We start from the raw sequence: 144,179 nt of genomic DNA on the forward strand, positions 1-144,179 counted from the left end.
TTTCTTTCTTTTTTTTTTTTCTTTATCCAAAATTAAGTCATATTTATTTACTGTTTCTTAAAGCTAAATATTTTTTAATTGGAATATAGTTGATTTTCAAGGTTCTGTTAGGCTCTGCTGTACAGAAAAGTGAATCAGTTATACTTACACATATACCCAGTCTTTTTTAGCTTCTATTTCCAGGTGGTGCTGTAGTAAAGAATCTGCCTGCCAACTCAGGAGACCCCAGAGACTCAGGTTCAATTCCTGGATCGGGAAGATTCCCTGGTGAAGGAATGGCAACTCACTCCAGTATTCTTTCCTGGAGAATTCCACAGACAGAGGAGCTTGGCGGGCTACAGTCTGTGGAGTCAGAGTCGGACATGACTGAGCACGCACACATGAACTCACTCAGATAGGTCACTATAGAGTTTTGAGTAGAGTTCCTTGTGCTTTCTGTAGGCCCTTATTCATTCTTTGTTTTATGTATCAGTTCAATTTAGTCTCACAGTTGTGTCCTACTCTTTGTGACCCCATGGACTGTAGCACGCCAGGCTTCCCTGTCCATCACCAACTCCCAGAGCTTGCTCAAGCTCATGTCCATTGAGTCAGTTATGCCATTCAACCATCTCATCCTCTGTCGTCCCCTTCTCCTCTTGCCTTCAACCCTTCCCAGCCTCAGGGTCTTTTCAAATGAGCCAGTTCTTCACATCAGATGGCCAAACTATTGGAGCTTTAGCATCAGTCCTTCCCATGAATATTCAGGACTGATCTCCTTTAGGATGGACTGATTGGATCTCCTTGCAGTCCAAGGGACTCTCAAGAGTCTTCTCCAACACCACAATTAAAAAGCATCAATTCTTCAGCGCTCAGCCTTCTTTATAGTCCAGCTCTCATATCTATACATGACCACTAGAAAAACCATAGCTTTGACTGGGTGGACCTTTGTCAGAAAAGTAATGTCTCTGCTTTTTAATATGCTATCTAGGTTTGTCATAGCTTTTCTTCCAAGGAGCAAGTGTCTTTTAATTTTATGACTGCAGTCACCATTTGCAATAATTTTGTGTATATGTCAGCCTCAATATCCTGATTTTATCCTTTCCCCTATTTCCTACCCGGTAACCATAAGTTTGTTTTCTATATCTGTGACTGAGCTGCTATTTCTGAGCAGAGCAGTGACACTCTCTGGCATAGGCTTTAAAAGATCATGTGGAAAGAGACTGCAGGAAGCATCAGGCAAGGCTGGGAGGATAGACGCAGGTGACCATTGCAGCCATCCAGGTGACATTTGGTGGGACTTGGACCAAGGTGGGCATATTGAAAGTGGAGGGACGTGGTTTTATCCAAGATGTACTATGGAGGAGAAGCTGGCAGAATTGGACTTAGGAGGGAGAGATAGTGGCGACTCAAGGATGACCCAGGGCTTTTTTCTTCCTGGTAAACAGACAAGCATTTTCTCCAGTTTATGAGTGAGCAACTGAGACCAGAAGGAATACAAGTTGAATAATACAAGAGCACAGAGCTGAGAAAAGATAGCTTCAACTACCTACCACCTGCCAGTTCTTTAGACTCCAGGTCCAGTTCTCCTATTTTGTCAGACTGTGAGGCCATAGTGATATAGAAGAGCATTCTCACTCCCTTGAAGTTTAGAATCTAGCAATGGAATCTGAATCTCAAGATAAATATTAAGTTTTAACTGACTTTGTGACAACTGCCATGTGTGGCAGAGGCCACAGTAATTTTGTGACCTGAGAATAGAGTGATCAGGGTGACCTCAGAGAAATGGGGTAGGAAGAATGTAGAGACAGAAGGTTCAGTGAGATAGTTTCTGTGAAAACCATTATTGCTAGCAGAGTAAGGCAGAGAGACTGATAAGAAGTGCAGGTCATTTCCAGACATCAAAGTGTAAACGTATTTGGTTAGACCTGAGGCTTTGAGTGGGGGGAGGGACTGCAGAAGGGGGTTGGTGAAAAATCAAGCGGTTAACCTTGAGGTTGAAAAGATGGTTTAGAACCAGATTAGAGCAGACATTAAATGCTCACCTAATAGTGAGTGAGCCCATAGCTTCTTAACAGAGATTAGAAAAGTATTCATGCGATTTCAAGGTGATAATTAAGGATATTAGGAAAGCAATAATAAAATTCCCTTCATTAAAACAGGTCACGAATATACTTCTAATTTAATAACAAGCTGGATTAATCGGCGAGGGCTTAGAAGGAGTTTCACAATCAAGAGAGCCTTTGAACTTGATGGGTAATTAATGTCAATAAGAACAGAGATCCCTTTGAAATAATAAGACATTAAAATAAGGTGTGAAAGCAGTTGAGTGGCTTCCATTTGTACAAAACAACAAAACAGCTTCAGGCCAAATGTGTGCCTGACTCGGGAGAGGCTGGAAGCAGAGCTGTATTTGACCACCCGCTAGGCTCTAGAACATTTTCATTTGTTTTGTGGGTGTGGCCAAGACAGAGCAACTGGGAAAATATTTGTATGGCAGAACTCCCTCCATAATGCCTAACTGGTTTGGGGAGCTTGGAAGGTGTGTACTCAATATGAACGGGGGGCGGGGGCGGGGGGCGGCGGGTATTTAGTTAGGTCTTCAATCCATCCCAGGATTAAGTAGGGTATTATGCAAAGAGGACAAGCCAGAAAAATGGTCTCCATATTTCAGTGTAATTTGTGTCCCAAGAAGGAAATACGGTTTCAAATCAAAATTGTGGACTCTGAGAAAACTGTGGCTGCATGCTTAAAAGAGAGAAAAAAAAAAAAACCGATCTTCTTTGGGCTTTTAAAATATATGAACCTACTAGACATCTCTTTTGCTGCTGCGGTAGAATGTTTGGTCCATGTGATTAACAGGGTTTAGAAGTGAAAGTATCTTTAGCAGTTTAGAAGTGCTCAGAGACCAAAAAAAAAGATCAATTTCAGTGCGGTAGAGGGTAGGTAGGTATAGGGGCTTCCCTGGTGGCTCAGAAAAAGAACCTGAGAACCTACCTGCCCAGCAGGAGATGCAGGTTGGATCCCTGGGTTGGGAAGATTCCCCTGGAGAAGGAAATGGCAACCCACTCCAGTATTCTTACCTGGGAAACCTCATGGACAGAGGAGCCTGGCGGGCTACAATCCATGGGGTCACAAAGAGTAGGTCATGATTTAGTGACTAAACAACAGCAAAGGGTAGGTGCAGAGTGAAGAAGAATTGGCCCAACAATTTTAACACCTGAGTAATGTTATTGTACGTTAAGTGTGCTTACATCTTCAGTTTTCCACAGACAGTCTTGGAAATCTGGAAAAGAAACACAAACCTTCAATTAGATGTGTAAATTGTGGAAACATCAGAAAAACAAAACAAAATCAGAAAAAAAAAAAAAAAAAAGATTATCGTTGAACCAAATAAACATGAGATGCCCCAGGAATATATAGATAGGTACAAAGGAGCCTGGTGGCTACAGTCCATAGGATTGCAAGAATTAAATGTGCATTAATTTTTTTAAGCACCATTCTTGTAGAGAAGGGGGACAAAAAGAAGCAAATGTGGAAAAATATGGGAAACCTATTGAAAATGTGTTAATTCCCCCAGTACCCCTCGACTCCCCCATAACTCACCCCGAGACTTAGTGACTAAAACCACCACACATGAGATAAAATGAAAGGCCGCAATGGATTACATATTTCTCGTGCATCCTTGCTGTGTGGGTAAAAGGGAAGATAGGATCCAAGTATGATGAGTGGGGAAGGGAATGGATTGCTTTGCTCTTTGCCTCAGCATATTGTGGTACAGATTTTCAGGATGGATTGGAAAGAGAAACCAAACAATGCGTTTCTCCTCTACAAACCCACGCCATCTGGGATGGTCAGAGGAAAATGGACTAAATTGCAGCCTTGATGGAGGAGGATGAGTAAGCAGGAAGTAGGGGGAGAGGCAGACACCCCACAGATCTTATGGATGCTGTGGAATCTGGAAAGATTGCTAGATATGGAAGAGGGTCTTTTTTCCATTCCTATTCCGTCACTCACATGTGATGTGTCTGTATGTAAATTACTAAATCTTTTCTTTTAGCCACAATCCCCTTACATGATAATGACCTCACAGTGTGTGTGTGTATGTGTGTATGTTTTGCCTTGCTTTAATTTATTGGCACATAAACATAAAACGAGAGTTTTAAGTAAGGGAGTGTGAATTAATCCTATTGACAATAAATGTGGTACCCAAGTGGGAGGTACTGTTGTCATTATTTTTATTGGCGGTGGTTTTGGTAGGTGGAAGTGAGGGTTGACCACATGATCCCTAGGACTGGTTTGGCCCTAGCTAACAAGGCTCTTCCCTTTCTTCACTCCCACACCCCAGTGATGGTTGTGAAAGGGAAAATAGCTTTTATCGTGACAGTCCAGGGGCTGAAAGATACCAGGGAAATGGAAAGCTGTGAGAAACACTTTTAGGTGAACTTCAAATTGTCTGGCTCTCTTTTCTGCTTGTCAGGACTTAAAATCACTTTATGTTCAATGGGAAAAATAGTCTACTCCTAAGTCTCAACCCCAGAATTCTGTTATCCTTCATATTCTTAAAAGTCATTGTGCTGTTAATAACAGAAGAAAATACATTGTTTCCTTATATTCTTAACAGAATGAAATGATGAATTTACTTAAATTCCATCGACTTTGCTTTGACACAAGGAATAATTTTTTGGTGTTTTAGTTGAAGACCCTACAATAGATTCCCAGAAAAGGTGGCTTATCTGTCCAGTATACCTTTAAAAATAGGGCAAATTCCTGCCTAACTTTAAAAAGACAGATTCCATTGCATTTACACTATTTTATTATATTTGGCCTGTAGATCAGTATAATTTTTCTGACATAAGTGGCTCGTCATTAAATTGCATCCTCACTAGAGTGTAACCAGATTTGGACTACAACACGGTCTAAGGTCATATTTCATAGACGGTATGGTGGCATACACAGGCCGCACAAAACCAGACCTCATGTACTATGGTTAAAGGGTGAAATTCAACCTGCTCTTCATCTTGCCAACAGTCATTACAAGATACTTTTGCACAAAGACCTCAAGCAGGCTCATAGCGACCCCAGAAGCTTCTGCAGAATGACACGAGTGTCTCAAATTTTGTTTCATAATTTCTATTCCCTATCATAACCCACAGTAGTAACACAATAACCTTGATCATAATCCAGCTTTCTCTCTACAAAAGGCATTGAAAACAATGAAAAGTGGGCATGTTAGTCTCTCAGCCACATCCGACTCTTTGTGACCCCATGGACTGTAGCCCAGCAGGATTTCTCAGTCCATGAAATTCTCCAGGCAAGAATATTGTAGTGAGTAGCCATTCCCTTCTCCAGGGGAATCTTCCTGACCCAGAGCTCAAACATACATCTCTTGCATTGCAGGCAGATTCTTTACCATCGGAGCCACCAGCGAGGCCCACAAAAAGGCATTACTTGATTTATATTCTGAAGAAGCAGTTGTTCAGGAGTGATACCAACTTATTCAAAAATTGAAATTATTCTCTTGGAATCGGTTATCCATTTTATGATGTAACTATGATAAATTTTATATTTCAACTTCAAGTGTGTTTCTTGGGTGAGGTTAGCATTTAAACTGGTGAAGTAAAAGCAGATCACTCTCTAAAATGTGGGTGGGCATTGTCCGATCTGTTGAAGGTTTAAACGAGATAAAAAGACCAACCTCTCTGAGCAAGCAGAAATTCTTGAGACCACCTTCAAACTTCATCTGCATCATCAACGCCCCTGAACCTCTAATCTGCTGGCCTTTGGACTGGAACCTGGGGTACTGGGGCTTTCAGAAAGCATGGCAGCCTCTTTCACTTCACAGTGAGAAATCTAGATTCCCAGACTGTGTCAGTTCTGATACCCATTGAGTGTCCCGGGGTGGCCCACTCCCCTTTCCTGGGGTTATCATGTGCAGAGTGAGGTGAAGACACCACCTGCCATCTCAGCGATGGCGTTTACTAGATAAATCTTATGAGGTTCTTTGAAGATGAGAAGAGTTACACACCCACTCTGTTTTATTGTTATATCTCACACTTGATCATATTCTTCCTAAAAGATCTCCACCACGATTGGTGCGCCCTTTGAGTTTTAGTGGCTGGTTTCTGTGGTAGATTTTATATCTCAGTAAAAGGGTTATATAATGTTTTGATTGTTTGGGGTGATTTTCCTAGACATCAAAGACATAATTTCTAAAACCTCTAAACTGGTTTCTATTTGTTTCTTTTATATAAGCCAGGACACAACCCCTCCTTCAGGGATGTTGTACCTTAACCCAGAGAGCCTCTTGGACCAGTTGAAAGGGAAGGATGGCTGGCTCTTCACTCTTCTGTCTATTGCAGGAGATAATTGATTCACAATGATAACACTACTCTTAGCTTAAGTCGTCATCAGTTTTTCCTGAATTATATTTTCTTCCTCATTTCAGAACCTGAGGCATAGCAGAGAAGCAGTGTGATATTCACCATAAAAGGGCATAAATTCAAGACTTATACACATGTAAACCAAAATTGTTCATTTTCCCAAATACTGTTTAACAGTCTGAATGTATATGTGGCAACCTTTGTTTCCCAGATGTATATTAAGTCTTGCATTTTTCTTTCAGTGTGTGCCAGTAAAAAGAAGAGGGAGCTAAAAGAATGCTCTTCTTTCTGATGACGAAGATGGGAGGGGTATGAAAATATTTGCAAACCATTCCCAGATTCTCACATTCCCAGGGGCAAAAAGCAATGAAACTTTGGATCAGAGAGTTCCACAGAGGCTGCCTAATTCCTAGCACTAATCAGAACCCAGCCCGTACCTCAATCTCCCCTTCATGTTCTGCCTAATGTTCTCTTTCTGCCACCATCAATTCAAATTTTTTGTGTTCCTGACACTGAAAAATGTGTCAAGAGGAAAGATTACTATGGTCAACAAGCAAACATTAATAAAAATATGAATCATAAAATCATGCCTCTAAACATTGATTTAGCTTCAGATAAAGATAGAATGTCATCTGTGAGATGTTCCTAAGTCAAATTATTTAAAAAATGACACTAATTACACATCAACTTAGTTGTCGCCAAAGATTGGTTCCACCTAAATTGAAAACCCCAGAAGGCGTAGTGTTTGATTTCTAAAATGGCATGGAACAGACAAGGAAAGTTCCTCTGGTAGATGACAGAATCAGGATTCCGGAATATCTCAGCTGGCTGTGATGATGGCCTGAAACCAATGATGTGAAATCGACTAAGGATAGAAAGGAAAGTCAGCACTGAGATTCAGAAAGTCAACTACGAAGATACAAAATAGAGAGACCTATTTAAGTTGAACTTCCTTGGGAAAAGGGACCTGGTTGACTGCAAATTCAGTTCAGGTGGTTGTGACTTGGGTCGATAAAAACACTAATGTATCACACAGATTGCACTATAAGGTTTATAGTGTTCATAACAGTGGGTTTAAGGATATAATTCATTCATCTGTTTTTTTCATTCAGCAGTCATGCTGTATGTAGGGAATGGCAAATGTCCAGTCTAAGGAACAGAGCCACTATGCAGCTTACTCTGATGATGCTGTTATAAGAATTCAGGATCTATATCCCAGATTTTCACTTTTTTAAGGAAGACCTTTAAATCTGGATTGTCATATGAAAAAAATTCCAGTTTCCAAATACCCTGAATTAGAAAAAAAGGCTTTGTCTAGCCACAGGCTTCTCATTTTTACCTCTGTGTTAGCTCTACTGTCTGGATCTTAGGAGAGAGATGTTCATTGATGATAAATGCTTGGTTTTTGTCATCTTGTAAGTCATCTTGTAAGTGGCAGTACAGTCAATAGAAGTGAATGAACTCAGCAGGGAGGAAATAATATTTCCTGCTTTGTTTTCGGCTAACTACATATTGTTTTAGAATTCATTTTAATTCATCTACAGATCTTCTTGAATTACAGTGGGGCTACGTCCTGGTAAACTCATCTTAAGTTGAAAATAGTAAAATATTTTCCAAAATGCAGTTAATACACTTAACCTACCAAACATCATAGCTTAGTCTGAAGTAAAGTGAAGTGAAAGTCGCTCAGTCATGTCCGACTTCTTGCGACCCCATGGACTGTATAGCCTGCCAGGCTCCTCTGTCCATGGAACTCTCCAGGCCAGAATCCTGGAGTGGGCAGCCTTACCCTTCTCCAGGAGATCTTCCCAACCCAGCGGTTTGAACCCAGGTTTCCCACATTGCAGCCACATTCTTTACCGTCTGAACCACCAGGGAAGCCCTGGTGGCTCAAGCTAGCCTAGCCTAGCCTACCTTAAATATCCTACACTGGGCAAAATGATCTAACGCAAAGCCTATTTTACAACTAAATGGTGAATATCTCATATAATTTAATAAATACCATATTGAAAGTGAAAAACAATGGCTCTATGGGTACAGAAAAGTGTATTGGTTGTTTACCCCCATGATTTATGTGGCTGACTGGGAGCTGTGTGTTGCCACTGCTGCCCAGAATCACAAGGGACTATCATACCACATATCGTTAGCCTGGGAAAAGATAAAAATTCAGAATTTGAAGTATGGTTTCTACCAAAGGCATATCACTTTCACAACATCCTAAGGTTGCAAAATCATAGCTTGAAGCATTGTAAGCCAGGGGCTGTCTATATTGGCTTTGTAGCTACACCACTTTGCATTAATTTTTAGCTGTTGCTCTAGGGACTGATTATACATTTTTTAACAGTCCACTTAGAGTTAATATCATATCACTTCATGTAAGTGCACAAACTTAGCAATTATATAGTTCCGGGTTTCCTATCCTTTATGCTTTAATTGGCATAAATATCATTGTTGTTGTTGTTCAGTTGTAAGTAGTGTCCGGCTCTTTGTGACCCTATGGACTGCAGCACACCAGACTCTGTCCTCCACTATCTCCTAGAGTTTGCTCTAATTCTTGTCCATTGAGTTGGTGAATGCTATCTAACCATCTCATCCTCTGCCATCCCCTTCTCCTTTCACCTTCAATTTTTCCCAGCATCAGGGACTTTTCCAATGAGTCGGCTCATTGGACCACGCATCAGGTGGTCAAAGTATTGGAACTTCAGCTTCATCATCTACATGCTTTATAAATCTCATAGTACAAAATTGTAATTTTTTTGCTTATAGTCTTTTTTTATTTACCCACATGTTTCCTATTCCTAGTGTTCTTCATTTTTTTCTCTGAAGAGTCAATTTGTACTTAGCATCAATTTTCTCAGTCTGGAGAGCTCCTTAAAGCATACCTTGCAGTACAGATTGCTGACAATAAATTTTCTTAATTTTTACTTAATTAAAAATGGGTTTATTTTGCTTTCATTCTTGAAGTTTCTTCTCATTAGATATAGAATTCTAACTTGAAAGTTTTTTTTTTTTTTTTAATCATTTCAACAAATTGATTCATTGCCTTTTGGCTTCCATAGTTTCTTTTTTTTTTTTGCTTTTTTTTTTTCATTTATTTTTATTAGTTGGAGGCTAATTACTTTACAATATTGTAGTGGTTTTTGCCATACATTGACACGAATCAGCCATGAATTTACATGTGTTCCCCATCCTGATCCCCGCTCCCACCTCCCTCCCCCATTGGCTTCCATAGTTTCTGATGAGAAGTTATCAGCTACTTATATACTATTGTTTCACTGGATATAACGTGTCATTTTCTCTGGCTGCTCTAAGAACTTTTTTGTAATCTTTGGTTTTCTTTAATCACAGAGGCCTCATTATGATTTTTTATGTATCTTGACTGAGTCTGCTGAGCTTGACTCTAGAATTATCTCACCAAACTTAGGAAATTTTCAGTTATTATTACTTCAGATATTTTTTTATGCCCTATTGTTTCTAGGACTCAACTTATACATGTATTAGGATTCTTGATATTGTCCCACAGGCCAATATTTTTTCTCCTTGTTCTTTAGACTTTATAACTGTATTAATCTACAGCTTCACTGATTTTCCCGTGTCATTTCCTAGTTGTTAAGCCCATCCGGTTGATTTTTTTCTTCAGGTATTATATTTTTCAGTCCTACTTTGCTATTATTTACAGTTTCTATTTAGCACTTTTCATTTATTACACATATCTTTTCTTCATATTTTGGATGATAATTAAAATATTTACTTCAAAATCCCTGTTTGCCAATTGCAATGTATGGGTCATTTTGAAACCAAATTCCATTAAGTCTTTTCTATAAAGTTTCTGTTATGTTTCTTGGTATGTTTAGTAAGTTTGTCTGTATGCCTAATGAAACTGAACATTGTAAAAATATGTTTTAGGGACACTGGATTCTCCATTTATATTCCTCCAAAGATCATTGATTCTTTTGCTTTGAGTGGGCAGTTAATTTGGTTAGAATCAAGTTCTAATTTTGTCATCCTTGTGGTGGGCAGCAGCTAAAATCTCTGTTTACTTCCTTTAGCCTCGCCTGAACTGTTTGGAATCTTCCTTATGCATATTTCAAGGATAATTCAGAGACATAGAATTTATGCAACAAATCTTATATAGAATTCTCTGGCTATCTCCTATTTCGTTTGGTCTCCCCAGAATAGGTCTTTGGGCTCTTCAAGTCTATCCAAGTTTTAGTTGCCAGACTGAGACCTCCTATCTGGCAAAACAAACAGTAACAACAAAACAGTTGCAAGAAGATTTATCAGTTATTATTTCCTTCTTCCAAATATCACTGCCTCTCAGTCTCTGCCTTAGCTTTGTGTCATTTTGTGTCTTTCCAATATCTTCAGTAATTGATACTTTCATATTTTTCCAGAATGTGTAACTGTTAACTGTGATACAGACTGTACAACAGAGACTGCTCTGCTGTTACCAGAGCAAGGAATCCAAACAGGTAAAGTGGAGCTAAGAGAAACCGCTCAATCCACTTCCACTAGGCAAGTTAACTGGGTTAGCTATTCACAGTGGTCATCTGGTCTAGAATTCCATCTATCTAATGCTCAGACTCCCAGATTCACTGAGGCCTACATTTAATCCTCTCAACTGAACTGATAGTATAGAAACAACTAGCTTCCTAACTGAGACCCCTATCTCTGAAGTTGTTCACCCCAAAGCCACTTTCTATACTGTTGTGAAACTGATCTATTAATATATACAAAGAATGCCGTGTCACTTCCCTTCTTAAGAATTCTTCCTTGGCTCCTGTTTTGCTTACAGAAGAAAAATGAGGTTTCTTAGCAGGGTGTGTAAGATCATATGAAATTTGAAGTCTGGATGTTGTGGCTCCTCTCTAGATATTTTATCACCCCTGTCCTAGCCCCACTCCCACCAAGGGCACTGCGCCCTGCTGCTGCCGCTGCGAAGTCGCTTCAGCTGTGTCCGACTCTGTGCGACCCCACAGACGCCAGCCCACCAGGCTCCCCCGGCCCTGGGATTCTCCAGGCAAGATCACTGGAGTGGGCTGCCGTTTCCTTCTCCAATGCATGAAAGTGAAAAGTGAAAGGGAAGCAACACTGTGCTCTAAGGACAAGCAAATCTTGTTGCGATGTGAAAGTCACCTGCTTGTTCACAGTGCCACATACTTGGAATTAACATCACATTCCCCTGTGTTATTTTTCACATTAGCCATTTGACTCTTGGTATTATAATTATATGATAGACTTATTCTATCACAGACATTAGACTATAATGTCTACTTGAATTTGTAATACAGATATGTATTTTATTATATATATATATATTTATTATTATTATATATTTTCCACATTGAAATGTGAGGATCATAGTACCAAGGAGTTGGTTTGGTTCACAATAGTATCTCCACTACTCAGAAGAATGCCTGACTTATAATAAGCACTTCAGTAAATATTTATTGGATTAATATTGCTCTTGTTGGCTAAGATTCCCTCTCGCTCCCTGCCCAGAACCATGGAGCAAGGGCATTCTGAGAACCCAGGGTCAATTGTTCTCTTTTTCCTCTTAACTTTCCCTCATATATAATTAGGTCTTCATCCATTTTTCCATAGAACCCACCTTCCTTATTTCTCCTTCTTGTTTCTCTGCTTCTGAGTTTACCACTGTACCACAGTATTAAAGCAAAATTACTCATGAATTGACTTGTAGTATCATTCATGGTCCGTATTCACTGCATAAGTCGTTGTTCCCTTTAGAGTGTCTGCCTTTCTGGCTTGGCTCCCTGTTTGAAGAAAAGCTCTTTTGTCCTCATCAAGCCCATAAATAAGGTCTAAGACAGACTTGATTATATGAAATTCGAGATAAGGGTGATGTTTCAATTATAAGTGTGATTTTTTTTTTTTTTTTTTTGCATCTAGGGAAAACCGAAAATAGTTCATCAATTATTCTAGCAGCCTTAGACATAAATTAGGAAATTACAGGGAAAACTGGTAGTTGGTTTTAGGACCCCAAACCAAAGTGCTCTTTTGGATTTATTATTTTCTAATATTTGCAAGCCACCTCAGGATTAAAACTTCAGGCTTAATTTTTTCCATACTGAATTTGCGGTCACATCACAACCAAGTACTTTGAGATTAATTATGTACACTCACTCATTCAGTCAGCAAGCATTATCCTAGCATTTCGAGAACAAGCTCTTTTTACCCAAGTCTCGAATGAATTGGAGTAAATGACAGAGTGTGTGTTAGGGTTAGTTGCTCAGTCCTGTCCGATGCTTTGTGACCCCATGGACAGTAACCCACCAGGCTGCTCTGTCCATGGAATTTTCCAGGCAAGAGTACTAGAGTGAGTTGCCATTTCCTACCACAGGGGATCTTCCTGACCAAGATACCGAACTCACATCTCTTGTGTCTCCTGAATTGGCAGGCAGATTCTTTACTGCTGGGCCAACACACATCATATGACATAGTGACAGGTAAATTAACTCAAAGCACAAATGATCACTGAAGAACACTTCTACTTTTACCACCCAGGGGAAAGATTTGTAAGTGCTGAAATTGTTTCAAAAATTCTGTAAGTCTATCATAAGTCATCATCATAAAAGAAGGTAAGAAATAGCCTATTGTAGCCCCCCTCTGAAATTTCCTTTCAAGAAATGAATATAGTTGGGTAGGGGGAGTTTTCAAAGTGAAACAACTCTTTTAACCCTATTAATCTATTTTCTAAGTCTTGATAAACCCCCAGAAACCTGGATTGCTGTTTGTTCACTGCCCACAAGATGGTAGATAAATATTCTCCAGAGAGCAAGTACACCACCACCTCTTTGGTGTTTCTGGTAATACAAGAGTTTTTGAAAAATGTATATATGTGTCTGTGCACACAACGATGCATACATAAATCACAGACTTCCCCGGGAATGAAACGTTGAGGTCCTGTGAGCATATTTCAGCCTTTAACTTAGACACTGAGGCTGCACGCCCAGTTATGACACATAGCCCATGTTTATAAAGTCAATTTAATTTCAGTTGTTAGTATCAGTTACCATCATTCCAGATTTAAAACCACCAGCCCAGAGCCCTTCTGAGTTCCTACAGCCCCTGGTAGCTTACCAGGCATCCGGCACTTTTATGCACACTCCCTTATATTGTTCCTGGACCATCTACTTAAACAGGCCTTTTCTCTTCATTTTATTATAAATTCTTGAATCTTGGGATCATGTCTGATGTTTCTCAGAATCCTTGTTAATGTCTAGTCCAGAAGGCTGTTCTAGCAAATGCTCCAAAAAAAGTTGTTGATTGAATCAAATGGATTTTCAATTTTATGAAAAAATATTTTTAGAGTAAAGGAAATATTCACTTTTGTGTTTGGAAAATAAGATGATGAATATGTCTAAAAAGGTGGGAATGGAGTGACATCTTACAGGCTGCAAGTTTCCACATCAATGAATTATTTCAATATAAAACCCCTAACCCAACTTCATGAGTAAAATAATAGAAGACAAAACAGAGAATGTGATAAGCTGCGTTTAGTATTCTCACTTCAAAATGCATTTCCACCGTAATCGATGGAGAAAAAAATAACAGAGTTGTCAGTCTTTTTTTGAGAGGAGGCATGTGTGTTTTCTCTCTCCTCCACTCCCTCCCTCTCCCTGTCCTTTCCCCCTTCTGAAACTGAGTCAGACCAGCCATATTTCCAGTTAGAAGTTGGCACTGGAGCCCAGCAGCTGTTCAGAAATGTCCAAGTGGACAGCAAATGGCGCTCATGGAGTTAACGGCGGTGACTCACTTGGGATATTCACAGCAGGTCAGCTGAAACCATCCCCTGCTGGAAAGGGAATTTAGTCCCATTGGGCAAGAGCCCAAGAAAATGAGCTGAGCTTGATAATGGCATCATGTCTCTTCGTTGCCACTGGTTGCTTTGCTGTTCTCAGTTTTCACAATTTTTTTTTTTTTTTAAAGGTGGATTTTTTTCTAACGCAATCATGAACAGTGATGGGAAGAACAGGCTGAGCAGCTGTTGACTGTTTGAAATCACAGAGGGGAGGTTTGGTATCTGGACATGCTCAATACAACTGGTCTTGCAAGCTTTGACGATGACTTTCATATATAAAATTATGGGTCAGAGGCAGGAAGCTGAGTACCCTTCATGCCAGTAAGTCTCACATCTGGCCAATGTGAGATTCGGGGGATTTGATAAAGATTTCAGTCATCTAGAGATACTTTTCTACAAAACACTATGATAGTTTTAAATTTAGTTATGATAGTTATGATAGTTTTAAATTTACCCAACTGAGCAATAATAAATACAGAGCAAAGCCATCCAGACAAAAACAAATATGAGAACTAGAGCATGCTCATCTTCTGTGAGCTTATATAACTTTTGCCTTAACACAGAAGGGGATGTATACAAATACCGATAAAGCTATGGTTGTTCTTGCATTATAAAATATGGTCAGAAAGAATAATAAAGACATGTTTGGAAAAAAAACCTAATTACCTGAGATAACAAGACCTTGACAAAAGACCTATTGTTTTCCAAATTATTTTTTTAAAAACTCAGTAAGTCAAAGACAAATATCAAATGATGTCACTAATATGTGGAGTTTAAAGAAATGATGCAGATGAACCTATTTAAACATGGAAATTGAGTCACCGATGTAGAAAAAAAAACTTATGGTTACCAAAGGAGAAAGGGAGGAGAGGGGTAAATTGGGAGATTGAGGTTGATACATACACACTACTATAAATAAAACAGATAACTGATAAGGACCCACTTTATAGCACAAGGAACTCTATTCAGTACTCTGTAATGACCTGTATCGGAATAGACTCTAAAAAAGAGTGAATATATGTATCCATATAACTAATTCACTTTGTTGGACAGCTGAAACCAACACAACATTGTAAACACCTATACTACAATTTTAAAAATTAATTTTAAAAAAGCTATAAAAGGCTGATATCTTAGATTTGTCCTTTACAGGTACAAGTTTAACAAATAAGGAATAATAATTACTGATATTAATGATAATTAGACATAAGCTTCATTTCCCTAAAATTTGGGCATGAGATCATGGTTTCCACACTTAGATGAGATCTTGTTTCCATTGTACTTATTTGGTAGAAAAATCTGATTGGCTCTTTGAGTTCACTATGATCAACTTCCTTTTTGTGATTGAACCCAAAAGCTAATTCTGATAGCTTCAGATCTGGCTGAAGACAGAATGAAAAATAAAGTAATTTTCTTTCCCAAGGATAAAAATCTTTCCATTAGAAGTTTGATAAAATAATTGGTTATCAACCAGTATAGTTTGCTAGGTACTTTGATGAATTAAATAATTTTAAAGCACATAATTTTAAATGCATTAAATGGTTTTTTCAGCTCAACTCCTTTAAGAATACATATTCTAAGTTCAGAGGAGAAGAGTTATCCTTTCTGTATTTTTATAGAGGACTGTGGAGGCAGGGAGAATTTCATTGTTTGCTCACTGTCTACCTCACAGTAATGCTTAATAAATATTGGTTGAATTAATTAATTTTGACCACAGGAACTGGAAGTATGACAAGGAGTGTCATCTTTTCTTGGCAGAGGAGCAGATTAATCATTAAGAGCAAGTAGAAGAGGAGATGGGATTTAGCATGATTTAAATCCAAATTACTGGAGCCGTCAGAAGGCAGGCTGGTGGGGGAGTTGCGAAAGTGAGACAGTCCTGTGAATAAGTTTGTACTGGCCTGGACTGAACTCCTTTATTCACATGGTATCAAAGGCCAATTGAAAATGTCAGAACTGGAAAAATAAAAATGAAACAGGACATCAAGGTATCAATGTAGGAGTAGCCACAGTTACAGAAACAGATGGTGTTTAAGAATTGATCACTTTGTTTCTGTTGCTTCTGCCCTGCCATTGTTCTCCATCCTGGATTCTTCTCTTTTCACCTTCCTTCATTTTCACCTCACCTGAGACTGCCTGGGAAAATGACTGGTTAAATGTTAGAAGCTCTTGAGCCTTCTTATGAGGGTATTTTCTCTGCTTTGACCCTATCAATCTTATAGATCCATTTGAGACCATTAATCCAATCACCTTATATGAGTATGATAGCTAAATGGAGAATGGCATTGCTCTTTACAGGTGAGAAAGAATTGCTTCATAAACATATATATAGAAAGAGACATTTTTTTAAATAATTTATTTTTTAATTGAAGGATGATTGCTTTATAGAATTTTGTTCTTTTATGTTAAACATCAACATGAATCAGCCATAGGTATACATATGTCCCCTCCCTCTTGCCAGTTCTATTTTCCTTTGTATATATGTGCAAAATATATGTGTCATATATGCACATGTGATATATCTATTTTATGTATCATATAAAATTGTTATAATATATTGTACCCATATTATATATAGACATAGAGAGAAAGAGAGAAGAAAATAAACTGATCAAGTTTTACCTTGTAATCTGTGTATATGGTTTTATTTTCTCTTCAGACATATTTTTTAATTGTTACTACCTGATATGTTTCTTTTAAAGTATTCTAATTTGAGGTTAATCATTTAACATCAAATAATACCTATTAAAGACACAGTACACTATACTATTTATCATAACTGAGTAGGCACTTACTAGGTCTTTTTTGGTGCTATCAGATTATTGAGAAATCTGAGTTCTATTTTAATGTGTAGAAGGACATTTTTTGATAGATAAAAGATAGGTAACAGATAGATGGATATACACATACCTACACTGGCACACACATATACACAAATACTAAATGCATTAAAAGTGACCCCACTTTAAGGGATATTTATTATAAGATAGCAGTACATTTATATTGTTTCAGAAGCTGAAATTAGATTTGTGCCGCTCCTTTGGTCCTGTTTTATTACATTATTTTCACATAAAATGAGGCCAGAATCTCCTGCATGGAAATCAGCTTGGCATTTGTCACGTCTATATCAAGTGTCTGAACTCATTTTTATTAGCAGTCCTTTTCCCCATTACACTTCCTGTGTTTGGTCATGCAAACAAGCAGAACATTGTGTCATTGTGCTGGGGACACTCCTTACAAAAATGAGGGAGGAACAAAAGCTGGAACCAGAGTTAATGAGACTTATTAATAAAAGGAAAAAAAAAATGTTTGAGTACCACTCCCTGAATTGGAGGGCCTGCTGGTCTCGAGGTGTGAAGCAATTCAGACCCCAGGGCACACGGCTCCTTCCCAGGCATCTGCTGTTTCAAGGATGCCCTGCACATGGTGTCACAGTTTGTTTTATACGCAATCAGAATATTACTCTCTTTGTGAACTGATTTATGAAATGTTTGGAATATGCTGGAGGAGTTCTCCTGCCCACGATGCAAGAAGTCAGTGAAATTAGACAACTTGTAAACTGAAAAAGAGAGACGATCTAATCTGACTTCGTGTTATTACTTCTGAAAATGTCCTTATTCCCAAAATGTGGGCTTGCAGGCATAATGTGTATTTTCAACACTATAAAATGAGTTAGGAGGGAAGAGGTTAAAACAAGCCTGAAGGAAAGTGTTGTTTATAGACTCATCTACAAGTATGGCTGAATAAAAAAAGAGTTCTGTTCTAAAATCAACCACCCCATATCCCAGGACCACCTCAGGACCATTTAGGCAGCTTCTAGGACCTTGGACAAGCCACAGACCCTCTCAGAGTCTTGTTGTTCAGTTTCTAAGCCATGTCCAACTCTTTGCGACCCCATGGACTGCAGCACGTCAGGCTTCCCTCTTCACTGTCTCCCACAGTTCACTCAAACTCATGTCCATTGAGTCAGTGTTGCCATCCAACCATCTCATACCGTCACTCCCTTCTCCTCCAGGCCTCAATCTTTCCCAGCAAAAGGGTCTTTTCCAATGAGTCAGCTCTCCGCATCAAGTGGCCAAAGTATTGGAGCTTCAGCTTCAGCATCAGTCCTTCCAGTGATTTCCTGTAGGATTGACTGGTTTGATCTCCTTGCAGTCCAAGGGACTCTCAAGCGTCTTCTCCAGCACCACCATTTGAAAGGATCAGTTCTTTAGTTCTCAGCCTTCTTTATGATTCACATCTGTATATGACTAATGGAAAAAACCATGGCTTTGACTATATGGACCTTTGTCAGCAAAGTGATGTCTCTGCACTTGCTTGTTGGAAGAAAAGCTCTGAGAATTAGATTCTTTAACTAAATGAAAAAACTACAGTTGATGATATCAAATCCACTTCTAGAATGGATGATGGCGATGATCTTAGAAAATAGACAACCGGTCTTAAAAATAGAGCCTTCTTTTTCACCTATTGTCTGTAATAAGCTTTTCTCACATCCTTGCTGAATTATCATATGCCGTTTTCCTAATACTGAATAGGAAATTCAACTTATTATTATATTATCATATATAAATTCAGATTGTGTAAACTCGAAGTACTCTCTTCTTCATAGATTCCCTGATAAGTTAATTTTGATACCTCACCATTTCTACTTGAGTCAGCTAGAATGTGAAAGTGAAAGTCAGTCAGTCATGTTCGACTCTGCAACTCCATGGACTATACAGTCCGTGGAACTCTTCAGGCCAGACTACTGGAGTGGGTAGCCTTACCCTTCTCCAGGGGATCTTCTCAATCCAGGGATTGAACCCAGGTCTCCTGCATTGCAGGCAGATTCTTTACCAGCTGAGCCACGAGGCAAGTCCAAGAATACTGGAGTGAGTAGCCTTTCCCTTCTCCAGGGGATCTTCCCAACCCAGGGATCGAACCCAGGTCTCCCACATTGCAAGCAGATTCTTTACCTGCTGAGCTACCAGAGACGCCCTGCTGAGTCAGTTAGGGACATTGCATATTCATCCTCACCTGGATCACCAGCATATTCTCTCTCACCTCCAGACCTTGGTACTTGGTACCCAGCCCTCCCCTCTCACCCTCACCTGGAACACTCTTTCCCTCCTTCTTTCCCTCTTTTCCAGCAGCTCTCTCTTCCCCCGTGATCCCCTCTGGTCTCCCCACTCTGCCTTCCTCTTATCCTCCAAGTTACAGTTTAGATTCACTTCCTCTGATAAACCAGGATTGGCTAGCCTCCCCCACTCTAAACAGCCCCACAGCCTTCAACCTCTTTATCTCATTCTGATGACTTGGAATCTGACACATATGCCCTTATGTCTTAGTTCTGTTATGCACTGACTGTTTGGCCTTGAGCAAGTTTCTTTGCTGAACCCCAGATACTTGATCTACAGACTGAAGCTAATAAATAAAAACTTCCTCATTGGGCTGCCATGGGGATTAAATAAAAAAAAAGTACACAGCACACAGCTCAGTGGCTGTAAATGGTGGTTTCCCTTGCAGCCAGCTCATCCTCATTATTAGATTGTCTTTTTTAAATGCAAGAAATCTAAGTAAACTTTTGGAAAATCATGGTTGAAGACTTGGACATGATACTGATTGAAAAGGGGCTCTATATGCTTTATGTCAGTAATTAATTCTCTCAAGCTTCAAGATCACCTGGAGGGTCAAAGCCTACTGTCTCTGCCAGTCCCCAAGGGCCAGTAGGCTGGCCTAGCGATAGGGTATATAGAACTGGGGGCGGGGGGGGGCGGGCATTGTGGCTGTTGTGCAGTCTCTCAGTCATGTCTGACTCTATACGACCTTGGTCATCGATAAAGGATCTCAGATGCTTCTAAGAAGCAGCAAAGTTGGGAGCCACTGTTTAGGGTGACTCACAGCATGAGGAGCAGGGGCCACATTTTGATGGAGGCCTAATTTGCTTCTTAGAATGTGTACTTACTCTCTTTGTTTAGAAGTGTACCACAGTGGGACTTCAAGAAAAGTTGGGATGTGAAGGTGTGGACAGATCACAACCTTGACCAACACCCTTGTCATGTACACGCCTCATAAAATATGGGAAGAGTGAACTTGGTCTAAAATTGTTTAATGGCAAAGAGTTTTCAAGTGGCCATTTCAACCATAAAAGTGGTCAATATGAGACTGAATACTCTAGTGGAAAGAAAAAATTTAGCTATACATCGTAGACTCATGTTGCTGAAAGATCTGAGTGATTGATCAAGGTTAGTTTCAGCTTACAGTCAAGGCCGGAAACAGTCAACCCAGCACAATGGCTTTTTGTTTGGGCATGATTGATGCTGAGCTAATGCTTCTGAGCATAATTATACAACAGGTTCAGCCACTTCATAAAGAGTGATCCAGGTCTTCATAACACATCTGAGGCCTCAGTTTAGTAGAGAGTAGTTGTCTTCTTGTTGATTATGGCATCTTATAGCTGTATCAAACGTGTTAAATATGTTTGATGTGACTACAGTACATGGCTTACTATTAGAACTAATCTGTCAAAAGATAGTTCCAGTCCACTGAATTTGGTAGCAATAGTAAGATACAGGGTTTGGGGTAATATTAGAAGTCTGAGATAGTTATAATATTTATATTAAATAATCCATAGAGTATCTAGGGAGGGCATGAATACTGTGATAAGTCAAATGTCATTCTCTGTGTTTGTTCATGAATACTAAACAAGGATTTAACACAAACAATAGTGGAATAAAATCTCACTCTAACATAAATTTTTATTCCCCCAAATTCACAAATTCTGTATATCATCACAAAGGAGAGAGATGTGTGTAAAGACCAAATATAAGAAAAATAAATCAGTGCAACAACATTGTAAACCAACTATATTCTATATAAAATGTTTTTAAAGTTTAAAAATCAATGCAAGCAGAAATATATTTTTAAAAAATATAAAATATTTCATGAAATATTTATTTCAACTGTGACAAATAAGGATTATCGACACCTGAATAGTAATTCTGACCCCTTGATAGTATTAGTACCTTCATCAGTTTATACTTAGCCTTCTCACACTGTCATGTAAGTAGATTATGACAGTAGGTAAACTTCAACCAGGCATCTTCCTCTTTTTGTGTTTTCCCCTTTTTGTGCAGGTATTCTTAGAGAATTGCTCCATTAGAAAACACCATTGCCTGTCTTGATTTCCTGTGATAGAATCACTATCAATCCTGGCTGTCAAAACTAACGTGGCCAATGCACTCTTGCACCCAACAAGTTTAGGATGCTGGCCCAGAGTAGGAGACATCCTGGAGGTTAGGATGCAAGCCTGTGGAAGAAACGCGTGATTCAGTGGTGATCATGAAAGTGTCTCAGGAAGAAACACATACTAAGTCCTCTTGTGAATTTCTACAGCTTGGGGGTTGACCATTTCCCATGGACTGAGATCAGAGCCTTGCCTAACTTGAATGCTGTCCAAGAAAAGAGATAAGTTCTTTACTGTTTCCAGGCTTACAGAAATCCAGGTTTCTGTAGACAAATGAACTTAAAGTCAAGTATACCTTAAACATTGTTTGCGGAATGGCTGTGTCCCCTGACTTCTGTTCTTTTCATTCTACAGATTTCTCCGAGCTGACCTCATCCTAGACCATGACCTCACCTCCTCGTTAAGTATAGAGTTCTATGAGTTCCTCGTTAAGCATAGAGTTCTTTAAGCATGTGTGTGCTCAGTCGGTCAGTTGTGTCTGACTCTTTGTGACCCCATGAACCAGAGCCCACAGGGCTCCTCTGTCCATGGAATTCTCCAGGCAAGAATACTGGAGTGGGTTTCCATTTCCTTCCCCTATAAGTCTTCCCTCCATTCAGTGCAGGATTTGGAGGTTCCATGATCACCTTAACTTAATCCATCCAAAACCAGCTTCACTGTGTCTCTCCTCTGCCCTCACTTCTTGTGTCATATTGATGCACCCCCCATCACTGCCTTTGTGCTTGTATCTGCCTAGGATGTTTCTCCCCACACATCCTTGGTTGTCCCTTCCACAGTAAACCCTTTCTGGACCATCTTGTCTTTTTACTCAAGATGACCTTCCAAATTCGAGGCACTCTTGCTCCTACACACCCTGCTTTGCATTTCCTTTGAGCTGTAGTTGAGTGGGCTAAATAATCCCTCCCCCTGAAAAAAAAATAGATATCTGCATCCCAATTATTAGAATTTGTGAATTGGTTGTTGCTTAGTTGCTAAGTTGTCTTCGACTCTCTTGCAATCCCGAGGACTGTAGCCCTCCAGGCTCCTCTGTCCATGGGATTTCCCAAGCAAGAATACTGGAGTGGGTTTCCATTTCTTACTCCAAGGGATCTTCCCAATTCAGGGATCGAACCCATGTCTACTGCATTGGCAGGCAGAATCTTTACCACTGAGCCACCTGGGCAGCCAGACTCTGTGAATATGTTACCTTTTATGGCAAAGACTGAAATTCCCAGGCGGTGCTAGTGGTAAAGAATCCGCCTGCCAGTGCAAGAGACACAGGCTTGATTCCTGAGTTGGGAAGATCCCCTGCAGAAGGAAATGGCAAACCACTCCAGTCCATTCTCGCCTGGACAATCCCCTGGACAGAGGAGCCTGTGACTGTGGAGGCAGGCAACCACAAGCCAAGGGATACTGGCAGCAATCAGAACAGTGTGTGCACCCAAAACTTAGAGGGGAGCATCCCAGCCCATAGCCAGCTGACCTCCAATATCTGAGGAAGCTCAGCCTAAATAAGCAGAGCTGTCCACCTAAATTTCACTGGACCACAGATGAGTGATTGAGTCCAAGAGAACCATCTGGATGACCCACAGACTGATGAATAAGCATAAATACTTATCCTTTTAAGCCATAAAGTTTCAGAATGTCCTGCAGCAATAGCTAACTGATACATGGGCAAAGAGCAAATCTTAGGTAGTATTAGGAATGCATAGTAAGATGGAATGTCACCATTTTTTATCTTCTTCAAGAAGCTATCACTTTGATGTCCTATAGCACTCTGGGATAACAAGCCCACTCTCTCATCTCTATTGTTTTTGTTATCATCTTAACATTCATACTATTTGTATATTATTTATACACGAGGCAGTGTGCTGTAATACTCAGTGCTGTGGGCTCTGGAGCTGGGCTGTGTGGGATTGGTTTCTGACCATACCGTTTATACCACATGACCTTGGCAAGCTCTTGATCTGTGTTTCAGTTTTCTCTTTAGTATGTGGATGATAATATTACTACTTACTAGAATCGTTGGAGCATCAATCAAATCAATGCCCCAAGTCCTCCATGTGCATATACTTTGCTCAATGAATGGGGAAGGAGGAAGAGAATGAAGAATTTGTTTCTCCCAAGTAGACAGCTGACTTCTTAGGAGAAGTTCCTGTTCTTTTCATCTCTGTGTTGCTAAGTGTAGCACAGAATTTAGCATCCTGTAGGTTCTGAAAAAACTGCAAATGTCTTTATGGAGTGGATGACTACATACATTTAAATCAGGTCCAGTTTGCCAAGAAGGATATGGAATTTTCTGTTTGTTCTGTTTTATTTTGTTTTTTTTTTACACTGAAAGAGTGACTTATTGAAGAATTGCTCAAAATTTCTATTGCTACTGTAGCAAATTACCACAAACTTAATGGATTAAAAGAACTCCAATTTCTTATCTTCTAGTCCTGGAGGTCAGAATTCTGTGTAGGGCCTCCTGGGGTAAAATTAGGACATTAGCAGGGTAGAATTCCTTTCAGAGGTTTTCAGGGAAGTATCTGAATTTTTTACTTTTCTAATTTCTAGAGGCCGTCTGCATTCCTTGGCTTGTGGTCCCTTCCTCCATCTTCAAAACCAGAAGAGTGGCATCTCTCTGGTCACTGTTCTTTAGTCACCTCTCCCGCCCATCACAACCAGGAAGATGGTTCTGCTTTTAACGACTCACGTGATTGGGTTGGACCTGCCAGGATCATCCAGCTGGCATCCACTCCCCATCTTTTGGTCTTTAACTTTATCATAGCCCCAAAGTCCTTTATGCCATGTTTTAGAATTTTATGTATGCATATATATGTGTGTGTATATATATATATATATAGAGAGAGAGATTGGAATATGCAAATATTTGAGTTGTCATTGTTCTTGCCACAGGAGATGACAGCCTTGGTCAAATCTCCAAGCAAACCACAAAATACTCAGGGAAGTGGCTGGAAAAACCCTGGAAAACCACTCTGTCCAATCACTTGGGGGTTCTATTTACATCGAGGCACTTTCCACATGGCTCAAGTGGTAAAGATCCTAGCTGGTGATGCAGGAGTACCAGGAGACCCAGGTTCGATCCCTGGGACGGGAAGATTCCCTGGAGGAGAGCATGGCAACCCACTCCAGTATTTTCTTGCTGGGATAATTCCATGAACAGGGGAGTCTAGAGGGCTCATGGGACTGCAAAGAGTGAGACACAGCTGAAGCAACTGAGCATGCACACACCAGGAATGGCGCCTGTCCAAGAGGTGTGAACCTAGCAGGGCTGTCAGAAATGCTAACAGAAACAGTAATTCAAAGAGAGCTTGTTTTAAGCTTCAATTCAGAATCTGTAGCTTTCAAAATGAACCTCTTTTTGTTACTCTAATTAGAATTTTAAAACTTGAATAAGGCAGAGTACATTATGTAAAATGCCGGGTTAGAGGAAGCACAAGCTGGAATTAAGGTTGCGGGGAGAAATATCAACAACCTCAGATATGCATATAATACCACCCCAATGGCAGAAAGTGAAGAGGAATTAAAGAGCCTCTTGATGAAGGTGAAAGAGGAGAGCAAAAAAGCTGGCTTAAAATTTAGCATTCAAAAAACTAAGATCTGGTCCCATCTCTTCATGGCAAATAGATGGGGAAACAATGGAAACAGTGTCAGACTTTATTTTCTTGGACTCAAGAATCACTGCAGATGGTGGCTGCAGCCATGAAATTAAAAGACATTTGCTCCTTGGAAGAAAAGCTATGACAAACCTGACAACATATTAAAAAGCAAAGATACTACTTTCCTGACAAAGGTCCATCTAGTCAAAGCTATGGCTTTTCCAGTAGTCATGTATGGATGTGGACCATAAAGAAACCTGAGCACTGAAGAATTGATGCTTTTGAACTGTGGTGTTGGACAATACTCTTGATCTCCTCTTGCAAGGAGATCAAACCAGTCCATCCTAAAGAAAATCAACCCTGAATATTCATTGGAAGGACGATGCTGAAGTTGAAGCTCCGATAGTTTGGCCACCTGATGCAAAGAACTGACTCACTGGAAAAGACCCTGAAGCTGGGAAGGGTTGAAGGCAAGAGGAGAAAGGGATGACAGAGAATGAGATGGTTGGATGGCATCACAGACTCAACAGACATGAGTTTGAGCGAACTCTGGGACACGGTGAAGGACAGGGAAGCCTGGAGTGCTGCAGTCCTTGAGGTTGCAGAGTCAGACACTACTGCGAGGCTGAGTAACAACAAGTCCTGCCTTGTGGATAGGAAAGATAGGTTTAATCAGGTGCAGTCCAGAGCCCTAGTTCTCAAACCATGTTCCCAGAAAGTGCTTCAGAGTTTGATATTTAATTGTATTTTTCTGTAAAAGTATTTCAAACACCAATTCTACAATAAACATGAGCACTCAGATATGTAGTCTATTTAGTTTTGATACACTTATTATTATTTTACCCTGTGATATTCACTGATTTGACCTCACAGTAAATTGTCTCCGGACATCCTGGTTTAGTGGGAAAGGATCCTTATCTCTACAAAGCAGATTATCAATTTTTTTTTTCAAAGAGAGAGAGAGAGAGATGATCTGTCTTGGCTATTTCTGTGTCAGGAGTCAAAAAAAATTTTTTTTCCCCCATATTGTGCAGTAAAACAATATCAACCAAAAAAAAAAAAAAAGGAAGCACTCGAGAGGTATTTATCATATATAAAGCACTATTATAAACATGTTACTCATGCACAAATATCAACTTGTATGAACTTCGCAATAATCCTAAAAGAAAAATTCCATTTTATGGAAGAGGAAAACAAGGTATGAGGAGATCTAGTGGTTGTCCTGAGATCAGATATTTGATAAATAGCAGAAAGTATGAGGTTCTACTTTGTGCTTTTAACCACAGCACTGCTAATATTTACTTATAATTCTGATTTACCAAGGCAGCCTGTATCGTCCTCACAAATTGACCTTGTAGGGAGTAGATACTGCTGTTTAGGATTGGAGGAGGATGAGGAACTATTCTTGTTTTTCCTGAGCGAAGTGAGAGATAAGAACAGGAATCAGACCTACGACAATGAAAGTGTTGCCTCATTTATTACTAACGGACAAAAATGAGGTTTAAGAAGGAAGCTGAAGTGTGTGCTATAACTTGATGCTATAACCCAGTATTGGATTCTTAACACTGAACCCTGGAATTTGATTGGCCCACTCATCAGAGAAAGCATGGGGCCAGCCAGGGGCAGGCCTCCTTTTAGGGGCTAAAGTTGTTGACAAGGCAGAGAGCAGGCAGATTCCAGAGCCTAGACAGATGAGGCTCCATCACACCTGTACAGCTTCATCTCCTCTGTCTCCCAGCCTCACCCACTGAACCTGTAAGAGAGTGGAAGAGATGCTTAGAAGGGAGCCTTAGAGATATCTATAATACAAGTGGAAGGGGAAGAAGAGTCTTCCAAAAAATTACAAACCAGAACTCATTAAGTACAGTTTGAATGATAAAACTCCACTTGGGTATAAATGTACAGAGATCCAGATGATGTTTTTGTTTGAAAGAAAAACATGTTTAACACATGTGTAAACCATTCTTCTGAAAAGGTGGAAATAAGTTATATCCTATTTAAAATGCTCAGTTTAGCTTTCCCAAAGATTATTTAGAAATTTTAAAAGAACCTGGTTCTTTCTGGTAAACATAACTACTCTGATTGATTCAGTGCATCAACCGTAGAGTTTGAGTCTTTACCTGAGTAAGTGAGTGACTTTTATCCATCCAGGGAGGAAAAAGATATGGACTTGAAAAGAGAATACTTACAAAGCTGCATGTAGACATACACTATGTGACAACTATGCAGTGAATTCTTCAGTTGACATCAAGAAGGAAAGGGATATTTCACTCACCAAAACTTTCCGTAACTATAGCATATGAATTATGAGTTAGCAGAACATTAGTATAGAGCCTCTAGTGGCTCGGATGGTCAATAAGCTGTCTTCAGTGCAGGAGACCAGGTTTGATCCCTGGACTGGGAAGATCTCCTGGAGAAGGGAATGGCAACCCACTCCAGTGTTCTTGCCTGGAGAATCCCATGGACAGAGGAGCCTGGAGTGCTACAGTCCATGGGGTCACAAAGAGTTGGACACAACTGATCTATTAACACTCACTCAGAATATTAGAACACAAAGTAATTATTTAAAGAATAATTACTGCCCTCGAATTGTTGTCTTTTGATGAATCAGAAGGTAAATGGGCTTCTAAGTCATCAGTAAGACAATCATTAGTGTTACAGCAGTGAAGCTCTGACAAGCTTATTAATTAGTTAACAGATCAATCTAATTAATTAGTGTATTAATCTAATTAACAGACTGACAAAATAAACTTTATCAGCGTGTGATCTATAGTTTGCATAGTCTCACCATATGCTATTGGACAGCTTGCATAAAATATTTTAAACCAATGCATTCATTAGGAAATTGAATCATATCTCCAAGAAGTATGAAAAAGCAAGGGATGAATTTCAGATGAACCTGGAAAATACTAGGAAGGATTGAGAAGGAAGAAAGATGTTTAGAGAGTCACAGGGGAGCAGTCCCTGGGTACTGATCTTATTTTCTGTGTCCCAAACAGCAGTCTTTCAGTGTGAATGACTCACTTGTATTCTGAGCAAACCGACAACAAACTCTTGGGGCTGGATGATCTGTATATTGGGCACACCAGGTGAGCCCTCTGATGACATGCAGAAAGATAGAAAAAATCCTTAGATTTTTTTGTAAAGTATTTTTGGCTCACGTAAATTTAGAGTCAACAAATCTTGCTCAACTCATACCGAGGTAAACCAGTCAAAATCTTACGTGTCAGTGGAGTGGCAATACACCCCGAGTCAGCTAATTATCGCACGTTGTTGCAGCAAGTAGCACACCCAGACTAAATTTGGTAAGGTAGGAGCTACCCACATGTTTTCACCCAAACTGAGAACTAGAGTCTATTTATCTCAAAATGAAAATGTCTTTACTGTTTTTTTTCAGATTACAAAAAAAAATAGTGTAACTTATAAAATCCCAAATGATACATAGAAAGTACAGAAGAAAACTTCTCCTGAAACAGTGCTACTTAGAGATGAGAACAGTAAAACATTTGGTAAACATGTATCTAGGTCAATACATCTCTAGGCATTTACAACTTGAAGTAAATGGATTCATATAGTTTGTTAACTTACTTTGTTACTTAACAATATTTTGGTCATTTTTCCACATTAATAGGTACACATTTGCATTATAGTCTTTGAGAACTTCCTGGTATTCCATTTTTTGGCTATACCAAAATTTTATTACCTATTCTTCATTTATTAGCTATGTAGTTGTCAATATTGTTAGCTATGCATTAATAATCATTCATATATTTTTATCTATTTCTGAATGTAACTGTTTATCTTCTTAGGAACAATTCTTAAAAGTAGACACATATGTTTTTTAAGGCTATTGCCGAGTTTCCTTCCTCTAGCAGATTCATCGAAATGTACTCCTCCACTATCTGTGGTTGAAAAACGAAAGAATATGATATCTAATCATCAGATATAGCCCACTTAACTTGAATCTTATTTTAACAAACTGAGGGTTGTTTAATGCCAGCCTTAATGAAACTAACGAGGTGTTGTGTTGAGAATAACTGAATCTGAACCCTGGAAAGAGATGTATATATATCTTCCACTATCTATAAGAAATACAAAAGCCCAAGGGTGGGTAGCTGTATTCCCTGTGTAGCACAATATATCCTTGTAGCTTATTTTATACATAATAGTTAGGATCTCTTAATCTTATTATAGAAGTAATAAAAACATTCTAGAGTTATGCAGCAGTGATAGTTACACAACACTGTGAATATATTAAAAGCACTGAATTGGACACTTTTAAGGGGTGAATTTATTACATGTGAATCATATTTCAATAAGAAAAAAAAAACTTAAAAAAACTCCCGAGAAGTAGCTGATTTTTTTTCCCTAGGAAAATCTTTTTGAGTGCTTGCATTCACTCTTTTCTGGAGAAGGAAGTGGCAATCCCCCCCAGTATCTTTGCCTGGAGAATTCCATGGACAGAGAGGAGCCTGGCTGGCTACAGTCTATGGGGTTGCAAAGGATCGGACACGACTGAACAACTAACACACACAGGTACATTTAGCTCTTTTTAATTTTTATATTTCAACTGAAGTGTAGCTGGTGTACAACATTATATGTCACATCCCTGGGTCAGGAAGATGCCCTAGAGTAGGAAGTGACACTTCACTCCAGTAATTTTGTTTGGAAAGTTCCATGGGCAGAGGAGCCTGGTGGGCTACAGTTTATGGGGTTGCAAAGAACTGGACATGACTGAGAAACTGAGGACATATTATATTAGTTACTGGTGTAAAATATAGTGATTCACCATTTGCAAAGGTCATATTTCATTTATAGTTATTAATAAAACATTGGCTGTTTTCCCTGTGCTATACAACATATCCTTGTAGCTCATTTTCTCCATAATCTTTTCTCCCTCTTAATTCCCTCCCCCATTTGTCCCTTCCCCCATCCCTGTCCCCACTGGTAACCCTTTTTTCCTTCTGTTCTTTCTGCTGGAGAAAGGAACGAGCAGCAGGAGGCTCCCAGCTGCACCTCTGATGGTCAGGAGCAGTTTGGGCCCTTTGCTGAGTCACGGTACAGAATGGCAAAGCCTCCTTTCTACCCCGGGTCTGAAGGTTAACCCCTGTGATCCCTCCCAGTTGGAGACCTCTATGGCACACTGCACATTTTATCAGTCCAGCTTCCAGGAAGCTTGACCGCATTATTCCCTTGCTCAGGACTGTAGCTTTTGCGCGGTCATAAACGGCAGGACAGCTAAGAGGACAGCCGTGACTGTGGCTGGGGCCTAATCTCTCCCGTAAGCCGCTGAGCACCAGAGCCACAAGTGAACAGTCAATGGAGGCCTGGCTTCTAAATCACAAGGCAAAAAACAGTCCCTATTGGCAGCTGAAGAGACAGCCCCTCCAGGGACCAATTATTCTATTTTGCGCTGTCCACACTGCAGCGGACCCCTGCCAGCCCCCCCGGGAGCCGCTCTGCTGGGCTTCCTATCGGAGGCCAGGCTCCTGCTCCAGACACAGGTTGCTCTTCATGTCAAAACTGCTGCTAATGACACAATTAAGTAGCTGGGACTGCAGAGAAGCTCTTAATTAGGTAAACACGGCTCTCGGAGAAATGATCGCCCAGCTTTAGGCTAGCCACTGCTGTCAGATCGCTGGAATATGCATGCTCTGTGGATAAATGAAGCAGCATTTTAAAGACCCAATTGCTCCCTGACTATTTCTTCTTATTTAGCAGTAGAGGATCCTTAGCATTTTATTAAACATCGTGCAGGTTGCTCCCTTTTAGGTTTGCAGAAAGGAAAAGAATTGCATAGGGAGGGAAGGTTCACTTAACCTTCTTCCAGGGACCAAACAATTTAACTGCGCATAACCATCTTTCCAGTGGGCCCCAACCTTTTTGGCCTCAGGGACCAGGCAAATGTTCCACGAACTGGAAGGCGGGCATGGTTTGGGGATGATTCAAGCCCATTACATTTATTGTGCACTTTATTTCTATTGTTATTACATCAGCTCCACCTCAGATCATCAGGCATTAGATCTAGATTAATTTCTTGTTCACAACTGCCCTGTTCCTCTTGCCCTCACTATGAATCATAGGCTTGAATATTATTTCCTAATCATCTTTTTATGTTATTTGTGTGTGTGTGCCCAGTTCTCAGTCGTGTCCTACTCTTTGCAGCCACAAGGACTGTAGCCCACCAGGCTTCTGTGTCCATGTAAATTTCTAGGCAAGAATACTAGAGTGGATTGCCATGCCCTCCTCCAGGGGATCTTCCTGACCCAGGGGTCAAACCCGCGTCTCTTGTGTTTCCTGCATTGGCAGTAGGATTCTTTACCACTGATCCACCTGGGAAGCCCCTTAGGTTGTTTTTAACATCAGATTATATTTTAGTGCTGTTGAAGATAGGCAGCAAATAATATTTTCACCATCTCTTGACTATTTCTCTGAGGTCCACTTTAACCAGGAAGCTGGAAGGGCCACAATCCTTCCACAGACCTGAGCATGATTTTGCAAACTAGTTCTCATACTCCCTTCCTCTCATAGCGTTTGGATTTGAGTGTTGTTTTATATACTTTTTAATTTGGAAACCACTTGTCTAACCCTAAGAATCATAGTCAATGCTTTAGAAGGGCTCCACAACTCTTTCATGTTTTCTGTCCTTGATAAATGAAACTTTATCAAGTTAATTTGCTTGATAAAGTTACAAAGTTCAGTTAATTTGCTTTCTGTATTATAGCATGATAAGCTAAAGCTGTTTTCTTTCAACTGTTTATTGACCCAGTTATTTATTATTGCCAAATATTTTTTGTTATGTAATAATATTTCTAGAAACAATACACATGTCCATTTTTATCATTTTTTACCATCTTAATTCATTCATATATCAAATTGTGTGTGTGTTAGTCACTCAGTTGTGTGACCCTGTGGATGGTAGCCCACCAGGCTCCTTTGCCCATGGGCTTTGCCAAGCAAGAATACTGGAGTGGGCTGCCATTCCCTTCTCCAGGAGATCTTCCCAACCCAGGAATCGAACCTGGGTCTCTGGCATTGCAGGTGGGTTCCTTACTGTCTGAGCTACCAGGGAAGTTCAGACTGGGTACCTTTATTATAAAATGGAAGCTTTTTAATATTCATTTGTTTATTTGGCTACCTCTGGTCATAGTTGTGGCATGCATGATCTCCTTTGCGTCATGCAGGATCTTGCATTGGAGGGCACGAACTCTCCAGTTGCAGCAAGAGGGCATCAGAGCACATAGGCTTCAGTTATCATGGTGCACTGGCTTTGTTGCTCTTTGCCATGCAGAATCTTAGTTCCCCAACCAGAGATCAAACATACACCCCCTTGCAAGGCAGATTCTTAACACTGGACCACCAGGGAAGTCCCTAAATGAAAGTATAGCTGGTCATGTGGAATGTGTGGAAAAGTCAGCACAATTCAATGGCTTGTGGACAGAGGATGACGTGGTGAAGACCAAATTCAGTAGTGAAGATATCAGAGTGCCCATTTCATCATGGTTCTAAATGTATCATTCTCAGTTGCCCACAGTGACTTTATCCTTAGTGTTGGTTCTTTGTGCTTTTACTGACCTGATCATATATCTAGAAAGTTAAGACCATTGGTGGATAAGGGGAGAGCGACCTGCCTTTCCTTTGCTTCCCACTGCTCTGTGAACCTCACCCTGTGCATGCTAAGTTGCTTCAGTCATGTCTGACTCTAGCCTGGCCTGTAGAGTCCAGGAATCTACAGATGCCATGGACTGTAGCCCGCCAGGCTCCTCTGTCCATAGGATTCTCCAGGCAAGAATACTGGAGTGGGTTGCTGTTTCCTTCTGCAGGAGATCTTTCAAGCCCAGGAATCGAACCCAGGTCTCCTGCACTGCAGGCGGATTCTCTGCTCAGATTCTCAGGCCATCTGAGCCACCGGGGAAGCCCCGAACCTCACTCCACTTTCCCTCTAATATCCCTGCCATTTGGCCAGCTCTACGGATCCTCTTCCCCACTGTTACCACCTTCCACAGCCACCTTATTAGTGGCTGAAGCACAATTTTCTTTGCTATAACCCAGATGACTCCACTGATATCCAACTTGATTCACAGTCCCCAACCAGTTCAGCCACCACCTCTGACATTCATGCTCTTTGTCCCAAATGGGGCCTCCAGTATCTTCCCTATTTCTGCTTCACTTCGTTTTTCCCACTCATGGCTCCTAAGCCCGTTCCAGCTGACGTTCTGTGGTCAGACACTTCAACTTTGCTCTCACGCTCAACCCAGAACCTCAAGGCTCCTTTGACCTACTCTTGAGCCGGCCCAGTCAACCACAACCCCAGCTCACTTCCAAAGTCCCTTTTCAGTTCTTGATTTTAGACTTCAGTGAAGACTGTCACAGGCGTTTGTAGACCTCACCCTTGCATTGTGCAATCTGGGTTCCAATCCATAAAACTTTCATTCCTTTAGGCTACAGAGCTTATGTGTATTTCCAAGAAGTTACAGATTGCCTTTTCTCTTTGGAAATCTAATTTTAATGTTACCTCTTGCCTTTTACTCATTTAGCAAAGGTTTTTGCTAAGGAGGGGGTTTTCTGATCCTCTCCTACATGTTCTGAAAGAGTATCCAGATGCTGAAGATCCTAGAATAAAGAAAGCAGGCACTAAACTTCCCCTCAAAGAACGTGGTGGTAGTGGTAGAAGCTTGTGGAGAGGATCCATACGCATGTAGAGTTTTCTGCGATAGTGATGGGAGAGGGCATAAAGAAAGGGAAATAATGTGGGACTTGGGACCAGGACTCCTTCTTTCTTTGATGAAATCAGTAGAGTCCACTGTGAGCTTCCTTAGCTAATTTCCTCTGAATGTCAAAGAATTTCACTCTCTCTGGTTCCATCTTTAACTCCATTTCAGCCTCAGAGGACATGCTGCTCATTCATCATGATGTCAAACTTTCTATCTGCCCCTTTCATTCCACCTTTTCCACCCTACTCGGGCACCCCATCATGTAAATCATCGTTCTTAAGAGAATAGCAAATCTCTCTTTTCCCACTGGCTTCTTTACTTTTGCCCTCAAAACTAAACAGGTAACCTTGGTTATAATTAAACCCTGCTGCTCACCTTTACAACAGGTTGCTTTCTCTACTAAGTATCTAGAAAGAATCTGTCTCCAGCTCCTTGCCCCATTTACCTCTTTTTCCCTAGACTTTTGGAAGAACATTAATTATTTCATATATACAAAAAGGAATAAAAGAAGGGTATAATGAAATATATCTTATTGACTAGTCAATAAAATTAATTAATAGCAGTACAAAGACCCTGATGCTGGGAAAGACTGAGGGCAGGAGGAGAAGGGGATGACAGAGGATGAGATGGTTGGATGGCACCACTGACTCAATGGACATGGGTTTGGGTAGACTCTGGCAGTTGGTAATGTACAGGGAGGCCTGGTGTGCTGTGGTTCATGGGGTCGCAAAGAGTCTGACATGACTGAGCGACTGAACTGAACTGTGCATACTATCCAATAAAGTATAGAAATTAAACATCGCCCAAGTCCCTTGATATCATTCTCCTTCTAGCCTCATGGAAAGAACCAAGCTCTGGATTTAACATTTCTCATCCCCAAGCATTTATTTATAGCTTTACTACAAGCTTTTCTAAAACACGACAAAGTATGAACATGCAGATAAACTCCAAATAAATGGCACTACACTTATGTACCATTCTTCAAATTTTTTTCTCATCTAAAACTTTGTGTTTGGAGATATATCTGTGTTGATACATATCTTTTGCTCCTGAATTATATTACATTGTTTTTGTATATGTGTCCTCTAACACTTACTTGCTCCTTGGAAGAAAAGCTATGACAAACCTAGACAGCATATTAAAAAGTAGAGACATTACTTTGCAACAAAGGTCTATGTAGTCAAAGCTATGGTTTTTCCACTAGTCACATATGGATGTGAGAGTTGGACTATAACAAAAGCTGAGTGCCGAAGAATTGATGCTTTTGAACTGTGGTGTTGGAGAAGATTCTTGAGAGTCCCTTGGACTGCAAGGAGAAAAAACAGTCCATCCTAAAGGAAATCAGCCCTGAATATTCACTGGAAGGACTGATGCTGAAGCTGAAGCTCCAATCCTTTGGCCACATGATGCAAAGAGTTGACTCATTAGAAAAGACCCCGATGCTGGAAAGATTGAAGGCAGTAGGAGAAGTGGAAGACAGAGGACAAGATGGTTGGATGGCATCACTGGCTCAATGCAAATGAGTTTGAACAAGTTCCAGGAGATGATGAAGGACAGAGAAGCCTGGTGTGCTGCAGTCAATGGAGCTGTAAAGAGTTAGACATGACCAAGCCACTGAAAAACGGTAACCTCTAACACAAAAACTGATACACATGACATGGGTTCCATTTATAATCCAGTCTCCTGGTGTTAATTTCGGTGCTTTTTATACGTTTAGAGTTTTTGGCCGAGGATATTCCTGTTTGTGTCTTCTCATACACACATGCAAGAATTCCTCTAGAGTAGAAACTTGGAGTGAAATCTCTGGGTTGTACGAATGGAAACAACATTATCATTGCCATCTTCATTACACATCACCTTGGAAATGTGGAGCCCATTTTATGCTTGTTAAAAAAAAAATGATGCAAAAAGAAGTAACATGTCATGATGGCATAATTACGGCATGACACAAAACACAAATCTTGATTTCAAACTTCTGTGCAAGAATCGCTGTAGGTGATCATCATAGGCAGGCTGAAAGATCTTGAAGCCCAAAAGTTAGTCTTCAAAATTCTGGTTTCCAGAGAAGGTATTTTACATTTGAAAACATTGCTCGGGCATTAGATTTTTAAATGTCTTTTCTCATTTCTCTGTCTTTTTAATTTAAAAAACCAGAGCAGTCTTTTCTTGTTGATCTAACCAAGACAAGCTTGGCCAAATAATTCCAGGAGGCATCTGTGACTCTCATGACTGAGGTCCAAGTTGGTCTAAATTAACCTGCTGTGGCAGCTTGCAAATTCCTTTCCTACCCTGAGCAGTTTTTTCCTCTGCTCAAGGATGGTAACTAACAACTGTGTGATGGTTCTGAAACTGAAGCCACAATTGTAGGGCTTAAATTTAGGCCACTGCCTTGTGTGGCCAATTTAGAGAAGATGTGGTTAAACCAACAGTCACTTAGGCTGCTGACATTTCTGCTGTTTTGAATTAAAAATAAAAGTCACTTTTTCTTCTCTAACAAAATTAATTTGCCCTTGACATACAAATTAAATGACACATTCATCAAGATATTTCTCATCCACAAAATAAATCGAACATCTCAACCCAGAAGCCTCATGGGATAGTAATTTGCCAATATTTAGTACTTATTCTATTTCAGTGTTTCCAGTAAATAGAAAGAAACCTTGTCTAAGTTTTAATTTTGCTTTTTGTGACATCATTGTATATCCAGCATTAATAGATGACAGTTTCTGCATAAACTGGTGACACCCTTATCATAGAAGGAAGGTCAAAACGCATTGTGATAACTGGGTACGTGGAAGATTTCCTACAGAAAATAAGCAGCATAGATTTGCTTCTTTCTTGCCTATGAATCTATATTAAACCAATGGGCACATGAAGACATGAGCAGAAATGTTGGTACATCCATAGACAAAGGTATTGCATTCTCCTGTCCACAGCAGAGTAGACAGATGTGTTATTCCCACCACAGTAAAGAGAAATATTTAAGATGGACTTCTTCCTCTGAATAATTCCTGAAGAGTTTTCAAAAGATTCCAATCTGTGTTTGCAGACATACAATCTCGTAAATAACCTAAGCCGTATGGGGAGCTTAATGTACAATGGATTAGGGACAAAGAAACAAGAAACAGATAGTTGGTGATGAACAATAAGAGCAATTGATTTGCAACAGGAAAAAAAGAGGTATTTTTAGAAGAAATAGAGCTGAGCAGAGGAGGTCTTTATTTTTAATAAAGACCTGTAGAGGTCACATCAAATTGGAATGGCTCTTGATTCTGATTTGATTATGTGTCGTCCTTCATGTCAATGGGAGTAATTGTGAAACCAAAGCAAACTTTGATCTGTCAGTGTTGGGTTCTGGCCAAAATTTCCATTCCTTCTTATTGTAACCTGAAAATTGGGCATTAATTTTAAGTCCTCTTGAGCCTGTCTTTCTTCTTTCCATTACGGCAGATGACCCAAATAGTTACAACTTTTGAATAATTAAGTGCAGAGATAGCAAAACCTAGTGAAGACCTTAATTACCAATGAAAAATAGTTAAATTGGTTGGGCCTACGAGTAATAGGGTAAATGCACACATCACTCGGTTTTCTGTTAATCATCTTATTAATTTTATAAAAAGTAGGTGGCATAGGAAAATACTTATTCATACTCTCAACAGCAAATTTTCCTTAGAAGCTTAGGACAATAGGAGTGTATTTTTTAAAGGCCTGGAATTGAATGACTAAAAGTAAGAGGGATGAATTTAACAAAAAGACAAATCAGAGTAAGTAATATTTCAGTTTTAGTAGTCTACAGAAACCTTGAAAAATTAAATTAAAAGGACACAAGCTAGTTAAGAGATGTTCTGATTAAATTATTGAGAAAGACTTAGTTCCCTTTAATGAAAACCATCATTATTTTTTAAGAGCTGACTGTCTATAGAAGGATTAACAAGTTTAAACAAAAGAGTATAAATGGGTTATTCTCTGACTATCACTGAGCCACCTTGAGCAGCAATACTGTGGAAACCCACATCCTAAATAGACCTACCTTGGTAAGAAATGTATTTGGTTGGGAGAATAACTGATGACTTGGTGTTCATGATTCAGTTCATGTCACTCCCTTCATCGCTGCTAAAGAAAAGTCTTAAAGCAATGGCCCTTTGAAGTGGTCTTTTCTCCAGACTTAAAACTATTGACCTGACCTGGTTAAGCTGTTCAAGAAAATGCCTCAGAAACCCCACATACATAAGAAGCCTTGACACCAGTGTCTTGACCACTTCCTAACTCAGAAAATTACATTCTGATTATCCGTGCTCTCTTGTATTGTGGGCTCTATTTTTAAAAGATTAACGGCTCTGGTTGGAATCTAATTTCCTTTTAGAATTAATGCTGCAAAATTAATGGACTCGCTGTTCATGTTTCAAGGGGTAAATAAATGGTTATACTTGTTACGGTTGGGGTCACTTTTATGACACCACCAACAGTAGTGAGGATGCCCAGCAGGGGATGCTGGGGAGCATCATCCTCATCTTTCTTCCAATCTATCCAACTGTCTGATTTTTCCAGGAATCACTAGTGTTGAAGTTGCTATGGGAAGTAAGTACTCAAGTCTTTGTGAAACCTTCCCCTTCTTCCTCAAGAAGCGCATGCACACATTTATACACCCAACCCACTGTAAGTTGCATTAGGGTGGGGGCTGTGTTTCTCAAATCTAGCTCAATGCTTAGTACATGGTGTGTGTTCACTGCACATCTATGGAAGAAAGGAAGGAGGTCCCTCTGAGTTTCATTCTGACTTTCATTTCCCTTCTACCAGTGCAGTCCCGAGGATGGTCTTGAGTCAGGCATGTATGCCAGGAGTGGAATAACCCACCAGCAAAGATCAGTGAGCTGTTCTTTGTGCATGCTCATGCTGGCTGGTACACAAACCGATGTCCACACTCACACCTTCATAAGCATGGTTATACAGAAGCATTTTCTACAAATAGGACACACGCTGATTTCCTACACATGAAAGGACCATCCTCATCTGAAACCTCCACGACCCACTGTATGCTCAGCCGCTTAGTCATGTCCGACTCTTTGCAGTCCCACGGGCTGTAGCTTACCAGGCTCTTCTGTCCATGGGATTTCTCAGGCAAGATTACTGGAGTGGGTAGCCATTCCCTTCCCCAAGGGATCTTCCAGACCTGGGGATCAAACCTGGGTCTCCTGCATTGCAGGCAGATTCTTCACCATCTGAGCCACTAGGGACCCTCTATGCTGAAGTATTTCTCATGACCCTTGCACTTTTCCATGACCTCTGTCTTCCCTCTGACTTTCCACGTGGTCACTAGTCAAGGGTCACAAGCCTTTGGAAGTGTAGTGTCTTTGAAACTATTTTTTTGCTGACAAAATTATTTTCAGTGATAATCATATAATAATCTATAATAACCCAGATTTTCTTAACTCATCTTCAGTTTAAAACCAAATAATATTTTAAGTAAATTAATTTGGGTTTTAAAAAATACTATTCAAATTCTATAAAATAGCACATGCAGGAACTAAAATTTGCACTTACAGAGTAAAATCTTTATGCTTTGCAGTTTACACACTGCTTCATTATCTTAGGTTTTAAATGTGAATTAAAATTATAAATGGACACACAGAACAAAATAACTGTAGTAACTCAAGTTTTGTTCCTTCTGCTTTACAATCAGAGTGTTACCATCCCTCATTTTGCATCTGCTCCTTAGAGGTAAGAACATTATAAGGTTTGGAGAGGAGAAACTAGCCCAACCAGAGACAAACTCTCAAAGCAAATGCAAATAGCTTAGCCCTCAGGCTAGACTATATAGCCTAGAAGTCGTAGAATTAACTTCCCCGTAGAATACAACATTTATTGTTGTTGTTGTTGTTCAGTTGCTAAGCCGTATTCAGCTTTTTGTGACCCCATTGATTGCAGCATACCAGGCCTCCCTGTCCTTCACTATTTCCTGGAGTTTGTTCAGATTCATGTCCATTGAGTGAGTGATGCCATCCAACCATCTCAGTTTCTGCTGCACTCTTCTCCTTTTGTCTTCATTCTTTCCCAGCATCAGGGTTTTTCCAATGAGTCAGCTCTTTGCATCAGGTGGCCAAAGTATTGGAGTTTCAGCTTCAACATCAGTCCTTCCAATGAATATTCAGGACTGATTTCCTTTAGGATGGACTGGTTGGATCTCCTTGCAGTCCAAGGGATTCTCAAGAGTCTTCTCCAACACCACAGTTCAAAAGCATCAGTTCTTCTGTACTCACCCTTCTTTATGGTCCAACTCTCACATCCATACATGACTACTGGAAAAACCATAGCTTTGACTATATACACCTTTGTCGACAAAGTGATGTCTTTGCTTTTTAAGATGCTGTCTAGGTTGTTCATAGCTTTCGTTCCAAGGAGCAAGTGTCTTTTAATTTCATGTTACTGTCTGCGGTGACTTTGGACTGTGGAAAATAAAATCTGTCACTGCTTCCACTTTTTCCCCCTCTATTTGCCATGAAGTGATGGGATCATATGCCATGATCTTAGTTTTTTTTAATGTTGAGTTTTAAGCCTGCTTTTTCACTCTCTTCTTTCACCCTCCTCAAGAGGCTCTTTAGTTCCTCTTCACTTTCTGCCATTAGAGTGGTATCATCTGTATATCTGAGCTTGTTGATATTTCTCCCTGCAGTTTTGATTCCAACTGGTGAGTCATCCAGCCTAATATGATGTACTCTGTGTATAAGTTAAATAAGCAGGGTGACAATATACAGCCTTGTCATACTCCTTTCCCAATTTTGAACCAGTGCATTGTTTCATGTCTGGTTCTAACTGTTGCTTCTTGACCTACATACAGGTTTCTTAGGAGATGGGTAAGTGGTCTGGTATTCCCATCTCTTTAAGAATTTTCTACAGCTTGTTGTGATCGATACAGTCAAAGATTTTGGCATCGTCAATCAAGCATAACTAGATTTTTTTTCTGGAATTCCGTTGCTTTCTCTATGATTCAGCGAATGTTGGCAATTTGATCTCTTGTTCCTTTGCCTTTTTTAAACCCAGTTTATACATCTGGAAGTTTTCAGTTCATGTATTGCTGAAGCCTAGCTTGAAGGACAAGTCATAAAAATGTGTTATGTGAAGTTGACATGTATAGCATCAAAACTCAGTAGTAACTTCAACTGTTGTTTATAACTTAAACCAGGGGTTGGCAAACTTTTTCTGTAAGGGCCAGTTAGCAAATATTTTATTCTTTGCAGCCATCTGGTCTCCGTCACATCTACATAATTCTGCCTTTATAGCGTGAAAGAAAGGGGCCATAGATAATACGTAAATGAATGAGCATGGCTGAGTTCCAATAAACCTTTATTTACAAAACCAGGCAGCCAACTGGATTTAGCCCACAGGCTATAATTTGCCAAACCCTGACTTAAATCAACAAAAGACTTTCTTGGAAGGTGGAGTATTTTATCATTGACTTTGTTTAGAATGGCTCTTAGTCAGTTTTATTATTTTTTTTAATTCTCTATGGAAAATGTGCCCCCTTATTGCCAAATCTGGTTGCACCCCACTGCCCGCCCTTGGGACATTATTGTTTACTTCTAACTTAAAGGCAAAATCGATGTTCAGTTCTTCTTGGTGGCCCTGGAATCTACCACAGGGCCTTGTATTGATATTTTTTGCTTAATAATTGTTTCTGAAATACAGTTGACCCTTAAACAGTGAAAGGATGAATCTACATATAACTTAGAGTTGGCACTCCTTATCCATGGTTCCTCCATATCCTTGAATTAAACCAACCATGGACCATGTAGTACTGTAGTATTTACTACTGAAAAATATCCATGTATGGTGGACCCAACATAGTTCAGACTTACATTGTTTAATGTCAAGTGTAGATTGATCTTAACTATTCCTTAGATTTAAACCTAGACTTGCATGCTGATTACTCTCATACAAATTATTTAGTGTGTTCCTAACAAGCTTTTTTAAAAAATAAAATATTATATATGAATCAAGTATATTTATAACTTTTCTTTCTACCATTAAATAAGCTTCTCCCAGCATTCTTCAGAAAACAAGTCTATAAACTCTTACAACTATTTATTTATGTACTTAGGAATAGTTTGTTTCAATAAATTGATTTAAAATGTCATTTCGTTTTTCATCTGCTGCTTCTACTTCATCTTATGCTGAGTCATCATCTCCCAACCCATTCCTTTCCTGTTTTATTTGCAAGCTTAATGGTTTGAGAATTTCTGCTACTGCTGCTGCTGCAAGCATTTCACACCCAACCAGAATTCTTTGTTGTTTCATCTTCACCTTTCCCACAGCCTGCGTCTCTGAGGCCAGAGCTTGCCCATCCTTCTGTCTTTTAATCTTTGTCAACTGTCTCAAAGCCTCTGCCATGGCAGGTTAAGAGAATAGGTGTCACTGTATCACCTTTTCTCCACCACCCAGGTCCCACACACGGGCAGGTGCTGCATCTCCTACAGACACCTGTTGGCTTTTGCCCTCAGCTTGTTTTGTAAAATTTCCAGAGTGATGTCTCCCCTTGGTCTGAAATCTCTGATTTTCTGAAGGCAACAACTTTCTTTTGCCTGATTGTGTTTCCCCTCTTCCACTAGCTTCTGGTGCAGTGGGAATGGTGATATCCTTTGGCTTTATTTATTTATTTTTGCCACAAGGGGTAGCCTGTAGGATCTTAGAGATCTTAGTTCCCCAACCAGGGATTGAACCCATGCCTTTGGCAGTGAGTCCTAACAGATAGACTACCAGGGAAGTCCCTTCCTTGGCCTTTGTTTTCCTGACCCCAAGTAGCGTGTCAGTTAGAAGCAGAGCCAGCACAGTGGAATCAGATGTCAGCATCTCCTTATGAGCTGGATCCCCTTGAGAAAACATCCTTTGTAAGCCTCATTTTATGTTCTCTTTAAAGTGAAGACAGTATCACCGTTTCATAGGATTGATGTGGAGGTTCCATAAAGTAACAGAAGCACAGCAGCTAAACTAGACTCAGGCTCCAGCGGGAGCTCAGCATGTGGTACTGAATATTATTTTAGGGCCGCCACGTCTGGTTCCACAGTTAGTGGACTGCACAAAAATGCACAATCAGCTTGGAGGGGAGCAAACAGGAGCTGAAAGGGTTTGCTGTCATTTGTCTTCCAAGAGTACTCTCTCTGTTTGAATGTGTCTTCCTAAGTGTGTCTTTGTTTCGACTCATCAGCAAGGAAGGTGATCAGTCAGTTCAGTTCAGTCACTTGTGTCTGACTTTTTGCAACACAATGGACTGCAGCACGCCAGGGCTCCCTGTTCATCGCCAACCCCTGGAGTTTATTCAAACTCATGTCCATTGAGTTGGTGATGCCATCCAACCATCTCATCCTCTGTCTTCACCTTCTCCCGCCTTCAATATTTTCCAGCATCAGGGTCTTTTCAAATGAGTCAGTTCTTCGCATCAGGTAGCCAAAGTATCAGAGTTTCAGCTTCAACATCAGTCCTTCCAATGAATATTCAGGACTGATTTCCTTTAGGATGGACTGGTTGGATCTCCTTGCAGTCTAAGGGACTCTCAAGAGTCTTCTCCAACACTACAGTTCAAAAGCATAAATTCTTTGGCACTCAGCTTTCTTTATAGTCCAACTCTCACACCCATACATGACTACTGGCAAAACCAAAGCCTTGACTAGACGGAATATTGCTGGCAAAGTAATGTCTCTGCTTTTTAATATGCTGTCTAGGTTGGTCATAATTTTTCTTCCAAGGAGCAAGTGTCTTTTAATTTCTTGGCTGCAGTCACCATCCACAGTGATTTTGGAGCCCAAGAAGATAAAGTCTGACACTGTTTCCACTGTTTCCCCATCTAAAGGAAGGTGATAAGGTGTTCATTATACCTTGTGGGTCTTTCACCTCTGAGAGCGCTCACAGGCTGCTCTTCCTTCCACTCTCCTGAGACTTCTTTTGGAAGGATCTGCCTTCTCCAAGGGGCACACAAACCCTACACCAGGGCCCTGCATGGCAGTTCACATCTCTGTCCAACAGAGATGACCTCTTACTGTTCAGTGCAAGCAGGTTAGAACTATTGACTATGCCAGCTCTGTGCTGGGGAGGGGACCCTGATGCCTTTCCAGGGCTCACTGTTGAGTAGAGGAGTGAAATGTGAAAAGGGAACAGAGGCCATGGAAAGGGGAGGGTTGTGAGGGGCCCAGGATTCTCAGGGCAGCAGACCTTACCTGTCTAGAGCTGGACAAACCAGGCCGGGGGAAGCCATAACTGTGCCGAATCTTAAAAGATGAAAACTTGTTCAGGTAGACAAAAGCTTTCTAAGGATGAAGGAGTTCAGGATCGAAATTAAATTTTGTATTAGCAGGGTTGTGCACCTTGTCAAAGAACAGGCCTCTTGAAACAGTTTCACAAGAACTTTTGAACCTTCACATGCTCAATTTCTCAAGCTTCCTTGTCATTGGTGCCCCCGGGAAGTTGGCAGGAGGGTGCTGTCCGGCCTCCGAGAGGTGAGGGCAGGGGGCCCTGAAACCTGCCCCACTTGGCTGAGGATAAATTAGTTCCCGGGCACTTCTCAGGCCTTGCGTGACCCCAGGCCTGGCCTTGACTCCAGCTCAGGCCGGCTGTAACCAGATCTCCTTGGCCACTTGCTGAGGAGCCAAAACCCTATTCCCAGAAGAAACGATGCCCATACCCATGGGGCAGCCTCTCTCACTTCCCCACCTTTGACCCAGTTCACCCAGGAAAACAGCATGACTGAGATCGAGCTGTCCTGGGCTTTCTTCAAGAGCTGGGGTGGGGAAGCTATTATGTTGACACTTAAAGATTGTTTTCTTCCCTGAAAAGGAAGTCCAGGGGTCGTGTCCCTGAGACCTTCGCTCACTGTATCACTAGCCGGGTACAGAAAATCACACCACCTTATTCTGGTGGGTCCTCTTTCCTCTAATTAAATTCTCTTCTTGCTCCTCTGGGACTGCAGGAAAAAGAAAGGGGTGGGGAGATCCAGCCTTCCTCTGTCTGTGCCCCTGATCAGTCATGTCCGACTCTTTATGGCCCCATGGACTGTAGCCCACCAGGCTCCTCTCTCCAGGGAATTTTCCAGGAAGAATACTGGAGTGGGTTGCCATTTCCTACTCCAGGAGATCTTCCCAACCCAGGGATTGAACCCACATCTCTTGCATCTCCTGCATTGGCAGATGGATTCTTTACCACTGCACCACCTGAGAAGTCTGTGTCTGGGAGAAATCAAATCTCTTGGTCCCCCATTCAGATCCTTTCATGGTTTCCTGTAGATCTTCTGACATAGACCACTCACAGTGGTGGGAGTCCTTGGGTTGGGGGAAGAACATGATCTCCTTGTCTGGAGCCCCAAGACGGGTGGGTCTCTACTCTGCTCTCACCAGCTATGTGAACTTGGGTGAGTTTGTAAGTTTTTCTGATTGTCATTGTCCTCATTTGTAAGACAGGATCAAGGTCATTTCCTACCTCACAGAGCCATGGTGAGTAGCCCACGAGATTGCATATGCATGATATTTAGCATTCTGCCTAGAATACAACAAGCTCCCCAGACAGGTTGTTTATTTCTTCCTTAATATTTTTATTGACATTTGAAGTTCTCAAAGTAGTACTTGCTCAAAGAAAAAGAAACATAAAAATACTGGGCTGTCTACAAAAAGAAAGGAAGGGAGGGAGGAAGAAGGGAAAGATAAAAAGGAAGAGGAAAAGAAAGTCTTTCCTCATTCTCTCTCCCAATACATGAAAATCATTCAAACCTGGTATATCTCTTTCCAGTCCATTATTTATGAACATATAACCTTAAATGGGGAAACAATGGAAATAGTGTCTGATTTTATTTTTGAGGGCTCCAAAATCACTGCAGATGGTGACTGCAGCCATGAAATTAAAAAACACTTGCTCCTTAGAAGAAAAATTATGACCAACCTAGACAGCACATTAAAAAGCAGAGACATTACTTTGCCAACAAAGGTCCATCTAGTCAAACTTTGGTTTTGTCAGTAGTCATGTATGACTGTGAGAGTTGGACTATAAAGAAAGCTGAGCACCAAAGAATTGATGATTTTAAATTGCGATGTTGGAGAAGACACTTGAGAGTCCCTTGGACTGCAAGGAGATCCAACCAGTCCATCCTAAAGGAAATCAGTTCTGAATATTCACTGGAAGGACTGATGTTGAAGCAGAACTCCAATACTTTGGCCACCTGATGTGAAGAACTGACTCCTTTGAAAAGACCCTGATGCTGGGAATGATTGAAGGGGGGAGGAGAAGGCAAAGACAGGGGATGAGATGGTTGGATGGCATCACCGACTTGATGGACATGAGTTTGAGTCAGCCCTGGGAGTTGATGATGGGCAGGGAAGCCTGGTGTGCTGCAGTTCATGGGGTTGGAAAGAGTCGGACATGACTGAGTTACTAAACTGAAATAAACTGAACCCTAAATATATTTTATGTATATATACCCTTTTATTTTTACTTTTTATTTGGTATCCCAACATATGCACACCAAGGGGAAAGGTGGGCGGATGAATTGGGAGATTGGGATTAATGTCTATATACCACTGATATTATGTTGCTCCATTGTGTCTGACTCTTTGTGACCCCATGGACTGTAGCCCTCCAGGCTCCCTTGTCCGTGGGATTTTTTAGGCAAGAATACTGAAGTGGGTTGCCATTTTCTCCTTCAGTAGATCTTCCCAATCCAGGGATCAAATCCATGTCTCCTGTTTGCCTGCATTGCAGGCGAATTCTTCACCTGCTGAGCCACTGGGGAAGCCCATGAACATATAATCTTAAACATATATTATGTATATCTGTCCTTTACTTTTACTTTTCGCAAAGAAACATAGAAACCCAATATACAAACTATCCAGTAATTTGCTTTATCTGCTTTATGCATGATAGAGATAGATTCACAGTAGTACATAGAAGTCTATCTCTTTTTCTCTATTAACTTCATAATACTCTACTACATAACTAGACCACCACTTAACCAACCTATTGCCCATTGACTGACAGGCGAGTTGTTGCTAGTTGCTTACTTTAATAAGCAATGCTAAGATAAGCATCACTGAGTGGACCTCTCTATATTCATCTGGATGTGTCTATGATAAACTCCTAGAGGAAGCATTGCTGGATCAAAAAATTGGCATATTTTGCATCTTAGAGAAACGGCTAAATTTTGCTTTCCAAAACACTGAGTTGTTTTCACATCAAACAACAATGCATCAGAGGACATTTTCCCCATGGCATGAAATGGGACATCCAAATTTTCTATTTCTTTTTATCTTTGGAACTATCACACAGATGGACCACATTGAAAGAATATTTACTTCCTGGCCCCACCAAATAATTTTTGATGTACAAACTTCTATAGTCATAGACCATCCAGATGTGTTTACTTTTTTGCTCAACAAGATGACAAGGAGCTACTCCGGTCAGGCAAACTCTCGCTTTTACAAAGGGCAATAAAGAAGGAAGAATGGGACTTCTTGGGCTTGTAAACTAGATGTTTCTTTTGTGAAGGTCACATCTGAGCTTCAGTGCCAGAATTTCTCTTATAAATCATCACCCAATTCTTGGAAGCATTTTGCTTCCTAAAGGACCCTGCCTGCTTTGCACTGGCAAAAAAAAGGTGCAGGATTTATGTTTCCTAGATCATGCCAACTTCTGAGTAGAGTCTTTATCTAAATTTGGACAACGCATTTACCTTTCCAGAACTTGATAACTGATGGATTCTCTAACCTATGGATTGTCCCCAGGAGAATGTACAGAATTGAATTATCTACCCAAGAGACTGTGACAAATTCAACTTCTTTCCATGGCATTTCCTTATAGCTCAGAAGACACTTTTTCTCGACGTTACAATTCAGAATCCCTCATATTTTCAACTTTCAGGGATGTCTATATGAATCATGACCAATTTCATTGAGAAAGTGAGAGAACATAGGGTGGGGGTGAGGATTGTCAACGCGTGAATTTTCTGTAGCCTTGTAGCAAAGCCAGGGTCAAGTCTTAATCAGCAGCAGAGGGACAGAGACCCTCCATTTTACTGAGGTGAAAGAAAGCCCCGATTCCTAGACCTGCTTCCTCTCCTGACTTAGCTGTGTGACCTGAGACAAATTACTTCACCTTTCTGAGTTTCAGGGTTTTTTCCTATGCAACGTGGGCATAAGGCTTTGCATAACTCATACTGTGATGATGAAGAGACATTCCAAAATGGGTATAAAAATGCGCTGTCTACTGGGAAATATATAAACATGAAAGGTATGGTTAATATTTGGCTTTAAAATCTAGCCTTCATTTTATGGTGTCTGATTTTCTTGGCATTCACCACACTTAAGAAACCAATAATAAAGCCATGCTGTCAAGAGTACAATTAAGGACAGGTTTGGAAAACTGCCCAGTTCCTAAGCATTTGATCTCAGTGGAGCGCAGCACGTTTGAAAGGGCTGGCCAAGCAGGAGCCCGATTTCTGGGGAAGTCCCTCCCTGTGGTCCTATCTGCCCGACCCCTCCCCGCTACCATCCTTCTCCCCACTCCTCAACAATTTGCTCTGCTCTGTCCCCTCCAAACTGAAGGGTCTCTGATCCCAAGACCAAGGTTTGTCCTGGGGAGGGTTGGGTCAAGGCAGACTCGACTTTCATTTCTCTCTTTCCCACCCACCTAACTCACTCATGTAAATAAAGTCTTAGAAAAGTCTTGAAGGAAGAGGGTCAGAGGTCTGTGGTTTAGGCAGATAGGTGAGAAGGGGAAGGCTGCCTATAAGAACATTGGATCTTTCTTGGCTCTGACTGGGGGTCTACCTTGCCCCGCGCCCCATCTTTCTGGAAGCTAGTAGGGAGGGCTGTCCTGGACACACTGTCACACTAAGGGAACACACGGCTCACCGGCTACCTTGCTCCTGGACTCCCACGGAGGTTGTGTGGCTATTATCCTCTGATCAAATCCTGAGCCACTGAGGGAACAAACCAGAAAGGCAGACACAGTTCTGCAAATAAGTCAGCAGCTCTCAGACTCCCGTCCCATCTAGAGAGCTAACCCATCCTACGAAACCCAGGGTACCCATCTCCATGTCGCCCAGGTCGCCCACGTCCCAGCAACCAGATAAGCTCTCCTGGAGAAGGAGACTCAGTGAGAGGTCACCTGAGAAGGCCACCCCCTCTGCCGGGACCCTGCCACAGGCCCGCTGGCCCTGCGACGCCCCTGCCTGGGGATCCGGCTGGGGGAGGCTCAGGCACGCCCTCCCACTCCTGAGGCCCACAGAGACAGCACGAAGTTCTGGTTAGTTCTGAAATGAAGGAACGTAGGTCAGAGTTCCCGCCAGAAACAGGGCACACAGCCAGCGGGGCATGGGGCCGGGGATGTGACACAGCCGGAGTAAACAAAAGGACTTTTCAGAAGTGCTCTCTGAAACTCCTCAGGCCCTTCTCTCTCCCTAGAAGGTGGAAAGAGCCTTCTAGAGTGACCCCCAGAGGCCCACGCACAGCTTCTGAGTGGTGGCTGACGTGCCTGTCGCTTTCCCCTCTGCTGGAAGGCAGGTGACTCCTGTTCTCTAGTGCTTCTTCAGTTGCAGTGTCTTATTTTTTGTGAATTCATACTCTTGTGACCTGGTGTGTGCCCAGTCTCTCAGTCACGTCTGACTCTCGAGACCCCATGAACTGTAGACTGCCAGGCTCCTCTGTCCATGGGATTCTCCAGGCAAGAATCCTGGAGTGGGCTGCCATTTCCTCCTCCAGGGGATCTTCCCCATCCAGGGATCAAACCCATGTCTCCTGCATTAGTAGGCAGATTCTTTACCACTGCACCACCTGGGAAGCCCTGATAGTGTGTGTGAAATAATTTAAAATATTTCATTTGATATTCTCTTTAGAATCCTCAGATGGTGGCGTGAAAGCGTTGTGGAATGCTTGCTTGTAAATGACGTGTGCTGTGTGGTGTATGATGTGTGTGTGAATATGTATGATGTGTGTGTATGGTGTGAGTGTGTGTTGTGCATGCGGTGTGGTGTGTATAAGTGTGTATGTATGTTGTGTTATGTGTTTCGTGTGGTGTATGTGCATGTGTGATATGTGTAATATCTGGTGTGTGTTGTATGGAGTGTGTGTGTAAGGTACGTGTGGGTGATGTATAGTGTGTGCTATATTAGACATGATGTGGTATGTGCAATATGTGAGTGTGATGTGTGTGTAGTGTGGTATGTATAAGTGTGCAGTATGTGTTGTGTTACATGAGTTTTGTGTGTGGTATGTGTAGTATATGGTGTGTGTGTTGTGTGTGTGTGTGTGTGTGTGAGTATATGGTGTGTGCATGGGCATGCACAGATCTTCACAAGCACACACATGCTTGTGAGCACGTGACCTCTACACTGAGCAGTGGGATAGGAACAGAGCTAAGAAAACACACAGGGCTCACAAATATAATGCAAAACAAAAGATGTAAAACTCACATATTATTTCACTCCGCAGAGGGCCATTTATAAAGGATCCAAACACTCAGAACACGTCTCGTCTTGGCTCAGTCACAGGAGGACAGCTGTAGGAAAACCAGGATTGCCTGGCCCATGATGCATCATTTCTTTGATCACTTGATGTGCATTTGTAGAATTCCTCCTATGGGCACCTTCGCCCGTGCCTGTACTGCTGGCTACACGGTGAAGAACCACACCGATAGGGACCCTGCCTTCAAGGAGCATGCAGTCCAGGGGAGAGAAAGCCCCTGACAGTACAGCCTGGGACGTGCTTTGACGGAGGAAGCACAGGGAACTCTTTAGCCACCTCTGCTCTTTCCCCTTCCCGGGTTACCCTCCACCGAACTGCAAGACTCCCTCTCACTACCCAGAGCTACCAGCCCCCAGCCTCAAATCGGGCCCAGCGCTGGGATGCCTTGAGGAGCCCTTAGAGAGAAAAGTCATGCTAGACCCCCGCTGCAGGGAAAGCCTTAGAAGCTGGCCACAAACTGGGTTTGAGCTTCCTTTAGACCACAGCGAAGAAGGAAACACAAAAGGCCACGTGACCACGCTGTGTCCAGAAATACTCTGACAGATTGCATCATCCAACGGTAGCATTTCTCCTGCCATTCATCTATTACCTAATTATGGATGTCAAGAGCTTCTAGAGAGTGCTGCATTCTCCGACTGCCAAGTTCTCTCCTTTTCCCTCTCGATTCTCATCTACCCCACTTGTGCAGAAATGACATGCTAAGAAAATTTTTGAAATTTTTATTCAAAATTTATTGTTATCTATAATAGCCAAGGTGGATTGGGAGGCAATATTTAAGCCTTTATATTAAGAAATGGTTTAGGTATACCAAAGAATATATGTGCATGTATGTTACATCCAATGTATAAAAATAAGGGCTTCACAGGTGGCATTACGGTAAAGAACCTGCCTGCCAGGGGAGGAGACATAAGAGACATGGGTTCGATTTCTGAGTTGGGAAGCTCCCCGGAGGAGGGCACAACATCCCACTCCAGTATTCTTGCCTGGAGAATCCCATGGACAGAGGAGCCTGGCGGGCTGTGGTCCATAAAGTCTCAAAGAGTTGAACACAACTAAGCATGCATGCACACATACATATAAAATAGGCATTTGTGTACTCACCTCAGAGCTCCAGGAGTAGAAAATAAAAATACATGGAAACTCTCTTTGCTTTCTTTCTAATTAGCAAATGAAACCAAGTGTTTATTATTGCCTATTTTTTTTTCCCTGCAGATATTCTCTTAGGTTTGTGCCAATTTTGAGTATTTAAACCTTTGCAAATGGCTCTCTGCTGAATGAATGAATCTGTAAAAGCAACTGTGTTTGTGGTGCCCACGTATTTTCCTTACTTATCAATCCTTCATCTGTGTCTGACCATCTTTCTGGGGTCATTTTTCTTCCTTACGGAGTGTATCCTCTAGAGATGTTTCAAGGGTGAGGATCTGCTACTAATTGATTCTCTCATTCACTGCTGTTTGCCTGAAAAATATCTTTATTTTGCTGGAAGACATTTCCACTGGGTATACAGCTTTGGGTTGAGTTGGTTTCTCCCAGCCCTCTGAACTTGTTTTTAATTTTAAATTTATTTATTTTTCTAATTAAAGGATAATGTCTTTACAGAACTGTGTTGGTTCTTCTCAAACATCAACATGAATCAGCCATAAGTATACATATGACTTGTAACTGCTCTTCATTTTACCTCCTACTGTCCCCACTGCAGAAGCAACTTCCTGTCTAATTGTGGCTCCTTTTAGGTCATTCCTCTTTTCTCTCCTCTGCTTTTCAAATCACCTCCTTTATCCTAGGTTTTCAGCAGGGAGGGTTGTTTTATCCTAATCACAATTCATTAAAACGCCTAAATTTAGGAATTCAGAAGTTTTATGAATTCCAGAATATTGACCACCACCTGTTCAATGTTACATGAATAACCCTGTATTCATTTTATCATATCTTTCCACAAGTCCAGCTAAATGTGGGTTAAGTTATATACCTTCTCACTTTATGTGTATTTCTGACATTGTTTTCCACTTCTGTACTAAAGTCAGCAAAACTTCCCAAGATTCACTTGCTTTTCTGCATTTCTCTGCTCAGCTTTTCTAATGGAACTTCTCTGGTGGGATTTCTCCAATGGAGTTTGTCTAAACTGCCTTTAGTTGCTGCACTAAAACTAAATAAAGTTTCAAACTTTATTCATTTTAGATTTATTTCTGGACAATGCATTGTTGCTTTTCAAAGATAACTCATCAATTTTCATACTGTCTTTTTTTTCATGTTTTCAACTTATCCTTTTCTTATTTTAAACATATGTGTTAAATTGCTTCAGTCATATCCAACTCTGTGTGACCCTAGGAACCACAGCTCACCCAGGCTCCTCTGTCCAAGGGATTCTCCAACGAGAATAGTGGAGTGAGTTTTCATGCCCTCCTCCAGGAGATCTTTCCTATTTTAAACATAGTTACTTTATATTTTTATCTAGTAAATTCAATATCTGATATTCTCTGGCTTTATTCTGCTGTATATTGTTTCTGCAGACCCTTGTTCATTGTTCCTTGTTTACACATGTACTCTATGATCTTTTTTTAACTCAGGAATTTTGGAACTTTCTTTGAATCCATTCTTGAGAAGAGTAAAGGTCCCAAGTGCCTGGGGCTACCACCAATTTGGCACCAAAAAGTCACCCTCTCGGCTTGATGTTTTGCAGACCACCTGCCTCCTATAGATAATATCTGAAACCCATGTGCAGTTGGTTAAGTTCTCAGAGAACACTTCTTTCCTCTTACCAGAATCAACACTGACACTAGATAACGTCCCTGGTCACTTACATTTTGTGGAGGGATATACTTTGGTTCATCCTTTCACAGAGGGCATGAGCCTTTGAAGATCCTGGTTTTACATGGGTTCACCTAACCCATCAGCTCCCTGCTAAGTTAAGTCCAAAGCTCTAGCCTCCCAGAATAGCAGGGCAGCTTGGGCTGCCGAGAGTTGTAGTGCTCACCTCTCTGGATTTGTGCTTTTGCTTTCCTTTATTGTCCTCTGGTCAATTCCCCAAGCCATGCACTTAAAAAGCATTTGATAATTGATCCAACATTATAACATGGTTTGAAGAGAGTAGATTTTAGGATTTGTTGGGGTCCATATTGCTAAAGAAGCCAACTTGCCCCTTCGTGAGCTTTTCCAATTGGAAGTCAATGTTTGAAAACGACTTCAATGTATGAAATAGTCTATGTTATTCCAGGATATTGAAGTACAACCAAAGAGAAAGTATCTTGGGAAAAGAACCAATATTTACAGAGCATCTGCCACAGGCCACTGTTAGAAAATGGAATCCTCACCCAATGCTTTGAAGGAGATGCTTTTCTTCTCGCGGACTGAGTCTTCGGTGGTTAGTAAACCTGTTCACATTGCTTTAGCTAGTGGGAAGTTCGGACTTCCCAGGTGGCACTGGTGATAAAGATTCCGCCTGCCCACGCAGGAGGCTCAAGAGACACAGTTTCAACCCCTGGGTTGGGACGATCCTCTGGAGTAGGAATAGGCAAACTGCTCCAGTATTCTTGCCTGGAAAATTCCACAGACAGAGGAGCCTGGGGGCCTATGGTTCACAGGGCTGCAGAGTCCGTATGACTGAGCACAGTGGGAAGCAGTGGTGTAGAACAGGAAGCCCAGCTTGGGGCTCTGTGATGAGGGAAGCGATGGGAGTGGGGTGGGAGGGAGACTCAAGAGGGAGGGAATATATGGACACCCAAAGCTGATTCACTTACACAGCAGAAACTAAGGCAACAGTGTAAAGCAATCATACTCCAATAATTTTTTAAAAAATCAAAGGGGAAAAAAAAGAAGCCCATCCACAGTTACCCAGGGGCATTGCTGAATCAGAACCCTTTTATTTGCTACTTTATAGATTCAGTTGTTTTTCACGGCTCTTCTCCAACCATGGAAGAGTTTTCCTCTGGTGCTTAGAAAGTTATCCAGTGTCTTCTAAGACAGCAAAGACCACGACTTCTCTTTCATCAACTGATGCCAGACAACCTCATGCAAAATCTAGAATTCTAGCCAATTTTTGAAAAACTTTTTTATCAATATATTTATAACTTAGAAACAGAATATATACATGTGTATATGTACATATAGGTACATGTACATATACACATATGTACATATAAAGAAGCATGAGCACTGAGGAATTGATGCTTTTGATTTGCGGTGCTGGAGAAGACTCTTGAGAGTCCCTTGGACAACAAAGAGATCAAACCAATCAATCCTAAAGGAAATCAATGGAAGAACTGATGCTGAAGCTGAAGCTCCAATACTTTGGCCAACTGATGTGAAGAGCCGACTCATTGGAAAAGACTTTGAGGATGGGAAAGATTGAAGGCAAAAGGAGAAGGGGGCAATGTAAGATAACATGGTTGGATGGCATCACTGACTCAACGGACATGTGTTTGAGCGAACTCTCGAGAGTTGATGATGGACAGGGAATCCTGGCATCCTGCAGTCCTTGGGGTCCCAAAGAGTCAGACACAACTTAGAGGCTGAACAACAACAACAATGTATATTATATATATATGTGTGTGTGTGTACACACCCTTTAAAAATAATGAATAAGCCCTTTAAATAACTTTGAGACACAGTTCTTGCATATCTTCACATGCTTCACAAGTCCCAGCACGATGTCCTAACATCACTGATATTTATTAAATGCCTCTTGGATGAACAACTGCCATTAGTCCTTACTGCAGAACCTAACTGTGACCATAGACATCAATGTCACAGATAATTCAAAATGTGTTGAGGTGAAGTCTTTCAGCTTTACAGAGGCACATACCTCTAAGATTAGGGTTTGAACATTCCAATCACCCCATGATGCTCTTGGCTGCATTTCTTCCCCCTGAGTCAGTGTGCATCCCCGCCTCCTACTTTGTCATTTATTTTAGCACCTCGCACCCTCTTCTGGTATGTGGGGGAGTTTGAGTGCAGATCTCAGTGACTCTGAAGTCAGTGAACTCGATTTCTGTCTCTCAGGTGGCATCACTGGTCTTGGGGAGCAGGCTTGTGCCCTGGTGCCCTCTTTTCCCAGCATATGTAACTTCCCCTGAGAGCAATGATGTCCCTGGGACCCCCTCTGCTGGGCTGTTGTCATTAGAGCCTCTGTCATCCTGCAGATCTGTGATGCTTCCTGAAAAATCATATATTCTATTAAAGATCTCTTTAGGTTTGTTAATAGCCTATTTTCATCTGTTCACTTAAGAAGGACATCTTGCTTCTCTTCACTCGGTCGAGTCACCTGGTCTTGTCCAAGGTGAGTCAGATCCACCTTCCATGAGTGCCTTTGAGAAGGTCCATCTCTTTCCCTAGCCAGCTTATCTTTGGAAAGAAGTTGCTGTTGAAAAAGTGAGCCCCATGTGGAGGCTCCAGCTTTCCTTCGCTAGTCTAGAGAGGCAAGAAAGCAAACAACTCTTTCAATCTCACTTTAAGCAGAAGCCTAAGACTGCCTCTTTGAACTGGGAAATGTTTGTTTTTGAGTGCAGGGCTCCTGGCAGGTTGGCATCAAAAGGCTCTATGTATAGGGAAGGAGGTGGAGACAGGTTAATTGCCTTGAGAGAAACAGCTTGTAACATTAGCCTCTTTCCGTCTACCTTTCCTCCAGTAGTAGGGAGAGCTCAACTCCGAAATGGGAGCGCTTGAAAGCTTGGAAGCCTTCATCTGACTGCACATTCATGTTCTAAAGAGATTGGTCTCTTGTTTTGAATACCAAGAAGCAGTTTTTCTTAGAGCCTGTCCAAGCTCATTAAAAGATTAAAAGACAAACAATAAAGAATACATATGTATTTAACCTCCTTCTCTAGAATTTTGCTCCTAACTGTAGTGTCAAGAACCAACAGATTTAGTATCTCAGAATATTAAACTTTCTCCAAAATGTAAAATGTTTTTTAATTATAAGAAAAGTTAAACTTGTATTATCTGAACAACAGTTTAAATAAGCTCAGATTAAAAATATAAAACATTATTTTCAAATCAAGTTTTGAGATGACTGAGAAATATCTTCCTAAATTGAAAATATTAAACACATGCCATATATCTTCAATTAAGTGGCCGAAACCTGTGAATTCGCTCTAAATAAATTTGCGTTTGTTATGATGAGTGAAATTAGATTTATACTTTGGGGAGAAGAAAAGCTCAATTTTTCCAAATTGCCAGGTACGATTTTAGGAAGCTAGAAGAAAACCAAGACACATTAAGATAAAAGAATTGCCTCATTCAATTTTGTGCATTTTTCTTGACAAAAAGGCCACCATTTGCCCCTCACTTCTTAACCCCACCCTTCTCATATTAGCATCCTGGCTTGAAATTCTACTCATTCTTGATGGTGAATTGCAACTTCCATTTCTAGGAATCCTTTCCCATTCATCCCAGTTCAGGTTGATCCCTCTTTGGCCTCTGAAGACACTTTCTGCTCTGGTTACTTAAACAGCTTCAGTTCCCTCATCAAACAGAAGCCCCAGTGAGGTTCCCAGCTCTGTGCTGGGTCTTGGGGATGAGGCAGTGAACATGACCCATCCCTGACACCCAACAGGAGGAGGTAATTAAAATACAAGACGGGTTCACCGAAGGGGCAAGTTCAGAGCATCCTGGGAACCAAGGGCTGAACTTGGTTGCTGAGGCAATAAGAGGCACAGTCAGAGCAAACAACTCAGGACCTCAGAGCCCTGTAGCTCAGCGGCCCTGGGCCTCCTTTCCTCACCTGCAGAGAGCAATTGTTCCAAAAGGGTGTGAGGATTAAAGGCGGTAACCCATGTAAAGCGCCTGTCCCAGTGGCCAGCACTTTGGCACACTCAATGCATCCCTTCTGGGAACCTCTGTCCTATGAAGCATTGGCATCCAAGAAGCCGAAGGATGGCCAGCAACTCCTCAAATCAAAAGTTTCAGCATGGTTCACATTAAGGAACTCCTGCTGTAGATTATGTTAAAAAGTCAGCACAACACCCCAAAACCTAAATAAGTCTACTCATGGAACGCACATTTGCCATTTCTATTTCCACCCATTCAAGAGCTAACATCTGCCACGTCTTTCCAGAGGTGCATATATCGCTTAAATTCTATCCATTCAGCTCATTTCTCAAAAAATCTTTGAAACTGAACTGAAACATAAATAGATCCCTCTGTACACATACCACGGTTCCCGTCGGGGAAGTTATTTTTGCAGAGAACTTTTTGGTTAAGTGATAATGTGGCACCTGGCAGCAAACCCAACAGACATTTCTGTTGTAGGGTATAAAATAGTCATCATTTAAGAACACTTATTTGCTATTTGGAAGTCGTCAGTTTCTGATTTGGGGATATTTAGTAATTTTTACTTTGCATACAAATGTGGGGGTGGGGGGAGGGATACTTTTCAAATCCAGGCATGACAGACATCTGTGTTTGTCAGCGGGACACAAGGCTGACCCTCCCCAGCCCCCACAGTAGTGATGGGGTGGGTCTGTAGTAGGCAGAAGGACCAGCAGACAAGGACCAGGACATCCCTAAGTCCCCAGGCCCGAAAGAAGCAGAGGTTTGCCTCTTGGCTCAGCTGCCATCAACCAGCCCACTTCTCCATAATTTTTGGTTCCTGGGGTCCATTCATCCTCATTCTATGGTTCTAGCTTAATGAATAGAGGACCAGGAACCTCAAGGTTTGGATATAAAATAAGTAGAATTTTAAAATTATTGCTGTACTGCAAAAGCTAACACATTTTAAATCAACTATGCTCTGATAAAAATTAATTTTTTTAAAAAAGAGACCGGCATAAAGACAAAATTAATGCTGATTGCAACAACAAGCAAACACTATGAATTGCATTGACAAGAAGTCCTTGTGCAGAGATAAAAGTACCAAAAGACCTTGAGGGGCGAAAAAAACTTCATAGAATTCAGTTTGTGAGAAGCATCATTTTTTATGACATAATATATTATGCTTAAAGGCAAATAGAATAATTTTAATATCAGTTTATCAGTCTCAAAACAGATCTTTCTATACTTAAGTATCAGGAGACCTCACCTGGAAATATTTTGTTTTTTCATTATTTTTATTGTTCACTATAAAGCAAATACTACTTTCAAAGCTACTTGAAAGGAATAATAAAAAAAAAACTAACACATGCAATTTTCATAAAAAGTGTTTTAATAAAAAATTATTTGAAGCAATTTTGAACATTTTTATATATCTAACTGAGTGTGGGACCCTTCAGATGATCATTTTTTTTAAACTAAGACTGGTACTACCCTTGATGTACCATCCATCTTTTTCACCAAATCTTTAGCCATTTGCAGAGTTCCAATCTACCCTCCAACAGCCAAGGTTCAGGATATCGTATATATTTCTTTAAATTGCAACACACTCTCCGAAGCCATCAATGTAGAAGCTTATTCTTGTGTAAAGTAAAAAAAGGCCAAATTGGGGAAAAAAAAAAAAAAACACATTGAAACCAAAACTAACTTAAATTTTACTCCTATTTGAATGTTTCTCTTTCCCTAAATTCAAAAAGTGTTTTTTTGCTAGTTAATTTCCTTCCAGAGTGACTGGAAGATTAGGGCTATTGAACAGGAAAAGCAAACAAATGTAGAAACATAAAAAATGCTTCCCAATGAAAGAAGAATTAAAATTCTGGTTCATTGCATGTGTGTAGAATATCCCAAGAGAATATCAACCAGCATTCCCTAGTGAAAAAATCAATTCCAAAGCTGTTAGAGATTTCTAGATACAACTTGAAGGTCCTCCCTAGGCTTTACACATACTCTTCCCTCACCCTGGAATACTTTCCATCTCTTGTCCGTCTGTCTGTTTTATTCAAACAGATTCATTCTTCAAATGCTAGATCTGTCATTTACTCTATTTTTATAGACACTTTCTCAATCCCCTTAGAAGAATGAATCACTCCCTTACTCCTTTGTACTCTTATAAAAGCATCTCTTAGGGCACATGTCTGATGTTTTCTTATTAATTCTTTCCATATCTGTATCTTATTGTAGACTGAAGTTCCTATACTCTTTTTTATGTTTACACCATTGCACATAATAACGGAGGCATGGTGAGTGTCTCACAGATGTTTCTTGAAATGAATTGTAATGACCTTGAACTTACATTGCTATATTGTTAATTTCCTCTCTGTTAACTCTTCCTTAAATTGAACCCAATTCTCCCTCCCTTTGACTTCTGCTCACTGCCCCTATTTCACCCTTTTGAGGCAACACAGAATAAGTCTATCTCTTCCTTCAAGCAAAGCCTCATGAAAATTGGAAGACATCATTCATGACCCCCTTAGGGAAACATCCTTCAATCTTCACACACATGACACATTTCTAGAACTCCTTACCTGTACACGGATATGTCTACTCTTGCCTCACTTTCTCCACAAATGTGGTGGCCAGGACAAGAGCCCAGAGGACAGACATAGCCTGACTGGCGAGCACCACACAGCATCACACTTACACTGGAGCAAACTAAAATTATATCGGGGTCATTTTAACATCTGACCCTCCACTACTGATTCCAACAAACTTCAGTATATGCTACGTCAGAAATAAACTGGCAATAAACGGGTGCAAACTGGGCTTCCCTGGTGATTGAGACGGTAAAGAATCCGCTTGCAATGCAGGAGACCTGGGTTTGATCCCCGGGTCAGGAAGATGCCCTGGAGAAGGGAATGGTTACCTACTCCAGTATCCTTGCCTGGAGAATTCTATGGACAGAGGAGCCTGGCAGGCTACAGTCCATGGGGTAGCAAAGAGTCAGACATGACTGAGCGATTAACTTTCTTTCACTTTTTTTTTTCAAACTGGTATTTATGTTATTATAATCTCTCATTTGCACATGATAACAATTTGATTACATTTTTGTAAATGATCTTAAATAATTCTCCAGATATGGGGAAAGACCATCTGGCTATTGACATAGAGGGATGTCTTTCTGACCTTGTGAATTATCCAATTGTGGGTCATCATGTGAGCAAGATTGATAAATACCTTGAGGATAGATAAACAAGGTGATTGGTCAGACTTGAGGCTGGATATTCTCCATTAGAAACAGTCTGCAGCAGACCTGCCTATTGTTAAGATGTGGAGATACCTCCCTCCCCAACAAGCAAAAAGCTGCTTCCTTGAGTCCCTGGAGACTATGACAAGGCTCCTTCAGGAAATTGCTCAAACTCTGTGTCCAGTAGCCAATCCAGCTGGATAGTGCTCTGGCCTCTGCCATCTGTCCATGGGATTCTCCAGGCAAGAATACTGGAGTGGGTAGCCAGCCTTTCCTTTCTCCAGAGGGTCTTCCCCACCCAGGGATCGAACCCAGGTCTCCTGTATTGCAGGCAGATTCTTCTACTGTCTGAACCACCAGAGATGCCCTGTTAAATCTTACCAGTTGTTAAATGTTTTGACCACTTTCTTCCCCCTGAACTGAAAGGGATATTTCACCAATGGCCTCCGAGTACACAAATGACTGCTCCAGTGAATCAGAGCGGTGAGTCTCCAAATCCACGGGGAAGAAGGCAAAAGGAGCTTCATTCAGCCACGGCAAGCACTTAGTGTGGACTCCAAGGTATGGGGGTGACCTTGGGGGTAACCTTGGATGTGCCTGTTGTCCAGCTGATCAGCCTTGAAAGCCAGATGGGTCCCCACAGTCATTGAGGAATAAAAGCCCAGGTCTGCCTGATCAGAGCTCTGCATGGTTCCTCTGGGGTCTAAGATCCCCTAGGCTGAAAGCCAGAAGAGAAGGAGCTTGTGTGGGAGGAACTGTTCTCTAGTCTCTAGACGCTTATAAGAACTGAAACAAATGATCGTTTACTGGTATCTTGCACCAAACCCGCCTGGAGAAGAGAAACTATCAGATGTTTCAACTCAACAGCTGCGCATCAAAAATAGTAGTCTTTTAGACACTGGGAGCTGCAACATGAATGCCAGAAGCAGATCCAGGATGCTGGGGGTTCTGATGTTTCTTGTTCCTGGAATGAAAAGAAGCAGCATTGCTGTCCCAGGTCCAATTCAATGCACTTGTGATTGCAATCACACTACTTTATGTGTCGTGTGTGTGTGTGTGTGTGTGTGTGTGTGTGTGTGTGTGTGTGTATGCATGCTTGTGCATAAGCACTCATTTGAATACAGGCAAACAATGGTCACGGAAAGTATATGCTAAAAAGCTAGCTTATCATATTCCAAAAATCTCTCTTAACGGATCCATGGGTCTCATTTTCTTCTAAATCAACCCATCAGGAAACTCACAAAAGGCAAAGAGCTGTGTCTATAGACCAAGGCATTGTGTGCACGATCTAGGCTTTCTCCCATGTGTTCTATCACTGAATACACAGAATGTGGTCAGTTCTTTAGGAAGCAGGATTTCCATACAGACTGCTGTGGGTGTCATCAGGCTGGTAAGGCATCAGTTGGCACCAGGATGGATATATTCGTTTTTCTACAGCCAGCATCTCTTCTGATGGTATAGCATCTAGACTGTACAGATTGATAAATATTTTGAATGTTGTTCCCAGTTATCATGGGCTTGTAATTGAGAAATTAGTACCGCGAGCATAGGGGCTTCTCCGGCAGCTCAGTGGTAAAGAATCCACCTACAATGCAGGAGACATAGGTGATGCAGGTTCCATCCCTGGGTTGGGAAGGTCCCCTGGAGGAGAGCATAGCAACCCACTCCAGTCTTCTTGCCTGGATGATCCTGTGGACCGAGGAGCCTGGCGGGCTAGAGTCCATGTGGTCACAAAGAGTTAGACACGACTAAAGCAACTTAGCACACAGACATACACACCATGAACTTAAGAAAAAAATGGCCTTGCAAGCCCTGCTTTGAAAAACGGAGCAGCTTTCTGGAGTGACTGGCTGCTCAGTAGACATTATATCCTTTTGTTCACTGATGGTAGTTGTGTAAAGTTCTACTGTGTGTTTTGAATCTGGAAATTCATCGACTTAGTCTAATCTTTTGGGACATTTATAAGTTGTTTAGTTATGTTGTTGTTCAGTCCCTAAGTTGTGTCTGAATCCCTGTGACCCCACTGACTGCAGCGTGCCAGGCTTCCCTGTCCTTCAATGTCTCTGGAGTTTGCTCAAGTTCATGTCCATTGAGTCAGTGATTCTATCCAAGTTTCTCATCTTCTGCCACCTCCTTCTCCTTTTGCCTTCAATCTTTACAAGCAGCAGGGTCTTTTCCAATGAGTTGGCTGTTTGAATTAGGTGGCCAAAATATTGGAGCTTCAACTTTAGCACCAGTTCTTCCAGTGAGTATTCAGGGTTGATTTCTTTTAGGATTAGCTTGTTTAGTTATGTTTCAGATGTTTAAGGGCTTCCCTGATAGCTCATTTGGTAAAGAATCTGCCTGCAATGCAGGAGATCCTGGTTCAATTCCTGGCTTGGGAAGATCCTCTGGAGAAGGGATAGGCAACCCACTCTGGTATTCTTGGTTTTCCTTTGTGGCTCAGCTGGTAAAGAATCCGCCTGCATGTGGAAGACCTGGGTTCTATCCCTGGGCTGGGAAGATCCCCTGGAGAAGGGAAAGGCTACCCACTCCAGTATTCTGGCCTGGAGAATTCCATGTACTACATTCCATAGGGTTGAAAAGAGTTGGACATGACTGAGTGACTTTCACTTCACTTCACAAGATGCTTAAAAATATTTATTTAGCATTAGTAAAATGCATTATTGCTATTAAAATTCTATTATAAAAGGTCTTCAGTAAAAATAGTTTTGGGATTCTTTAAGTCCTTTTCCTCCAGCTTGAATAATTATTTTTGTAATGCAGTTCTTGATAATAAAGAGTTCTCTTTGAACCCCAACACCGAGTAACAGAGAAAAATTAATGACAATAGCTTAAGCAAATGAAAAAGTCTGAGTAAGCAGTCCAGAGCTGGTATGGTGGTTAGCTTCCCAAAATGCTCAGAGACCCAAATTCCTTCCAGCTATGTGCTTCACCTGCACTAAAGGACAGCCTTGTTCCTCAAGGTCCCACGTGGCTGCCAAAGCTCCAGCCATCTTACCTTCATTCCAGGTATCAGAATAGACAAGAAGGGAAAAAAGAGCATTATAGACCATATAGATCTTAATGACCCAGATAATCAGGATGGTGTGATCACTCACTTAGAGCCAGGCATCTTGGAGTGTGAAGTCAAGTGGGCCTTAGGAAGCATCACTAGGAACAAAGCTAGCAGAGGTAATGGAATTCCAGCTAAACTATTTCAAATCCTAAAAGATGGTACTATTAAAGTGCTGCACTCAGTATGCCAGCAAATTTGGAAAACTCGCAGTAGTCACAGGATGGGAAAAATCAGTTTTCCTTCCAATTCCAAAGAAAGGCAGTGCCAAAGAATGTTCAAACTACCCCACAATTGCACTCATTTCACATGCTAGCAAAGTAATGCCCAAAATTCTCCAAGATAGACTTAGAGAGTATGTGGACCAAGAATGTCTAGATGTTCAAATTGGATTTAGAAAAGACAGAGGAACCAGAGGTCAAATTGTCAACATCCATAAGATCACAGAAAAAGAAAAAGAATTCCAGAAAAAACATCTGCTTCATTGACTATGCTAAAGCCTTTGACTGTGTTGGTCATAACAAACTGTGGAAAGTTCTTTAAGAGATGGGAACACCAGATCACTTTACCTACATCCTGAGAAATCTGTATGTAGGTCACGTAGCAACAGTTAGAAGTGGACATGGAACAACAGACTGGTTTGAAATTGGAAAAGGAATACATCAAGCCTGTATGCTGTCACTCTGCTTATTTAACTTATATGCAGAGTTCATCATGAGAAATGACAGGCTAGATGAAGCACAACCTGGAATCAAGATTGTCGGGAGAAATGTCAATAACCTCAGAAATGCAGATGACACCACCCTTATGGCAGAAAGCAAAGAGGAACTAAAGAGCCTCTTGATGAAAGTAAAAGAGGAGAGTGAAAAAGCTGGCTTAAAACTCAACATGTAAAAAAAGATCATGGCATTCAGTCCCATCACTTCATGGCAAATAGATGGGGAAACAATCAAAACAGTGACAGATTTAATTTTCTTGGGCTCCAAAATCACTGGAGATGATGACTGCAACCACGAAATTAAAAGACACTTGCTCCTTGGAAGAAAAGCTATGACCAACCTAGACAGTATATTACAAAGCAGAGACATTACTTTGCTGACAAAGTTCCATATAGTCAAAGTTACGGTTTTTCCAGTAGTTATGTATGAATGTGAAAGTTGGACCATAAAGAAGGCTGAGTGTCAAAGAATTGATGCTTTTGAACTGTGGTGTTGGAGAAGACTCTTGAGAGTCCCTTGGCCTGCAAGGAGGTTCAACCAGTCCATCTTAAGGGGATAGTCATTGGAAGACTGATGCTGAAGCTGAAACTCCAATACTTCAGTCATCTGATGGGAGGAAGAGATTCATTGGAAAAGACTCTGATGCTGGGAAAGATTGAAGGCAGGAGGAGAAGGTGATGACAAAGGACAGATGGTTGTATGGCATCACCAACTCAATGGACATGAGTTTGAGCAAGCTCTGGGAGATGGTGAAGGACAGGGAAGCCTGGCGTGCTACGGTCCATGGGGTCACAAAGAGTTGGACATGACTGAGTGACTGAACAATGACAAAGATCGTTCTGTCATTCAAGATGGATTGCCACAGGTTGCCGTAGAACACACAGTTAGCAGATGGTAGGTAGTCTTATGACTTTGACTACATACTTATAATCTGAATTTTATAGAGAGAATGAAGTAAAAGGGAGCAATATTTAGATTGTATTTTATTGGTCAGAACTTATCCAAAACCTGATCACATTTGACTGCAAAGGATGTTAGGAAAGGTTTGTGTTTTTTTTTTTTTTTTTTTAATGGCTGTGGACTCAATAAAAAGTCAGAACTTCTATTGCTATGGAAGAGGAGTAGACTACATATTTGGAGACCACTAGTCATCTCTACAGCAAAATCCATTCCTTTAGAGAAAAAGAGATTATGTCCTATTCACTTCTGTACTGATATTCACTTGGCTATTCTTATCCTACTCAAGTCTACTGACTTCTGAATTGGAAGGAGGGTATTCATAAGTTTGAGTCCCCTGCATGGTTTTATAACTTCATGCATTCAGTGAATATTGACAGAACACCTATTATGGGATGAGACCTCTACTAGAGTTTAGAGATTGATAGTAAGATGTCCATCATTGTCCCTGTTGTCATGGAGCTGGCAGTCACATAGGGAAGACCAGTACTGAACAATAATAATAGAATAATGATAATAATAGTAATAGTGATAATAATATAATAATAATAGAATGCGTACTCTGGGAATCACGGAGCAGGGAGACTGCAGTTAACGTGAAGTGACTAGGGCATGAATGACTAACAGGCCCTGATAGAATGTTCCACAGAAAGGGAGGGCATGTCCCAAGGCCTGAGAATTAGAGAACATCAGATTTTTGAGGACCTGAATGATTTTCAACATCTCTGGAGCATTGGATTCAGAGGGGAGAATGTTGAGAGACCAGGTTGGTAAGAGGCAGGGACCCCAATATGAAGACTCTCTCAGCCTTATCAGACTTCGTATTGTTCTTATGGGCATGGGGCAGCCATTGAAATGGAGACATTGTGATTGCTGTCCAAAAGCCACACCTAGCATCTATTGAGTGTTGACTTTGTGCTTGACATTGTGATAAGTACCTCATGCATCATCTCAGTAAATATTCACAATAAGCTCTAGGAAAGTATTAGTCGCTCAGTTGTGTCCAATTCTTCGTGACCCCATGGACTATAGCTGGCCAGGCTACTCTGTCCATGAGATTATCCAGGCAAGAATACTGGAGTGGGTAGACATTTCCTTCTCCAGGGGATCTTCCTAATCCAGGGATTGAACCTAGATCTCCTGCATTGCAAGCAGGCTCTTTACCACGTGAGCCACCAGGGAAGCCTGGATACTATTTCATTGTCCCCACTCCATAAGTGAGAAAAATGAAGAATACAGCATGGAAGAAACTTGCTCAGAGTCACTCAATTAATAAGGGATTGTGCCAAGATTGAGGCAGAAATAATCTGAAGCCTAGACTCCATGAAGACTAGATTGTAGGTCAAGGCTGGAGGCTAACTATCAGAAGGGAGTAGGTATACAGTCACATTTTTTAAGGCTACAATATTAGCTTCTACGGCAAATCATTTTGGAGGTCCTACCTCTAAACTTGCATCACGGTGCTCATTTGTGACAGTTGACCTTTCCTGTAGACTCCACTTGTTCAGTTTTAAATGGGGGTTGTTGTCTCCACTCTACCAGTCAAACAACACTCCTGTCTGGCTCTGTAGACCTGAGTTTTCTGACCTGTGGATCATGGGGAGCTCTGACAGATACTAGGAGCATATGGCACTCCCAACACTAGCCCCTCTTATGCTGAGCATGTATAGTACCCAATAGTCTAGAAAAGAGGGAATATGGGAAGGGGAAGGAGCCCTAATGCTGGTACTTTTGTAAAAATCCCTTCTGCTCTTGTTTTAGGGTTCATTTGTTCCCTGGGTACAGTTAATGATTGTAGTGGGTCAAATGTCATGACACTCAAGATCAGTTGGCTGCTTGGATCAATACGAACCAGTTTTCTTTGCTGCAGTAGTAACTACAACAGGGCTGACCCTTGATGCATAGTCTGAGTTAAAACTCTGGGGGCGCCCTCTGCATGCAGTCTCCACTGTTGGCTACTGTGCGGATAGCTAAGCCAACACCAGGCAGCGTGGTGTCAAGATGCCAAATCCTGTTGTTACTATTTTTGACAGCAGCAGTAACTTACCACCAAACTTTGGAATCAAAGGGCCAGGAAGGCCCCTGTTCTCATCCACATCTGGTACTGCTGCTAAAACCAGCTCTGTTTTGTCTGCATTGACAGCATACTGAAAATATCCAAGCCTCCACAAAACAGAAAATCTGACAAGTAAAAATACCTCAGTAATGTACAAAGAGTTGAGGTAATGGGTTTATTCATTGTAAAAGCAGCTGGTTTTCCTTGTTAATGTTTGTTTGGTTTAAAACAAGGGAAGATCCCTGTTGCCAAAGGAACGGATGGAATACACTGTAGTTTCTTCTCTTTGAGCCCTCTCTCTTCTAATGGAGGCAAATTGCCAGTGAGTCTGCCAAGAGCCCTAATCTTCTTTGTCTGGATAATGTGTTAGATGGAGTTTAAAATTCTGGGATAAAGCCTTTATCACATGCTTGTCTTTGTGGGAGGACCAACTCTCCACCTTCCCGACATGAATTTTATGATGGAAAAATAAAAGCTCAGAATTTATCCTGATGGAATACTGTTTTATGCAGAATGCTGCCTTTTTCTAGATGGAATCAGAATCATATTTTAAATTCATTAGATGTTCACTGAACCAAAAATTATTCTCAGTGAGCGTGTAGTGTTGACACTTATCTATACTACTGAGTGAAATGAGAATCTGTCCTGTGGTGGGGAGGAGAAAAGAGAGTATCAATTTGGTTTCTACCACAAAACTAGTAAGAAATGAGACATTCAGTGACTTGTGTCTTTTACTTTGTGAATTTTGTATAAGCCACAAACACACAACTATTCCTATGAAAATGCACAGTGCAATTTGAGCTCTAAAGAAGGAACAGAATTGAAGGGGGTTTGTGATATCATCATTGGTGTTTTGTTTTTGGTGATGGATGTTCTTGAGGAAAAAAAACAGGTAAAGAGAGATGTATAACAGAAGAACAAATATGACTCCATATTAAATCTCTTTCTTTAACTTTCATATTGTATTGCTTTTGATATTAATACAAGTTAATCACTAAAGGGATATTGCCTATAGCTTAATAATGGCCCATTTCCGGGAACCCTGCTTCCCATGCTATAACTTTAAGTTAACTGCCTTTGTTATGAACATTAGCAAGCAGCACTAATTACAATAGCCAGAACATAGCAGCAACCTAGATGTCCATTGATACATGAATGGATACAGAGGTTGTGGTACATATATACAATAGAATATTACTCAGCCATAAAAAAGAATGAATGTGAGTCCAATGAACTGAGGAGGATGGGCCTAGAGCCTGTTATACAGAGGGAAGTAAGTCAGAAAGAGAAAAACAAGTACCATCTATTAATCCATATATATGGAATCTAGAAAATCAGTACAGATGAATCTATTTGCAAGGCAGAAATAGAGATGCAGACATAGAGAATGGACTCGTGGACAAAGTGGGAGAAGGAAGTGGTGGAATCAGAATTTCATTAACATATACATCCTAGCATGTGTAAAATAGCTAGTGGGAAGCTGCCGTATACCACAAGGAGCTCAGCTCGGCGCTCTGTGATGACCTAGAGGGGTGGGATGGAGTGGGGAGAGAGGCTCAAGACGGAGGAGATATGTATGCAGTTATGGCTGATTCATGTTGTTGTACACCAGAAACCAACACAGACTGTAAAAGAGTTATCCCTCAATTAAAAATAAACAAAAAAATAAAAATGTGCACAAAGCTTGACATAAGGGGAAAAAATAAATAAAATGCCTTTGTTTAGCTCACAGGACACATCCTGACCACCTATAAATGGCTAATGGAAGAAGAAATTAACACATCCCCTTCAGAGTCTTGATTAGAACCAGGAAATATTTGCAACAACTTATCACCTTTTTTACTCTACTTTGTCACCTCTGTCTGTGTGCTCTATGAAAGAAACTAGCTTTCAAACTAGTTTGAAAGTTTGGATTTGGGGCGAGTTTCAATAGCAGTCTTCAGCTATCAAGGTGCTCAGCTGAACTTGTACCACCTAGGCTTAAGGGGCTTCCCTTGTAGCTCAATTGGTAAAGAATCTGCCTGCAATGCTGGAATCTGCCTTCAAGGCAGGAGACCTGGGTTCAATCTGTGAGTCAGGAAGACCTCCCGGAGAAGGACTGCCATTGAAGACTGCTATTGAAACTAGCCCCAAATCCAAACTTGGGGGCATTGGATTTGGGGGACACTAGTCCACCATCTTCTCAGTCTGCTGGCTTTCCCAATAACAATCCCTATTCTTTGCCCCTTGACTCATCTCTCAACTGATTGGCCTGTTGTGCAGAGAGCACTAGGAGCATGGACTTGGTAAGAGATGCAGTGAATACAAAGAAGAGAAGGGTCCCAAAGGCCCCAAAGCTGCAGAGATGGATCCCGCAGGATGAAGACTTCGTGATCACGACAGCTTTTCCAAATACAACACAACTTCATTTCTCATCTACATTTCCCATATTTCCTGGAACCGTGGGCTGTTTACAGAGTCAGGAGAATTTTTGCTTTGACATGAAGTAATCCTGTCCTTTGGGAGCCCCCAAAATTTAGCCAAGGTTTAAGAGAGTTCCAGAAACCACATTTTCGGTCCACTGTGGGTTTGTTTGCTTTCCTGTTGTGGGTGCTTATGTTGGAGGAAATAACAACACTGCTAGCACTTTTAAAGTTTTACTATATGGGAATGTTCCCCCCCCCCCTTATAAAATCAGTAGTGTTCTGAAAATCATGAAACTGCTTCAAAATGTTCTCTACTGTCATCAAAATCAGCCTGGCTCAAAATGTTATAGCATTTAAAATTAATTTTACATCAGCAATATATTTCAAAATTATTTGGGACTGAAGAAAATAAGAATCAAGAAAGAACAAAACAAAACCCTAGATGATTCTGCAAAGAGGATCACTTTTATTACTGTACCCATTTTTATTCAAATCATTTAAGCCTAGGTGGTGGTAATGGTGGTTTAGTTGCTAAGTCATGTCCTACTCTTGCGATCCCATGGACTGTAGCCCACCAGGCTCCTCTGTCCATAGGATTCTCCAGGCAAGAATACTGGAGTGGGTTGCCATTTCCTTCTCCAAGGATCTTCCTGACTCACAAATCAAACCCAGGTCTCCTGCATTGAAGGCAGATTCCTGCTTTGCAGGCAGATTCTTTACGTACTGAGCTACAAGGGAAGCCCCTTAAGCCTAGGTAGTGCAACAATTTCTACTGAGCACCTTTATAGTTGAAGACTGCTTGGACTGAATAAATGTATTACTGAGTTCTGTGTCAGCAGTTCTAAAGCCTGTACAAGGTTCCAGAGAGTTCTAGAAGGTTCCCGATCTCCAGGTTGGGGAAGGAGGTCCATGGTAGAATTAATTACAGACCTGGTCTCACAGGGGTCCAGTGAACTTCTCATTCTTCCTTTGAGACAGAAATTAGTAATGGTTCTTCTCACGTCTGGTGGCTCAGGTGGTAAAGAATCTAAGAGTCAATGCAGGAGATCTGGTTTTGATCTCTGTTTTCAGAAGACCCCCCACCCCCACCCCCCACCCCGGAGAAGGAGATGGTTACCCAGTCCAGTATTGTTGCTCAGAGAATTCCAGGGACAGAGAGGCCTGGCAGGTCCCTGGGGTCGCAAAGGGTCAACACTTCAAGCAATTAACACTTTCACATCTCACAAGGTAATAAATAGGCCAAGTCAATTAGCCAAATACAAGCCATCAGGGGAAGAAGGGTAGCTCTATCAGCAATGCCCTGAGGGTCCTGGAGAGACTTGCTAACTGCAGATGTGAATGGCTAAGCAAGTGGAAGACTGGAAAAGTGACCCTTGAGCAGACGCTCTGGGTTTCCAGGCTGTGAGATGGGAGATGACCATGGAGGATGTGCTGAGTGGGAGGTGTCCATGGAAGGGGGCCTGGGTGTGGGCCACTGCTGGTAGAGGGTCCTTGCAAGTCCCCCTGCTCTGTTCCTGGGAGGTGAGGTGCCCACTGCAGAGCTGGGCGTGAAGCCGCACACAGGTGCAGCCCTCCCCTCCGAGGCTACAGCCGGGCAGGAAGACAGGCTCCCAGATGCCTAACCACAGCCCACGGATCCAGAGCACCCTGGGCGATCGCAGTGGGGCCCCACGGGGCTCACCTCCCATTCGGGACATGTTATTTGGGGGGCGGGGCGCTTTATTCACTCTTCTTTTCAGTCACAGCATCATGCAGGGGATGGATTATTTCACTCACGAGGAAAAGAAAAAAAATATGTTCACACATGTGAGTGCATTGTGGTATGGGTACCAACATCCACTACATGGAACAACATAGGCATTCTTGCGAGCGTTTTATGTTTCTCTTGAGGTTTCTAGGGGCCCAGGACTCCTGGTTTTCTTTGCCTCTGTATCACCAAAGCCTAACATTAAGAATGGAAGCATAGACGAGAGAGTGGGGATGGAGGGAGAGAGGAGGTGAGAAGGACCAATGAACACAGCCGCTCCTACCTCTGCAGTCACGGGTCAGTCTGAGTGTTTGTCCACAATCTCACGATGCCCCTTTTCCATCTTTCCTTCTCCCCAGTTCCTGGAATTGCCAGTGTCCTAGCTGAGGTAGATAATGCAGGCAGAGATGATCATTCATACTTTCCCAACAGCTCCAAATTAGATGTGGCCGAGTTTCCTGGTATCTCCCTCCTCTTACGCCCGCCAGTGTGGACACTGGTTCTCAGCCCACACACGAGGCCGTGGAGCCTCCCCTGGTGGGGGCCACCTCTTCTCTGTCCCCAAGGCACTTGGAAAGCCAGGTGTGGGTATGAATTTCCAGCAAGGCCAGGGAAGCAAGAAAGAGAGCAACCAAGATGTTGAGATTAAAAATAGGATAAACAGGAACTGAAAGGTCTGGGTTTCTATTTCTTTTCTGGTTCACTTTGTTTTCACATTTCCCCCAGTGAACTATGGTAGTCAGAAGTTCTCTCAATGAAGCAGTCAGTTGTCATCTGGGATAAGAAAATAAGACTTCTCGGACATCAATATGTCAAATTCCCCAGGCCCTCCTCCTGAGAACCTGTTCATTCATAGCACTTATGAGAATAATCCACTGGATGGAAAAAGTATCAGCTTGAGGATTTGCTCAGAAAAGCCTTCAAGCTTTTTCCTTCCAGGACCTTGATGGTCTCAAATTGACAATGTCATTGATGTAAGAATATCTAGGACACACAGACAGCCAGCAAGCCTCACACATTGAGTCCTCACTATAAGGGTCAGCCCTAGACGGGCAGCTGTGGAATAAGCAAGCAGCAGCCCTGCCTAGAGATGACCAGGTTTCCACATCCAGGCACCCACGTCCCCTGTGTCACTTGCCTAGAATCTTTTTCAGACCAACCCAAGAGAAGAGGCTGGACTTCCCAGATGGCACAGGGGTAAAGAATCCACCTGCCAGGGCAGGAGACACAGATTCAGTCCCTGACTCTGAAAGATCCTCTGGGGGTGGAAAACATGGCAATCTACTGCACGACTCTTGCCCGGAGAACCCCATGGACAGAGGAGCCTGGCAGGTTGTGGTCCGTGGAGTCACAAAGAGTCAGACACAACTCAGCAACCAAACAACAGCAAGAGAAGAGGTTTGCAAGCCTGTGTGTGTGGATCCCTGCGATCGACAGTCAGACCCTCATTCATCACAACTCTGCTTCCTCAAAGTGTAACTCCAGGCAAGTAAAGCGCCTTGTAAATCAAAAGACCCCAGAGCTCCACTAGCCCGAAACAGTAGACAGTGGGAGGCGCCTGTGTTGTCTGAATGAAACGCCCACTCAGCCAGCTGCAGGCTATCTAAAGCAAACATCCCCCTGTCATGGCCACTTGCCCGGAAACCAGCAGCTGAGCTAGCCTCCCAGGGCGGGAAGGAAGGGCGGTCGGCTCTGAGCAGAGGGTCCCACGGATGGATGGATGGACGGATGGATGGTGGAGGCGGGGAGATCTCAGGCCCTGTGTCCCGGTGCCGCCAATCAAAGTGGATGCTGCGGTCATGACTGATGCAACATGGACCGTCTAACTGCTAAGTCGATGTTTATTATATTCTTTGGAGCAGGGACTCTTCTGAACTTCCTGTGATCAAAAACGCTTGTTAATTGTTCTTATTTAAAGCCAGATCTCCCAACATACAACTTTGTTACACATGGACTGAATTAAAAGCAGGAGATTGTTTTGGTCTCCAGAACTCAGCTAATGCCAAAACAAATGTACATTAAAATGCTAGACCTTTCCTCCCCCCCCCCCCCCCCTTTTATCTATTCTTTTTTTTTTTTCTTCCCCTACAGGAGGCAGTGAAACATAGGAAAGAAAAATGAATATGCTGGAGCAAGAACCTCAGGGTGACTGGCAGGGAATTTCGATTCTGTCTAGGCAGAAGTGCTAGATTACAGCAGGAATCATTAAATTGTTGTGTTGCTTTTACCTTTTTCCCTGCTGATTTTCTGGGTGTAACTTTACAATATGTGTAAATATGGGAAAGGCCTCTTCAGAGTGGCTATTTTCTTGCTTAAATTAAATGTTTTTGATGCATTTCCTCTAGATGCCCCACTTCTTGCAGAAAAATATTCAGAATGTGTTTTTGATTAAATAGTACCTTATAAAAGCTCATGCATCTTGAAGGGTTGCCAGATAAAATATAGGTTATTCAGCTAAAATTTAAATTTAAGATTTTTTTTTTTGATGTTCAGGTAAACTATGAATAATGAAATGTTGCACAGGGTATAGATATGCTAAAATGTCACCCATGTTGATCTGAAATTCAAATTTGAATGTCCTGTATTTTTATTTGTAAAATTTAGCAAGACAGCCTATTTGTCCACAGGGTTCTCTGAGCATGTAGAGAGGTCAAACATGTGTGCATGCTCGGTTGTGGCCAACTCTTTGTGACCCCATGGGTATAGCCCACCAGGCTCCTCTGTCCATGGGATTCTCCAGGCAAGAATACTGGAGAGGGTTGCCATTTAATCCTCCAGGGGCTCTTCCCAACCCAGGGATTAAACCCACGTCTCCTGTGTCTCCTGCATTGACAGGCTATTTCTTAACCAGTGAGCCGCCTGGGAAGTCCTCTGAACACATTCTAGATAGTAATTATTCTAAACACTGGGACAGCTGTTTCATTTCTATATTGCTACTCATACCAGGTACCTAGAAATGGTCAACTAACCTAATATTGCCAATTTGTCATCAGGTCATATGTCAAGTTGCAATGAGGATATGGAGACTGTTCCAACATGTTTCCTAATAAGCTCAAGCCCTTTAGATTTGAAGGGGGAAAATGAGAATTTTAGCACAACTGGTAAAGGCACCGGGTAATTAATTAGAACGCCTTGAGTGTGGAAGAGGGTGATGATGCTTCTGCGTTTGAAGCTGATTCAAGGCCAGGAGTGCCTGCTATTTGCAGGATATTTTTAATAGAAGATTTTTTTTCCTTAATTAGTTCCAAATTTGCCATTTTCTGGAAGTAAAGAACTGAAGAGCATATAGGCAGTCTAGGACTTCTGACCTTCCTTTAAAATCTCAAGTGCCAAAGTCAACGGAGCCTGATCTGAGTTTGAAAACATTCCCAGGTTCTGCACACAAGGTCTAAAATTAAACTTAATTATCATAGCTTCACGATGCTCTGTTAGAGGAAAGTCTGTGAGTCAACAGGAGGCGTCCTGCTCAACCTTTGCTCATCACCTTCAAAGTGGTCCAGCCAAGAACGGCTAGTGACGCCACCACCCGCATGTGGACAAAGACGGTGCATATGTGACCCCATAGCTTCACTTTAGACATATGTTTGCTCAAACACCAAAAGCAACAGAATGATTTTCCTGACTTACTATTGGAGGCACCTTTTTGTATTTTAAAAACATCCTTCCTCATACTACCAGAGACCCTGCTGTTTGTTCACTCAAAACACCTCATGGGAAACTCTGAGAAAAGCTTTATTTAGAAGCAAATGAGCCTGTGAGTCATGCAACTTTTTGCTTGTGTTTTTCTTCTTGAGTTCTCTGGCTCCCATAAACATTTATATGAAGACAGGATATTTTACTGCGTTTCAAAAGTCCATCTGCCACAGCTGCTTCTTCCCTACCTGAAGTCATCAACTTTCATGAAAAGAAAATATCTGGTTTTCTTTCAAATGCTGAGAAAGACAAAAAAGAAAGAAAAAAAATAATGACCCTTGAGCAGACTTACCTCTCCAGCGAGCATTTCTCAGCACCCCTCTATAGAGCAGTAGTGCTTCTATAACGCTGGAATCAGCCCAGCGGTGGGAGGTACAGTTTTATAAGATGAACATTATTCCAAGGCAAAGAAATCACCAAAGATGATGTCCCTTTCATGAGGCAGTGGAAACATCATTTCTTTTCTTTTGGAAGAGACTGAAGAGAGTGACAGGCTGTGTAAAAAGCACAGATTGATTTCCTGATCACATTTTCCTTTTAAGTTTTTCAGGTGCTTCATTTCAGCTCAAAAGTAGCTGCTTGCTAAAAGTAACAGATTCTCCAGGTCTAAGGATCCTGCTTTGATTTAGTGTATCCCTTCTTGGCTCCAGAGTAGGTTTATGGGGTCTTAGATATTTTGATTAAAAGATTTCATTTGTGATCTAGAATATTACTTCTTTTGTATCAGCTTCAGTTCTCTTTAACAGCAGTTTTGCCAATATTTCCTTGTTTAAAAATAAAACCAAACGATAACAAAAATTCTTTATTGTTGTTTTTCCTCCAGCACAGAATTATCCACTTTCTTTTCAGATACTTTGCCTTTCATGTTTCTATTACTCCTTTTCTCCAGTGTATGCACGGGTGCTGTTGAATTTCCCCTGGATGTTGCTTAGTCACTGAAAGAACTAGGTTAAAGCTTACTTTCTCAACTATATCAATACCAAGCAGATGTTAGTGGCAATACCTTGTTTCAGATATAGAGAATAGACCATATACATCCTTGTACATCATTCACTGGGTCTACAACCTGAATCTAGAAAGAGAAGGAAGGCAGTGTGATGCTGTGATGGAAAATAGATGCTCCAGAGCCAGGACACCTGGATTCAGATCTCAGCTCCATCACTTACTAGCTGTGCAAGCTTCAGAAATTGATCTAATTGCTTGGAACCTCAGTTTCTCCATCTGTAAAATGGGGATAAAAGTGGTATCTCTCACTTCACTTGGTTGTCATGAGTATTAAAGAAACTGGCTTTGGTACTCAGAAGAGTTATTTGTCCCATAGTAGGTGCTGTCAAATATTGCTGTTGTTATCATTGAAAGGTTAGGACTATGGGCAGATACTCAAAGGGCTGGACATGGAAATTTTGGACATTGTGAATGATAAAATATATTTGTTGGAGAAATAGTTGCTGAGCACTTACTCTGTGTTGGGAACTGCACTAGGTGCAAGGATATAAAAATCAAAAGTTCTAGCACGTGCCCTAAAGTAGTTTAGTATTGAGAGAAAGTTGAAGGAGAGCAAGGCCATTGGAGTCAGAGAGCTCTGAGCTTGAGTCAAGCTCCATCAATAGAAACGGCCTTAGCAAATGACTTCTCTTTCTTGTAAAATGGAGATACTATTACCCCATTAGGTTGCTGTGAATAAAAATATGGAATAGAGTATGTACATGGTGAAAGTGAAAGTGTTAGCCACTCAGCTGTGTCTGACTCTTTGACCCCATGGACTGTAGCCCGCTAGGCTCTTCTGTCCATGGAATTCTCCAGGCAAGAACACTAGATTGCATAGCCATTCCCTTCTCCAAGAGATTTTCCCTACCCAGGGATCAAACCTTGGTCTTCTGCATCGCAAGCAGATTTTTTTACCCTCTGAGCCACCAGGAAAGTCCCTGTATATGGTGAGGCTCAATAAATAAATGATGATGCACATTATGCATGCATATGTTGGTATCTGTATCTACATGTTTAGAGAGAAAGAAGATGATGGTACAAGAATACAGTCACGCTGGTAGGTTTGGCCCAGGTGAGGCTGGAGGTCATATTCTGCCTGGAGAAGTCTAGTCATGGGGTGGAGGGTGGCAGAGGCAAGGACAACTGGGTCTACTTTTGCAGGAGAGCAGACATGTCCTAGGGAGACACCAGAATCCACAGAGGCTTAGGGGCCAGAGGGACTGGTGGGTCTGGGAGAGACCGTGGGTTTAGTGTTGTGAAACAAAACGCAAGGCAGAGAGGTGGTGGGACTGACCACGCCCAGAGAGGCAGGGACTAGCTCATGTCTTTGTCAAAATGTCAGTTTCTCAAATAGATTTCCTTGATCCCCCTATTTAAACAATCCCTTCCCCCTCATTTCCTGGAATCCTGCTTGGCTTTGTTGTTCTCAAAGTCATCTTTTATACCTTTTCCACAAGTCATCTTCCAAACACACATATCCATATATGTGTGTGTGTCTCACACAAACACACCACACACATACACACACACATGACTTATTTTGTCTATTATCTCTCTCTCCTTGTTAGAATGAAACCCCCATGCGAGTGTGAACATTGTATCTCCAGCACCTAGATTGATACCCAACACCCAATAGGTGCTCAATAAATAGAAAGGAATGAGGGTAGTGAATGCATAGCTTTCTCTGATGGGGCAAAAATGTGAATTTACCCTTTGGCCAGAGAAACCTTGAGAGTTCTAAGCAAGGGGCAATGATATCCTATTTTCCTTGTGGAAAGAACGACTGTGATTATCATTGAGGGTGGACTGTTGAGAATTTCTTCCAGCAATCTGAGCTGGCCGGACCAGATCCAGACCCATGGAGGGAAGAAGCTGAGGACCAGCAGAGAGACTTGGGAGGCACAGTGGGCAGAACTAGATGACAGGTAAGGGGGACAAAAGAAGAGCGAACAGGTAAGGTCTCCTCAGGTCTCTGCCTTGAGCAAATGAGCTTTATTCACTGAGACAGTAAAAGAATATGTCAGTGAATTAAAGAAAAATAATAATAATATTCTCACTCCAAGAAGGATCAAGGATATCAGAGCTACTCAGCACTGACGACTGATTGATTGAAAACATAAAGAAATGAGCTGGTCAGATCCTATTATTATTAAACCCATAGCTTCCTGCTTGTGTTCCAAGCTGAAAGCACAGGCTGAAAACAACATTGCCGGGAGAAAGATCAATAATCTCAGATAAGCAGATGACACCACCCTTATGGAAGAAAGCGAAGAAGAACTAAAGAACTTCTGGATGAAGGTGAAAGAGGAGAGTGAAAAAGCTGGCCTAAAACTCCACATTCAGAAAACTAAGATTATGGCATCCGGTCCCATTACTTCATGGCAAATAAATGGGGAAATAAAGACAGACTTCTTTTCTTAGGCTCCAAAATCACTGTGGATGGTGACTGCAGCCATGAAATTAAAAGGTGTTTGCTCCTTGGAAGAAAAGCTATGACAAACCTAGACTGCATATTAAAAAGCAGAGACATTACTTTGCTGACAAATGTCTGTATAGTCAAGGCTATGGTTTTCCCAGTAGTCATGAGTGGATGTGAGAGGTGGACCATAAATAAAGCTGAGCACTGAAGAATCGATGCTTTTGAACTATGTTGTTGGAGAAGACTCTTAGAGTTCCTTGGACTGTAAAATCAAATCAGTCAATTCTAAAGGAGATCAATCCTGAATATTCACTGAAGGGACTGATGTTGAGGCTGAAGCTCCAATACTTTGGCCACTTGATGCAAAGAGCTGACTCATTGGAAAAGACCCTGATGCTGGGAAAGATTGAAGGCAGGAGGAGAAGGGGATGACAGAGGATGAGAGGGTTGGATGGCATCACCGACTCAATGGGCATGGGTTTGAATAAGCTCTGGGAGGTGGTGAAGAACAGGGAAGCCGGGCATGCTGTAGTTCATGGGGTTGCAAAGAGTCAGATATGACTGAGCGCCTGAACTAAATAGCTTCCTGAATTCCTTGTGGCCTCAGAAAGATGAGACTTGAGAAAATGTCTTTCTTAACAGCAATGGGAAAAATTCAGCAACAGATATCTGTAAGGAGTCAGTGACATCCTAAAACACAGTATTTCACTTGATAATATTGTTATTTATTTTAACGAGTTTGCTTTGCATGCACAAAGCTTTTCTCCACAGCTATGAGCACTGTATTCAGTCTCTATTGATTGGCAGCCATGAAGCAAACTGAGGAATCAGTGAGGCAATGAGATAAAATCCAAAGAGTTTCCATCAGAACTTTTCTCCAAATGCCCTTCTTGGAGGCAGAGGTGGCATACCAGTGAAGTCACTCAGTCATGTCCGACTCTTTGCAGCCCCATGGACTGTAACCTACCAGGCTCCTCCATCCATGGAATTTTCAAGGCAAGAGTACTGGAGTAGGTTGCCATTGTTGCCAAACACTCATGATGACCTAGCCACACAACTTCCATGGGTAAATCTATGGCGACATTATCATCATCCAGTCCTGGTTTGAACTAAATTCCTGGCCAGGTTACTGAGTTACTTCTACTTTCTGAGGATGGGTAGGATACCAGGAGGCCATGTGTTTGGTGTGGCTGGATGTAGCCCTTCAGCAATCTTTCGAACCTTGAGATTCATTAATTCTAGTCAATGACAAAGCAGTGATCCACCCCAGGCTGGCCTGACAGACACCATTAGGATGAGTCCAGTGTATAGTTCTGTCTCCTGGTGGCTGGGGCATCCTAGGAACCAGCTGGTATCTAGAGCAATGGGGCCTTCTCCACGTGTGAGGGGAGAATGGACATTTCAACCATTAGTTCTCTCACCCATAAAATGAGGATGAGAACATTGTGTTGAGAAAATTAAATGGAATAAGACCATCCAGCTTTAGGATGATACCTAAATGGGCAGGTTGCACAATCAATGGTTATCAAGGTTGTGGTCCTGATGGTGTTCCATCTTATCTCTACTTCAGAGATGCTGAAACACATGCAGATTCTAAAGGGAGATATGTAGAAACAGGTTCATAAGTGAAGAAAGTGGAAAAAACGAAAAACTGCTTTGCTGATTATGAAGATAATTTGAGTTTCCTGAAAGAACTTGGTCATTATTCAAAACTGACACCTTTAACTGAATTTAAATTTCTGAATTTATATAAATAACCAAATATAAATTTGTTTATAAATGACACATATAAGCCAATTCAGCATTTTTAGGACTTAGTATCTACTATTATTGTTAATCTTTGGAAGATGCTGTTTTGTTAGAACTGGTGTTTTTCCAACTTCTAAGTTGTATTTTTTAAAGTTTACTCTATTCCTAAACGTGATTTTCATACACAAAAAAACTTTGTTTGTTTGTTTTTTAAAAAACACATCTTTAATTTTGCAGTGGAAATCAGTGAAATATCTGGTCATTTTTTTCAGAAGCTCACTTATGCAAAATTTGAGAAGTTCCAAATTTAATGGTAGATTTCACTAAAAGACTTATCAACATCTAGAGTTTCTTTGATCTTTCTCTCAAGTCAACTTTGCTAAGACTCAATATTTTAAAAGAAATCATATATATATGTTTCTATTTCTAGCTTTTAAAAGTCTATATTTTGTTTAGGTTATTAATTTACAACTTCCAAGGTACGTTTTTCCTCCCAGCAGTTTTTTCAGGGTTGTTTTCTTTTTTTTTTTTCGGGGTTGTTCTCTTATGTGTCACTTCTCTTTCCCTTTGTATTATCATGTACCTTTTATAATTCAACCCCAAATCATGCATCAGACTTTGGCTATACACAGTATACTGTCACACCATGTAAATCTAGAATTCACTGTGGTCAGAACAATATTTTATTCCTCTCCTTTCCTCCTTTCTCCAGTTCCCCACAGAATCCAGAAGAATGATGTGTGCCAGAAATTTTCAAATGGAGATCAAGCTGTTGGAAGACACTCTTCTCCTCTTATTTCATTCCATTTGAATCTATGACAGTTGAAGTTTTCCATGTTCTTAAACTGACTCAACAAATGTCCCCTGGGGTATTTCCATCCTCTCACCATTAGTTCACTTTCTTTGCTTATTCATTTCCAGTTGCTTCGTGAACTGAGCCAGGGTATCAGAGACTAATGACTCAGTGCTATTTCAGGAATCCCCAGCATTTTTCCCATGCTGACTCACCTAACACTTTTCTATGCTCACCTGTTGGGAGCACGGCTGTGGCCGAGAACATGTGGCTCTGGGTGGTCGGAAGGCTCCTGAGGCTTACATCCAGTTGAAAAATTGTGATCCGAACAAAGTTCTTTTGCCTGTTTTTCCTTTGGCATCATCTTTCCCTTAAGTGAGTTCCTGGAAGATAAGAGAGGGCTTTGTCTTAGTCATCTTTGAATCACCAGTGACTACCCATAGTACCTGAAGCACAATAAAACATCTGTGCTCAAGAAATTTTTATTGAATGATGGAATAATGTAATCTCAAGAAATCTTAAAGGCAGTAAATTTTGTGGATTCTTATGATTGCAAATATGGAAAAAACCATTTTAAGAAGATGGAGATTTAAGACAATATTTGAGAATGTATTTAAAAGTACTTAGAGGGGAGGGATAAATTAGGAGTTCGGGATTAACAGATACACACTAATATATATTGAATAGGTAGTTAACAAGTATTTACTATATAGCACAAGAAATTATACTCAATATGTTCTAATGATCTATAAGGGAAAGCGATCTGAAAAATAGATATATATGTATGTATAACTGAATCACTTTATGGTACACCTGAAACTAACTCAACATTGTAAATCAACTATACTTTAATCCTTTTTAAAAAGTATTTCAATTCCTGGGATTTCCTATAAAGGATGAGTATGACCAGAAAGTCATAAAATACCCCCAAAAAGAGTTAAAGCTAGGATTTCCTCACCATGGAGCCTGGTGAGCTTTCTCAAGCCCATCTTTCTTATGCCCCTCTTATTTCTTTCTGCTTTTAGCCCTAAATCCAACTCTTTTGTTCATTCTAACATCGTTCTCCAAATATAAGACATGAGTTCCATGAAATAAGAGTACGTGTGTATCAGGAGCCCCAAGACCATTCCCAGGGGAGATGATTCACCAGAAAGACCCATGAGAGCCAGTGTGTAGTCATACAGTGAAAGGATACCCAGAAAAATCAGCAAAGGGAAAAGATGAAAGAAGTAAAGTCCAGAGGAAACCAGGCACAAATGTCTACAAGTCTTCTTTCACGAGTCACACAGCCAGGCATAATACCTCCACCATCAAACTGCGACAACACACGTGAATTGTTGTCTACCAAGGAAGACGGTTAGAGACTCAGGACTTTTACTGGGAGTTCGTCACGTAGGTACTCTTTCCCCAACACCTAATAAAATTCCAGACTCTCAAAAGGGAAAGCATAAATCACATTGTGTGTATAAATAGGTTAGGCACAGTAAACTATTCTTATCAGTTGGAAAATGGTGAAAAGATTACTGAAATGCAAGCTTCCGGATGTCAGCCAAGGGCCAACCTTGCAGGAAGGCCCTTCTAAATCCTTTCTAGGTCAGGAATATTGCTTCTTTGCTGCACACATGTGCACACCAAATCCATCCTCTTTCCCAACTTTGTAAGAATGCACCGTCACGGTGCCAGTTCTGTATGTAAATTTGAAGCCCATTGCAATAGAGGCCAGGAATGAGCTGTCCACAGGGGAATTGACGTCCTATATCAGAACCTGAAAGCATAAATGTGGCTAAGATAACCCAGGAGTGACTTCTGGCCAATAATATCTCATTGGTAAGCAGAAGAAATGGTGTCTAATAAAGAGATGGAAAAGGTAGAAAGAGAACCGGGAAAGTGCAAAATCATGGAAACAAAGGAAGCAAAAAGCTCCATGAGTGTGAACTTGCAGAACTGCTTCCAAATCTCAGTGAGAAACTTCAGGCTCCTCAGCGTGCCTCACAGAGCCCTCCATTGGCTCTGGGTGGACTTCTCCAATCTCTTCTTCACTCTTCCCTAATTAGCAAAGCCAGAGTTTCAGAAAGCCTGGAAATTAAGGATTGAACTTTTTAATGAACTTTTTATTAGAGTTTTCAGTAAGAAGATTACTGGTTACTCACTAAGAGAGCTATTGCAATAGAGTGTGATCAGAGGAGCCAGATTTCAAAGGACCAAGGAAAGAACGGATGGTAATGGAGAAAAGAGCATATTGGAAATGCATGCTGATTGAAGATGCAGAGGCAAGATGGGAGTAGATTGAACAAGCTGGTGGCGAGATGAAAGCCCAATCCAGGAAGAAGTGTTTAAATTGGGAAAATCTCAAGCCCATTAGTAGTCTGAATCCAGTAAGTCCCTTCTTTATGAACCTTCAAGTTAGGAACTTCCAAAGATACGAATGTGCGTTCCATCAACGTCAGGTGTAACTGAAATTTCAGCTTGCCCTCCATCTCCTGGGCTTCCCTGATAGCTCAGTTGGTAACGAATACGCCTGCAGTGCAGGAGACCCTGGTTCAATTCCTGGGTCAGGAAGATCCCCTGGAGAAGGGATAGGCTACCCACTCCAGTATTCTTGGGCTTCCCTGGTGGCTCAGCTGGTAAAGAATCAGTCTGCAATGTGGGAGACCTGGGTTCGATGCCTGGTTTGGGAAGATCCCCTGGAGAAGGGAAAGGCTACCCACTCCAGTGTTCTGGCCTGGAGAACTCCATGGCCTGTATAGTCTGTGGGGTCACAAAGAGTTGGACACGACTGAGAGACTTTCACTTTCACTGCATCTCATATTGTTGATGGTTCTTCAGCTCTGCGATCTCCCACCTCCTCTCCCTCCTACAATCAATAACTTTTCTGGCTTATTCACTTGATGCCAGCCCCTGTATTCCAGCTTTTACACTATACTACTGTACTTTTCAAAGTGCTGTACTGAAAGATTGAAAATGTTTTCCTTATTTTTTGTGTTTGTGTTTATGTATTATATATGTGCTAAGTATTAGAATCTATTACAGTATAGTCATTTATAGCTGATTTTGCCAGTTGTATACCTAGGATAACATTGTTGAACTTATGAATGCACCCTTGGCACAGAATTTGTTTGTATGCAGGGGGCTTACTCCACAAGATTCAACTGAGAGGACTTCAGAGATACAGGAGAGAGTAAGGATGATGAATGAAAAGGACATGAGGGGAAAGGAAAGACATGCCAATAAAGTTATAACTTGTGAACTTCAACAAGAAAAACAAGCCTCATGATTTGAAAAGGGAATCAGAAATAATCATAGATGCTACACATAGATATATTTGCAACAAGGTTATGGAACAAACTGTCTATTCACCTCAATTTTCTATTAAAATGGCAAGTTTGGCTACCAAACTTGAGGCCTCTGTATGATAAATGGTTCTTAAGAAGAGGGATGGTTTCTAATAGACATTGAAAAGTATCAAAAAATGTCTTACCAAACAATAAGTAGGAGAACTGATTTATGATTGAAGATCTAATTGAGACATGAGATCATACATGCTCTTTAAAATCCTCCACCTCCACCACCAGGTCCAAGAAGGCAGCTGGAAGTGTTGATTCAATATTGTAGTTTTGTTTTGGGAGGCTAGAGGGTAAGGAAACTGAGAGTCCTAGTGACGTTAATGACTGGAGCCAAGGGAGGGAAGATCAGGAGAAACTGATTCTAAAAGAAAGCGAGGGCATGGGAAGTCTAAAGAGCAGAGAGAAGTGATAAAATCAAACAAACTGGAGATTTTAAAGAATAGATTATTGTGTTGAAGAATTCAAGGAAGGAGAGATTCTATGATTTAACCTTGAGAGAGAGTGCCTGAAAAGAAGTAGAGACGAAGATCACTGTAGATGTGGAAATTAGGAAGTACAGAACAAGAAAAGCCTAAGTATCCAAAGTCACTGAAAAGAACGGTGGATCTGTGAATTTAGAGGAAATAGGGAACTTTTTTTTAGGCATCTGATTCTTCAGTGGATCCGTAGGTTTGGCTTAGGAAATGGCAGGCAACTAAGAACAAGAAGTAGAAAAGGATAATGTGAGGAGAATTTAGCCTCAGTGAAGCAATGATAATCTGAGGATATTGGGATAATGGTTTAGGAGCCTCAGTGAGAAGTAAAAAAGAATGTTTAACCCCATCTCTGACACCTACCATCTGAGCCACCACTGATGCTGAAGCAGAAGCCCCAGTGCTTTGGCCACCTGATGCCAACAGCCAACTCATTGGAAAAAACCCTGGTGCTGGGAAAGATTGAGAGAAAGAGGAGAAGGGGATGGCAGAGGGTGAGATGGTTGGATGGCATCACCGACTCAATGGACATGAGTCTGGGCAGATCAGGAGATAGTGAAGGACAGGAAGCCGGGTGTGCTGCAGTCCGTGGGGTCTCAAAGAGTCGGACATGATTTGGTGACAGAACAACAGCTGATACCTACATCCTTGAAAAATAATCAGCATTCTCTCTAGGGGCTGCCAAGGAGTGGTATAATGTTCAAAGAGAAAATAAACCACTCAACTAAATTGAAGTCTTATTTTACCCTTGAAATCCTTAACATTGTCTTCATTATCATATGAATTAACCATCTATAGATATCATGACCTCCCTTTAGCAGATTTCGTAATTATGTCAGAAGCTTTCAACAACAATCAGTATATATTTGTATTCAAGCCAACAAGGTATAGACAAGCTTACATTTATGAGATCTATTTATTTTTTAAGAATGAATCATAAGATTCCTTTACCAAACTCTGCCAATTAGTTTCAAACAAGTTTTCAAGACTGGGTTTTAGTAAAAACATACATTTCATGAAGCTTTGCCTAAGATTGTATCTAATTGTCATGGTTTTGAGAAGAGTACTTTAGTGTGCTGGTAATTTTATTCTGGAAAAAAATTTCAGATACTATAAATAGCATAAAGTCTGTTGTTAGCAATAGCAATCTAATAAATATTAAAATCTGGTTGTCATGTAAGATTAATGAGTGATTATTTAGGACTGAACACATGTTAAAACTATTTGGCCACAAAGTAGCCCATTAAAATAGTGATGATATGAAACCAGATATAATCCAGAAGCAGTTCAAACATGGAAATACTTAATCTGTCCATCATTTTAAAGCTCTTCTTCAATATTCATAATTCAAAATTCTCATGTTTTATGCAGAAATCAGCAATTTGGCAAATCCTATATGAGAGAACGAAATAGTTTCTGTCTCAAAATTATTCCCTGAAATATTTTTTAAAAGTGTTATTCTAGAAAAGCAATGATCAGTGTAAGAAATGTAGTAACTGACAGGTATTTTCCTCCTGCAAGCGTTATTATTTCTGTTGAACATATGGAGCCATTTAGAAACTATTTCAGTCTCTCTAGAAGCTATATGATACAGTTGTAAGAGATAACAAAAATAATAAAAAAGAAATCATAGTCACTAAAATTTTTTGCATTTATTATGTCCCTGGCATGATAAATGGATTTATTTGGATTAGTTAATTATGATCAAAAAAACTCCCATAAGACAAATACCTATTTTCTTTTCCATTTTTAAAATGAAGTAACTGAAGCTGAGAAGGTTGAGAAATCTTATTCACAAAGCTGTTAAAGGTCGGGCTGGGATCTGAACCCAAGTCTGACTCTGTTCTATATACCTGTCCGTTTACAGGAGCCCAGAAGTCTGACTGCCATGGACAGACCCTCACACAAGGAGAGCCGTCAAATCTGCTCACCCTGCCTCTCTTTCAAGTCCATTACCCAAAAACTTAAGCTGCAGATCAACCTTCCTTGAAAGGCAGAGAGCATGAGGATGTTTCTAATTCATTAATGGATTATTTTGGGGGGTGGCATATTTTTAATGATTGGTTTGTGTTTCTAAACATCAGGCAATATTAACAGTTGAAAGAAACTTAAGAGTTCTGGAGCTCAGCTCCTCATTCGATGCAGGGCTCTCTTTCGTCTTCCTGCCCCTTCTTACACTTTCAGAGATCCGCTTTGGAGTAAATATAGCTTCATGGTAATGAAACTAGAGTGTGATATTTTCTTTCTTCAATATCTTGCTTAGTGTCCTCACTGTTGATTCCTGATGTGGCCCCTTCCTTTGAGCCTTCCAGACCCTGATGTTCGTAGTTCCCTGGAGCTGTTGTGTTTAGTGAGCATCGAGACCATCGTTATGAATCTACAGGCACAAGAAGACTGTGAAAGGGATCACATTTTTTAATTCGAGCCTGTCTCAGTTAAGACAGCTTCACGTGCATGTTGAGACACATTTTAAGACATTCAGAGATATGTGGGTCCAGGATCAGTTTGGTGGCTCATTGATATCATCACAGTCTAGGGCTCTTTCTCTTTGTCTATGTGACATCCTCTGGTGACAAAACAGATGCAGCTATTCCAGCAATCACTACAGCAACAGCTGACCATAAAAGAGGAACGTGTCCTCCCAGGTAGTGCTTTGTAATTATGAAGTAAAACCTTTCTCATAAGTCCTGCAGATGCCTTCCCCTCAGATCTTAGCCTATAATTTATCCTCATGATCTAGTTATAAATCTAACATCTAATATTTTCAAGTACTCTAGAGGAGGTGAGGTCTGTGAGCAATAACAGTGCGGAGGGAGGAGAGAGTTGAATATAGCAACTTAGCTTGCTACTCTGATAGCTGTCCCATGCTTATACAGCCAGGAACAGAAACAAGAACTTCATGAGTACTCATATTTCCTCAGTTTCGTTCACTTCAGTTCAGTTGCTCAGTTGTGTCTGACTCTTTGCAACCCCATGGACTGCAGCACGCCAGGCCTCCTTGTCCATCACCAGTTCACTCAAACTCATATTTCCTAAGCCACTATTTTTCAGGCAAATAAGCAAACCCTGGGCTCTAGCTTAAATGGATTAGATCTGGACAAATGGATGTATTGATCTGACTCTAACTGGGCAGTCTCAATGAATTTTACTTGAGAGATGGATCAAACTAAAGAATATCCAGAGCACAGTCAAATGTTTCTCATATTTGACAAAAGCAACTGGCACCAGGTTAGTTGCCTTTACTACCAGTAGGGTTTCTTTTCTTTACTGTCTGTTTGTCAGACTCCAGGAGTAATCCTAATAAGGCTACCACCTTACCTACCTTCCTATAGGCCAGCTCGTCCATGACTGTCTGGTTGAAGTTTCACCTGACATAGATGAATATATCAGCAATGTTGTTGGGCTCTCCTGAACCAAACAAAATAAAAGAATCCTCCATGAGGTTAAAAACTCAGCATAGAACATCTTTCTGTGAACTAGAACTTCATGTGACCTTTACCAGGTTGAGATAAGCATCAGCAGCCTGGAGACAATGACTCATTTCTAAATAAACAAGGATAATTTTCACACCTGTCCTTGAAAAACTTTGCCCTGGCAGTTTAGAGTCCCAGCGAAATGACAATCTGTCTAAGTCTTCGGAGGAAGTGAGGTCACACTTGTAGGATGACCCTGAAAGAAGGGGAGCTACACATTATGGCCGGACTCCACAACTACCATTGCTGGCAAGAATGTTCATGTGAACCCTCAAATACCCTCCTGATAGAAGATGATGCTACCTTGAAGATGAACTTTAAAAATGAAATTTCACCTGAAATATCAACACTAAGTCTATCTATCTCTCCATCTATCTATCTATCTATCTATCTATAATCTGTTATCTATCTATCTACCTGTCTATTATCTATCTATCAACCTATCGTCTATCTAATCTATACATCTTTATAGATAGCTATATCACAATGGCTATTTGGAAAGTGTATTGTACTTATAAAATATTTAACACCCAAGCTGAAAGGTATGGATAAATGTTTAAACATCTCTTTTGTCTACATTTTTTAATGCTGATTTGTCTTTTAGAAAGTGTGAATGGTCCCTTTTAAAGTTGTTCCGGTATTTGAAGATTGACAGCTTAGCAATCTTTAGTTAATCATCAAACATCCGTTCAAACTCAAGGATGAAACAGAATTTTTGTGTGTGTTTGTGAGCAATTTTCCTGAAAGCCACTTGAATTCCTTTTTTTTTTTTTTTTTTTTTTGGTAGTCTCTTTCACTATTAGCAAACATTTAGATGTATTCCAGCTTATGAAACTTTCAACTGTGAAATCAACCTATCCCCAGTCCCCTTTGAGTAAGACCAGGTGCTTCATACATTTTCCTCCTACCCACAGCAAGAATCCCTTAAGAGAGAAGGGAGGAAGTAAGATTTTTGACATTTGTGTTGTGAAAAAGTGTCAATAGACAATTCAAAAATGACCAGAGTCATGCTACTAAAACCCATTGAAAATGATCTAATAAACCCTAGCTTTTTACATGTAATACAAGACTCATCTCCCTCTCTTGCTTAAAACAAAAAGCTCCCCCCTTTCTCCTATTTAAACAACAGCTATCAAAGATTTCACGATTGTCCCATTGGACGCAGTTCAAACAATACAGGCAGGAAAGAATGCACATCTGTCAAGGAACCAGCCCGGTCAGAAGTGCCCCCAGACAAATCGCTGTACATCATCGGCTGGTTTCAATTAACAGCAGACTCTGAGCTGTTTTTTCTCCACTCCCACCTCCCCCCACTTCAGTAACTTTAAACAAAGTGATTTGTAATGTTCTGTCTTATATAGCATCTACCCTAGTGGAAATGGAGGATGTTCATGGAAATAGCTGAGCCAAAGTTCAAAGCAGATTACAGCATCTAAAGGATACCTTGAGATTTTTATCTTGGCCCTTGTAGAAGAATGAGTTAAGTTCAGTCATTCTTACTCCTGAAGGGCTGAATTGCCTGTGACATGGAGTTACACGGTTATTATTATACTGGATTGTTATGAATGTTGATCTAATTTTAAGGACATTTTTATCCTATCATTAATGAAAAAACATATTCTGCTGCAAACAGCCACAGTCAAGAGAGATCTGTAGAGATTTATTTAAGGGAAGACTTCCTTTAGTGAATAAAGGCCTTGGAAAGGCTACCCACTTCAGTAATGTGGCCTGGAGAATTCCATGGACTGTATAGTCCATGGGGTTGCAAAGAGTTGGACACGACTGAGCGACTTTCACTCACATCCAGGAAGGAAAGAATTCCCTCAGTGACAAATACTCTGGGAGCCACTCAATAACACAAATATTATTGATGGAAGATACCTTAGAGGTCACAGTCTGACCTTTGTATTATATAGATGAGAAGACTTGATTGCTCTATATTAATATGTGTAGAATAAATTATTAAGACCAGTGCCCACAGAGAGAACTTTCCCTGAAGTCCCAGACCAGGTTGAAAATGCCACAGGTTGCATGCATATGATTCCTATGGAGGAAGGGGGCTTAAAGTGATTAGAAAATATTTAACATAGAGACAGAGAAGACTGTGTTAAGATGAATCATCTTTTATGCAATAAAATTGCAAGCTTAGCTTTCAGTGCCATAGTGACCAATAATAGTGATGATTGGGAAAAGTAGAGTTAGAAAGTGGGTCTGATGGTAAAGAGTCTGCCTGTAATGCAAGAGACCCAGGTTCGATCCCTGGGTCAGGAAGATCCTCTAGAAAAGGGAATGGCTACCCACTCCAGTACTCTTGCCTGGAGAATTTCATGGACAGAGGAGCCTGGTGGGCTACAGCCCATGGGGTCGCAAAGAGGCGAACACAACAGAGCCACTAACACTCACTTTCTTTTCACTTTCACTCCCCAATTACCTTAAGTAACTTGGACCTTTTCATTTAATGCGCTTCATCCATGAATTAAACACTGTTTAGCCTAACTATTTTCAAATTCATAGAAAGAGTGCAATAAAGTGGCCAAGATCATGAGCTCTTAAGCCAGTCTGCCTGGGTCAAATCCTAGACCTACTACTTACTCACTGAGTAAACTCAGATGAATTATCTAGCTCACTGTGCCTTAGTTTCCCTATCTGAAATGTAGGGGCAAAACTATGACCTCCCTCCTAGAGTTGTGAGAATTAAATGTCATTATATGTGAGGCTTAGGACAGCACCCAGTAAGTTCTATAGACACACTGCCTATTATAAAACTGACCTTCATTCTTCCTGATCAGCTTTCTAAAACTATGATGCCAAAGATCCAAGGCACCATTTGTGGCCATGTTATTGCTCTATAGATTATTTGGGGTGCAATATTTTTTTGTGGTGGTTTTTGATGTCTTTTGAGAAAGAAGAGGCTTGGAAATAGACTTTTAAGGTCAATAAAATGCACTGGTATTTTTTGATGAAGTTTTCAAGAACAACAGTGTGCACGTCTACAAAATATGATCTGGTGCCATTTTCAGGAGCAGAGTGGGGACTGAAAAGGACATTTCCAGCTGTAAGGTGGCATTTGGAATCTTTGTGTAAACCTCACCCCACCATGAGATGACTCAAGAAAACAAGATCACAGAGAATAGGCAGTATATACCCACATCACCTTCCAGTTTAAATAGCTTCTCACTGCTTCAAGAAAGCTTTAAAAAGGGTATTCTGGAAAATCACATTATCTGCTAGAGAGATAGCTCTCAGTATCTTATACTCAGTGTATCAAGCTTTGAAGAATTACCAGGGTTTGGTAAAAAATGGCCTGTGGGTCAAATCTGGTCCATGCCTTATTTCTTTTTTTCTTTTTAATTAATTTTTATTGGAGTATAGTTGCTTTACAGAGTTGTATTAGTATCTACTGTACAGCAAAGTGAATCAGCTCTCTGTATACATACATCCCCTCTTTTTTGGATTTCCTTTCCATTTAGGTCGCCACAGAGATTGAGTAGGGTTCCCTGTGGTATATGATAGGTTCTCATTAGTTGTCTATTTTATACATAGCATCTATTTTGAACTGAGTGTTCTTTTTTCCCTACATATTTAAAGAGTTATAAACATAACAAAATATGCAAAATAGGTTGTTTGTAGCCCACAGATACTAAAATAGTTCCTTGTTCTTTAGAAAAAGTGTGTTGACCATTGAATTGGGCTGTAACCAAATACATTTAACGTAAAAACCTCATGGAGCATAATTTATCCTTCTCTGGTTCAGAAGCCACTTCTAACATGTAATAAACCAGGTTCAAGATTATGACCCTCAGTTATGATTTTCCTCTACTTTGCTTCTAAGTGTAAATTCCAAAATCAGATCACCTTGGATGGAATTAAGGCTCTGTCACTTACCAAGCGTGCAATCTTTTTCCAGTTACTTAATCTTCCTAAACCTTGGTTTCCTCATCTGTAAGAAATAAACATGATAATAGCTGCCTCATAGAGCTGATGTGAGGATCAAAGGAGATAATGCATGCAGGGTGTTTTGCATGTGAGGGAACGTTCATTAAATGTGCATGTGATATGAGTTGTTGCTGTGAGGCCTCCTAACAAGAAGCATCTGGTTCTTTGAGCTCCCTAGTTATTTACATTGTTGCGTGAATGGAAACTGACAACACCTTCATCCTGGTTGGATGATCTATCGGTTTCCTGACTCTAATTTCTAGTGTATCCATTATAATACATCAGATTTAGAGGTGCCACATGTGGCTGTCACACATGACAGGCGTTTTAAAAGACTGAATGAGGAGCATGACCCCTGCCAAAATCTACATACAATTACACCCTCCTGCCATGAGTCCATTCTAGCACTGAAGGCTGAACATGAGATGCACACATTCCTCTTTCTCCCAGGATCCCTAGAGCCCTAAGACTACACCTGCAATGTGGGAGACCTGGGTTCAATCCCTGGGTTTGGGAAGATCCCCTGGAGGAGGGCACGGCAACCCACTCCAATATTGTTAACCTGGAGAACCCCCATGGGCAGAGGAGCCTGGCAGGCTGCAGTCCATAGGGTCGCAAAGAGTTGGACACGACTGAGCGACTAAGCACATAGAGCCCTAGGGTGGCCTTAAGATCGTTGTCTTGTCCCTAAGGTGAGTTGTGGTGGTCATTTCACAGATATTTTATCAAATCATCGATTTGTATATATTAAATATATACAATTTTTATTTGTCAGTTGCACATCAATAAAGCTTTAAAAAGAAATACTATACAAAAAAAAAAAAGATGCTTACAAAGAGGTTTTGAAATGATGCTTAAATAACAATGTAAAGCTAAAAATATATACTCGCAGGAAAAAAGAAAAGGAAAAAATTAGCCTGTAGTCATAGAGACAGGAGTGGTCCCAGTTTGAAGTGAAGTGTTAGTCATTCAGTCGTGCCTGACTCTTTGTGACCCTGTGGACCATAGCCCACCAGACTCCTCTGTTCATGGCATTCTCCAGGCAAGAATACTGGAGTGGGTAACCATTCCTTTCTCCAGGGGATGTTCCTGACCCAAGGACTGAACCTGGGTCTCCCACATTGCAGGCAAATTCTTTACCATCTGAGCCATCAGGGAAGCCCAGTTTGTGTGACTGCAATTCATGAGCAGAGCTATAGGCAAAAAATGCTCCTTTAATTCAGATGCTAGAATGGAAGGCATGTGAATACCATGAGTGGAAAATGAACTTTCATTTTTAGGAAGTTCTCAGAATTGGGGAATTATGTGTTATTACAATACAACCTTGTAAAGCCTGATTCATGCAATAATGTAATAGGAAAAACCTATTTCTGTAGAGTTCTCTGATATATCTAGTTTATTCAAGCGAGGATCATCACTTGCCCATTTCTAACTACAAATTTTTTTTTTTTTTTTTTTGCAATTTGTGATTCCAAGTCATGAGGTAGATTAAGAAAAGGCAAATTTTCAAGTTTTCAATTGTACTGAAAAGTGTTTATTCATGTTTGAATATTCTAACATGCTTTCATCTACATCTCTTTAAGGGTCAAAAAAGCCTGAATTTTCCTTTAGGCCTACATGACAAGTATTTCCTTTTAACACTTCAATAAAAAATATACAGAAATTTTCCATAGCTCCAAAAAGCTGAAGAGCAAGACAAAATTTCCACTGAATATTGGAAGTTGGCCTCCCAGATGGAGCAAGCAGTCATGGTGAGAAAAGTAGTTCTCTTTTACAAGGTTTGGAAGCCCATCAAAATTTCTCCATCTCCCCAAACAGTCTCTGACCAAGGGCACAAATGTCCCACACTATTAAAAAAAAAATGCTGCCTGTGACTTAGAGAAATATTAGAACAAACTATTTGAGCCTCATGGATCTTCAAGTACAACATCAAAGGGCTTTTATACTTGGGAGAAGATGAAGCAACATTCCCTCATCTTGGTTTATCAAACACAACTGATCAGTTCAGTTCAGTCGCTAAGTTGGATCCAACTCTTTGTGACCCCATGGACTGCAGCACCCCAGGCTTCCCTTTCCATCACCAACTCCGGAGCTTACTCAAACTCTCGTCCATTGAGTCGGTGATGCCATCCAACCATCTCATCCTCTATTTCTACCATGTGACATTAGTTAGCATGCAAAATCTGAATGAGAAATTGCTTTCAAAAAAATTTCTGGTTAACCAAGAACTGTCATTTGTCGTTTTTGTCACCTTTGATAGCTGGCAGTCCCATGCTCTGATTAACGAACAGAGGCTTTCTTAAGAGTTTGCTTTCCAATATCTTTCTTAGCAAAATTCCCCACTAGTAGCATTTTCCTTCCTGCGGTCCTCAGAGGATGTTATGGGGGTGGGGTGTTGTTGCACATTACAAGCTGTTTAGTATGGTCCACAGCTGTAGTAAAATTCTTATTTTCCGCTTTAAGGAAGTCGCTTCAGCTTGCAACACTGCCTTATAATGGCCATTAAGAGATTTCGCTTTTGTGAATGGAATAAGTTAATAAAACAGGTCCAAATGGGTTCCGTTATTAGAAGCAACTCTCCAAACTCAACATGGAAAGCACTATTCTTGGAGACGCCTGATGGGCTGATTGTACACTTCATCAAATGCGTGTGTCAGCATTTTGCTGTTGTTTTCCTGAGAACACTTTTTCGTAACCCAGGAGTGGTGTACTCCTTAATCCTCATCTCCTCTATGTCATCCTTCAGCCAGGATTACAAATATGAGAAGCAATTAAGAGTGGTGGAAATATAAAATAATATTCTTTAATAATCAGGGCTGTTGTCATGTAAATAGTAGCGTAACTGGAAAGAGTGTTTCAAGGAACTCTGGGATCCCTGCTGTTCCATCTGTCTCGTGGTGATTATTGTTAACTCACGTTTTTTGTTCATCTCCATACCCCCAGTACTGGGATATAACCTTCTCACCCCTCTCTCCCCAGCAGGATTATTCCCAAGAAATGTCTAGACACTGTGGCCAGTTTTCCATTCTTCCCACTGCAGCAGCCTCCTCCACTGTCTTCTGAGAGTTCAACCAGAACAACTTTTCATCTCAACATTAGCTGTGATCATTTTCTCCTTTCCCAACTGTAAGCCAGTCCAACAGGCTGGGCCAGCAGGTAAAGACTTTCTCATTCATCTTCTTTTGTTTCTTTTGGGTCTCATTCAACCACCTGCTAGAGATCTCACATCTTTTTAAACGTATGTGATTCCAGTGATGACTCCAAAGGTACATGTTACTATTGCCATTGTTTTGCAGAGATAAGGAAGCTGAGGTTCACAGAGTTGAAGCATTTGTCTAAAGGTCGTGCGGGCAGGCAGAGGAGAAGCTGGAGGATTCCAAACCCATTATAATATGTTCATTAAACACCTGCATTCCACAAGGCACTCTCTGCAATGTTATTAGTCTATTAGTAAACCCAGATGTTGACAGATGGAGTCATTCTACTGACGGTCTCCCCAAAAACAGAGTCAAGATGTCAAACTGTCAAAGAATAAAACTGTAGGCATTTCTGTAAAAGTTCAAAATTTGAAGGGCTCTGGTTTTTAACCATATTCAGAAGTATCTGAAAGTGTAAGTCAATAATTGCCTCCATTCTGTGCTGCAGAATCTAACATTTGCCCATTGCCAATGCATGGCTCACACCTCTAGACCATCTGTGACCTCTATGAATTTAGTGGTTTGGGGATAAAGGAATGGAGTGGATCTGCTAGGTGTAGAGATTGAATCTACCTTTAGCCTTGAAGTGATTTTCTTTTAGAAATAGCCTCTTCAAAATCATGCATTTCTTGCAATCTTGTGACCCTCAGGTATCTTTCCACATAAGCCCTTATTCATCTCCCTTTATTTGTTTGTTGTTTGGTCACTAAGTCGTGTCTGACTAGGGACCAGCTTTTCTAACCAGATTTAGTTTGGGAGAATTGGTTTCACTTTGGATAACCTGTGTCTTATCCTACGGGGCACACTTCAATTCTAAAAGCAATATTTAATAAGAGGATGGTGTGATGCCACTTGTATTAAAATATTCTCAACTGTATGAGAAGCCCTGGGGTTTTTCTTTTCATTTTTTTTCCAACACTTTTTAAAAAGTTATTTTAATTTTTAATGAAGTATAGTTGATTAACGATGTTGTATTAGTTTCAAGTTTATAGCAAAGTGATTCAGATATATACATGTCCTGGAGGAGGAAATGGCAACCCACTCTGGCATTCTTGCCTGGGAAATCCCATGGACAGAGGAGCCTGGTGGGCTACAATCCATGGGATGACAGAGTCAGACATGACTAAAGTGACTGAGCACATGAATATGTCTATATACACACACACACACACACACACACACACACACACACACATATTTTCCCTTATTCAGTTCAGTTTAGTTCAGTTGCTCAGTTGTGTCCAACTCTGCAACCCCATGGACTGCAGCATGCCAGGTCTCCCTGTCCATCACCAACTCCCGGAGTTCACCCAAACTCACGTCCATTGAGTCGGTGATGCAATCCAACCATCTCATCCTCTGTCATCCCCTTCTCCTCCTGCCTTCAATCTTTCTCAGCATCAGGATCTTTTCAAATGAGTCAGCTCTTCACATCAGGTGGTCAAAGTATTGGAGTTTCAGCTTCAACATCAGTCCTTCCAATGAACACCCAGGACTGACTTCCTTTAGGATGGACTGGTTGGATCTCCTTGCAGTCCAAGGGACTTTCAAGAGTCTTCTCTTATTCCTACAAAATATTGAGGATACATCCCTGTGCTATACAATTGTTGTTTGTTACCTAGTTTGTATACAGTAATAACAGAAACTTTAAAATATACAAAAAAATTGGAAGGATTGCACAGAAAATACCCATACCCACTTTTTAGATGGGTGTGCTGGGTATGATTTTAAAAAGCCATGAAATTAAAAGATGCTTGCTCCTTGGAAGGAAAGTTATGACCTACCTAGACAGCATATTAAAGAGAAGAGACATTACTTTGCCAATGCTAGTCAAGGCTATGGTTTTTCCAGTGGTTATGTATGGATGTGAGAGTTGGACTATAAAGAAAGCTGAGTGCTGAAGACTTGATGCTTTTGAACTGTGGTGTTGGAGAAGACTCTTGAGAGTCTCTTGGACTGCAAGGAGATCCAACCAGTCCATCCTAAAGGAAATCAGTCTTGGGTGTTCATTGGAAGGACTGATGTTGAGGCTGAAACTCCAGTACTTTGGCCACCTGATGCGAAGAGCTGACTCATTTGAAAAGACCCTGATGCTGGGAAAGATTGAGGGCAGGAGGAGAAGGGGATGACAGAGGATGAGATGGTTGGATGGCATCGCTGATGCAATGGACATGGGGGTGGACTCTGGGAGTCATTGATGGACAGGGAAGCCTGGCGTGCTGTGGTTCATGGGGTCACAAAGAGTCAGACATGACGGAGCCACTGAACTGAAGTGAACTGATGGGTATGATGCATTTTAAAGCAAGTTGCTAAACATTAATATACTTCATCTGTAAATATTTCCTTATGCATATCATTAACGAGAGTTCAATATTTGCTTATACATATTTATTTAGAAAACAGTTTCTACAGTGAAATGCATAAATCTTGTGAGGTTCTAAAACTTTTGACAAATGCACACAGATAGGTATGTAATGCAACCCTTATCAAGATAGAGAACAAGACCATCACCCACTAGGTCCTCTCACACCCTTTCTCAGTCAATCCCCACCCCTTCAGAGGCAACCAGTTATTCTTTTTACTTCCAATTATGCATAAAATGAGCTTCCATGGTGGCTCATATGGTAAAGAATCCACCTGTTATGAAAGAGGCCCATGTTTGATCTCTGGGTTGGGAAGATTCCCTGGAGAAAGGAAAGACAACCCCCTCCAGTACTCTTGCCTGAGAAATCCCATGAACGGAGGAGTCCAGTGGGCTACAGTCCATGGGGTCGCAAAGAGTCAGATCCAGCTAAGCACATGGTACGCACCCATTCCAGTATTTTTGCCTGGAGAATTCCTTGGATAGAAGGGCCTGGGGGACCATAGTCCATGGAGTTGCAAAGAGTTGAACACAATTAAGGGACTAATGCATGAATGAAATGACATTTTCCAAAAGACACTAATTCAGGATTTATATCTATACCACTGTTGGAATTTGTTAACAAGTCATCTGTGACTACCTAGAGTACAGAATACTCATAAGTAGGAATAACCACACACTTGCTTCTTTTCACAATTATCTCCATTTGCCCTTTCTTTAACCAAGCCTCTTTTCCCCACCCTTGGCCAATGGTTCGTCCACATTTCTGTGATTTCCAAACCTGCACAAACAAACTTCAAGGAAGTTGAGACTGGCACTCTCTGCTGCCCCGGTTTGGCATTCACAGCTTCCGCTTTGCAAGTGAAGTTCCATTGACTTTGGACATGGTCTAGTTATGGGGCGCTGAGTATGTCCTGTGTGCTAGGATCACTTGTGACACACGCTGACACTGGAGATTTTTCTGTGCTTACTCAAGGGGTTTCTTGGCACCATTGGGCATTGCTCATTCGACACGGGGTACGGTAGAGTGATGGGACCATCTGTCCCAGCTATACAGCACAATGCTCAATTCAGGGCCATCGTTAGTCAGATGGCACATGGCTCTGACTAAGCTGATTCTGTGTGTGTGTCACAGGATGCCATGAAGTGGAGTGACCTTTTACAGCATGAGCTGGTACATTCCATTGTTGGATGTTTTTGCTTCAGGCCCCTGCCAAAGTAAAGCTGTAGGAGGAAGAAAGGAAAATCCATAACGGAGTCCTCCCAGCTCAGTGGAAAAGAGAGCTGGCAGAAAAGCCACAAACATGGGTGCAAGTTGTACATGTGCCATTGAGACGTCCTTGGGCAAAAGTGTGAAACAGGAAGAACACTAATAACATCTCTATGATTTGCTTCAAAAGAAGTTGTAAACATTCCTTCAGTGTGACTAGACAAATCCTTTGAAAACTAAAATGCATAACACAAAACAAGAGGTTCTCAGAATTCTCTGGATCCTTTGGAGCTATGTTTTCCAAAGAGATGCTGCACAGACTGAAAAGGCTAATCTTCTAGTTTTCATGGGTAAATACGGGCTCAAAGTCCTTACTGTGTCTTCCAGAGCATGGACCAAGAATAACATAATAGATGTATAAAAAACATGATAACGGTAAAAATGCTAATAGTTCCTGATGCTTACCATTAGACTCCTAGCAGCAAAAAGATGTCTGCCTGCCTGCTTTGTTGCTTCAGTTGTGTCTGACTCTTAGCCACCCTGGGCTGTAACCTGCCAGGCTTTTCTGTCCATGGGATTATCCAGGCAAGAATACTAGCATGGGTTGCCATATTCTCCTCCAGGAAATCTTCCCGGCCCAAGGATCGAACACCCATCTCCTGTATTGCAGACAGCTTCTTTACTGATGAGCCACTGGGGAAGCCCATAGGAAAAAGGTGACCTGCCATTCAATTGTGGAACCTGGGGAGAATTTAATGAAGGTAACTGTTTACAGATGCATGAGCTTCGGAAGCTCATAAGGAATAGTGAGGCCCCCAGGTACTAGCACCTCTAAGTCCGAGGAGGCAAGGCAAAGAGGGGTTGAGACTGGAGCTGCAGAAGATGGACCATCCAACTGGAGCTGTAGCCATACATTCCGGTCCCCAGAGGAGCTACAGCAAGGTGGGAGGAGGGAGACGAGAAAGTATTTTGCCCCCTCTCTCCCCTCTTCCTGCAGTCTCCTGCCACAGGGCAAGGCAGGCCAGGGAACACAGTCATGCCCCACAGAGGTCATCCCCAGGGGCAGGAAGCAGGGCAGAGGGCTGGGGAGCTTGCCTGGGATTATAAGGGGAGCATATGGTGAATATCCGGCACCCTTATCAGAGCCTCATCCTATAGGGGTCAGGAGGCAGGCAGCCATTCTGATATGCTGAGAAAACAGCCTTCTGGGACCATTCTCAAAGTCTAATTGGACCAATGGGCCCAGCAAGTCAACTATGATCCACATCTCATCAGGAAACCTGATGACAGTTGCCTAAGATCAATATAAATATCTCCTTTATGGTTCTGAGTGTCTTGTTCTCAAATGCATGAAGGGGGCTTCTCTGGGGGCTCGGTGGTAAAGACTCCACCTGCAGTGCAGGAGACGGGGCTTCGAGCCCTGAGTTGGGAAGATTCCCCCAGAGGAGGGCATGGCAACCCATTCTAGTATTCTTGCCCGGAGTATCCCCATGGACAGAGGAGCCTGGAGGGCTAGGGGGTGACAAAGAGTTGGACATGACTTAGCAACTTGACAACAGCAATGAATTACATGAAAAATCCAGAAGAAATGTAAATCTGCTGACGCTTCAATTTTAGGTCTGTAAGACCCATTTTTCTGGGAGACAGTGGAGGACAGAGGAGTCTGGCCTGCTGCAGTCCCTGGGGTCACAACGAGTTGAAGATGACTTAGGGACTGAACGGCAACAACAAGACCCATTTTAAATTTTGGAGCTCCAGAACTGCAAGATGAATTTGTGTTATTTCAATACTCTGATCATTTGTCACAGCAGCAATAGGAAAATAGCAGAGCATACACTGAAGGCCTGTGAACAAGGCTGTCCATAGAGTCATTCATGGCTTAGTTTGATGCTGAGTGGACTGGCTAGGAAGGTCAGTCAGTGCCAGACCTAGGGCATTGAGTGACAGACATCAGATGACATAGTCACACAATATCAAGGCATGACTTAACCGTAAGTGCCCAAATTTAGAAGTGTGCTCTGTAGACTTTCATATCTTTGCAGTCACCATGAAAGTGAAAAGTGAAAGTCACTCAGTTGTGTCCAACTCTTTGTGACCTCATGGGCTGTAGTGCACCAGGTTTCTCTGTCCATGAAGTTCTCCAGGCAAGAATACTGGAGCAGGTAGCCATTCCCTTCTCCAGGGGATTTTCCCAACCCAGGGATCAAACTCGGGTCTCCCACATTGCAGGCAGATTCTTTACTGTCTGAGGCACCAGGGAAGCCCCATAGTCACTGTGACCACTTCCCAACTACAGAGCAACACTGCCTTCCAACTGAAGTGGACATAAAATTACACCTAGGAGGGAGGACCTGCTAAAAGCACCAACAGGCAATCAGAGCCAGCAGAACTGGTCATTTCACTGGGGACGTGGCCCATGGTCACGTCCATCACACCATTGTGCTCCTCACAAGCCCAGAGGGAGGCAGGGCTGTGACCTGCTTAGAAGGTTCCAGCGGAATGGTTCTCAGCTGATAAGGCCAAGCATGTTGCACAGTCTTACTTACTAATGAGAGGCCAAGAGAACACTCTGAGAATAATTTATTTAAAAAGAAAAATCCTTCAAGCAGAATTCTGAGTACCCTCCTAGTAGTGGCTTTTTCAAATATTTGCACTGTAGCAGCCTTTTCTGAATAAATAGCTGCTTCAACTTCTTATGGCTGCTGTGATACCACAAACTTGGTGTCCAAGGACAAAATAAATTTACAGTTTTCTCAAAGTTCTGGAAGCAGGACGTCCAAACTCAAGGTGTCGGTAGCACCATACGCTCTCTGAGAGCTCCCTTGACAGATCATTGCTTGCCTCTTCCAGCTTCTGGTTTCTTGGTTTGTGGCAGCATCACTATCATCTCTGACTCCGCTTTTCATGGCCATCTTCCCTGCATGCCTTCACTTCGTCCATCCTCTGGGTGTATCTGTCTCTGTACCCCTTCACCTTTTGTACTGGGGCCCATGTAATGATGTGAACTATATTATAACTGCAAAGACCCTTGTCATAGTCTGGTTGAGCAGCTGTAGTAAAACATCATAGACTGAATCACTCAAGCCACAGAAATTAACTTTCTTGCAGTTTTGGAGGCTGAGAAGTCCAAGATCAAGGCGCCAGCTGATTTGGTATCTGGTGAAAACTTTCTTCTTGGCTTGCAGATGGTCATCTTCTTACTATGTCTTCACTGGGCTGAGAAAGAGAGCTGAGAGCTTTTCATATAAGACCATGCAGGTCAGGAGGCAACAGTTAGAAGTGGACATGGAACAACAGACTGGTTCCAAATAGGAAAAGGAGTACATCAAGGCTGTATATTGTCACCCTGCTTATTTATTTTATATGCAGAGTACATCATGAGAAACGCTGAGCTGGATGAAGCACAAGCTGGAATCAAGATTGCCGGGAGAAAAATCAATAACCTCAGATATGCAGATGACACCACCCTTATGGCAGAAAGTGAAGAAGAACTAAAGAGCCTCTTGATGAAAGTGAAAGAGAAGGGTGAAAAAGTTGGCTTAAAGCTCAAGATTCAGAAAACGAAGATCATGGCATCTGGTCCCATCACTTCATGGCAAATACATGGGGAAACAGTGGCAGACTTTATTTTTCAGGGTTCCAAAATCACTGCAGGTGGTGACTGCAGTCATGAAATTAAAAGACGCTTGCTCCTTGGAAGAAAAGCTGTGACCAACCTAGACAGCATATTGAATAGCAGAGACATTACTTTGCCAACAAAGGTCCGTCTAGTCAAGGCGATGGTTTTTCCAGTGGTCATGTACGGATGTGAGAGTTGGACTATAAAGAAAGCTGAGTGCTGAAGAATTGATGCTTTTGAACTATGGTGTTGGAGAAGACTCTTGAGAGTCGCTTGGACTGCAAGGAGATCCAATCAGTCCATCCTCAAGGAAATCAGTCCTGGTTGTTCATTGGAAGGACTGATGCTGAAGCTGAAACTCCGATACTTTGGCCACCTGATGTGAAGAACTGACTCATTGGAAATGCTGGGAAAGATTGAAGGCAGGAGGAGAAGGGGATGACAGAGGATGAGGTGATTGGATGGCGTCACCGACTCAATGGACATGAGTTAGAGTAAACTCCGGGAGTCGGTGATGGACTGGGAAGCCTGGCGTGCTGCAGTCCATGGGGTCGCAAAGAGTTGGACATGACTAAGCCACTGAACAATAGCAAGAAATTCCTAAAGACCTTATATCCAGACTTAGTCACTTTGAGGGTTAGCTCAACATATAGACTTGTGGGTGAAGGGGACACAATTCAGTCCCAGCAGCCTTCTTTCCAATGAAGGTCACATTTAAAGGCCCTGGGGGTTAAGATTTCAGCATATCTTTCTGCAGGGACACAATTCCACCTACACAAGAGGCAATGGTGGGAGGGTTCCAGCAAGTGGCCCTGCAGTTGGCTTGGCCCCTAGAGAGTGTCTAGAGGACTCACCTTTACATACTTGTCCCCAGGGGAGCCTCAATGAGAACAGTAATGCTAATGCTGACCTCTTGGGGGGTCCTGACAACTAGAGGAAGCTTAGAGCAGAAAGGCAGCTGTAGCTGGGGTGTCCTGGGGAGAGACAGAGATGTTCCCACCCACATCTGCGCACACGAGCCAGGACAGACCCCACACGCCCAAGGCTGCAGCAGCCCATGGCTTTGGCAGGGAGGGTGCGTCTCCCATGTGGGCTCAAGCTGCTGCCTCTGGCCTGAGGCGCTGGGGGCTTTCACACCTCTTTCTTCTACTGCTCAGATACCTTCCACATGTCCTGTCCATGGGGGGCTTAATCATTTCCTTCTTTTTCACTACACTGATTGGTTACATATTCCCATTCTGGGGGTAGTGGGGGTCTACGCTCTCCGAGGTGCTCAACACACCTGTAGCCCATCTGAGCCAGCGTGGCAAGGCCAGGGACCTGGCAGTCACATGTGGGCAGAACCATTCTGGCTCAGGGAAGCTGGAATGCCTTTCTGCTCCCTGGGTGGGAAGTGCCCTCAACAGGGAACCCCATGCTTCCTTAATGATGGAACTGTGACCTGATTAGGAAACAGGAAGATCTGCTTTTCAATCTCCACGCTGATATGATGCAAGGGAAGTTGCTTAAGCTCCAGAGCCTCACCTTTCTCATCTATAAAATGGGGCTATTACCAGTGCCTACCACAGAGGGTGGTTGTAAGGATCGAACAAGATGGTGAATTTCAAATGCATGGTGCATGAAACTATTATAACACTGTGAACCAGCTATCAGTTCAGTTCAGTTCAGTCACTCAGTCGTGTCCAACTCTTTGCAACCCCATGGACTGCAGCATGCCAGGCCTTCCTGTCCATCACCAACTCCCAGAGTTGACTGAAACTCATGTCCATTGAGTCATTGATGCCATCAAACCATTTCATCCTCTGTCGTCCCCTTCTCCTCCTGCCTTCAATCTTTCCCAGCATTTCCAATGAGTCAGTTCTTCACATCAGGTGGCCAAAGTATCGGAGTTTCAGCTTTGGCATCAGTCCTTCCAATGAATATTCAGGATTGATTTTCTTTAGGATGGACTGACTGGATCTCCTTGCAGTCCAAGCGACTCTCAAGAGTCTTCTCCAACACCATAGTTCAAAAGCATCAATTCTTCAGCACTCAGCTTTCTTTATAGTCCAACTCTCACATCCATACATGACTACTGGAAAAACCATAACCTTGACTAGACAGAACTTTGTTGGTAAAGTAATGTCTCTGCTTTTTAATATGCTGTCTAGGTTGGTCACAGCTTTTCTTCCAAGGAGCAAACATCTTTTAATTTCATGGCTGCAGTCACCATCCGCAGTGATTTTAGAGCCCCAAAAAATAAAGTCTGCCACTTTACAGCTGTACTCCTATATAAAAGAAAAAGTTTAAAAGATTTTACAAGATAATAGCATTTTTGAAAATACAATATTATAAATGCTTTTAATGTAAAGATTTAAGTTAAACATATGATATAATTTGGGATTATATGGTGGCTCAGTGGTAAAGAATGTGCCTGCCAATGCAGGAGCCACAAGAGACTCAGGTTTGATCCTTGCATCAGGAAGATCCCCTGGAGAAGGAAATGGCAACCCATCCCAGTAGTCTTGCCTGAAAAATCCCATGGACAGAGGAGTGTGGTAGGGCTACAGTCCTGGTGGGTCGCAAAGAGTCAAACACGACTGAGCATACACACACACATGACGTAATTTATGTAAGCAGAGATCTTTTACGAATGTTATGACCAAAACTATTACAGTCTCACGTTAGTTGCTGTCAGCCTTGAAAATTATAATTGTGATTATCTTTCTCTCTTGATTAAATATTTCTATAGAAAAAATAAATAAATAAATAAAATACTTCGTATATTGTGCTGGGTCCTGATTGTTAATGCATTGCTCCATCATTCATGATAATTGTTTTGTTCCACGTACATGCCTAGTAATATGTGTGCACCCAGCAACGCATCCAGGAAAGAGGAGAAGCAAGGCTGGGGGTATGTATGATCCACCAGTCCACTGTGTTTGAAGCTCATCTGCACAATTGCTGCCAGCTTTATTATCCCCTAACCCTAATCTGACCCTAACCCTAATTGATTTAGTAGTGAGAAGGCAACATCAGATCTTTGTGTGTGCGTGCTAAGTCACTTCAGTCGTATCCGACTCTATGCGACCCCATGGACTGTAGCCCGCCAGGCTCCTCTGTCCATGGGGTTCTCCAGGCAGGAATACTGGAGTGGATTGCCATGTCCTCTGCCAGGAGATCTTCCCAACCCAGGGATCGGACCTATTGTCTTATGTCTCCTGCATTGGCAGGTGGGTTCTTTACCACTAGCGCCACCTGGGAAGCCCTCAGATCTTTGGGGCATGTCAATTTCCCTTGCCACCCAGGCAGCCCCATCCTGAGTTGATTTAGGGAATGTCTTTAATGTGGCCTCCAGGATCTCTAAACCCTTTACAGAGCAGATTTATTCAAGTTGCTGCTCTCAAGTCTCTTTTAACTTCAAGCTCGAATTTTATTTGTTTCTCTGGAGCTGCCAACTGAGCTGTGATTGGGAAGGAAGCATTTATTGAAGTGAGCCACAAATGGTGTAAAAGGATAAATCTGTGATAGTTTATGTGTGTGATACTGCTGATCCCAGTGCGACTAGAAGGCTGAGCACAGCCGTCACCTAGTACTGCACTATACAGCTGGGATCACGGTTACTGACACGGCATTTTGTTATCAGAAGAGCTATATCACTTCTATTTCAGAAGAAGTTTGTCTGTCCAAAACAGGTAGGTATCTTTATCTGTTTTTAATAGGTAAGAAACTGATACTCATGGAGTTTGAGTGACATTGAAATGAGAAACGGGACTTTGAACACCCCACCCACCTGCCTTTTTGTTGTTGCTCAGTCGTCAAGTTGTGTCCAACTCCTTGCGACCCCACGGACTGTAGCACATCAGGCTCCTCTGTCCTTCGATATCTCCCAGAGTTTGCTCAAATTCGTGTCTTTTGAGTTGGTGATGGCATACAACCATCTCATCCTCTGCCACCCCCTTCTCTTTTTGCCTTCAACCTTTCCCAGCATCAGGGTCTTTTCCCATGAGTTCACATCAGGTCATTATATAATTTTGTAAAGTTCGCCATTTTATCTGGACTTTTGTTTGTTGGACTGGTGGATACAGTATACATTTTCCAAGGTCATTGCCATGAAGAAATTAAGAAGCATCTATAACCACAGTGCTTGGTGCATGGTGGATGATCTTACTCTAAGCAGTAAGAAGTGAGGCAGCAGAACAGTTATCCAATAAGGACCTCTGTGCTTCACAATCCCAGGTCCTCGATGGGAATTGGCAAGTTTTCTCTATGAGCCAGATAGTAGGTATTTTCATCTTTGTGACCCATTTGGACTCCGGTGCAACTACTCAGATCTGCTATTGTATCGTGTGAGCAGCCATAGACATTACTCAAATGAATGATCATGACACTGTTCCAATAAAACTTTATTAATGAAAACAGACAGAGGCTTCCCTGGTGGCCCAGTGGTTAAGAATCCACCTTGCAATGCAGGGGTTGTGGGTTCGATCCCTGGTCAAGGAACTAAGATCCCACGTGTCTTGGAGAAACTAAGCCTGTGTGCCAAGACTACTGAGCTCACATGCCACAACCAGATAACCTGCACACCAAGATGGAAGATCTCGCATAAACAGTGAAGATCCAACACAACCAAATAAATAAATAACAGACAGCAGGCCTGATCTGGCCCATAACCCATGTGACAATCCCTGACCTAGAATAAGAAGTTGAATATAGCATGATAAGTAACAAGATCTAGTAGATGAACTCCCATTCATCCTTTAACACTTTAGTCTCAATCCTCCTGCTTCCGTGAAACTTTTCCTCCCTGACGATGCTAAGCAGACTCACAGCTCCTGTGACCTCTGCACCCTTGGGTGCATCAGGCAACAGCCACCTTCCCCTTGTGGGGAGAATGATAGCACCATTCCCCAGTGGTCTGAGAGGTCGTTGGAGTCGTTGGCTATGTCTCTCCATTTTTCTCAAATATTTAAAAAGTGAACAACAGTATGTCTCATTTCCCCCAAAGGATAAAAAAAGTAGTGAAAGGACTTAAACCAAAGCTGGGGAACTTAGACTAATGAGTGGTTCTCAGCTACAGAGACATTTTTAATGACAGGAGTCACTTTGGGGTGTCAAGATGGGAGGAGGGGTCCTATTTATATCCATTGAGTAAAGACCAGAGATGCTGCTAAATATCTTACTATGCTCAGGACAGTCTCTCACAAGAGAGAATCATCAGGTCTCCCAAGTGAATAATACTGAGGTTGAGACCCACTTGACTGGCAAAAGGCAGTGTCTAAGTCATGTGCACCACACTTTACAGTTTATACTGTGTTACTAATCTGTCCCCCCACCAAAGGAGAGTGGGAAGACTCAGATGAGATGACATGTTTAAAAGGAATCTGTATAATCATTACATTTGTGCAAAAGTAAAGTCTTCTGTCAGTGAACCAATCCCAGAGTGTTGACACCTTGCAGGCTAATTCTGGAACATTCTTCAGTTTATCCCACCTGAATCTCCCCCTTCAGTCTAAGCCTTTTTCCCATCACTGTCTTCTCTGCAGGAATAGGAGTGCCTTTGGCCACCTTTCAAATGCAGGGGAACTGGGAAGCCACACCTAGGTCTGCTTTCTGCAGGCAAAATTATCAAATTCCTTTTAGCTTTTTCTCTAGGTCCTATTTTTGAAGCCTTTAATTATTTCAATTTTTATAAAGATTCCACTGTGGATTTCTCCTACTTTGCCACATACCTCCCACAATAGTTAGACTTCACCTAAAAGGGTTCCCAGTGAATCTTCCCCTTGGACAGAATTACCCCATGGTTTTTGCAAGCCATGCTGGCTTTCATCTTGGATGCATTTATGCTTATACCTTTGGTGATAGTCTGTCTTCCTGCTGAGTTTGGCCCTCTTTTTTCTTTACTGTGATTGGGTGAAGTAAAAAAAAAGAAAACCCCAGGGGCTGCTGTTTGGGGAACTGCTCAAAACACCTAAGTTGACACGGGGTACAATTCCTTGTTAGGTGTTTGCCCACTTAGGGAGACTGGGTGGGACAAAGTTGGTGCTTTCTTTTCACTGAATCATGCTTTGGATTGAATTATGTTCTCTGAAGAGATATACTGAAGTCCCAATTCCCCATACAGAATGGAACCATAGTTGGAGATAGAGTCTTTACAGAGCTAATCAAGGTAGAATGAGGTCATTACAGTGGGTCCTAATCCAATAGGAAGCTTCCCAGGTAGCTCAGTGGTAAAGAATCTGTCTGACAATGCAGGAGACTAGGGTTCGATCCCTGTGTAGGGAAGATTCCCTGGAGGAGGAAATGGCAACCCACTCCAGTATTCTTGCCTGGAAAATCCCATGGACAGAGGAGCCTGGTGGCTACATGGCATTGCAAAGAGTCAGACACAACTGAGCACGCATGAACAAACTAATCAATAGGACTGTTGTCCTTACAGAAAAGGGAAACTGGACTTAGACACACACATGGAGGAAAGGCCATGGAAAGATGGAGAGGGAGAAGCTGGCATCTACAGGTTAAGGACTAAGGCTTTGATGTGGATCACAACAAACTTCAGAAAATTCTTAAAGAAATGGGAATACCAGACCATGTGACCTGCCTCCTAAGAAATCTGTACGCAGGTCAAGAAGCAACAGTTAGAACTGGCCATGGAACAACAGACTGGTTCCAAATAGGAAAAGGAGTACGTCAAGGCTGTATATTGTCACCCTGCTTATTTAATTTATATGCAGAGTACATCATGAGAAATGCTGGACTGGATGAAGCACAAGCTGAAATCAAGATTGCAGGGAGAGATATCAATAATCTCAGATATGCAGATGACACCACCCTTCTGGCAGAAAGTGAAGAAGAACTAAAGAGCCTCTTGATGAAAGTGAAAGAGGAGAGCAAATAAGTTGGCTTAAAACTAACTCAACATTCAGAAAACTAAGACCATGGTGTCTAGTCCCATCACTTCATGGCAAATAGATGGGGAAACAATATAAACAGTGCCAGACTATTTTTTTGAACTCAAAAATCACTGCAGATGGTGACTGCAGCCACAAAATTAAAAGACGCTTGTTCCTTGGAAGAAAAGTTATGACCAACTTAGACAGCTTATTAAAAAGTAGAGACATTACTTTGCCAACAAAGGTCCACCTAGTCAAAGCTATGGTTTTTCCAGTAGTCATGTATGGATGCGAGAGTTGGACTGTAAAGAAAGCTGAACACTGAAGAATTGAAGCTTTTGAACTGTAGTGTTGAGAAAACTCTTGAGAGTTGTTTGGACTGCAAGGAGATCCAACAAGTCCATCCTAAAGAAAAGCAATCCTGAATATTCATTGGAAGGACTGATGCTGAAGCTGAAACTCTGGTACTTTGGCCACCTGATGCGACAAACTGACTCATTGGAAAAAACCCTGCTTCTGGGAAAGATTGAGGGCAGGAGGAGAAGGAGATGACAGATGATGAGATGGTTGGATAGCATCACTGACTCAATGGACATGAGTTTGAGCAAGCTCCGGGAGTTGGTGATGGACAGGGAAGCCTGGCATGCTGCAGTCCATGGGGTCACAAAGAATCGGACATGACTGAGCGACTGAACTGAACTGAAGTTGAGAGAGTGGAACTGCTTCTCCTCTGGAACCTTCAGAGGGAGCATGGCCCTGCTGACACCTTGACTGTGGATTTGACCTCAAAGCTGTGAGATGATGTATTACTCAGTTTGTGGGACTTTGTAACAGCAGCCTTAAGAAACTATCTGCTGTAGCTTCTGCCACTCATGCACTAGCTGGAATTCATGATCATCTTGGAACATCTCTGCCAAGGATTGTTTAACAGCATTTCTCTATGTAACTGAAGTCATCAGTGGCTCACATTTTCCTTCCAAACATACTCACACCCCATCCCAGAGGCTACCTGCAGCGATGCTGATGGCTCCCTGCATCTCCTGGCTAAGAACATCCTCCTACCATGGGCATACACACCCACATGCAAAACAGGCTGACATGCCAGGAAGTTCCCAGAGTGACTGTCGATCAAGGCAAGGCAACAGTGGTGAATAAATAACCCTGATAGGATCACTGAGAGTTGGGTTCAAGACAACTTTCAGAAGGTCCCCAGCAGCTTGAGCTCAGGTTGCCCATACTGGAACCTACTAATTAAGGTATCTCGTCTTGGCTTTGTGCCCTCCACTTTCTCGCTTCCCCAGTCTTTCACCACGCAAATAAAATGTTGTTGCTGCTGTTTATTGGCTGAGTCGTGTCCAACTCTTTGTGACCCCATGGACTGCAACACACCAGGCTTCCCTGTCCTTCACTGTCTCCCAGAGTTTGCTCAGATTCATGTCCATTGAATGGGCGATGCTCTCTAACCATCTCAGCCTCTGCTGCCCTCTTCTCTTTTTGCCTTCAATTTTTCCCAACATCAGGGTCTTGTCCACTGAATCAGCTCTTTGCATCAGGTGGCCAAATTATTGGAGCTTCAGCTTCAGCATCAGTCCTTGGCCCAGATAAAATTCTTGGCCCAAACCCTTGTGCTGGAATCTACTTTAGAGAAACTTCACCCCAGGTCACGCTGCTTCAGAAAGATGAACAACTGGAGCCTGAGCACTAGCACCATCCCTGAGGCTAGGAGTTCAGGAAAAGGTGTACTGTCCCATCAACGGGGGGCAAGGTCAAGAGTCAAAGCTGAAACCTAAACATTCACAGGATAAGATTCAGAGGTCCCAGCCAGAGCCACATCAGCGAATGAGTGGTCTAGGGTGGCTGTAATCCAGGCAGGTGGCCATTCCCATGTTCACTTGGAACCATCCACATGCTGGGCTGGGAGCTAGAAACACAGAAGGAAACAAGGCACGTTCCCTGAACTCAAGGAGCTCACTTTCTTGCAGGGATACCCAGGTGTAAAACAAATGTGACTTAAGTGCTATGAGATAAATCCTAACTAATTGGGACCCTGGCGGAGAGGATGGAAGCCTTATATAATGTGCTAAGACATTTGAATATCTCACTTGTAGGTGATAAGTGGGGCAGGGTTCATGACCATGTGATCTGGACCATCAAACAATATTTTGTGCTTAGAAAGTTCCCAACTTCAGCAAATGCTCACCTGTCAGCTTCTTGTTGTTCAATCTACAATTCATGTCCAACCCTTTGTGACTCCATGGACTGCAGCACACCAGGCCTCCCTGTCCCTCAATGTCTACTGAATTTTCCCCAAGTTCATGTTCATTGCATCAGTGATGCCATCCAAACGTCTCATCCTCCGTTGCCCCCTTCTTCTCCTGCCTTCAATCTTTCCCAGCATCAGGGTCTTTTCCAATGATACATGTAAATGCATATTCACAGCAGCATTCATGTAAATGCGTGTTCACTTCCAGAGTCTTTTCCAATGCCCTTCGCATCAGCTGGCCAAAATATTGGAGCTTTGGCTTCAACATCAGTCCTTCCAATGCATATTCAGGATTGATTTCCTTTAGAATTGACTGGTTTGATCCACATCTTCAGACTGTTAACTACTTTTAAGCAAAGGATCTTGGTTTTTGCACTGGGTCCCCCAAACTATGTATCCCATCCTGACAGTAAGGAGCCTAGAAATGCATACCATAGAGAATGATTTTAATCCAGGTCTATGATGTATCAGTTGGAGATTCTAATGAGGGAAGTGTGCTGATGGGAAACCAACGGTGGGTGCTTCATTGGGGGAAATTTTTATTTTTATTTTTTTGCATTGGAGGAATTTTGAGGAGCTCACTGGCCAATCAGAACCTCTCCTTCCAGTTAGGCATGTTAATGCTTCATTCATTCATTCATTCATCTACTATGTTTAAACTGGTTCAAATCCTTCAATATATTGACACGTGACACAACAGTAGAACAGCATCATAAAGTAAGCTGTATGTCCTTGGGGCATGATTGTCTAAAGAATTCAGTCAATGCTTTCCATACAACAAAAGATTATGAAGCATTTTTCCACCCTCGAGTATAATTCTTTCAAGTTCCCTGTGAGGAAGGTATTGCTTTCTTTGTTTCACAGATTAAAACTGAAGCTCAAGGAGGCTTCGGTTCATGCAGGATAAACCCAGTCTTAACCAGGAGTTCTGAGCCAAGACTCCCTCCAGGTCCTCCTGTCCAAGGGGCTCCTCCTCCTTTCATCCACAGCCTCCCTAAGTCATCTCTCACTCCAGTGTCTCTTGTAGAAGTCTCTCTGAAAGTTAGGGTTTCTTAAAGCAGTCACTATTTTGTAGACAGTGGACAATATTTGGGGGCAGTTTTTTAATCTCCTTTTTGATGGTACTTTAGTTTTGTAAAGTATTTCTGATCTCTGTGGGGGAGCTCAACACTTCCTACAACATAAGTTTAGACAGCAATATTGGCTTTTCAGGACTTTCCCTGGTGGCTCAGATGGTAAAGAATCTGCCTGCAAGGCAGGAGACCTGAGTTCCATCCCTGCATCAGGAAGATCCTCTGGAAAACAGAGTGGCTACCCACTTCAGTATTCTTGCCCAAGAAATCCCACAGTCAGAGAAGCCTGGCAGGCTGCAGTCCATGGGGTCACAGACAGTCAGACACAACTGAGCACACACACACGAAAGCATACAATGTGTGATCTTTTGTGTCTGGCTTCTTTCACTTGACATAATGTTTTTGAAGTAGATCCATGTTGTATCTGTAGCATGTATCTGTACTTCATTCTGTTTTTTGGCCGGATAGTGTTCCATTGTCTGTAGATATCACCATTTGTTTGTTTATCCACCCATTGATGGACATTTGGGCTATTTTTACCTGTTGGCTATTGCAAATAGTGCTGCTATGAACATGCATTTACATGTATTTGTTTGAATACTTGTTTTTAATTTTTTTTTTTTTTGGTATATACATCAGCATGGAATTGCTGAATCATGTGGTAATTTTAACTTTTTGAGAACCCTCCAAATTGTTTTCTGTAGCAGCTGTATCATTTTACATTCCCACTAGCAATACATGTACATTATCTTATGTAGCCCATGATACTGACTTGATGAGGTCAGGTTATTTTATAAAGAAAAATCCTAAGATTCAAAGACTTAAAATCACTTGTCCATTTCAGTTTGTCATGTTAGAATTTGACTCCATGTCTTTGAAAGTCCCATTTCTTTCCATTGTTTAAACTTAACTTCTCAGGTCTTTAGCGTCAGTCACTCAGACAGCAAAGAATATTCCTGCAATGCAGGAGACCTGGGTTCAGTCCCTTAGTCAGGAAGATCCCCTGAAGAGGGAAATAGCAACCTACTCCAGTATTCTTGCCTGGAGAATTCCATGAGGGGCCTGGCAGGCTACAGTCCATGGGGTCACAAAGAGTTGGACGCAACTGACCAACTAACATTTTGGAGAGAAAAACCTCAAGTTTATAGTGTATTAACTGGTCCAGATACTTATTAAGAATTATGGGGAAATCCCAGCTCAGAGTACCAGACATTTAACATTCTTTTAACACACATATATGTTTATTTTGCAAACTTACCGTCTAAAATGATACCCAGCCCATAGTACATGCTCAGAAAATATTTGAATGAATGAGTCTTGAGCATTCACCTGTGACCTTTTGTGTCTCTGGCAACTGGCATCTCATATACTGCCTTTTCTTTAGCATCCTTCTTTGCCTTGTATTTCAGCCAGGAGAAAAAGAGACCAGATCCTGCAGATGTGACGTAACACCATTGGTTACAGAATGACCCCCTGACCCTTTAAATTGAAAATATGCCTTCATCAAATATGTCAGTATACTTCTTCAAGTTGGGTGGCCATACCTTTCTCAATGTAACTTACTATTGTCTGACTATTTAATCTACAAACAGATATATCGCTGATGTATTTTAACCAGCATGTTTGTCATTTGTTTATGAATTAGTTTTCCTCTTTCACACCTTTGATGTTCTCTTGCCAAGAAGTAACTAGAACTAATTTCAAATAATGAATATCTTTTGTAGTTAATAAAAGGCTTCCCAGATCAATAAGGTTAATAAGTGATACAGTCACTTGGGCATGTTAATAAGTTTAAAAAAAAAAGAAAGAAAGAAAAAGAGGCTGAGCCAACTGAAAAGTTGGAACTGAAAATAGATTATAGCATTTTGCCCTGAGGCTTTGGCAGCAATTGAAACAAAGTGTTTTGAAACAGAGCAAATTGGCATTTCTTTGACTTCTAATATTCAGTCTCTCCAAGCAGGACACCTGGTTCAACTACACAAAACAGCCATTCAGAATTATAGTCTGGGCTTTTGTTATGCAAAAGGTAAATGAGGGTAGCAGGAACTCTTCCAGGAAAAGCTGTTTTTACTTTTTCCCTGGGGAGAGCTCTCATCAAAAAACAAAAAACAAAAAAAAAAAAAAAAGAGAGAGAGAGTAAGAAAAAAGAAAAGCAAAAAATGCTGTTGACAGGAAATCAGGAGTCCTGAAGATGAGTGCGTTCTGAAATTATTTTCCAGAAGACTATTTCACACAATGCTATAAAGTGTTTCCACCATCAGTGAATTAAATGGAACTCCCAGAGTTCCCTATTCAGAGAACATTTTGAAGAGTTTCTGGCTGACTCTCCTTCCCCAACTCTGTCTTCAGAGACTTACTTTGGTTTGAGTTGAATCTACGTTCTCATAGAAGCAATTTGACCAACAGTAATTGGTTGACACATCAGAAGAGAACCTTGGCCCCTCATGGGGGCTTCCCTGGTGGCTCAGCCTATAAAGAATCTGCCTGCAATGCAGGAGACCTGGGTTCAATCCCTGTGTCAGAAAGATCCCCTGGAGAAGCTACTCTAGTACCCTTACCTGGAGAATCTCCTGGCAGGCTGCAGTCCATGGGGTCACAAAGAGTTGGACACATCTGAGTGTCCAGCCCATCACTGTAAGCCCAAAGTCCAGAATAAAAGGAGAATGAAGTGAAGGTCGTTTCACCAAAGCAAGCCCGTCAGAGACATGTGGCATTTACCTCCATGGCTTTTAACCCATTGACTCCATTGACCTTCTCTCATTATGTTGGGTGGGTGCTGGGCACTCATGGAGCCAGGCAGCTTCCAAATTTAAAGCTAAGAGCTTCCGTTTGATGAGTACTGAGAGAGTGAGGGGATCACACATCCAGCAGGGTACCTCTGGAACCTTCTCTTCCTCTCAGGACAGGTGTCCATTCCCTCCTTAGCTTCTTCAACAGTGATTCATTGAGTGTCCACTGTGTGCTGGCCCTTACTTTGGGGATGGGATACACAGCAGGAAAGGGGACAAAGCCCATGCTATCATAGCGGTCACCTCCGCGCAAGGAAGACATGTGAAGAGAGGTCAGTAGTCCTGTAACTGCCCATGAGTGGAAGTGCTATGAAGAAAGAAGGGAATGGGAGCTTTTTTCATTCCTAAGATTAGAGAAAGTCTTAGGAAGAGGCAAGCCCTGCAAACAATTAGGAGAGAGACCAGAAGGAGGACTGAATGCAAGTGTCCTAAGAGGACTAGGGTGTGTCTGGGAAAGCCATGACTGTATAGGAGAAGGGTGACCGAGAGGAATACCAGAAAGGTGGACAGCGTAGACAGGGCCAGAGCTTGGAGGTCTGGAGGGCCTCTCTGGTTCAGGACTCTTCACCTTTGGGGCTGGAGAGTTCTTTGTCATGGTGGAGGAAAGGAGGTCAGAGTCCTATGCACAGTAGGATGTTTAACTTATCCCTGGGCTTTACTCAGCAGATGCTGTTAGCACCTCCAAAAGTTGTGACTACCCTAAAGTTCCCAGACATTGCCAAATGTCCCAGCACTGGGCAGTGTGTGTGGGGGGGGTGTGGGTGTGGGTGTGGGTGCATATAAAATCGCTCCTGTAGGTTATGGGAAGAATAAGTCTTGGCATATATACACTACCTACTCCAGTATTCTTGCCTAGAGAGTTCCATGGACTGAGAAGCCTGGCAGGCTGCAGTCCATGGAGTCACAGAGAGTCAGACAGACTGAGCGACTTTCACATTTTCATGTGTAAAAGAGAGAGCTAAGGGAAAGCTACAGTATTTAGCTAGGGAGCTCAGCTCAATGTTCTATGGTGACCTAGAGGGGTGGGATGGGAGGTGTGGGGGTGGGGATCAAGAGGGAGAGGATATATGTGTACATACAGCTGATTCATGTGGTTGCACAGCAGAAATTAAAATATGGTAAAACAACTATATCCCAATTTTTAAAAAACGAATAAGTTCAGTTTAGTTAAGTCACTCAGTCCTGTCCAACTCTTTGTGACCCCCTGGACTGCAGCACACCAGGCTTCCCTGTCCATCACCAACTCCTAAAGCTTGTTCAAACTCATGTTCATTGAGTTGGTGATGCCATCCAACCACCTCATCTTCTGTCATCCCCTTCTCCTCCTGTCTTCAATCTTTCCCAGCATCAGGGTCTTTTCTAATAAGTCAGCTCTTCACATTAGGTGGCCAAAGTATTGGAGCTTCAGTATTGGTCTTTCCAGTGAATATTTAGGATTGATTTCCTGTTTGATCTCCTTTCAGTCCAAGGGACTCTCAAGAGACTTCTCCAGCACCACAGTTCAAAAGCATAAATTCTTCGGCGTTCAACTTTCTTTATGGTCCAACTCTCACATCCATACGTACTACTGGAAAAACCATAGCTTTGACTAGATGGACCTTTGTCAGCAAAGTAATATCTCTGCTTTTTAATATACATTCTTGGTTTGCCATAGCTTTTCTTCCAAGAAGCAACTGTCTTTTAATTTCATGTCTGCAGTCACCATCTGCAGTGATTTTGGAGCCCCCCAAAATAAAGTCTGTCACTGTTTCCATTGTTTCCGCATCTATTTGTCATGAAGTGATGGGACCAGATGCCATGATCTTCATTTTTTGGTTGAGTTTTAAGCCAGCTTTTTCACTCTCCTCTTTCGCTATCATCTAGAGGTTCTTTAGTTCTTCTTCATTTTCTGCCATAAGGGTGGTGTCATCTGCATATCTGAAATTATTGATATTTTTCCCGGCGATCTTGATTCTAGCTTGTACTTCATCCAGTTTGGCATTTCTCATGATGTATTCTGCATATAAATTAAATAAGCAGGGTGACAATATACAGCCTTGACATACTCCTTTTCCTACTTGGAACCAGTCTGTAGTTCCATGTTCTAAGTGTTCTTGACCTGCATACAGATTTCTCAGGAGGCACGTCAGGTGGTCTGGTATTCCCGTCTCTTGAAGAATTTTCCACAGTTTGTTGTGATCCACACAGTCAAAGCCTTTAGCATAGTTAATGAAGCAGAAGTAAATGTTTTTCTGGAATTTTCTTGCTTTTTCTATAATTCAGCAGATATTGGCAATTTGATTTCGATCTCTGGCTCCTCTGCATTTTCTAAATCCAACTTGAACATCTGGAAGTTCTTGGTTCACATACTGTTGAAGCCTGGCTTGGAGAATTTTGAGCATTTGCTAGTGTGTAACATCTCACACACTAGCAAAAAAAAAAAAAAAAAGGGGGAGGGGATATTGGTAATGATCCTCAATAGTGATAGTGTTAGTTGCTCAGTTGCATCCAACTCTTTGCAACCCCATGAACCCCACCAGGCTCCTTGGTCCATGGAATTCTCCAAGCAAGAATACTGGAGTGGATTGCCATTCCCTTCTCCAGGGAATCTTCCTCACCCAAGGATGCAACCCAGGTCTCCCACAATGCAAGCAAAGTCTTTACCACTGGGCTGAGCCACTGGACTTTATTCTAAATGTGATGGAAATCTGTTGGGGGATTTTAAGCTTGAGAGTAATTCAAAGTAAATTTCATTCCAAAGGGACCTCTGGCTGGTGGGCAGCAGGAACTTGGGTGGCTCAGAAAGAGGTGAGAGCAGGGGCAGAAGCTTGGGCTTTCGTGGGACATCTATCCTAGGAAGGGAGAGCACCTCATACTCATGAGTGTCCCCAAACATCCGACCATAGCAAGAAATGACCTTCTTAGCTGCCAAGCACCAACTCCAAATTTGCTGAGTTAGCAGTGGTAGTGACCAGAAAAAGTAGCTTCTTAGGGGAAGATCATCTGGAAAAGATAGTTTCTTAGCAGCCTAAGAGTTCAGTGGTATGAGGCTGAGGCTTTGGGTTGGTTCAGGCACAACCCAGTGGATTCAGACTTATGGTGCCCGGGTGCGTGTCCCCTCTCTCACTCAGCTATGTCATAGCCTCAGGGAGTACTCACTGGAAAAGACCCTGATGCTGGGAAAGATAGAGGGCAAGAGGAAAAGGGGGCGACAAAGGATGAGATGGTTGGATGGCATCACCGACTCAGTGGACATGAATTTGTGTCCAGGCTCCTCTGTCCATGGAATTCTCCAGGCAAGAATACTGGAGTGGTTTGCCATTTCCTTCTCCAGGGTGTTTTGCTCTATAACTATGAAATACTGGATATTTTCAAGTTCATCCCATGTCACCATTTCCCACCACAGCTTCGGAACTGTGTCCTTACCAAATTCATCTGCTGAAGCCTCACACTCAGTGAGACTGTGTGAAGAGGCAACATTTAAAGAGGCAATTAAAGTTAAATGAAGTCCCAAGAATGGGGGCCTATTTCAATAGGGCTGATGCTTTTATAAGAAGAGGAAAAGGTACCAAGAGGGTCCATGCACAGAGAAAGGATATGCGAGGCCAGAGCTAGAAGGTGGCCGTCTGCACACCAAAGAGAGGCCTCAGCAGAGACCAGATCTGACGGCGCCTTGGTGTTGGACTCCAGCCTTCAGAATGGAGAGGAAATAAACTTCTGTTGTTCCTGCTCCCTGGTCTGTGGCATACTCTTGTGAGCCATAGTAGTCTACTGCAAGCCCTCCTCCCCCAGATGTCATCCTTCTGTGGATAACGCCACTGCACCTCTGGGTCATTCATCTGTGACCTCAGTACTGGTGGTTACTTTGGAAATCCTTACTGAGATCCTCTCCACCCACCCCCCAGGCCCGCGTCTGCCTCACATGGTGCTTCCAGATTCTCCAAAGGAGCCTCTGACTCCTGTCCTTCGCTTCACTTCCCTGACTCATCTTTCTTGGCTCCACTCTTTCACGTTAGTGCTCCCCGGGGTTTTGTCCTCAAAGCTCTTCACATCTCAAGTCTAGACACCCGCCTAGGAAGGCGCGTTTGTTCCCAGAGCTTTAACTATCACTTCCATGCACATGACTCATGCATTCATTTTCCCAGACTCTCAATATCACTCACGAGCTCCAGAACTTTGCTTTCTGCCCCTAACTTGACCTTTCCCCAGCGAAGGATATCATCACCACACCTCTCACCTAAGCCAGTTATTTGAAAGACACCTTTGGCTCTTTACTCTTTTTCTTCAGACGGTTCATAGGGTCTTTTGGAAGCCACTGTTTTCCTTCAATGTGTCATCTCCTGAGTCAGTTTTCTAATGCTTACATTTGACAGTGCTGTTTTCCTACTTGAGAGTTATCAACACTATTATATATAAAATAGAAAATGAATAAGAACCTACTTTATAGCACAAGGAACTTTTTTCACTACTCTCTAATGACCTATATGGGAACAGAATCTAAAAAAGAGCAGATATACATATATGTAAAGCTGACTCACTTTGCTATACCCCAGAAACTAGCAAAATGCTGTAAATCAACTATAGTCTAGTAAAAAAAAAAAAAAATTAAATAAGAAAGTTATTAACAGCTTTCAATTAACCTGTTGAGAAATCCTGAGTTCAGTTTCCATAGCATGTTACCTTTCCAGTAACTTCTTCTTCCTTTTTCCCATCCAGATAACTTCTGATCCAGGCCCACAGACACCAATTATGCTCCCTAAAATCTGTGTTCCTTTACCTCTTTCACTTCCTCTGACTAATGGCTCCACCAGCAATCCAGTCTTTCATCGTCAACTCTTCTCCTTTGTCCCTTCTCTACTATGCAAACCATACTCTTTTTGAAAAATTTTATTTTATTTTAATTGGAGGATTATTGTTTACAGTATTGTACTGGTTTCTGCCATCTAGCAACATGAATCAGCCTCTGCCATAGTGGTACATTTGTACCCTCCCTCTTAAAACTCCCACTGAACTCCCTCCCCATCCCACCCCTCTATGTTGCCACAGAACACCAGCCATATTCCATTGCATGTATGTACCACAGCTTCTTTATCCACTCATCTGTCAATGGACATCTAGGTTGCTTCCATGTCCTAGCTATTGTAAACAGTGAGGCAATGAACATTGGGGTACATGTGCCTTTTTAAATTACAGTTCTTCAGGGTACACACCCAGTAGTGGGAATGCTGGACCATATGGTAGTTTTATTCCTAATTTTTAAAGAAATCTTCATACTGTTCTCCATAGTGACTGTATCCATTTGCATTCCCACCAACAGAGAAAGAGGGTTCCCTTTTCTCCACACTCTCCAGCATTTATTGTTTGTAGGCTTTTTGATGATGGCCATTCTGAAAGGTGTGAGTTGATACCTCATTGTAGTTTTGATCTGCATTTCTCTAATAATGATCGATACTGAGCATTCTTTCATGTGTTTATTATCCATCTGTATGTCTTCTTTGGAGAAATGTCTGTGTAAGTCTTCTACCCAACTTTTGACTGAGTTGTTTTGTTTTTTGGTATTAAGCTTCATGAGCTGTGTGTATATTTTAGAGATTAGTTCGTCAGTTGTTTCATTTACTATTATTTTCTCCCATTCTGAGGGTTGTCTTTTCACCTTGATTATAGTTTCCTTCATTTTGCAAAAGTTTTTAAGTTTAATTAGATCCCATTTGCTTATTTTTATTTCTATTACTCTAGGAGGTGGGTCATAGAGGATCTTGCTGTGGTTTATGTCAAAATGTTCTGCCTACATTTTCCTTTAAGAGTTTTATAGTTTCTGGTCTTACATTTAAGGCTTTAGTTCATTTTGAGTTTATCTTTGTGCATAGTGTTAGAAGTGTTCTAATTTCATTTTTTACACATAGCTGCCCAGTTTTCCCAGTACCACTTATTGAAGAGCCTGTCTTATCTCCATTGTATATTTTTGCCTCCTTTGTCAAAGGTACCCATGGGTGTGTGAATTTATCTCAGCACTTTCTATCTTGTTCCATTTGTCTATATTTCTATTTTTGTGCCAGTACCATACTGTCTTGATGACTAGCTTAATAATAGTCTGAAGTCAGGAAGGTTGATTCCTCCAGTTCCATTCTTCTTTCTCAAGATTGCTTTGGCTATACAGGGTCTTTAGTGTTTCCATACAAACTGTGAAATTATTTGTTGTAGTTCTGTGAAAAATACCATTGGTAGTTTGATAAGGATTGCATTGAATCTATATATTACTTTGGGTAGTATAGTCATCTTCACAATATTGATTCTTCTACTCCAAGAACATGATATATCTCTCCATCTGTGTGTGCTGTCTTTAATTTCTTTCATCATCTTATAGTTTTCTGTATACAGCTCATTTGTCTCTTTAGGTGAGTTTATTCTGAAGTATTTTATTCTTTTTGTTGAAATGGTGAATGAGATTATTTCCTAAAACTCTCTCTGATTTTTCATTCTTACAGAACAGACTGAATTTATCCCTTCACTCACAGAGCCATCTTCCCTTATGCCATACAGAGTCCACTGCTCCATGTTCTATGTGCCTAAAGCCTTTTGCATGCTTGTCTGTCTTGCTCAGTTAAACATTTATACCATTGCAACCATGTCATAGCTATCCTTGAAGCTCTAAATAACCTGGGATTATTCTTGAAATCCAATTTGGTCTCTGAAAAACACTAGCTGAATGAAGGAACTATGAATAAATATCTTCTGTGATTATCTCTGATGGAAAGCTCTTTCTCATTTTACCATTCCCAAAACTCTGAGATTGTAGTAAGGTGCATGTTTGGAATACAACAACAGAGGGCATAATTCTTTCAATAGAACTAGATTCAAAGGAACACTTAGGGGAGTAGAAACAAGAAGATATACATTTCCATAGAAACTGTGTGCCTCAGGTCCAAAATAACTTGGGAAATGGCTGAGTAAGAGGAAAAACAAAAATAAAATAGTATCATGGAAGATTATTACAGATTGTCTAAACAGACAGAAAATACAGATGTTTCCCGACACCAAATAAGCTATGAAGGGGATCAGGGACACAAGGCACTCAGTATTGTATCAAGGTTTTACTCTGTCCAATGCAATTATATTAAAATATAGAGATAGTTATCAAAATGGTTTTTAAAAAATAATGACAATAGTAACTATTATGCTTCTTTATTAACTCATTAAATATCAAGATGAATGGCTTTAATTTCAGAGTAGTGATGAGCATACACAATATTTTGATACATTTTTAAGAAGTATAATGCAGTTTGAAATTATCTGTGATTTCTATTGGTGAGAAAGTCATAAGTATTTCATGATTAAAGAAAATACTATATTGGAGTGAGAGATTAGTAAAAGTAAAGATGTATTCTAACCTAGGTCACAAAAATGCTAACCATAGAAAAACTCCTGAGATGCAGGGAGATGAGTTTGCTTTGACTTCTTCCTGGATAAATAACCCTTGAGAAGCTACCTTTAGAAGGACATCAGTAAATAGCCAGTGGACTCTCTGATTTTCAGGATAGACGATACTAGATTCCTAGAGAGACTGCAGAGACTTGCAAGACACAGGGATGGTGATTCCCATAACATTCCCATTCAACTTGCTGATTTGGCCTGTGCCAAAGGCAGATGGATCTTGGACAATGACAATGGACTATTGTAAGCTTCGCCAGGTGGTGACTCCAATACAGCTTCAATGCCAGCTGTGGTTTCATTGTTTGAGAAACTAACAGATAACCTGGTACCTAGCGTGCATTTGTTAATCTGAAAAATGCTTTTTTTCTTGAAATATATTTATAAAGGCAAGCAGAAACCGTTTTTTTTTTTTTTTTTTTTAAGCTGGCAAAGCCAACAATACACTTCTACTGTCTTACCTCAAGTGGTGCATCAACTCTCCAACCCCATGTCATCATCTAGTTTGCAGAGACCTGGATTGCTTTTCTAGTCTATAAGATATTTATTATACTGGTCATTATGTTGGTAGCATTATGCTGATTGGACTTAATGAACAAGAAGCAGCAACTACTCTAGACTTACTGGTAAGACAGTTGTTTGTCAGTGTATGGGAAATAGTCCAACAAGAACTCAGGGTCCTTCTACTTCAGCGAAATTTCTAGGCATCTAGTGGGACAAGTCTAGTGGGCTTCCCTTGTGGCTCAACTGGTAAAGAATCCATCTGCAATATGGGAGACCTGAGTTTGATCCCCGAGTTGGAAAGATCCCCTGGAGAAGGGAAAAGCTACCCACTCCAGTATTCTGGCCTGGAGAATTCCATGGACTGTATAGTCCATGGGGTCGCAAAGAGTCGGACCTGACTGAGCAACTTTCAGTCACAGTGGGGCAAGTCAGATTGACATATCCCTCCTGAGGCAAAGGATAAATCAAGTCCATGGAATTTTCCAGGCCAGAATACTGGAGTGGGTAGCTTTTCCCTTCACCAGGGTATCTTCCCAACCCAGGGATCAAACCTAAGTCTCCACACTGCGGGCAGATTCTTTACCAGCTGAGCCACAAGGGAAGCGCAATAATAGTGAAGTGGGTAGCCTATCTCTTCACCAGGAGATCTTCCCAACCCAGGAATTGAACCAGAGTCTCCTGCATTGCAGGCGGATTCTTTACCAACTGAGCTTTCAGGGAAGCCAGGACCTTAGCAGAGACTGTTTAACCATGGGCCACCAAGTTACCACATGACCACAAACCATAAAGTTGGTCATGCACAGCAACTCTCTGTTGTCACGTGGAAGTGATACTTAGGTGAGCAGGACTGAGCAGGCCCTGAAGGCATAAATAAGGTACACAAAGAAATGACTCGAATGCTCATGGTCCCCCCCACTTCCTGCTACTCTGCCTTCTCTCTCCCAGCTACACCTGTGACTCAAGAGGAATTCCCTGCAATCCCGTTGACAAAGTAAGAAAAGACTTGGGCCTGGTTTACAGATGGTTCTGCATGATACGCAGGCATCACTTGCAAGTGGACAGCTTCAGCACTGCAGACCTTGGGGACATCCCTGAAGAAGGACAAGAGGCAGGGCCATCCTTCCAGTGGGTAGAACTTTGAGCCCTGCCCTTGGCTGCACTTTGCTTGGAAGGGAAATGGCCAGGTGTGTGATTATGTATGTTTTAGGCGCTGGGGCCAGTGGTCTATCAGGATAGGCTGGAAAAGCATATGATTGGAAAACTGATGATAAGGAAATTTGGGTCTATCTATCTATGGATAGACTCCTCAGAATGGACAAAAAAGAAAAAAAAAAGTGAAGATATTTGTGTCCCATGCGAATGCTCACCAAAAGGATATCTCAGCAGAGAGGTGGTTCAGTAGTCAAGTAAATAGGATGGCCTGTTCTGTGGGTACTAGTCTGCTGCTTTCTCCAGTCACTGCCATCACGGCCCAACTGGCTCATGAACAGAGAAGCCATGATGGCTGGGTTGAAGGTAATTCACAGGCTCAGCCACATGGACCTCCAGTCACCAAGGTCCACACGGCCATGCCTGTCCCGAGTGCCCAGTCTACCAGACTGGCCGAGGCCCCCGACAGGGAACCACTACCAGGAATGATCACCAGCCACCTGGTGGCAGGCTGATGACATTAGATCCTGCCTTCACAGAGGGTTAGCATTTTCTTCTTACTGGGTAGACACTCTGATTATGCACTTGCTTACCCTACAGGCAATGCTTCTGCCGAAGCTACCACTCCTGGACATACAGAATGCCATGGCCACTGCCATGGTATTCCACACGTTGCTTCTGACCCAGGCTCTCACTTCATAGTCAATGAAGTGCAGTAATGGACCCATCTCATGGAAGTCACTGGAATTCTAACTGTGTTTCTCCATCAGCCTGAAGCAACTGGCTTGATAGAACAGCGGAATGGTCTTTTGAAGACTCAATAGCATCAGCTAGGCATTGATACCTTGTCAGGCTGGGGTAAGGTTTTCCAGAAGGCTCTATATGCTCTGAATCAACATGCAATATATGATGCTGTTTCTCCCAGATCCAAGACTCCTAGGTCCAGGAATCAGTGGTGGAAAGGGAAGTGGTACCACCCACTATTTCGCTTAGTGACCCACTAGCAAAACTTTTGCTTCCTCTTCCCACGACCTTAAGCTCTGTCAGTCCAGAGGTCTCAGCTCCAAAGGGCACAGTGCTTCCACCAGGAGACACAACAGTGACCCCATTGAGTTGAGAGTTAAGACAGACACTAGGCCCCTTTGGATTCCTCATTCTTCTGAATACACAGGCAAAGAAGGGAGTTACTGTGCTGGCCAGGGTGATTGATTCTGACTTCCAAAGGGAAAACTGACTTTACTTGGGCCTCCAGCTTGCTGACTAAAGATCTCGGGACATTTTAGCATCCATAATTGCGTGAGCCAATTCCTTATAATAAATCTTCCTATAATATATGTACACACATAGTACTGATTCTGTTTTCTCTAGAGAATCTAGTTAATCTCAAAATAGTTATCAAACTAGTTTTTATTTAATTATAATAGAAACAGTTATGCTTCATTATCAACATACTAAAGAATAAGACCTGTACTTCCCTGCTGGTGCAGTGGATAAGAATCTGACTGCCAGTGTGGTGGATGGGGGTTCGATCCCTGGTCCAGGAAGATTCACAGGCCTCAGAGCAACTAAGCCCATGAGCCACAACTACTGAAGTCTAGAACCTGTGCTCTGCAGCAAGAGAAGAAATCTCAATGAGAAGCCACTACAAAGAAGAGTAGCCCCCTCTGCAGCAAGGAAGACCTAGAATAGCCAAAAATAATTTTTAGCTAATTAACTAATTAAACAACAAAAAAGAATAAGACCTATTGCCAAGCAGAATAACTACAATTTCAAGGTGGTGATGAGCTTACACAATATTGTAATACATTTGCAACAACCATATAACCCTATAAACCCTATAAACATATAGGGTTTAAAAATATCTGTGATTTCTATTGATGAAAAAATTATATGTCCTTCTTTTAACTACTGCCATTTGTTCTCTGTATTTGTGATAGAAGAAAATGCCACATTTGATTAGAGATTAGAAAAAGATAAAGATGCACTTTTGTTGTAACCAATCTCATAAGGATCCTCACTCTCTCAGGGTCCATAGAGTCCAGGAAAAGAAACTCTGAGATAAAAACAACCATCCCTTTATGCTTTCCCAGGATAAACTATGCTTTAAGAAACTACCTTTAAAGGGACATAGTAAACACTTACTGGACTCTTTGATTCTCAGGGTAATGAAACACTAAACATCTGAAGAATATGTGTGCCATAGACAGGGAAACTGAAGTAGACTTTGGTTTTTTAAAAAAAGAGAGAGAGGAGAGAGTGAAGTCTCCTTTTCCATGAATGATTGGCTTTGAGGACAAAAATCTAAATCTCTTCCACAAATTATTTTAGCCCCTCTGAGTCCCTAGCACAGTACTTCCATGTAACAGACACTCAATATCACTTAACAATATTACTTATTAAAGATCATTGATGGATGCATTGATGAACTTACAAGAGTGTCACTTAAAGTTGCAGAGAAAACAGTGGACTCACACAAGTTGTTTTATTTTTTGCTTTTTTTCCAGTAGTCATGTATGGATGTGAGAGGTGGGCCATAAAGAAGGCTGAGCCTGAAGAACTGATGCTTTTGAACTGTGGTGTTGAAGAAGGCTCTTGAGAGTCTCTTGGACTGCAAAGAGATCAAACCAATCAATCCTAAAGGAAATCAACTTTGAATATTCATTGGAAGGACTGATGTTGAAGTGAAACTCCAAGACTTTGGCCACCTGATGTGAAGAGCTGATTCATTAGAAAAGACCTCAATGCTGGGAAAGATTGAAGGCAGGAGAAGAAGGGGGCAACAGAGGATGAGATGGTTGGATGGCATCATCGACTCGATGGACATGAGTTTGACCCAACTCCGAGAGTTGGTGATGGACAGGGAAGCCTGGCGTGCTGCGGTCCTTGGGATCCCAAAGAATTGCACACAACTGAGTGACGGAACAACAACAAAGCATCCTCTTCCCTCCCCTCTCGTGGCATCTGCGAGGCATGCCCAGGCTCTTCTCTTAGAGCAGCTGGCTCTGGCGGCTGTCCGGCGTCACCATCCAGAAGCCAGGTGGTCTTATGACCCATTCCCTCCATGCCAAGGGCAAAGAGGGCAAGATGAATACATCCAAACCCCTTGGTGTTCAGGCTGCTTGCATGCATGAAAACAAGGCTACTTCCCGTCAGGAACTCTGCCCTCCTTGGTTAATGTATCCTTTCCTCGTCTGCTCAAGGAGAGCACAGCGCCCCCTCATTAGACAAGATGCACCACTTCAGACAACCATATTTTGTCTTAATGAATTTGCACATGAATTAATTAATGAATTACTTTTAATATGAGCCCCAAGGAGAAACGGAAAATACAAAGAGAGGAACAAATATGTATCTAATTCTGCAACCCAAATATGCGTATTGCTAATGTTTTCGTATATTTGATTCAAGATTATATTAGCTTTTGCCTAGTTTCTTACCCCTTACCCCCTACCATGGGCATTTTTGTCAAGGAGCACAGAAAGGCAGATTGTATACACTTGTGATGAGTCTAGCATATGCTATCTTGTTTCTTTTCCCTGTCATTTAATATAATAGCTTTTTATTATACATATGTATATATATAGTATGTGTATATGTGTATAACTTATACGTATATAAGAAGAGTAAATTCATTTCTCTAATAAAAATAAATTTGATAAATAAAAGCACATATACATAAAAGCCCAACCCTAATACACATATGCTTTTATTTATCAATACTCTTTCAATGGTCACATATTTGCTCATCCATTAAACATACTAGTGACATAGTCACACTGGTTCACCTTTTCTCTGTCACAGATAAGTTTCCCACGAACACGTCTTTCCACCCATCTTTTTCTTTACTTACTTTGTCTTTGGGTTGATTTCCTAGATGTGCAAATCATGCATCAAAAAATGAAATTGCTTAAGGCTCTTAATAGAAATGGCAACCAAACTGCTTTCAATATGGTCTTCATTTTAAGTTTTAGTATATTAGTGGCTTCATTACCTAATTCAGGGGAAATCCCTAGAGTCCCAAACATTTTTTTTCTCTCATGCCCAACGATCTGGAACTTTCTCAGTGCTAGCATGTGAGGAGTAGGGTCACATAGCATAACATGGCAGTCAAAAGCACCAGCCTGGAGTTAAACACATGTGTTCAAACCCAGCTCCGTCCCCTCCCTGCTGGACAAACTTGGCCAGTTATTCAACTCCTCTGTTCCTGAATTAACTTATTTTAAAAGTGGGGATAAACAACAATACTTACTAAATAGTAACACTTACAACACTTGGATGCTATGAGGATTAAATGAGCTACTGAATGTTAAGTGGTTTGACATATAGCATGACTTCAAAATTAGTTTTATTGTCAATGACTGAGAACATAGTTTGCAATATCTGTGGTCTTGTAAATATTAATATATTTGAGGCAAAACTTGCTTCCTACTATTTGCTTTCTACTTATCCTACCTGTTTCGATAATCTTTTTCCCTCTGTTCTTGCATTATTTTGGTTTCATGGAGTATTTCCACTTTGTCTTGTTTTCACCTCTGAGAGTGGGGGGTTACTGCTCTTTCACAGCTGATCTAGAGATCCCTGAGACCTGCTTGACTCACAAACTGAGCCCTTTTCACTTCATTCAGACATGCAAGAACTGCTTTCCCTGCCTTTCAATTTATTTGCTTTTGTTGTCATTTATTTTAATCGCATACATATTTATATTCTATTCAAATATTATTATTATAGATTTGTACAATCTATATTCATTTCAGTTTACAGACATAAATGCCTTTTCCTGTTCTTCATCCTTTCTGCATCTCTAAGATCCCATCTGGGATCATTCGCCTTCCTTCTGCAGAATGGCTTTTATATTTCTGGCCCTATACTGAAAGTGAAAGTCGCTCAGTCCTGTCTGACTCTTTGCGACTCCATGGACTATACAGTCCATGGAATTCTCCAGGCCAGAATACTGGAGTGGGTAGCCTTTCCCTTCTCCAGGGGATCTTCACAACCCAGGTCTCCCACACTGCAGGCAGATTCTTCGCCACCTGATCCACAAGGGAAGCCCTGTAATATTGCTCTAGTAAATGCAAGCTTACTAGTGACAAATCCTCTCTGCTGTTCGCTTTTCTGAAAATCTCTTTTATCTTCATTCTTGAAGAATTATTTTTTACCCAGTGTAGAATTCTAGGTTGAGAATTAGCTTTCAGTATTTTGAAAACTTTTATTACATCTTGGTTCTATTATCTATTTTATTTTATTATCCCTACTTTCTATTTTATTTTATGCTACTTTATTTATTTTTTTCTTTGTTAAAATTTCATAATTTTATTTCATTTATTTAATTTTATTTTATTCTATGTTTTGCTCCACATTTTATTTACTATTTTTCTTTATGTTTTAAAATTTATGTCATTTTATTATAGTTTATATTTTATTTATGTGTTTATTTTGAAATTTCACTATTTTATTTTATTATGTTGATTTACTTTATTTTTCCAGTGACAGGCATAATCCACTATTCCTCCTTTGAAATCAATATGTCTTTCTTCCTCTGGTCATTTTTAAGATTTCTCCTTTTGTTTGATTTTCAGCCATTTTTTTTTGGATGCAATTTTCTCTGGATTTATTCTGCTTTTTGAATCCCTGCTAGTTTGGGAATGTGTCAATCCCTGCTGCTATGTCCACACTGTTCTCTTTCTTTTATTCTTCTGGAAGAAATCTCATTACATGTATGATAAATCTTATTGTATTTCCTTTGTCTCTTATCCTTTCTTCATATTTTTTAATTCTTTTTTTTACATGACTTTCCCTAGATATTTACTTTAAATCTATCTTTCAAATCCCTTATTCTCTCTTATCCTTTAATAGGCTTCACTGTTTCTCATTTCAGTCATTGTACTTTTCAATTCTAAAATTTCCCTTTGATTAACCGGACAGTTCCCAATTATTTATCAAAATTCTTTATCTTTTATTGTATCTCATTGACAATCTATTTGTACTTTGTTATTTTAAATTTTGTTCTTGATAACTCTAATCTGGAGCCCTTTGGGATCTGTTTTTTATCTTTTTTCTTGTTCCCTTCTATGTCTTCATATATTTGATGGACTACCTGGTGTATGTAATGGATTAGAACATTTATGCAAGGCCATAACTTACCAGAGAACTGATTCATGGCCAGAATCACCAGCATGCTACTGGAGTGGGATGTGTGTGTGTGTGTGTGTGTGTGTGTGTGTGTGTGTGTGCTCAGTTGTGTCCAGCTCTTTGTGACCCCATGGACTGTGGCCTGCCAGGCTCCCCTGTCCATAGAATTTTCCAGGCAGGAATACTGGAATGGGTTGCCATGTCTTCCTTCAGGGGATTTTCCCAACCCAGGGATTGAACTTGCATCTCCTGTATCAGTCGGCAGATTCTTTACCACTTGAGTCCTCTTAGTGGGTAAAGAATCCACCTGCCAATGCAGGAGACACAGGAGAGGCAGGTTTGATCCCTGAGTTGGGAAGATTCTGTGGAGGAGGCAATGGCAACTCACTCTAGGCAATACTTCAGGCAAGTATTTATTGGCTGAAAAATCCCGTGGTCAGAGGAGCCTGGTGGGCTATAGTTCAAAAGGTTGCAAAGAGTCAGCCACAACAGCAACTACACACAGGTCAGCATCAATTTCAAGAATTTAGATGATCCTAAGACATGTTTCCATTCCCACAGGGTTGTTCTATTTCCCACTTACCTGGGCTCTTAGGATATAGGGCTTGGGTGTTTCAAACCAAAGCGTGAGAGGTTTTCTAAGCCCTGCTTTGTGGGGGGCCCTGAACTTCTGTCATTCTCATGCTCACCATGTGAGGTTGGCAAAAGATCAGCACATTTTGTATTTTCACGTTCTGAGCTCCCTCTTCCAGAATCCCACACACCTTTAGAATAAAAATGATCCCAAATGCTGGGATCATCTCTCTGTATTTCTGTATCCTTCTGGACGTTGGCCTTGGATTTCTTCATTGCATTGACAACTCTCCGAAGATTTCAGTTACTCCAATTAGATGGAGTGTGTGTGTGTGTGTGTGTGTGTGTGTGTGTGTGTGTGTGTTGGGGGTGGGGTTGTTTTATCTAACTTTCTCCTTGTCTTCAGCAGTTGTTTTTATTTAATCAGTAAGTCTTGTCTGACTCTGTTGCAACTGCATGGACTGCAGCCTGCCAGGCTCCTCTGTCCATGGAATTTTCCAGGCAATAATACCGGCATGGGTTGCCATTTCCTTCTCCAGGAGATCTTTTCGATCCAGGAATTGAACCCACATCTCCTCCATTACAGGCAGATTCTTTACCACTGAACCACCTGGGACTGTCTTCAGCAGAGAGCTGATCCAAATTATTTGGATCACCTTGTCTACTATGTCAAGAAGTAGAAGTCCATAGTTTCTTTTTTCAAAAGTAAGACTTTCTGAATTATTATTATGAGAAGAGACCCAGAAAAAGATATTTAATTCAGAATTCCCTAACTTATTTGACTACAGACGCCTTTGTTCTTGTGTAACAGCCCATAGAACAAATGTTCCAAGGCATCTCAGCTTACAAAAGTCTTAGATTTCAAAAGGCTGTCCCTAAGAACTTTGCCTTGTAAGTTCAAAGTGATGCTCAACAAGGAGCCATTGTATTCACGTTTATGCAAAGTTAAGTTACAAGAGAAGAACTCCGTTTGATGGTTTTGTTGTGACTCATCCCACTCCGTGTAACAACTGTCATTCTTTCACCACTTTCTTTTGTTTTAATTATTTCTACTTTTATTTTCATTGTACTGTACACACAGACAACATAGGACTTGTCAAAAAGGCACTTTGGGACAGGTATGTGAAGCCATTTTTAAACATGTTTTATTTTGAAATAATACTTTCATCCATGCGTGTGTGCTCAGTCATGGACTCTGTGTGACCCCATGGACTCTAGAGCCTGCCAGACTCCTCTGTCCATGGGATTTTCCAGGCAAGCAGACTGGAGTAGGTAGCCATTTCTGCCTCCAGGGGATCTTTCTGAAACAGGGATCAAACCTTTGTCTCCTGTGTCTCCTGCATTGGCAGGCAGATTGTTTACCACTGAGCCACCTTCATCTAGCTCTCCCCAGTGATGACATTTCATACAACTAAAGTAACATACCAAGACCCAGAAGTTAACACCAAGTATTGACATTGATACAATACTATCAACTGGCCTGCAAATCTTAATTAGTTTCACCACTTTTTAACATGCATTCATTTGTGTGTGTATGTGCACACGTAACTCTATACAATGCTCTCTAGTGTAGAGATTCATGTAACTACCAAACACAACCAAGATACAAACCTGTTTTATCATCACAAAGAAACTCCTTATTGCTACTCTTTTACAGCCATACCCACCATCCTTGTCTACCAGAAACAACCAATCTATTCTCAATTTCTATAATTTTGTTCTTTCAAGAATGGTGAACTATACAAAAAAGATCTTAATGACCCAGATAATCACGATGGTGTAATCACTCACCTAGAGCCAGACATCCCGGAATGCAAACTCAAGTGGGCCTTAGGAAGCAACACTATGAACAAAGCGAGTGGAGATGATGGAATTCCAGTTGAGCTATTTCAAATCCTAAAAGATGATGCTATGAAAGTGCTGCACTCAATATGCCAGCAAATTTGGAAAACTCAGCAGTGGCCACAGGACTGGAAAAGGGCAGTTTTCATTCCAATCCCAAAGAAAGGCAATGCCAAAGAATGCTCAAACTACTGCACAATTGTAATCATCTCACACGCCAGCAAAGTAATTCTCAAAATTCTCCAAGTCAGGCTTCAACAGTATGGGAACTGTGAACTTCCAGATGTTCAAGCTGTATTTAGAAAAGGCAGGAGAATGAGAGATCAAATTGCCAACATCAGCTGGAACATAGAAAAAGCAAGAGAGTTCCAGAAAAATATCTATTTCTGCTTTATTGACTATGCCAAAGCCTTTGACTGTGTGGATCACAACAAACTGTGGAAAATTCTTCATGAGATGGGATATCAGACCACCTGATCTGCCTCCTGAGAAATCTGTATGCAGGTCAGGAAACAACAGAACTGGACATGGAACAATAGACTGGTTCCAAATCGGGAAAGGAATACGACAAGGCTGTATATTGTCACCCTGTTAAGTTAACTTATATGCAGAGTACATCATGAGAAATGCTGGACTGGATGAAGCACAAGCTGGAATCAAGATTGCCGGGAGAAATATCAATAACCTCAGATATGCAGATGATACCACCCTTATGACAGAAAGTGAAGAAGAACTAAAGAGCCTCTTGATGAAAGTGAAAGAGAAGAGTGAAAAAGTTGGCTTAAAACAATATTCAGAAAACAAAGATTATGGCATCTCTTCCTATCACTTCATGGCAAATAGATGAAACAGTGACAGACTTTATCTTTTTGGGCTCCAAAATCACTGCAGATGGTGACTGCAGCCATGAAATTAAAGGATGCTTGCTCCTTGGAAGAAAAGCGGTGACCAACCTAGACAGCATATTGAATAGCAGAGACATTACTTTGCCAACAAAGGTCTGTCTAGTCAAGGCTATGGTTTTTCCAGTAGTCATATATGGATGTGAGAGTTGGACTACAAAGAAAGTTGAGCACTGAAGAACTGATGCTTTTGAGCTGTGGTATTGGAGAAGACTCTTGAGAGTCACTTGGACTGCAAGGAAATCCAGCCAGTCCATCCTAAAGGAAATCAGTCCTGAATATTCATTGGAAGGACTGATGTTGTAGCTGAAACTCCAATACTTTGGCCACCTGATGCAAAGAACTGACTCATTTGAAAAGACCTTGATGCTGGGAAAGATTGAAGGCAGGAGGAGAAGAGGACGACAGAGGATGAGATGGTTGGATGGCATCATCGACTTGATGGACATGAGTTTGAGTAAACTTCAGGAGTTGGTGATGGACAGGGAGGCCTGGTGTGCTGCAGTCCGTGGGGTCGCAAAGAGTTGGACACAGCTAAGAGACTGAACTGAACTGTACCAAACTGAAGAATGTTGTAGAAATGGAATCAAACAGCTTGTAACTTTAAAAAAAATTTTTATTTGTTTGAAAGAAAGTGTTAGTCACTCAGTCATGTCTGACTCTGAGATCGCATGGACTATAGTCTACTAGGCTCCTCTGTCCATTGAATTCTCCAGGCAAGAATACTGGAGAGGTCTGCCATTCCCTTCTCCAGGGGATCTTCCTGACCCAGGGATTGAACCTGTGTCTCCTGAATTGCAGGTAGATTCTTTACCATCTGAGCCACCAGGGAAGCTTGTAAATATTTACTTATTTCTTTTTTGCCTGCGCTGGGTTGTTGATGCTTTGTGCTGGCTTTCTCTCATTATGGCGAGTCGGGGGTACGCTTTGTTGTGATGCCTGTGCTTCTCATTGCCATGGCTTCTCTAGTTAAGAATCACAGGCTCTAGACACATGGGCTTCAGTGGGTCCAGCTCACAGGCTACAGATTCAGTAGCTGTGGTATACGGGGTCAGTTGCACCAAGATATGTGGAATCTTCCTGGACCAGGGATCAAACCCATGTCCCCTGCATTGGCAGGCAGATTCTCATCCCACTGAGCCACCAGGGAAGTCCAACATGTAACTTTCTGAGGTTTACTTTTCTCACTAAGCACAATATCCTTGAGGGGTCTACCCAGTAATCACATTTTTACTTGACTCAACATTGATGCTGTGTTTCTATTTCCTTTGCCTTTTTTTTAATAAATAAGACAAGAAACTGTCTAAAAGTCAAGAGTGAATTAATGACAGAGTTCTTGACCCTCTAGCTCACAGTTACATACAACAGACCTTGTTTCTCCTAAGACCAATCCTTCTTGCTTCCTGACTAGTTTAGAACAACAGGTCAGCTGAAGGTCATGATGGATAAACACAATCCACTGAGTATTTAATCAGAAGTTGGTTATATGAAAATCAAATTGTTCTTGACTTTGCCTGCAGCAACTATTGCATGATCCCACTAAGTACAAACTACAGAGTGGGTCACTTGGAAATCATTCACATACTTACTGTTGAAAGAATGTCTAAATAGAATTTCTAATGCCGGAATAGAATTTCTAAACTCTTAGCTCAAGAGTTGTTGACTTCAAAAACAACAAATGAATGCAGTGACTGTATCTACAAGTGACATTTCCTAGTTTTCTTTATCTTCTCTCATCTTTGGGAGTTTGCCTAAAAGGTCACCAAGTTTAGGAATGAAACTAATAAGTATTCCACAGCTTTCTGCAGTGGTGGAGAATGTTTCTGGCAAGGGCGAGAATATTTCATGACGTCTAAGAGCAGACATTAGCAATCTGAGGTTTGTACCATCCCATAGGAACTCTTGAAGTATCTTTTTTAGAGTACCGATTAAGTGCATGCAGGCATGCTAAATTGCTTCATTACTGTCCAACTCTTTAGAATCCCATGGACTGTAGCCTGCCAGACTCCTTTGTCCATGGGATTCTCCAGGCAAGAATACTGGAGTGCCCTCCTCCAGGGGATCTTCCCAACCTAGCGATCGAACTCAGTTCTCTTATGTCTCATGCATTGGTAGGTGGGTTCTTTACCGCAAGCACCACCTGGGAAGCCCATTGTTGTTGTTGTTCAGTTGCTCATCATGTCCAACTCTTTGTGACCCCATGGACTGCAGCACACCAGACCTCCCTGTCCATCACCACCTCCTAGAGCTTGCTCAAACTCATGTCCATCAAGTCGATGATGCCATCCAACCATCTTACCCTCTGTCGTCCACTTCTCCTCCCACCTTCAATCTTTCCCAGCATCAGGGTCTTTTCCAATGATTCGGCCCTTCACATCAATTGGCCAAAGTATTGGAACTTCAGCTTCAGCATCTGTCCTTCCAACGAATATTCAGAATTGATGTCCTTTAGGATTGACTGGTCGGATCTCCTTGCAGTCCAAGGGACTCGCAAGAGCCTTCTCCAACCCACAGTTCAAAAGCATCAATCTTTTGGTGCTCAGCCTTCTTTATAGTATAATTCCCATATCTGTGCATGACTACGGGAAAAACCATAGTTGTGACTCTATGTGCATTTGTCAGCAAAGTAATGTCTCTGCTTTTTAATATGCTGTCTAGATTTGTCAAAGTGTCTTTTAATTTCATGGCTGCTGTCACCATCTGCAGTGATTTTGGAACCCAAGAAAATAAAGTCTGTCACTGTTTCCATTGTTTCCCCATCTATTTGCCATGAAGTGATGGGAAGAGATGCCATGATCTTTGTTTTTTGAAAGTTGAGTTTTAAGCCAGCTTTTTCACTCTCCTCTTTTACTTTCATCAAGAGGCTCTTTAGTTCCTCTTTGCTTTCTGCCATAAGGGTGGTATCATCTGCATATCTGAGGTTATTGATATTTCTCCTGACAATCTTGATTCCAGCTTGTGCTTCATCCAGCCCAGCATTTCACATGATGTATTTTGCATATAAGTTAAATAAGCAGGGTGATAATATACAGTCTTGAAGTACTCCTTTCCCCATTTGGAACCAGTCCATTGTTCCATGTCTGGTTCTAGCTGTTGTTTCTTGACCTGCATACAGATTTCTCAGGAGATAGGTAAAGTGATCTTTTATTCCCATCTCTTGAATAATTCTCCACAGTTTGCTATAATCCACACAGTCAAAAGGCTTTAGTGTAATCAATGAAACAGAAGTAGATATTTTTCTGAAATTCTCGCTTTTTTAATGATCCAACAGATGTTGGCAATTTGATTTCTGGTTCCTCTGCCTTTTCTAAAACCAGCTTGAATATCTGGAAGTTCTCAGTTCACAAACTGTTGAAGCTTGCTTGGATAATTTTGAGCATTATTCTGCTAGTGTGTAAGATGAGTGCAATTGTGTGGTAGTTTGAGAATTCTTTGGCATTGCCTTTCTTTGGGATTGGAATGAAAACTGACCTTTTCCAGTCTTGTGGCCACTGCTGAGTTTTCCAGATTTGCTGGCATATTGAGTGCAGCACTTTCAAAGCATCATCTTTTAGGATTTGAAATAGCTCAACTGGAATTCCATCACCTCCACTCGCTTTGTTCATAGTGTTGCTTCCTAAGGCCCACTTGACTTCACATTCTAGGATGTCTGGCTCTAGGTGAGGTGTCACACCATCTTGGTTATCTGGATCATGAAGATCTTTTTCGTATAGTTCTTCTGTGTATTCTTGCCACCTCTTCTTTATATCTTCTGCTTCTGTTAGGTCCATACCATTTCTGTCCTTTACGGTGCCCATCTTTGCATGAAATGCTCCCTTGGTATCTCTAATTTTCTTGAAGAGAACTCTAGTCTTTCCCATTCTATTGTTTTCCTCTATTTCTTTGCATTGTTCACTTCAGAAGGCTTTCTTATCTCTCTTTGCTATTCTATGGAACTCTGCATTCAGATGGGTATACCTTTCCTTTTCACTTTTTGCCTTTTACTTTTCTTTTATCAGCTATTCGGAAGGCTTCCTCAGACAACCACTTTGCCTGAAGCCTGTACTGACTGCTAAGGGACCTAATATATCTCTGTACCCACGTTTTTTCAAATTACCTCCCAAGGCCATCCAGTGTAGGTCAAGGAAGCTTTTCACACCAATCTTTACCAGCTTCTGAGTTTCCTAGTATAAGGGCCAGGAGAACATCCAAGGTCCAGGAGGCTTTATTAAGCTCCACTTGAGTGCTGGTTAGTCTAAGTGTAGAGACACTTGGAATGAGTAGAGTTTGGGGATGATGAGGGTGGTACATCACTGCACAGTATCTTATATGACTGACTTCCTCTTGATCAAATCTCCCAGTGGAGTTATGTTGTTTCGGAGAGTATGAAACACTCTACTTGGCATAGCAAATATAGCCAAGTAATTTTAACCTAAGGAACCACAGCCAGGATTTAAAAAAAAAAAGCACTTACTCAGGCACATTCCCTCCAAAAACCACCTTTGTATACATCTTCAAAAATGGGTTGGATACTGATGCTGGGGTCATGCTTTAATTAGTGATCTCTCCTATAGATACAAAGCTGATCTTGTATTTCAGAAAATTAACTCATATAATTTATTCACATCTGTAATAACAGGTGAGCTGTTCTCCCTTTAAAATTCATTGAGTCCTTTTCCTCTGATGTTTTATCATCATAACAGCATTTTTAAAATGTTGGCTCACAGGCGATTTGCCTTGTAAGGTATTTTTATCAGTTTTAAACATGGTAAACATTATAGTAGCTTAGAGCAGATTTGGAAGTTGGAAGGTGCTTATCTAAACAGAGAAAGACTTTGAAGACCTTGCCATTCTTCCATTAGTGCTTAATGATGGGTTTTTCCATCAAATGGGGGAGACCTGTAAGCTTCCTAAGCAAGAAGACTCTACTACTAAGAAAAGGAAGTCCTCCCTAACCCTATCAAGTTGTAGCTTGGAGAACTGAGACCATTTAAGATGCGGAAACTTTAAGTTGCAGAAAATAGACTGAAATGTTGGATATTGAGGATAATGTGCCCTTGGCAAAAGATAATATCCTTTTTCTAGGAAAAAAGTTTTAACAAGACTTATTTTTTTTTAAAAATAAATAAAAACAAGGGGTATATTGGGCACCGGCACCAAATACCTCTTAAACAAGTAACATTTGGGTGAGTTAACTGTAAAGGTACCCACTGTGTATTAGATTTTCCTCTAAATAAGAAACTCATGGGTATGAAAAAATAAGGTGGAAAATTCACAGCTTTTTTCCTCACACTATAGGTTAGAGGCCACCCGCCCAGTGTGAGGTCCTGCACCTTTCATATTTGAAGCAGATCAAAGAATTTGAAAACCAAAATCTAACAACCTTGGCATACTTTTGTAACCCAAAAGGGGGAAAATATCTTGAAGTTTCCATTACACACAGAAAAGTGATTAATTATATTGAGAGGGAGAAACATAATATTTAAAGAAACCATACTGAGTGCATATATTCCTCCTCATTTTATGCTGGTGTAAAAGTCAAGGCTCCATGGCAATGTATGGGAAGGAAGTCCTATGGGAAATGAACATTTCCAATAATCTATTATTGATGTTTATAATTTATGGAACTTTGCTGGCTTTCCAAAGTTTAAAAAAAAATCTCTAAAGGTAAATTAATGTTGTTATTTACACCAAATGATCATCCGTGGATTTCTGAAAGACCATGAGATAAAATATAAAACATCGCATTAAAAGACCATCAACAATGAGTCTATTTTGCAAAAACCCCACCCATCTAACAATGCAATAATTTTATCGACTTTTCCCTTGGAATATGCCTTCCAAAGATGGGGCTGTCCTGACTTGTAGAAATAATAAACAATCTTGAGAGATTAAAATAAATGACTTCAGGCTTCTTTTAATTTTCTGCAAACCTTTTGTGCGAATAAAAGAATCACTATCCTTAAATAACTGGAGAATTACATCATTGATCAACTATGTCCCCATTGGATAAGAGCTCAAGGTGAGACACAGTGTATGTGAAAGAAATTGCTTCTTTGGTAAAAACCCTTCAGCAATTAAACACTCCAGACAAAGGGCCTTCTCTCTCTATCCTTTCACCATCCTCCCCCACCCTTCCCCACCCCAGTGGGGAAAAAGATCAGAAGTTTGGATGTGGGAATGTGACATAGTTCTGGTTATACTTTTTCCTCTCTGTAAGGTTAATCATGAAAACATCATGAGTTGTGGGTTGGAACTGGTTTTGGAGAAAGTGTTTTCAAGCATTACAAATGTTGAAGATTTTGAGAAAAACTTACTGTATTGAATTGAAATTTAATTCAGGTGACATCTTTTTTACTTGTCTCTCTGTGAGTTTTGGTTCATCTTGGAGATACTTCTGGTCTTGGTATTATGGTTAGATTCTTGCAAACCACCACATTATGATGGAAAAGAAACCAGACTTTTAAAGGAATCTTCTGTTTGTGAAAGTGAAAGTCGCTCAGTAGTATCTGATTCTTTGCGACCTCATGGGCTATACAGTCCATGGAATTCTCCAGGCCAGAATACTGGAGTGGGTAGCCTTTCCCTTCTCCAGGAGATCTTCCTAACCCAGAGATTGAACTCAGTTCTCCTGCATTGCAAGCAGATTCTTTACCAGCCAAGCCACAAGGGAAGCCCATCTTCTGTTTAGTGACTAATATCTTCATGGGCATCAGAGGTTGGGGGATCTAAACAGCTTTTCTCTGAAGAGTGAGATGTGCAGCACAACCAATCAACAGGATTCTTTAAGGTTTGCTTTGAGAAAAAAGTATTTAAATTTGTGCTCCTGGGCTAATTTATTAAATATATCAGTTTGGGTGTTGATAAGACTATTTGCAAGTGTTTATCCTTCTGTTAACTAGCTTGGAAATGATAATTATGGTGGTGATGATGATGGTGATGATAGTAATAGTGGCTGAAAGTGAGAACCGACTATGCCTCAGTTCCCTTTCCAAGCATTATACATGCAAGTTTCAAGTTAAATTAGTCAACGATTATCCAAGATAAAAATACAATTATTCCCACAAAATAGCAGGTCATAAAATGTTACAGTATGTGTTAATGGTCACACAACCAAAAAGAGATACACCGGAGAAGGGAGTCTAGATATCTCTTGAGTCTTTATTCATTCTGTGATGGTCTTCCTCATCAGCAATGTTTTGCAACTATTATATAAAGGCTTTGTACCAAACCTTTCCATCAAAAAAGCAAGAAACATTCAGACTCTACCAGCTCTCCCAAAGGAATAGTCCATCTTCACTTATTTATCAGTTAAGTCTGGACTGACCTGTGTCCTTCCCCAAAATCGTATGTTGAAGATTGAATGCCCATGTAACTGTAACTCAGGGATGGGGTCTATAAGGAGGTAAAGATTGTTAGACCGTAAGGGTGGGGTCCTCATCCTGTAGGATGAGTGTTCCCACAGGAGACGCCACAGTGCACCCTCCTCTCTGTTTCACTGTCTCTCTGCCATGTGAGGACATAGTGAGAAGAACAGCTTTGAAAGCCAAGAAGAAAGCCTCATCAGGAACCAGATCTGCTGGCACCTTGACCTTGAACTTTCCAGCTTCCAGAACTTTGAGAAATAAATTTCTATGGTTTCAGTCACACAGCCTGTGGGTTTTTGTTATGGCAGCCTAAGCAGACTAATCAATTGTCTATTGAAAAAAAAAAAAAAAAAGAAAGAATAAAGATAAGAAAAGAATAAAAATGAAGCAAAAGGAAGAAATCCAGTCATACATAAACACATAGATTGTTAGAATAATGACTCTTCAAGTCCACTGTCCACTGCAGTCAGTTAGCAGCAGACCAAAAACCATGACAAATCAAATTTAATCGATTTTGCTATTTAAAAGATTCGGTTGATTTTTGTAAAGTAATTAGCTTCCAATTAAAATAAGTAAATTAATTTTAAAAAAAGATTTGGTTGAGAAAGGACTAGAGGGTTCATCTTTGTGTTTTTTTGGATATAGCTATAGTTTGGCAGTCTAAGGTGATAATACCATAGAATGAGTTCCATATAAGCATTCCATCCAGTGTTTTATTCCCAAACCATCATAATTCTGTAGAAGTGTTTCAGGGAGTGGCATTTGGATTAGCTTCCCTGATGGCTCAGTGGTAAAGAACCTGCCTGCCAATGCAGGAGACTTGGGTTTGATCCCTGGATGGGGAAGATCCCCTGGAGGAGGAAATGGCAACCCACTCTAGTGTTCTTGCCTGGGGAATCCCATGGACAGAGAAGCCTGTCGGACTACAGTCCACGGGGTCACAAAGGGCCAGACACGACTTAGCTACTAAACATCAAAAGTTGGATTAGCATGCATTTTTCCAAAGCATCCAGAGAAAATACACACATTATTTTAATTGTCCATATTCAGAAACTCAGTTTGTGTTTTCATCTTTCTGGGTTAAAAGGGTATTTCAGAAAGGAAGGGTCTGGAACTGTGCGTTAGCCACGGACAGTTGTGTTTCCAGCAAACCTGCCTGGGATCTGAGGCTGCTGCCAAGCAGGCCCTCGGCCAGAGGGGAGAGGATTGTAAATCTGGAGAGAGAAATTCAGAGAGGAAAACCTGTTTTTGCTTACTTAAAATAAATTTGGGGAAATAGACAGACAAGGGGAAATTCACTGCTTAATAGGATCACTAAGTCTCATCCTTCACCCCAAATGACTTGTCAGACTGCTGGAGGAATCTTCATGTGAAAACTTGTCAGGAATCCTGACCAATGAATCAAACCATGCACTCTCACCAGACTTTCTCATCAAAAGCCATGAAGGATGTTTTGGAATCCAGGTGCAATTTCCAGACACAGAAAGAAGTGAAGGTGTTTACAAACGCAGAACTGTCAGTGATTCAGGGACTCTCTCTGCTTTTTTCCTGAAATGGAGAGTGGAGCGCAAAGACGACAGTGTTAGGAAGGAAATTTCAAAAGTTGTAACATCCAAAAATGCATCCGATATTCAGGTGAGAGTTTTGGGGCATGGTCGGGAATTCTGTTGGAAAGTTGGGAGCTAAGTGTTTGGAGGGCACATCCTCTTAATTTGCTTGCTTTTTTCAGGCTCCACTAGCTTCTACAGCTGCTGCAAGACAGGTGAGAAATTGGCAAGGATGCTTGCCCTAGAGGAAGTTACGACTACAGGTGTGTTAAAGTCACCATAAAGAGCCTTCCTTTTCATACATGCCAAAATGTACAATTCTGACATTTCTAAGAAGTGTGTGTTTTACTCCGACCCACCTTCCAGGCTGTGGTTCATACCCTGGGACACGGGGCAACTACTTGCCCAGCACCATTGCTAACCAAAACCAGCCATTTGTAGGCTTCACCTAAACCAAATCTTTTTCTGGGAAACTTCCTATACCGACTGCTTCATGTGTTACTAGGACTTTTCTCTTGGTAAGCTAATACCATCAACACAAGACTCTTTGAAAGACATCATTATTTAGCCTTACCAAAGCTATGTAAAAATTATTGATGTTGAAACTTTCAAGGTGAATGTTTAAAAAAAAAAATACTCCCTTTGAAAATTGTTCATAAGCTGCATTCTTTTTATCTGGGAGCCAAAATAACTAAATCATTCTAGATTCAAATCTAACATCTATACTGAATCCATACAGGGAGTTTGCTGCTATTTCCATAAAACAAAAACTAAATTTTTGTTTATTCAATTATCATGTCCAGTCTAAGGTATTGTGGTCATACAGGGAGATATTGTCTGTGACTCAACCCTGTTCTTGAACTTCTTGGCTTTAGCTCTTATTCTGCAGAAAATGTCTGTGATTGACATTCTGCAGAAACACTTTACAATTTTAAGCTCCATTTTCTTGGTACTGGAAATAGATGCCAGTTAACACATGGGATATTTCTAGTAGAAATGACTTTGTTGGCTTTCTGTTTTATGAACATGATAGGTACTCTAAAGAAATATAGAAGAAACCTTAAAATGTTTCCTGTGTCAATAAAAATATTTGCATATATTACACAATATAATTTTTAATAGTTGCACATTATTCCATCATATGGATCTATCAAGATTTATTTCACCAGTTCTCTATTGATGGATGTTTTGGAGTATTGCCAAATGTTTGATGTCATAAGAAACCCTATGATGGAAACGATCCTTGTATGTACATCTTAATACACTTTTCTCCTAGGACAATTTGTTTAAAATAGAATTATTAGGTCAAAGAGCATGCACATACTTTAAGGCTTTTTCCAAATTGCTCTGAAGAAAGGTTATGCCAATTTACCTCATCAACAGCCATCAAATCCTCACCAGCAACAG

At 41.4% G+C, this 144,179-nt stretch overlaps 1 long non-coding RNA gene across 3 annotated transcripts; it reads right to left on the reverse strand.

The window, feature by feature from the left end:
* Window positions 1–2,914: 2,914 nt before the first annotated feature.
* Window positions 2,915–71,727, reverse strand: LOC133073994 (uncharacterized). Of its 3 annotated transcripts, none has more exons than XR_009697073.1 (3): window positions 71,405–71,727; window positions 70,305–70,401; window positions 2,915–3,262 (listed from the first exon to the last, which is right to left on the reverse strand). It is a non-coding gene; the product is annotated as an uncharacterized LOC133073994 (long non-coding RNA). The 3 variants fall into 3 exon arrangements; XR_009697072.1 differs by lacking the exon at window positions 2,915–3,262 and adding an exon at window positions 26,631–26,743; XR_009697071.1 differs by lacking the exon at window positions 2,915–3,262 and adding an exon at window positions 59,925–61,146.
* Window positions 71,728–144,179: the final 72,452 nt, after the last annotated feature.

This window comes from Dama dama, chromosome 19 (assembly GCF_033118175.1).
Source record: "Dama dama isolate Ldn47 chromosome 19, ASM3311817v1, whole genome shotgun sequence".
NCBI lineage: Eukaryota > Metazoa > Chordata > Mammalia > Artiodactyla > Cervidae > Dama > Dama dama.